Source organism: Phoenix dactylifera, chromosome 10 (genome assembly GCF_009389715.1).
Source record: "Phoenix dactylifera cultivar Barhee BC4 chromosome 10, palm_55x_up_171113_PBpolish2nd_filt_p, whole genome shotgun sequence".
Classification (NCBI taxonomy): domain Eukaryota; kingdom Viridiplantae; phylum Streptophyta; class Magnoliopsida; order Arecales; family Arecaceae; genus Phoenix; species Phoenix dactylifera.
The window spans coordinates 7,356,399-7,500,577 of record NC_052401.1 but is presented as its reverse complement, the minus strand read 5'-3'; the positions used below and the strand labels follow the sequence as shown (position 1 = coordinate 7,500,577).

Below are 144,179 nucleotides of genomic sequence, written 5' to 3'. Positions count from 1 at the left end.
AAAATATTCTTTTCTTTGCTCTCTCCACATATCTGCCCCCTCTGACTTAAGCATCGGAGGGCCGGCGCCGGAAAGCCCGGCCACCGGCTCTTTTTTGCAGGACAGGACGCACTCTTCTTCGCTCACACCCTCCACGGAGGACGCAGCCGGCCGGCGCACCGCCGTCCGCCCTCCCGGCAGCGGAGCTCCTCCTCTCCTGGTTTCGCGGCGGCCTCCGGGTCCAATTTTCAGCAACAGTTGGCGCTAGAGGAAGGGCCCGAGTTGCTGCCATGAAGCTAAGAAGTAAAGGGGCTTCCAATGCCTCTCGACGTCCTCAACCTAGTCCTGAACGTTCTGTTCGAAACTCGCCGCCTCCGGCCGAGTCAACCCCTCAAGTTCGGACGGAGCAGTTTGATGCCCTGGTGCAACAAGTGCAAGCCTTGGCCACTGCTGTCCTTACAACCCAGGGGCATCCCAACGGCACCGCTTCCTCCGGCTCCAGTTCAACCGGAGCCCCCTACAAGCGGATTTCCTCTTCGAGGTCAGGACTCTCAAGTCCAGGCCTCCCTCTGGAGAGAGCACCCAGTCAGAGGCCACGGAGGCTGGCCACAACCTTCAGAAGCTGAGTTGGTTTCGGGGCAACCTGCACCCGAACGAACCGCTGCAACGATCCTCCAGAATGACGAACTCGACAAGAAGGTCGAGAAGTTGGAGCGCCAAATCCAGGCACTCCACGGAAGAAAATCAGGGCGTGATGGCGACTTCGAGTTCACTACGAAGTCGCCCTTCTCTCCGGAGATTGAAGATGAGCCGGTTCCACTACGGTTCAAGATGCCCCAGGTGGAGCCTTACAACGGCAAGGCTGATCCCCTTGACCACCTGGAAAGTTACCGGGTCTTAATGGCCCTACAAGGAGCCTCGGAGGCCATGATGTGCAAGGCTTTTCCAGTAACACTCTGAGGACCAGCCCGGCTTTGGTTTACCGGGCTAAAGCCGAGTACTGTCTCCTCTTTTAAGCAGCTCGGCAGACAATTTGCCGGCAATTTCGCCGCCAGCCAGCCCCAGCGGCGGACATCTGACTCCCTCCTTGATATCAAACAAAAGGAGGGAGAATCCTTCAAGGAGTACTTGGACCGGTTTACCGCCGCAACATGGGAGGTCCGGAAGCTTGACCAGTCGATCGCCATGTCGGCGCTAAAGACTGGAGCCCGGTCCTACAGGTTCCTCTTCTCGTACGCCAAGGCTGAGGAAGCCGTGGCTGTTAGGCGGGACGGGACCGAGCAGAACCCCAAGAAGAGACGCCGCGAGGAGCGCGGCTAGCCCAGAAGCCCATCTCCGCGGCGAGCCAAGAATCCGCCCCGCCCGAAAAGTCCACCCCGGTTGAGGGGACCGCCACAGCAGAGGTCACCACTCCGCCCGAGGTTCCCACTGCGGGCCCGTGCACCCGAGGGGAGGTATGAAAATTACACTCCCCTCAATACCCCTCGGGCTGAGATCCTCATGGAGATTGAGAGTCGGGATTGCATCCGGCTCCCACCTCCGAAACAAGACACCAGAATCCGGCGTGATCCCCGGAAGTATTGCCGTTTCCACCGGGATCACGGCCATGATACTGAGGATTATTATCAGCTCCGAAACGAGATCGAAGCACTCATCCGCCGAGGGGTGCTCGATCGGTTCGTACAAGGCCGGCGTGAAGAGAAGAAGCCAGCCGAAGGAGTCGCACAGCCTGAAGGTTCAAATGCCAACAGGCCCATCGCCGGCATCATCAACACCATCCGAGGCGGGGCCTCGGCTGGAGAAGCTTCAGGGGAAGAATCCTCCTCGAAGCGCCTGCGCGCCTCTGAAGCCATCTCCTTTTCAAGTGATGACCTAGAGGGAGTCGAAACTCCCCATGATGATGCCGTGGTCATCTCCATGGTCATAAATAAATTTGATGTAAAACGCATCTTGGTTGATAATGGAAGCTCGACGAATGTCTTGTATTTTGGTGCCTACTGTAAAATGGGGATGACAAAAGAGCAGCTGCGGAGGATGAATGCTCCTTTAGTCGGATTCACTGGGGATTCAGTCCCAATGGAGGGCGAGATCGACCTTCTGGTCACAGCCGGGCTCGCCCCCTGTGAAAGTACCGTGGGGATGAGCTTCCTCGTGATACGCCTGCCCTCAGTCTACAATGCCATCCTCGGAAGGCTGGGTCTCAACGCCCTCCGAGCAGTGGTCTCGACCCGCCACCTGCTCATGCGATTCCCCACCAGCCAGGGAGTCGGTGAAGTTCGAGGGGACCAAATGGTGGCAAGGCGATGCTACCTAGCGACCCACGAGGCAAAACGACCAGTCAAGGTGCCCGTCCCAGCATCCGACCAGCCCTCAACTAAGGCTATGGAGGCACGGGCCGACCCTCAAAAAGAGCGAGTAGAGCCTGGTGAGTTACTAATCCAAGTTCCTGTACGTGAGAACTTTCCCGAGCTAACCGTGCAGATCGGCTCTGGCCTCAACGAGCGTGAGAGGGGTCGCCTCGTCGACTTCTTACGAGACAACATGGACGTCTTCGCATGGTCGCCTGCAGACATGCCGGGGATAGATCCGGAGATCGTGGTCCACCGGCTCTAAGTAAAGCCAACCTGCAAGCCCGTGCGACAAAAGAAGCGAGGCGCCGCCCCTGAACGGCAGCGAGCAGCAGCCGAGGAGGTCGGCAAGCTCCTTGAAGCTGGCTTCATCCGGGAGATATCCTACCCGGAGTGGCTCGCCATGTGGTCCTCGTCAAGAAAGCCAGCGGAAAGTGGCGTATGTGCGTGGACTACACCGACCTGAATAAAGCCTGCCCAAAGGACAGCTTCCCACTCCCTAGCATCGACCAGCTCGTGGACTCTACCTCGGGTCATGAGCTGCTGGCATTCATGGACGCCTTTTCCGGATACAACCAGATCCGCATGGCGCCAGAAGATGAGGAAAAGACAGCCTTCATCACCGACGGGGGAACCTACTGCTACAAAGTGATGCCATTCGGCTTAAAAAATGCCGGGGCAACTTATCAAAGGCTGGTCAGCCGGATCTTTAAAGACCAGATAGGCCGAAATATGGAGGTCTATGTAGATGACATGCTGGTGAAAAGCAAGATGGTGCAAGACCATATAGCCGACCTCAATGAAGCATTCTCCACACTCCGAAAGTACCAGATGAAGCTCAATCCAGCCAAATGTGCATTCGGAGTCACCTCCGGCAAATTCCTCGGCTTGATCATTATGCAACGGGGAATCGAGGCCAATCCTGAGAAGATCCAAGCCCTCCAGGAGATGACGCCTCCCGGGACGGTCAAGGAGGTACAACGGCTAACAGGCCGAGTTGCAGCTCTTAGGAGATTCATCTCCCGCTCGGCCGAGCGCTGCCTTCCATTCTTTGCAGCCCTCAAGAAGCCGAAGAACTTTTTATGGTCGGATGAGTGCCAGTAATCTTTTGAAAAGCTCAAGCATCTCCTGGCTTCCCCTCCCCTGCTCACAAAGCCTCAACAGGGTGAGCTCCTCTACTTATATCTAGCTGTTTCCCCTGTGGCAATAAGCTCGGTCCTGGTCCGAGAGGAGGGCAAACTCCAAAAGCCAGTATATTACACCAGCCGGGTCTTGAGGGACGCTGAGACCCGATACTCCAAGCTGGAGAAGACTGTCTATGCTCTGGTCATCTCGGCTCGGAGGCTCCGACCCTACTTCCAAGCTCATACAGTGGCTGTGCTGATCGACCAGCCTGTCAAGCAGATCCTGCAGAGATCAGACCGTGCAGGTCGGATCACTAAATGGGCTATCGAGCTCGGAGAATTCGACCTCGAGTACCGACCCAGACCGGTGATCAAAGCACAAGCGCTCGCAGACTTTATAGTCGAGTGCACCATACTGGATGAGGTCGAGCCCGAGCCACCAACGGAGCAGACCCCGAGTTTGACATGGACTCTGCATGTCGATGGCTCTTCAAACTCGGGGGGTAGCGGAGCGGGACTTATCCTCACCAGCCCGGAGGGGGTGGTCGCCGAGCAAGCTTTGCGCCTCGAGTTTCCTGATTCCAATAACATGACGGAGTACGAAGCGCTTGTCGCCGGGCTCAAGCTAGCCAAAGAGCTAGGAGTGAAGGACTTAAAGGCCTTCAGTGATTCTCAGCTCGTCGTCAATCAAATCATGGGCGACTTCGAAGCTAGAGATCCGACCATGCAAAAGTATCTTCAGAAGGTACGGGATCTCATCGCGACCTTGGAATCTTTTCACATTCAACATGTTGCCAGGTCGGAGAATCTTAGGGCCGACCAGCTGTCAAAACTGGCATCCTCCCGTATGAGCGAGCTTCCCAAGGAGGCAGCACTGGAGTATCTCCAAAAGTCCAGTATAGACGAGCCCGAGCAGACCCTCTGCACTGAGTTCGAGCCAAGCTGGATGGATGAACTCACTAGCTATCTACAAGGCGAAATCCTCCCTACTGACGAACGAGAGGCTCGCCGAATAAAGCGCTCCGCCACCCGGTACATACTGCATGAGGGAAAGCTTTATCGGAAATCTTTCACATCTCCCCTCCTCAGATGCCTTCGCCCAACGGAGGCTGATTACGCCATGCGCGAAGTCCATGAAGGAATTTGTGGAAATCATCTGGGAGGACGAGCATTGGCCCATAAAATTCTACGCCAAGGATACTATTGGCCGACACTCCAGAAGGATGCTGTGGACTTCGTCCAAAGATGTGACCGGTGCCAGAAGAACGCCAATATTCAACGCCGGCCCTCGGCTCCCTTAACCTCGATCAGCTCCCCTTGGCCTTTTGCCCAGTGGGGAATTGACATCCTAGGGCCATTTCCGCTGGCCACCGGGCAAAGGAAGTTCCTGGTCGTTTCCATCGACTATTTCACAAAATGGGTGGAAGCTGAGCCCCTTGCCCAGATCACCGAGCAGAAGATGCGGGATTTTGTCTGGAAGTCCATCATCTGCAGATTCGGGCTCCCCCGCATCCTTATCTCTGATAACGGTCGCCAGTTTGACAACATTCACTTCAGAGAATTCTGCTCCGAGCTTGGCATTGACCACCGCTTCACCTCGGTCGCGCACCCTCAGACGAATGGAGAAACCGAGGTAACAAACCATACTATTTTGCAGGGTCTCAAAGCCAGGCTCGACAAATCCAAAGGACAGTGGGTCGAAGACCTATACAATGTCCTGTGGGCTTACCGGACCACGTTCCGTGTCCCCACCGGCGAGACTCCCTTCAACCTAACATATGGAACGGAGGTTGTCATCTCACTGGAGATTGGGCTTCCTTCTCCAAGAGTCGAGCATCATGATGCCAGCTCCAACTCTTCGCAACTCAGAAGCAACCTTGACCTAATTGAGGAAACAAGGGAGGCCGCCCGAGTTCGTATGGCGAGGTACCAGCAAAAGACAGCTCAGTACTACAACGCCAGGGTCAAAGTCAAATCTTTTAGACCAGAGGACCTTGTCCTCAGAAGAGCTGAAGCCTCCCGACCAACTGAGCAAGGGAATCTGGCCCCGAATTGGGAAGGACCTTACCGAGTCACGCGCATCCGCCGACCCGAAACTTATAAACTAGAGTCTCTAGACGGGACTCCCATTCCACGAAGCTGGAGCTCTGAAAATCTCCGCGTGTACCACCAGTAGAACCCCAAGGGGTCCCCCATTATTCAACTATGAATTTCATTTTATGGATTTCATTTTATGATGGCCTGTGTACTTATTTCAAGCTCACCAATTTTTCTAATTATCCCATGGTGCCAGGTTTATTTCTCCTCCCCTGACCGCGGTTGGGATGCCCCGATGTTTCGGGATGATGGAGTACCTACGTGGACTCTCTGAAGATGCTCGTGAGTTCGTGATGCGCTCTCCATCAACCAACGAGCTCGGCTTGTTCTCCATCGGCCAACGAGCTCGGCTCGTTCTCCTACCCTGACCACGGTCAGGATGCCCCGAGACGTCGGGATGCTCCGATAAGTCGGGAGGACTCGAGACGTCGAGGTGCGGTCTTGATTGACCAGACGAGCTCGGCTCGTTCTCCATCGACTTCCATCGACGAGCTCGGCTCGTTCTCCATCGGCCAACGAGCTCGGCTCGTTCTCCTACCCTGACCACGGTCAGGATGCCCCGAGACGTCGAGATGCCCCGATAAGTCGGGAAGACTCGAGATGTCGAGGTGCGGTCTTGATTGACCAGACGAGCTCGGCTCGTTCTCCATCGACCTCCACCGACGAGCTCGGCTCGTTCTCCATCGGCCAACGAGCTCGGCTCGTTCTCCTATCCTGACCACGGTCAGGATGCCCCGAGACGTCGGGATGCCCCGATAAGTCGGAAAGACTCGAGACGTCGAGGTGCGGTCTTGATTGACCAGACGAGCTCGGCTCGTTCTCCATCGACTTCCACCGACGAGCTCGGCTCGTTCTCCATCGGCCAACGAGCTCGGCTCGTTCTCCTACCCTGACCACGGTCAGGATGCCCCGAGACGTCGGGATGCCCCGATAAGTCGGGAAGACTCGAGACGTCGAGGTGCGGTCATGATTGACCAGACGAGCTCGGCTCGTTCTCCATCAACTTCCACCGACGAGCTCGACTCGTTCTCTATCGGCCAACGAGCTCGGCTCGTTCTCCTACCCTGACCACGGTCAGGATGCCCCGAGACGTCGGGATGCCCCGATAAGTCGGGAAGACTCGAGACGTCGAGGTGCGGTCTTGATTGACCAGACGAGCTCGGCTCGTTCTCCATCGACTTCCACCGACGAGCTCAGCTCGTTCTCCATCGGCCAACGAGCTCGGCTCGTTCTCCTACCCTGACCACGGTCAGGATGCCCCGAGACGTCGGGATGCCCCGATAAGTCGGGAACACTCGAGACGTCGAGGTGCGGTCTTGATTGACCAGACGAGCTCGGCTCGTTCTCCATCGACTTCCACCGACGAGCTCGGCTCGTTCTCCATCGTTGGATTTCTCTGCCGACGTCCTCAAAGAACGGACCCCGAGCAGAGCATCTTCAGTCGCCTCGGCGAACAAACAACCGCGGTACCAGGTACCCATTTATTTAATGTTTTTACATTATCTTACCTATTCTTGGATTTCTCTGCCGACGTCCTCAAAGAACGGACCCCGAGCAGAGCGTCTTCAGTCGCCTCGGCGAAAAAACAACCACGGTACCAGGTACCCATTTATTTAATATTTTTACATTATCTTACCTATTCTTGGATTTCTCTGCCGACGTCCTCAAAGAACGGACCCCGAGCAGAGCGTCTTCAGTCGCCTCGGCGAAAAAACAACCGCGGTACCAGGTACCCATTTATTTAATATTTTTACATTATCTTACCTATTCTTGGATTTCTCTGCCGACGTCCTCAAAGAACGGACCCCGAGCAGAGCGTCTTCAGTCGCCTCGGCGAAAAAACAACCGCAGTACCAGGTACCCATTTATTTAATATTTTTACATTATCTTACCTATTCTTGGATTTCTCTGCCGACGTCCTCAAAGAACGGACCCCAAGCAGAGCGTCTTCAGTCGCCTCGGCGAAAAAACAACCGCGGTACCAGGTACCCATTTATTTAATATTTTTACATTATCTTACCTATTCTTGGATTTCTCTGCCGACGTCCTCAAAGAACGGACCCCGAGCAGAGCGTCTTCAGTCGCCTCGGCAAAAAAATAACCGCAGTACCAGGTACCCATTTATTTAATGTTTTTATATTATCTTACCTATTCTTGGATTTCTCTGCCGACGTCCTCAAAGAACGGACCCCGAGCAGAGTGTCTTCAGTCGCCTCGGCGAAAAAACAACCGCGGTACCAGGTACCCATTTATTTAATGTTTTTACATTATCTTACCTATTCTTAGATTTCTCTCTCGACGTCCTCAAAGAGTGGACCCCGAGCAGAGCGTCTTCAGTCGCTTCGGCGTGAAAATGCTCACGGTACCAGCAAGCTTAGTTTATACTAAGTCCGGTGAATCCCCGTCACGAGCTGACGAGCATTCAACCTATTCGTTGGAAAAGAATCCGGTCCGCCCCGGTAACTCGAGGCTCGGACCCAAAGTTCACTAACTTTACTGAAAAGTTAGTCCTAATAACCGCCCTAGGGCTCGGTCGTATTCTGGACCAGGCTCGGAAAGACTCCTCGAGCCCAAATCCCTTTAGGCATAAGCATTACTGTACCACTGGCCGAAGGACCGAGCAATGGAGCTCGGCGAGCCGAACCTAAATCTGAACCCTGTGGCGGACGAAGTTGAGGCCATAGAGCCCATATCCTTGGAACCTAAAATGGATCCGAGCAGAGAAACTTCAGTCTACAACAGACGAGTTTCCAAAAACATATATTCATTTCAAAAGAAGGCCCGTAGGCCAAGTACAAAGATTCGGGCTCGGCCCTTACAAATGTGGGGACCATCCCGACTTAACAAAAAACAACAAAAATTACACTTTAAGACTCGAGTTCGACTACTTCGGCTCCAGCGGTGTCGGGAGCGGCTGGCTCAGCAGTCGGAACCTCTTCAATGGCCTCGGCGGCAGCAGGAGCAGCCTCGGGGGCGACCTCGGCGACTTCAAGGATGGCTTCGGCCGCCTCGGCCAGACCTCCCTGGTCGGCCTCCGGGGTGTCCGCCCCCGCCTCCGGCCTTTCAACCCCTGCTCCTGGTTGAAGCAGGTGTTGGGGTATGTGGAGACCATTGGTGATGAAGAAAATTGAAGGAGAATCAATTCTGCATAATTCTGTCTGGCGGACTGTCGGAGTCGACTCGAGCTACAGTCGAGTCGACTCGGAAACAGTCGAGTCGACTCGGGAACAGTCGAGTCGACCCGGGAGGAGAAAGGCCAGAAGACCGAGAAAACCATGTTTCTGTCTCGACTGTCAGAGTCGACTCGAGATACAGTCGAGTCGACTCGAAGCATCGTCGAGTCGACTCGAGCTACAGTCGAGTCGACTCTAGATCGTGCCAGTTTTGTCTAGACGTGCCAGAGTCGACTCGAACCACAGCCGAGTCGACTCGGGCTCGCGAAAAATCGTACGGACGATTTTCTTTTGGTGTTTTTGGTGGCGTTTGGACGGCTATGATCATCTGAAGGTCTTGAGACTATATATAGGACTCATGAGAGCCCTAGGAGGTGAGATATTCAAGGATATTTTTGAGAGAGACTCTTATTTTGTGCGGCTAGGGTTCTAGAGAAGAAGAGGATTGGGATCCTATTTCTTGTGCAAGGGGAATTCTGTGTGAATCTCTTGTAGAGCGATCGCGTGTGATCGTTCGGGTGTGTGCTATCTCTGTAATCTGTTCATCCTAATTGAGATTTGGAGCGGTGGAGGACGTAGGCTACTTGTAGCCGAACCTCGTTACATCTTTGTGTTTGCTTTGCTATTTTCTTCCTATTTCTTCTTCCTTTGGTTTGATAATCCGCTGCGGTGCTCAAGTGTTTTACCCTATTGATACCACGGGATAATCTTTTGCCCTTCGTAGCGGAAGCGAAGCGGTGATCCTTGAGTCCGGTGTCGAGGGAGTGAGAGAGTGCTCATCCGTTTGCTTCTCTCTTTGCTTGTCCGACGTTGGTGGTTGTACCGGTGTGAGTGGGTTCCGGTGCGGGTCGCTGCCAACAGCAGGTTCACGTCAAAATCCGGGAGGAGTCGCCGCAGTTGGTTGCGGAAGTCCCGGAAGCCCTGAATCAGCCCGTTCATGCCCTCCTCTGCTAGGAGGTCGTGAAACTCCTCCGACTCCCGGAAGAGCGTCACGGCGTTCTGAGCTTGCTCCCGAGCCTCGAGCTCCCGAGCCTCATGATATGCGGCCTTCCGCTCGAGGGTTCTTATTTTCCGCTTGAGGGTTCTTATTTTCCGCTCGAGCTCTAAGTGTCGGAGGCGGGCATTTCCCACCTCCTGCTCGCGGGAGGCCAGCGCCAGCTCGGCCTCGGCCAGACGAGCCTCTGCGGCGCGCACTTCAGACCTTGTCAGTGTATGCGCGCCCTTCTCCTCATCGAGCTCGGCGGTCAGAGCTCGGATTTCTTCCTCAGCTGCTCCCACTTTTGTTTGGAGCACCTAACGCTCGGCCTCGGAGGCTTGGCACCTCGCCTCGGCCTGTGCATAAGCTGGGATCGTCAGGCAGAGGACAGTTCCAGGGACACCACAACAAAATGGAGTTGCTGAAAGGATGAACAGAACAATTAATGAGCGTGCCAGGAGTATGAGGATACATGCTGGATTGCCACAACAGTTTTGGGCAGAAGCAGTTAACACTGCTGCCTACTTGATCAACAGAGGGCCATCAAAGAAACTTGAATTTGGAATTCCTGAGGAAGCATGGACAGCGAAGAAGATTGATTTGGCGCACTTACGAGTATTCGGTTGTACCAGTTATGTCCATGTTGATTCCAATCAAAGAAGCAAATTAGACGCCAAATCAAAGAAGTGCATTTTCGTTGGATACGGAGGTCAACAGTTTGGGTATCGTTTTTGGGATCCCGAACACAGGAAGATCATTCGTAGTAATGATGTGGTATTTAATGAGAAAATGCAGCAGAGCACTGAATCAGAAACAAAACCTGTTGAGCCGTGTTTTGTGGATCCTGAAGAGGAGTCTACAAATTCTGGTCAGAAGACTCAGTCAGAGCAAGAACCTGAAGTATTGGCACCCTCTCCACAACTAAGAAGGTCCACTCGTAGTACTCATGGGAAGCCTCCTCAAAGGTATGATGGGACTCTTAGTTATTTGCTGCTCACAGATAATGGCGAACCTGAATGCTTCACGGAGGCATTGGAGGTTGATACCAGGAAGGAGTGGGAGTTGGCCATGGATGATGAGATGGAGTCATTGGAGCAGAATCAAACGTGGAATTTGGTGGATCTGCCCAAGGGGAAGAAAGCACTGTCAAACAAATGGGTTTACAGGCTGAAGGAAGAGCAGAATGGGAAGAAACGGTACAAGGCCAGGCTGGTTGTAAAAGGATTTCAGCAGAGAGCAGGTATCGACTTCACGGAGATCTTTTCTCCTGTAGTCAAGATGAGTTCTATTCGGGCGGTGCTGAGCATGGTGGCAGTAGAGAATCTTCACTTAGAGCAGCTTGATGTGAAGACAGCTTTTCTTCACGGAGATCTCGATGAGGAGATATATATGCAGTAGCTGGAGGGATACATTGCAGCTGGCACGGGTGACTTGGTTTGCAAATTGAAGAAAAGCCTCTATGGTTTGAAACAGGCGCCCAGGCAATAGTATCTCAAGTTCGATAGTTACATGCTTGAGATAGGATACAGGAGATGTCAGGAGGATCACTGTTGCTACTTCCGGGACTTCGGTACATCTTATATTATCTTGCTATTATATGTTGATGACATGTTAGTTGCAGGAGCTAGCATGCATGAGATTGCAAAATTGAAACTGAAGCTGTCAAGAAAATTTGCAATGAAGGATCTAGGAGCAGCGAAACAGATCCTTGGGATGCGGATCAGCAGAGATAGGTCTAAACATATCCTTAGACTATCTCAGGCGGAGTACATCAGCCGAGTACTCAAGAGATTCTGCATGGAGGGTGCCAAACCTGTTGGCACACCACTAGGTGCCCACTTAAAGCTTTCAAAAGGACAAAGTCCGAAGACGCGGTTGGAGGAGCTCAATATGTCAAAAATCCCGTATGCATCGGCGGTGGGGAGCTTGATGTACGCTATGGTCTGTACGAGACCTGACATTGCTCAAGCAGTGGGAGTTGTGAGTCGTTTTATGAGCTGCCCAGGCTTGGAGCATTGGCGTGCGGTCAAATGGATACTGAGGTATCTGAGAGGCACGGAGCACATATCAATGTGCTATGGAGGTTCTGAGATCCGGTTACAGGGCTTTGTGGACTCAGACATGGCAGGGGACTTGGACGGCAGGAGGAGCACGACAGGGTACTTGTTCACCCTGGGCAGTGGAGCCGTCAGTTGGATTTTCAGGTTGCAACCAGTTGTTGCATTGTCGACTACGGAGGCGGAGTATGTGGCAGCCACAGAGGCGTGCAAGGAACTAATATGGCTTCAGGGCTTGATGAAGGAGCTTGGGAAGGAGCAGAAGGATTGCATGTTATATTCAGATAGTCAAAGTGCAATTCATCTGGCAAAGAATTCAGCTTTCCATTCAAGGACGAAGCATATTGACATACGGTACCACTTTGTGAGGTCATTGCTCGAGCAGGGACTCGTTAAGTTGGAGAAGATTCATACAAGTCAGAATCCTGCAGATATGTTGACAAAGGTCGTCACGGTGGAGAAGCTGAGGAGTTGTTCAGCTTCTGCTGGTCTTCATGCTTGAAGACGTTGAGGAGGCATCGTACCTATCTTACTAGGATGATTCAGTTTCAGTGGGAGCACAGAGGAGAGCCAAGTAACAAGAGGATATACCCAAGGTCTCCAAGTGGGAGATTGTTGGGGTATGTGGAGACCATTGGTGATGAAGAGAATTGAAGGAGAATCAATTCTGCATAATTCTGTCTGGCGGACTGTCGGAGTCGACTCGAGCTACAGTCGAGTCGACTCGGGAACAGTCGAGTCGACCCGGGAGGAGAAAGGCCAGAAGACCGAGAAAACCATGTTTCTGTCTCGACTGTCAGAGTCGACTCGAGATACAGTCGAGTCGACTCGAAGCATTGTCGAGTCGACTCGAGCTACAGTCGAGTCGACTCTAGATCGTGCCAGTTTTGTCCAGACGTGCCAGAGTCGACTCGAACCACAGCCGAGTCGACTCGGGCTCGCGAAAAATCGTACGGACGATTTTCTTTTGGTGTTTTTGGTGGCGTTTCGACGGCTATGATCATCTGAAGGTCTTGAGACTATATATAGGACTCATGAGAGCCCTAGGAGGTGAGATATTCAAGGATATTTTTGAGAGAGACTCTTGTTTTGTGCGGCTAGGGTTCTAGAGAAGAAGAGGATTGGGATCCTACTTTTTGTGCAAGGGGAATTCTGTGTGAATCTCTTGTAGAGCGATCGCGTGTGATCGTTCGGGTGTGTGCTATCTCTGTAATCTGTTCATCCTAATTGAGATTTGGAGCGGTGGAGGACGTAGGCTACTTGTAGCCGAACCTCGTTACATCTTTGTGTTTGCTTTGCTATTTTCTTCCTATTTCTTCTTCCTTTGGTTTGATAATCCGCGGCGGTGCTCAAGTGTTTTACCCTATTGATACCACGGGGTAATCTTTTGCCCTTCGTAGCGGAAGCGAAGCGGTGATCCTTGAGTCCGGTGTCGAGGGAGCGAGAGAGTGCTTATCCGTTTGCTTCTCTCTTTGCTTGTCCGACGTTGGTGGTTGTACCGGTGTGAGTGGGTTCCGGTGCGGGTCGCTGCCAACAGCAGGTTCACGTCAAAATCCGGGAGGAGTCGCCGCAGTTGGTTGCGGAAGTCCCGGAAGCCCTGAATCAGCCCGTTCACGCCCTCCTCTGCTAGGAGGTCGTGAAACTCCTCCGACTCCCGGAAGAGCGTCACGGCGTTCTGAGCTTGCTCCCGAGCCTCGAGCTCCCGAGCCTCATAATATGCGGCCTTCCGCTCGAGGGTTCTTATTTCCCGCTCGAGCTCTAAGTGTCGGAGGCGGGCATTTCCCACCTCCTGCTCGCGGGAGGCCAGCGCCAGCTCGGCCTCGGCCAGACGAGCCTCTGCGGCGCGCACTTCAGACCTTGTCAGTGTATGCGCGCCCTTCTCCTCATCGAGCTCGGCGGTCAGAGCTCGAATTTCTTCCTCAGCTGCTCCCACTTTTGTTTGGAGCACCTGACGCTCGGCCTCGGAGGCCTGGCACCTCGCCTCGGCCTCCTCATATCCACGCTGATACCTCCGGGCCCGCTCCCGATAGTCCTGGACGACGTGCATCAGCGTTTCTGTCTCATGCAAGTACTATAAAAGAGACGTAAAAAAAACATTAGGCGCTACGAGTAAAAATTTTCACAAATTACACGGACGAAAAAATTAACTTACCCGGATGGCATTGCAGCGGGTAGCGTCCATGAAAGCATTATAGCTCATGGACCGAATCCTGGCCTGGTCGGCCGGGAGCAGCGCGACCCGAAATATTTCGCGCGCCACTCGAGGGTTGTCGAGGGCTGAATCGCCCTCGTATACCGACCAGACGGGTGCAAGGGGCACCCGCTCCCCCGAGCCTAATGGGCCTGGAAGGTTAGCACCGGTTGGCCTGGATGGAGCCGACCCCGAGGCCCCTTGACTGCTCCCCGGCTCGGAGCTAGAAGGCTGGGGTCGGACAAGCGGCTGATCTGACTGCCGCATCGCTGAAGCGGGGCGCGCAAGCGCGAGACCCGCAGGACTCCTCCCCTGGTCGGCAACTGAAGCATCCTGCCGACCAGGGACTTGTGCCAAGGGCACCGGGCATGGGAGCACCACCGAAGCTCCCCGGGAGCCCGTGCCCCTGGAATTTGCGCCCTCACTCCGACCAGCCTCGGAGTGCGCGGGGCGAGAAGGGCCCGCCTCAGCCACTGCTGTCGCCAGGGCCGCCGAGGTCGCCGAGACCTTTGCCTTTTTCCTCGGCTCGGTGGGCTCGCCCGAGAGCTCGGCCGCCCTCTTCTGGAAGCAGGCGTAGAGGACCTCACTCTTAGTCACCATCTTTGCGATATCTGCAAAGGCAAGCAGGATTAGAACATTAGAACAGTAATAAAACGAAAAAGATACTGTTACTATCCTTACTGTGGGGACGCGCCGAGCTCAGGCCCACGTTCACCAGAGCGTCCTCACTTATGAGGCCGTTCAGTAAAATGCCGTCCCCGAGGCTGCGGATGGTGTCGACGATCCCCTGCTCGCGTGGAGAAAGCTGGGGGGGCTTATTGATAGACCTGAGCTGGGCCGGTCTCCACCTAGGGTCGTACCCCCATGACCGTTCGGAACCTAGGAAGAAGAATTTCTTCTTCCAGTCATGAATAGACGAAGGGGCACCATGAAAAAGTGGCCTACCCGCCCGAAGGACAATATAGAGCCACTCTCCGTCTCCCGGATTCGACTTTAAAATAAAAAGCCGCCGGAAAACGTTGACAGAGGTCGGAAACCGATAACTGTCCTCCAGGCGTTCGGAGCAAGTTGTGCCGGAACCAGTTGGTATACCGTCAACAACTCATTCACGAAGCCGTGAAGAGGAAATCGTAGGCCAGCCCAGAGTGATTCTAGATACACTCCGATCCGGCCTACCGGAGGATCGGTTACCCGATCCCCCCGCCTGGCGGGCTCCAAACGGAACCCGTGAAGAGGGAAAAACCACTCTTCGGTCATTTCGACCTCCAGGACGCTCATGGTGGACTCGACTTCGCTTGGGATAGAACCCATTGGAAGAAAAAGGAAGATTAGGAAGAAAAAGGGAGACCTGAGAGAGACGCCGGAGAAAAAAGAACTTCGGACTGTAAAAAGCTGGAAGAAGAAGGCAATAAGAAGAGGACGGAAGGCCAGGGGAGAGTTTATATAGACCTCCCCAACGGCCCGGATCAGCGAGAAAAACGCTGCATCCCGTTTGGATTACGACACGCGTCGGCCCGAAAGACAGAGCGCCGCATTTAACTCAGGTTGACGCTTCGGACACCGAAGCGCCCCATCGGATCGTGCGGCCCCATCATGAGCCCACGACGCGAGGACGCTTCGGAGAAAGCATCCCAATAATGAGATATTTCGAAAAGGAGGAGACGCCGCCTATTAAAGGCACCTCAAAGCGCCCGATAATTTAAAATGCGCAATAAATTAAAATTTTCGGAATCCGAAATGACCCAACTAAAGCTACTTCCCGCGCTCAAGCTGGAAGCCAGCTGGAACTCGGAAGTCGGGGGGTAGTGTTGGGGGAAAAACCCAAGTCATACCGCCACGGAGGCGCTCGGCCAAAGAGCAACGACCAGAAAGGCGCTCGGCGAAAGAGCGCCGACCAGGGTGGCGCTCGATTAGAGAGCGCCGACCAGAGGGAAATACCGGCAAGTAGAGGCGCTCGACCAAAGGGCGCCGAACAGAAGGGTGCTCAGCTAAGAGAGCGCCGATCAGAAGAGGCCCAACCAAAGCGCCAAGTAGAGGCGCTCGGTTAGAAGGTGCTCGCCCAAAGGGCGCCGACCAAAAGTACTAGAAGCAACCCCGCCACAGGGCGCCCCGCTGGGCGACCAGCTCGGCTCGGCAAGGATGCCGAGCCGATGCCCTCACCAAATACTCGATCTCCGCCTAATCTTTTAAAGATCTGACGGCTATATACACGACTCCACTACAACTTGCCACCTGCCGCCATCTCGGAGCCGTCAAGGCACAAGATCTCCGCAGGTATTTTGGCACGACCTATCATTAATGCACGAGACCCACTCAAGTCTCCGGAGCACTCAGTCATTTAATGAACACGGCCCAAGACGATCTCCGGATCGCTGAACCATCAAAGCATATGGCTCTCCCTGACCGCCGGTTCACTCGGTAATAAATGCACTTACCGTCTATGAACCCCAGGCCCACTATGGCCGACGGTTCAACCACTCCAACGGGTCTGGTCACCCACGACAACTCCCTGACTCCGGCCTGATTCGGCCTTATTGTCCACTACGCCATTAATGGGCCAAATCGTACCCAATTATCACAAAAGAAGACAAATTCCCCTGTCACCTCCCAGGTAACATAATACCCTTCTATAAAAGGGAACCTGGGAGGAAAGAGGAAGGGGACCGGAAGAAAAAAGAAGAAAACAGCACAGACACAATTGAACAAAATATTCTTTTCTTTGCTCTCTCCACATATCTGCCCCCTCTGACTTAAGCATCGGAGGGCCGGCGCCGGAAAGCCCGGCCACCGGCTCTTTTTTGCAGGACAGGACGCACTCTTCTTCGCTCACCCCCTCCACGGAGGACGCAGCCGGCCGGCGCACCGCCGTCCGCCCTCCCGGCAGCGGAGCTCCTCCTCTCCTGGTTTCGCGGCGGCCCCCGGGTCCAATTTCCAGCAACAGTTATGTTTCTCTTAGATGCTCTCCCGGAATCAGGGAAATATGCTTGTTTTCACAGCACTTTCATTGACATAATTAGAATACTGATTTAAACTCTTAAGTCAAAATATGGTGCAATATTTTTCTCAGAGAGATGAATGGTAACTTGCAGATGCCCACTAAATCTAGCAGCCTGGTAAAATTGCCCGAGATCAACAAGGAGTTACATTTCCCTCCTACTTCATTTCTCTTTATTAGCTGAAGTTGAAGCAGAAGTGATTTTTTTTCATTACTTGACATATTTGTATTAAATTTTTTGATGCAACTAATATCGTGCACGTGCGATGCACATGCCCAACCAATGGAAGAGATCGAGATTTTGAAATCATGGTGTACTGGCAGTATCTTCATCTCAGGCTTTTTTTCCTACCTCAATCATATGAGGTAGTAATAATATATATTTATGTTGAGAATGTACAAGAGATTACAAATAGGATGATAAGAAAGAAAAAACAAATGATCCCTAGTACCAATCTTAAATTTATGCTATTCAAAATTTAAAATTCAGAATTCAGAATTTCTCAAATCATGGATCCTTGATACGTGGTTTAAAATGAGACTAAAATGAAGATACAACTAATATAGTGAAAGCTGAATCTTATTAGAATAAGTATAGAAAGAAATGAATGATTAATAAATCAATTTTTAATGAAGAATAAGGAGAGATAAGTGGTAGAGCAGCTTTCAAGAGGTTGGGGTTGGCCAGTGAGACATGCAATGGAGATAGAATAGACCTCCCTTTGAAGCTCTACTTTTCATCCTGAACTTGAATGAATCGTGTGCTCTATATTGGGATGTCGATTTGTAAAGAAGATTTAATTCCCCTTTTCTCTAAAACAAAGAAAAGTCTAAAAGATGGGTTAAATATTATAGTTGGGCTGGGTAAGGATTAGCTATCAATTTTCCTGATTAAAAAAAATTATTTCAGGTTTTTTTTTGGAAACAAAGAATATTTTATGAAGAACGGTATTTAAAATAGGAGTGGAAAATATTGGCAAAATTAAGATACTTTTATATTAGGGTTAGGATATCATGCAAAATTTTACATTAAGAAACAAAGATATCAAACCAAAATTGTATGGGCTTAGACTATGGGATCTAATTCATGTTCGATCCGTTTACATTTTGACCTTCAAATCCAAACTCATTTTCAGTTCCTATCTTATATTTTTCGAGAGAACAGTTTGTTTAAAAATCAAATGAATTAAATCATTAAAATTTGATTTAGATAGTACAACCTTTGACGAGGGATAGGAGTTCGATCCCAAAAAGCTTTGGTCCTTACTCTTAACTCCACGTTTCACGAACAGTGCTTGATATGCTCGGAGCCTAGACTGCAATCTAAGCGGATGTGAGGTAGATCTAAAATGCTCTATGGATGACTATGATAGATATTCCTTCAAGGTATTAGATTTTTTTTAATACCCATGAATATATTTACTTTCGATTGGTTAAACAAATCTGATTTTAAAGAAAAAGATTGAAGTTTTAGGCCAAACATGTAGGTTTTGATGTAGACCGAAGAAACAGAGGATTTTTGGGTTTTTTTTTTAATACAACGGTAACTCACACCATACACAGCATGAGTATATCTATAAAAGTTGGAGATGACGCATGCGCGAGGAAGGAAGCAGACTCATGATTCTTTCAGCAAAACTCTCTTGAGTGGTGCAGAGTAAAGGAGGATTTCTTGGTCCTTCAACAGTTGGTTTAACGTTCAAACTAAGACAGTAGTGTTTAAATTTCCATGTTGAGTGCTCCCATCATTGAATTCAAGTGGAATCAATGACCAACTCCTGGATATTCGACCGTTGCCGACCAAGAAGTGGGCCCTTGTCCCTTAATATTCGCCCACTCCAACCCACACGCTAACCTTGTGGACTTCTCTTTTCCTTATTTTCCTTTTGGGTCAGCTGTTCCACACAAACAAATATACTTGGTAGATGGATATCCGTTTCTTGGAAAGTATTAGCAACTTATGAAGGGAATCAACAAGAGAATATAGCAAGTTGGACTTCAACTACAAGAAACTATTCTCCATGCACTACTTTATACCCATCCCACCCTATGCACACCTGGCTCAAGCTTCTCCACTGGCCTAAACCACGCCTAATGAAACTTGGACAGATTAAAACAAGAATCAATATCTTTCAAAATCGAACCTGTCCTAGATTAAGGAGGCAGATGTTAATACTATCCGAATCACGGTCCGGCGGTTGGCTGATGAGTTAAAGAGGCACCGACCGAGATGGACCTAATCCTCACCAATTATGAGTCCTATCCACACAAAAGTGGATACAATGCATTGTATTTTCCTAGTTTTTGTCGCTCCTTATCCTGAAAAATACTACTTCGTAAGGGGTCCACCTTACAGAGAAGCTCCATAGGATTCTCTGCAGTGCAGTGTTATGCAGCACTTATGAGCCATTATCAGGAGATGGAAAGCCATCAAATAAGATGCACTGTGTATAATAATACATAAAGTCATCTTGTTTGATGGATGCCCATCTTCTTATGGTGGTCATCGGTAGACCTATGCTCGACTTGCAAATTAAAATATTTTTTTGCTCAATAGCTTTTTTATTAAATAACATCTATGGGAGTGGCTCATGGATCGATTTTTTATTATATATATATATATATATAATATTTTATAGAAAAGTTAGAGGGTCCACCGTAGCCCATCATTGGAACAAATGGCAGAAAAAGCTCTTCGTAGTTGACGTATGGCATCATAAAAGATTAGTGCGCTCCACATAATTGGCGCAAACTTTTTTTTTATTTTTTTGGTACATCGGCTGTTCACACTAATCTCATATAGGCACAACCAGCTGAGGTGCAAACTTCTTGAACGCCCTTTCCCTAAGTCGGCAAGATTCGAGTTTTATCCGGCATCGGACCGTGTGCTCTGTGGACCATGCAGCGCATGCTATACACGTGTGAGACCACACGAGAGTACGTATCCAGTCTCCCATCCTTTGGTGCAGCCACAGGCTGCCAGGAGGCAACTAGGGCACTGAAAGGTTGTGCTTGGTGTGACGAAGAATATATACACGAGGGGAAGGTGATGTAGTTCACATGGCAGCACTTGGGGAAGATGACAAGTCTGAGGATAAGGAGGTAAAAGTTGGATATACTCGGCATCTTATAAACACTAAAGGGAGAAAAAAAAAAGAAGAAAGAAATTTGATTGAGGAGACGTGGATCTCCACCAATGGAAGCTTGGAGAGATAGCCATGGAGATCCTCCACGTAGTTTAAGGGAGATAATTTTGAGGATTTAGCCACGACAACGGGATGAATATCTCTCTCTATCTTTTAAGCAATAAAGGTAGGAAAAATGGTTTAGGATTCTCTATGGTGTGCGTTTTATACTACAGAGTGTTGTATAGCATTGGATAGCCACTATCGAAAGTTAGATGGCACATAAGACTATTTTGTTTGATTATCGTTCATCTTTTCTACATAAGTTGAGGGAGATAATTTTGAGCATTTAGCCAAAGCAAGAGGGATGCATGTCTCTCTCTATCTTTGAGCAATAAAGGTGGGAAAGATGGTTCACGATTCTCTGTGGTGCGCGATTTATATTACAGAGTGTTGTGCAGCATCAGATAGCTACTATCAGAAGTTGGACAATACACATAAGACTATTTTGTTTGATTACTGTTCAGCTTCTGATGATGGCTATTGCATGTTGTACAATATTCTGCAGTGTATATTGACGATTCATGCTTGAGAAAGATTGGCTTGAAAGTGCCACCATAGGAAAGAGAAGGAAGACAAGCGAGAGGAGGGCTTAATTATTCCTTAAGGAGGCTTGGAATATTATTTTAGGAGAGAGCATCAAATGGACATGTATGGATTCAATCAAATGGACCATGTGATTGTAATGATCCGCAAAAGTCGGTCGACACGTTATGATTTCATGTAAGACCTCAATTGGTGCATCTAAAAGTCTTATTCTTTAGAGATGTGCCAAAGGATCAATTCTTGAACAGCCAATATCCTTCGGCCACATTTCATCCATTGCTTCTTCTAAATTACTGGCTGACAATTACAAATTGGAGAAGCAATGTATGAATGCCAAATAGTTGCTAGAAAATTGATTTGCAAACCTTCGTTAGACTGCCATTTTATCAGAAGTCATCAAGCCTTGACATAAAACTTCATGTTTGTACACGCAACCGTATCTATTACATATACCCATGTATGACTCCCAAACTAAAAGTCAATTGGTCATAGAGATTAGCCCTAAAGATAAAACGATAGTAATGTTGATCAAGTTTTTTGAATTAATTCATTATAATCAGTACTTCCCAGGTACAATAACATAACCATCCAATCTTTTGTCAATTACATGAATTCTCATTTGCCAAGTATTTATATTTAAAATCATCCCTGATATTATTTAATAGAAAATATCTTAAGATACATATGTATCAAATATAATATTTTATGATCAATATTTACTTGTTATCTTTTTCATCTAGGTATAAGAAAAACTAGAGATGATATTTTTGTTTTTCTATGAAAAATTGATGTTTTTTTTTGACAACATTATCTATGTGAGGATCAAATAGTTCTCAATTTGATTGTGCCTCTCAAGGAATCCAATGGATGTAGTATGGATGATTGTGAGGGGGAATCGTGGGAACACAGTTGCCATGGGAACCGGTGGGCCAGGGAGCAGCCTTTAACCCATAAAACAAGTGGTTGTCACCTTTCCCAATAACACCCATTTGTATTTTCCAAATTTATTCACTTGTATCTCTAAAAGATTCCTAGCTCTATTTTTCTCAACTTTACTTTCTTGTCGCCATATGCTTAAATTCAATTCAGTCTATAGATTGTTTCTCTTTGCCTTAAGAGAATATGTGATGATCAGGATCCTCTGCGGTGCATAGTTTGCATCAGAATGCTATGCAGCGCTTATTAATCGTTATCAGATAATGGTAATGGATGCCTATAAAAATTTTGTTTTATAATTATCTATTTTTCGATGATGATTATTAAATATTATGCATAAATCTGTAATATAAACCATACACTGCAAAAAATTTGTGCTTGTAAGATATTTCTTCTCCATCCCAACTTTGGGTCTCACTGTTTTAATTTTTTCCGACGTTATCCCCAGTGTAGATGCAAGCATAAGATTTCCACTTGTTTACGGCTATAATTTTTATTTAGATTTAAAAATAACAACAAATAGATAACCATACTCGTAACCGAATCTATTTAAAATTTTATTACTTAAATCCGTTCTAAATTTGGTTAAAAAATTTGCCTAAAAAATTTAAACCTATTTTATTAACCTGACTTATTAGTCTTTAGATAGGTCGGATTATTCGAATCAGGTCGAATATTCGGTCTGTAATTATAAAAAAAATAAAAAATAATATCAAGTAAAAATAAATAAAAATAATTGGACAAACAATTTAAATATAAATAAATTTTATAATTATTAATAAAAAAATTAGATTTTTTAAAAATTTGAGGCCCAAGTTTCTTTACAATATATATATATATATATATATATATTCTTCTTCACCGTAACATACGTTGTAACGTTTTATTTATTTATTTATTTATTTATTTATTTTTAACACCGTTGCGTGCGGTCTTTTTCTTCCTCCCGGAATCCCTCTGCGATAAATAAAGGGTAGGGGGTGCCAAGAAGAGGCTTGAAGTCGCCTCTAGAGCAAGTCCTCCTCCCTCCTCTTGCTTTGAGCTTCGAGCTTCTCCTCTCTCTCTCTCTCTCTCTCTCTTCTCGAACCCTTTTACCATTAGCTTTCTACCGACTAAAGCGAAGCGAGCTGAACCTAGAAGAAGAAGAAGAAGAAGAAGCTAAGCCACAGCATGGTGGGCACCTCCTCCTCCTCATCCTCATCGTGTGCGTCTCTTGGTTCTCTCGACGACGTCTCCGTCAAGCCCGCCGCCGGCGGAGGCACCATCAAGTTCCTTTGCAGCTACGGCGGCAAGATCCTCCCCCGTTACCCTGACGGCAAGCTCCGTTACGTCGGCGGCCACACCCGCGTCCTCGCCGTCGACCGCTCCCTCCCCTTCTCCGGTCCGTCCCCCCTCTCCTGCTTCGTTCTCTTACTCAAGATTGAATCTTTCGATTTCTTTTATTTGTTGATCGATGATTTGGAGCATAAAAACTGGAAAGATTGAATCTTTTTATTCAAAAAATAGCAATTTTCAATTGATTTCGTCGATCCGCCTTCAAAATCGAAACTTTCGATTTCCTTTAGACGATTTGAAGCGTAAAAAGTAGGAAAAGATTGGATTTTTGCCATGTGATTAAAGAAAAGCGAAGCAAGAAAAGGGGAAATTGCTCTGCTGTTGGCTTGTCTGTAACCACGGGTCTGGGTTTTGCTTCTGTGGAACAGAGCTCCAGGGCAAGCTGGGGGAGATGTGCGGGTGGGGAGCGGTGAATCTGAGGTGCCAGCTGCCGACGGAGGACCTCGACGCCCTGGTCTCCGTGACCTCCGACGAGGACCTCGCCAACCTCATCGAGGAGTACGACCTCGCCAGCCGCGACCGCCTGCTTCCCTTAAAGATCCGAGCTTTCCTCTTTCCTCCTCCGACCAAGACTCCCTCCCCTCCGTCCACTCCGCCCATGAGGAAATCCTCCGCCGCCGCCCGGCCGCCGCTCCCGGCCGACCGCTGCCTCCTCCACCAGATCTCCGCGCCCTCCAGGCTCTCCAGCCGCCCGCCCCCCGCCGCCGCGGCCGGCAATCCCCGCTTCCGTCACCACCACCACCACCACCACCACCATCAGGGGAACCCGAGGCCGCACCGGTTCCTCGTTCACCACGGGAACTACTGGCAATAATTACCCCACCGTCTCCGGTCTCGAACAGGAAACATCAAATTGAACAAATAGATGGAGACGAGGCCGAGGAGGTAAAAGAAAACATCCAAAGAACGGAGGACTCGAACTAAATATTTTTGGTCTTTGAAAGCAGGGGAATGTAAGAATAAAAGAACAAACCAAAAAAAAAGAAAAAAACTAAATACGTATTTATTTCACTCTTCTTCTCCTTTGTGGTGTTTTGTGTTTTGCCGTGTTCTTCCCCTCCGTTTGTTCGTTTTGCTGGGCCTGTGTGTTCCGTTAGGGTTCCGTCCTCTTCATCACCACCGTTATTTCATCCGATCCATCTCATCCGTCCGTTTTTTTATTTGTTTTTATTTTTATTTTTTAATTTAACGTTTTCTCGTTAGTACCGTTTTATAATCGGATATTCTGTTTTTTTTAGCATATTCTGTTTGTTAGACACTGATTCCTTTTCTTTTCGTCTATTCGCAGGTTAAATTAATGGCGCTGGGAACATTCTGGGGAACGTATTAATGAGCGACCAAGCTTGCTTAGCTGTGGAGTATAAATAAATGCAGGATTAAAATTTTGCCATACATATTCCTAAAGAATATTTTTTTTATTCATTGAATTATTTTTTCAAGACAATTTTTGTTTTTTAAAATTTTTTCTTGATATTGCCCACTTGGATCATCTTGTTGTACATGGACAATTGATCAAAGAGAAAAGCTAAAAAAAAAAAATTTGATATTCGCAATATCAAATTTTAAATTTCTTTTATTTTAACTAAGAATTATATATATTTTTAAATAAAGAGATAAATGATTCATTCAATTTTAGTATGAATACTTGGTATTTATTTATAGATTTATTTTTATTCTTATAAATCTTCTGGTCGAGTAGGATAGCAATGCATAACTATTTAATTTGTCTAACTTATTTCAGTTATTTTTAATAATATAATAAAATTTGAAATTAAAATTTTAATTTATTTAAGATTATTGATAGAGTTTTGTTACTTATGTATCGGACCTATCTAATTGCCGGCCCTAATTTTAATTTTTTTATTTTAACTAAGAATTATATATAAATATATATATATATTTATAAAAAAATAAAGAGATAAAAGGGTGAACGGATGACTTATTCAATTCTAATATATAGATTTATTTTTATTTTTGTAAATTTCAAATATATTTAATAAAATAATTAGATTTGAAAATAATTTTTTAATTTATTTAATAAATAGATTAATTTCAGATTGATAGAGCTTTGCATCGGATTGCCGCCCCTAATTTCTGGACCTATGGAGGGGGTTGAGGTGGGTCGAAGTGATGGCGATGGGAGCCTCGGCGGGGGCTCACGTCGCAATCCCGGCGAGCGGGTCGGAGACGAGAACTGGATTCCGCCTGTCTTTGAAGCCATTTGTGCCTTAAAAAAGATTGGCTGCCGTGTGGACCTCGTTGGCTTTGTAGATTGGGCTTGGTTGGCTCCAACGACAAATTCCTTTGTGTGGTTCCCGTTTAGGCTGACCCATTTGGGTTGGAAGATGATGAAACGACTAGTAAAATATCCAATGATGTGATGGAGATATTAAAAAAAAAAATAGAGATGTCATCAAAAGAAAAGATTACAAGTGAAGAGCCCTTCCGGCATGGAAAGGTTGTGATACAAAATCACTTGGAAGGTATCCTGTGGATAAGAGAAGAAGAGCTGTCTAAAGCACTCCAAGATTTTTTAATTTTATTGGATGTATTTTTACTCGAATTGTATGAATCATCAGCGCAAAAAAAAAAAAAGATTGTGAAAAAAGAAATCTTAGTCTTATGGAGTAGGAAAGAAAATTTTGCCATATAAAGATGTAAAAGAAAAAAAAAAAAGGATGATAAGAGAAAAAACAAGCAGTTTTAATCATATTAGTAAATAAGAATAATAGAGATGTCCCAGGAGCAATTCAAAGTACAAATATTGGCAAATGAGAAAATTATAAAAGAATATTAGATATTGGATGATGATCAGAAACAAAATTTTATTATCCTAATCAATAAAAAGTTAGATATTTTGTGAAAAGATTTCGAGCAATTTTTTTTTTTGCAAATCAGAAAACTGTAAATAGTTATTAGATGTTACATACTATATCATATAAAAATATAATATAATATAATATAATATGTTATTATGATATAATACATCATAATTATATTATTATTATATTATTATATGGTTAGGGTATTTTAGGAATAAAATTATAATATTATTTTTTTGGTGATGGGAAAATGACTTATCCACCTTCTAAGTGGGTAAGACTTTCATCCCATCATGAGAACATGAGCGAGTTGGTCCATAAGAAAGTTGACCAACTTTTTTATAATATTTACCCATCAAAGAACAGGGCCTAAATATTGGCTTATTATACCAAATGCAATGGTCCAAATAAATGAACAGATAATTCATTGATTGCTGCTTTGGAACCAACAATACCTCCTCTCGCAATATCATCTTCTTTTAAATTAAGCACGATCCACCTAGGGTTGCCATATCCTGCACGGGACCATCGCATCTAACTCTTGCTGCTTGGCATTCTCCACTATCGGATTTTCTCAAGGTCAGCTTCGATGAATCTGTTCATCCCAATTACGTAGGAACGGCATTCATCATCCATAATCTCCAAGATAATATTTTTATGCTGAAGCAATTTCTATTTGCACCACTTATTGTGCCATCCGACGAGCATACTACTGAGGATAGCAATGCCTCCTCTTAGTTGCTTCCTTGACGATCACATAATCACTCTAACCATTCTCTTTTCTGCCATGAACACAAATATGAAGAACTAAGCCGGATTTAATACTAAATTAATTAGCAACCTCATCTCGACGAGGCAGAGGGGGTTATGTCAAAAAAATGAGAGGCAGAGAAGGAGCGAGATCAAAGTTGTGGGTGCAACTCAGATTTGGTTCTCTTTTTGCCAAATAAAAAAAAGGTATAGAGTTACATTCCCAATCTTCTAAGCATGCATTTTAACTCTCTATGGTTCTTCCTTCTTATGCTCTCACTAACACATTTGGAGATAAACATTCATCCGAGTATGAGCCTAACTATCCATTTCTGGGATCAATTTGAATGTTTTAAAACATATGATCTTAAAATCTCCTTCAATAATCAAAGGTAGAGAAGTATGACAAAACCAACACCTCACCATCACCATCATGATGTTGACCCAATGAATTGATTTTGATGAGTACAAAACATTTATGTATGATACTGATGATTTTGTAGAATAGTCAATTTATTTTATAGGGAGCCCAATAAGTTTGAAAGGTTAGAAAAGCATGAAGAAGCCAAGAAAAATAAATCTCAAAGTTGGAGAAGTATTTGAAATGTTTCAGAAGCTTTTGTAGTAGAGAAGTCGACCTCAAAAAGTCATAGATCAAAAATATAAGACAACCATTTTTAGACATCTCAAGAGCCAACTCTAAGGCCCTAGGATCTCAGAAGCCCACCCCAAAATTTCAAGAGCCCACCTAGGACTTCAGGAGCCGATGATAGCTTTAACGACTAGTTTTTCTGCAAGCAGAGGACATTCAAAACAACTTCCAATGGATAGTTTTTCCTCTCCAATGGCTATTAACGAGGTAAAAGATAATGGATTAAGGAGATTGAGTAGATGAGGTAAAGAAAAAGAAATATAAGTGAACACCACTTCTTAAGCTTCAACTTGAGGATCAATCTGAGAAGTGAACACTTAAAGCCTCCTCCCACTTCAAAGTGAGCTTCTAAACATCCAACAAGAGAGAGCTTTAATTGCCAATTATTGAGTTCCATCACAAGATCAAGAGCAAGCAAGAAAGTGAAGGCATTCTCTTAAGCTTAAAAGCAAATTCACTGGTAGCCAATTCCTGCCAATATCCATGCCAGGAAATTAAGAACATAAATCCAGTAGCCCAAACAAGATGTCCAAATAAGAATATCCACACCCATACTGATAAACTATTCATACAAAAGGGTTATATCCATTGAGTTGTTGTGAAGAATTTAACCGGAACGAGCTGAATTTTACTCACCAAGATCCCAACTTTCGAAGTAATCAGACTTGAGCTTCAACGACATCAATCTAACCTTTGTAAAGGTTATTGTATATGTATTTTTCTATCCTTGTTTAGTACATGAGATTATAGAATCTTATGTGGGATTTTTTGTGTAGCTAACACCGTGAAAATCAACTGACTTGTAAAGTTTGGTTATACCTGGGTTAGATTGCGATCGATTGCCTTGAAAAAATTAACTAGATTGATTGTGAGCCTAGGTAAAACAATCGGTGTAAGTTTTGGTTAATTTTTTTGAGAAAATCAACTGGGTTGATTACGATCCCATGCAAAATAATCAGACTGTAATCCAAAAAAAATTATAGTAAAATTCTCAAGAAGAAAATCTTAGAAAGTGGACGTAGATGCAGAGTTAGCACCGAACTACCATAAATCTTATGTATTTGTATTGCTTGTGTTGCTTGCATATCTACTTATTACTCTCTTGCTGAAATTAATATTCATCTATTAAGCTTTTTATTCTGCTGCATTTAGTTAAAGTTTTCAAAAAATCCAATTCACCACTTCTTTTCGAGCTGCACGCTTATTTCTGTTTGAACTCTGAACTCAATGCAATAAATTCAACACAATCTTCCCCTTATGCCAAAGGCATCATGAAGAGTATACAGCAACACAAATTTGTTGGACAGAAATGAGAAAGCTTTCAACAGATAACACGGGATAGTTTTAAACAGATCATGTAGCAAAGTTAAATGCATAAAACTTACAGAAACTGGAGAGAGAAAGAGAACGCTTAATTACAAACCTTACATAAAAGATTAATCTCAAAGCAAATCCACAATGCTTGGAACGTAATTGGGGTTTGTCAACCATAAATTTGGGGCCTTCAACCTACCATTACATTATAGAAGATACAACAATGGAGAAATAAGTTGTACAGCGGAATTATCTTTTTCTTTGTGAAAGTATGTCATTTACAGGCGCAATTTTGTGCAATTTTTTTCCTGCAAGAAATAATTAATTCTACTTCCATGGGCTGTTGGGCCATTTCATTAATACTATGGAAGTCACCAACTTCCATACTAGGCCCTGTTTGGGGGAGCTTTTGGAGGGCCAGAAAGCACTTTCTGGCCCTCCAAAAGTACTTTTAGATGAAAAACTGTGTTTGGTAAATTTTTCGAAAAGCTGTTTCAACTTTTGCGGAAAGCTGAAAACAGCTTTTGGGAGGAAGCTCCAATTTGGAGCTTTTGGGAGGAAGCTGTTTCAGCTTTTTCGGAAAGCTGTATTTTTGACAAAAATGCCCATACTAAAATAACATAATTACATAGTTTGTCCCTTTATAAACCTAAAAATCTGCTGGAGCCAAGAACCCTAGCCGTCAGACTCCCTTCCGTAAGAAAAGGTATTTTTCTTTTCAATTTTTGGATGCATATCTTGAACCACATTTTAGAAGAAAAAAAATTTTCATACCTTCCAAAATCAATCTATTGTTTTTTTTTTTTATCATCAACCTTGCGGCCGACGCTGAGGTCCTCCTCGAGCGTGGACCACAAAGAAGAGCCCTTGGACCGCGGAAAATTATTTTATGGGAAATTATGAAAATTATTATGGGAAATTATTTTATACTAATAATTTTAATATTTTATACCTTTATTTTTGTATTATACTATAAATATAATATCATATTATATTATATCATAATACATTAATATGTTATGTTAAATAATTTAATATTATGTTATATTATGAAAAATTAATTTATACTAATAATTATAATATTTTACACCTTTATTTTTGTATTATACTATAAATATAATATCATATTATATTATATCATAATACATTAATATGTTATGTTAAATAATTTAATATTATGTTATATTATGAAAAATTAATTTATACTAATAATTATAATATTTTTTATACCTTTATTATTGTATTATACTATAAATATTGTATTATATTACATTACATTATAATAGATTAATATGTTATTTTAAATAATTTAATATTATGTTATATTATGAGAAATTAATTTATACTAATAATTATAATATTTTATACTTTTATTATTTTATTATACTATAAATATAATATATATTACATTATATCATAATACATTAATATGTTATGTTAAATAATTTAATATTATGTTATATTACCAAATATTAATTTACTTTAATAATTATATTACTATTATGCCATATTAACATAATATTATTTTATATTACAATAATATTATACTATATCGTATATTTATGTATTAATTTATGTTATATTTTATTATGTTCTGTTGTATAATACTATGCAATGTCCTTTATGGTAATTTTGTCATACAAAAGTACTTTCTCAGTTTGTTTACCAAACACAAAATAAAGTACCACAGCACTTTACGAATGTAGTTACCAAACAGCAAACAGCTTTTTATAACAGCTCTACTTCAGACAGCTCTACTTCCAACAGCTCTACTGCCAACAGCTCCCCCAAACAGGGCCTAAGGCTGCATACCCCATTTTCTGTCCATAAGAGTTGATTTCTTTCAGCATTTTCAACTCTTGATGCCCTACAATATTCTGAATTCAATGGAGGTAGAATCGCTTTCTGGTATGGGACATTTAGGGGAGCAAGAGGGTGGTTCTTTGGGTTCGGAGAATGACTACAACCTTGGAGAGGCTCAATTGATTAGAAAAGAAAGAGAAGCTCTGATCATTTTGACCATCCATACGTTGCATGGTTAAGAAGCTTAAGTGGACTCCAATTAGGTAAATAACATGATGATTCATCTCATGTTCTCACATATGCAAGACTCAATAAGTTATTGCCATGCATCCAAGCTTAATTGCATGGTTCCACCTTGACTATATTCAATTACCTTCCATCTTTTCTAATCAAAGGCTCAACAACTATTGCCAACCACCCCTGTCATCTAAACTGCTCATCACTGTAACACTGATTGTAATGATCAACAAGTATAACAAATCAGCACAAACCACAATGGATGACCTACACTGGCTACCAGACATCAAATTGATACCTAGTTGTGGCCAATCATTTGGCTTCAAATTTCCAAATAAATATTACTGGTCATTTATTTCAAACACAGTGGAGGCTAATTTCATGTTTACACCCTTAGTTGACTGGGTATTTCCCACCTTATATCCAAGTTGGATAGACATGATAGCCGTATGGCAATCAAGAACTGCCTACTTTTGTTTCTCCTCTGTCCACATGTGGGGATGAATCTACGTATAAAAAATATTTCATAATCTAAGATTCCATCAGCTCCTAACCATGAATAGGACTGATAAGAGTAATAATGGCTGATAAATATATAAGCATTAAGTGAATTCAATAAATCATTCCACTTCATTGTTGTTTAGCACAGGGCATGAGATCTCATTCTCCTTCTATGACAGGTCTGACTCTGTCAATTCCATATTAGCAGACTGGGGGCTTTCCACTAAGACAGAGAGTTATTAGACCTGAATATTCATCCCACATTCAGAATGCTAAAAAATCTATAAACAAAAAAACTATAAGCATACAGCAAACATTAGCTTGCTTTGATGGAATTCAGGATTCTTTTTTCCTTTTCTGCTCATGCTCCTTTGGGAAGTAAGAAATGAATCTCACAGTATTGTGAGATCACTTTATGTTTTTGCTCAATCAAGCATGAATTATCTACATTTCTATTCCTTGGTCATGTGGCATCATTGTGCTGTATAGGTATTTTCACAGTGGAGAAGCATATGCTGGGAGGTCGTGGGAATTCAATGAATTCATGATCAACGGCAACAGCATAATACATACGATTGCAATAGGCCATAGCCTTAACATACAACAATGATATATAAAGTATCTGAATTAAAATGATAACCATTCACAATCCTCATAAAATAGCTGAAACATGCCTCATGTGGTGAATCATAGATTCAGAGATTGGAGTACTAAGAATGCAGTGATGCAGGTTATGCGAACAACTTTAGAAGATTTATTATAGGAAATGGAGCACATGGATAGAAGTGGCAAACATAATGACAATTACAATGTGCATTGTCTGTTTGTTAAAAGCTAGATCATTTACAATGTCCACAGCTTTTAGGTCATTAAGTTAGAGCGAAATGAAAATTTTAACGCCAAAGCCTAAGTCTACCATAAAGCATCAACGTCCAAAAAATATGGCATGAGTTTGAGAATTGGCTAACACTCAAGCCTCGACATTGGAGCAAGAGACAATTTTTAATATATAATACTAAATTAACAAGATGTCAACCAGTATAAGGACAGAGGTTCAATTATTTCTAGAAGAGAAAGGAGCATATAATGGCCTGCCGAAGGCACTAAGAACATGCAAGAAAACCACAATCAATTAAAAGCACAGAAAAGAATAAGCAATTTCCACCCAACAGTCCAAGCAGACAAGGCCTCTCAGTAGCTAACAGCATCAGCCGTATGTGGTGCTTGCTCAGTTCAATGCAAGTAGACAAAGATAGAGGAGTTCTTTGCAAGAAATACATCCAAAGAGAAAATAAACTCCTGACCTAAAATAGCAACTGGCCAAAGTACTTTGCTTAGATTCACCTTAAAGATATTTTTGTGGGCAAAAATGGAAACTTCATTACCAAAGACAACCACAGCATTAATACATAACAAGCTATAGCAATGCTGAATGAAAAGCAATGCATGAGGAGAGTATAATCACGATAAATCTCATTGAATATGACATCAAGGACAAAATGACAGATAAACTCATAACCAGCACAAACGGCAAGTTTGAGCTCATGGCTAGGAATAGGATGCAAATGCCCATGCAGGGGGAAAGGACAACACAAAACACGTGGAGGTAAAAGAGTATCAAACAAGGAGTCTAGTCCTGAATAGCAGCAATTGTGATTGCTACCTGATCAGTGTTTGTCATTGTCAAAGAGTGAAAGCCTAACTGTACTTGAGCATAACTAACCCGGAACAACAGTGAATTTCCAGAGAGGATACCACAGGCTCAACTTGTTGGTAACCCTTTTCTGTGTGAAGCCACAATCAACTGGATAACCTCTACGGCACTCCATCAAGTTACAGGATGCCTGATTAAATGGACTTACCTACCATGGAATTTCATTGTGGAAGGGAACGAGGATTCTGACTATGGTTAATTTGTGCAATAGATGGGAAGAACATTTGGAAGGAGGATAGGAGACATGAAGGAATCAACCACTAGAAATTCATGGTGATCAGCTGCAATGCACAGTGGATTATAAAGAGTAACATGTAGCTTAAGTTATAACTGCATTGAGATAACAAGATCATCGCTTAGATGCAACAAGACTAGCCTGTTAAATTTGATGAGTTAAGTGCACAGAAACACAAAAAACAAAAGACCTGAAGGATTGTTTAGATCAACAAAAGTACTCAAATAACAGGATGTTCATAAAAAGGCGAAGATGTGGATGAGGTTATAAATTTTTTAAAGAAGATGAAGTTATATATTACCAAAGAAGGATTGCCCAAAATCTGGATGGACAAAGAGGGCAAAAAGAGAATGAACAGAAAATCAAAAAAGAATCAATTGACTTGGAGTGAAAGGATTCAGGGATGCAAAAGAATGAAGCTAAGAACCTTTGTAGAAGAATAGCATTAAAATACATATTGGTAACATGCAGAGAGAGATATGAAGGCATGTAGCAAAGGAATCATAAAGGTAATCTTATTTATGTTCAAAGTCATATACCAAGAGTATATAATTTGTAGATCAAGGTGAAACTCTAGATGTTCAGTAAGAGTTAGAATAATATGACATGAATCACAATTAAAACTTTTCTGGCAGTGCCGGCCCGAGCGTTAGGCGACCGAGGCGGTCGCCTAAGGCCTCAGGCCAATGGAGGGCCTCCGGGAGGCATGACCAAAAGGAAGCAAAGGCCCCATGTGAAAACAGGAACAGGAGCTTCCCCCTTGATGGAAGGCTACGAGTCTTCCCCCTTGACGGAAGGGAGGTGGAGAGTTTCCTGGCCTGCAGAGAGGCAATTTGGGAAGTTGGGGACAGTAGTTTTGTTTTGGGTGGAGAGAGAGAGAGGAGGAGGAGGGATTTGGTTGGCTTGATACACGCCTGAAGCCACTCTTATCTTTCATCCCTTCTCTTTTTTGGTTTTAGTCTTGGTTTTCCTTCCCTCACATTACTCCTGATCCAGCTGGGCCATCGGGAAGAAAGATAGAGGGATTGGAGATGGACTTCTTGAGTTCTTGGAGGGTGGAGATTCTTTTAATTTTCTCCTCTGGGTTTCTTCTCCCCTCTTGGGTGGTAGAGAGAGAAAAGGAGGGAGGGGGTTGAATGGCTGTTGTGCTGTGATGTTGCAGTTGCTGCTTGGGTACTCACTTGAAGGGGAGATGGTGGGACGGGACTTTTATTAATTAGATGGAGTGAATTTCCCATAATGCCCCTACTTTCTCTTATAGAGAGGCTTCTTTCTGGACAAATTCTTTTTTTTACCTTGACCATGAAGTGCCACGGGATGACCTTTTCTTATCCTGCTCTTGCTTGACATGGTAAACAGTATTGCCCAGCATTATCTCAATTATTTAATCAGTTTTATGGCCCGGCAATTACATTTCTGTGTTTCCATTCAAAAATTATATTAAACTGAAAAAACTTTTTGTCTACTTTTGTTAGATTCATGTATCTTTGTTGAAATAGTGTCCTTGATAGCTATCTATTTTCATATTATTTTTTAAATATTTTATATTTATTAAAAAAATTTATTATTAAAAAAAAAAAGGCCTCATTCATTGGATTCGCCTTAGGCCCCCAAATGTATCGGGCCGCCCCTGTTTTCTGGATGTCTCACTCTGGACAAAGTGATTTAATTTCTGATAAAGCAATGATCAGAGATACTATGTCAAAGAAAGTTTTAACCAAGGATTAAAGTGTCGGCCATGCCGTTGGCACAGACCAACATGTTCTGTGCGGGATCGCGACCGGTATGTGGTACCATTCTGTGCCAACGCATGCATGCCGATAAATGCTAATGTGTGCCACTGCATCCCAAGCATTGCACAGCAAATCATATTCTGTAGCAATGCCAAGAAGGCATGTCACCTGCATGCAGCACTTAAAACTTGGTTATGCCTTTCTCCAGAGAATAAGAATCATCTGAAAAACAATCATGGCTCTCACAAAATTACATAAATGAACTCATTGACAAAAAATGGATCTGGTTTTTCTTTTTAGTTTTGTTGTTTGTCTAGGAAATTTTGGAAGGAATGGAGAAAGAATATGTACAAACATAGTTCTAAGAGGGCTGGAGCTTATACATTCTGATTTAAAGTGAACCAAAAAACAAGACCACTCTCATCCCCATTGTGGGTCATTTTATGAATCCTTTCCCCTAACGTAAGTAATGTAGCCAACCGATATTGCTGGCCTTGATTGAAGGCAATCATCATATATAACTATTTATGGGTTTATTTATATAAAAAAATTGCAGAGTATTATATACCCAGCTATAAAGAATTTACATTCAAACTTTGTTTTCATGTGCTGGGCCATATATCCTTTGATTAGGATTACTCTGTCCATCTATGCATCCTAATTTTGGAGGAGAACAGAAGCAGTTCACAGAGTCCCATATAACCATCCCTCCATGTGCAAACATAAAGATAGCATTGATGACAAACATAAACACCAACAATTACCTGGTGATATGCATAAGCTGTAAAACTCTTCTCCCATTTTCAATGTCATGCCTCAGGATCGAATACACAGATAAACCTTCAATCCCTTTAAGGCTCATTGCCAAAATAAATATATCAGGATTTAGGTATCAATTCTACACAGTTCATTTGAATTTAAATAAATCAGCCAAGCAGAGAATTCACGTACGAAAACACGATGGATCCTTAATCAGTATTCTTCCTACATCTGTCTGTGGCATGAAAAAGGTCTTTTCTAGGGCCCAATAATTTCTTATTATGGTCGTGCCTCTGGTTCTTTTAAATGTTATAAATGGGTTGCTAATGAAGTTGGATATAATTGGTAGAGGCAGATGGTTCGATCTCAAAGGCATCGACACAGAATAATTGGTATAAAGAAAAGGTTCTTCAAGGATCAAGGTACAAAATGTTGCCAGTGACAAGGATGTTGACGAAATAAAATTAAATTTGCTTCAGGCGTTGGACAGAGTTAGTTCTATGATAAATTGGTTGCGAGAACATTTTTAAGTTTGACTTAGTGTTCTCTCCAAGCCAAGATACAAATCTCTCTTATATGGTAGGCTAACATGAGATCTATTGGGAGCTCTCACCAGAACATGAGACCTTAATATATTTTTCAGGTCATCTTAAGGTTAGTACCAAATTCTTCTTGCACTTAAAAGATCTTTGGGAGGCAAACATCATTGAAGCAAAGGGGCAGGGAACAAATAGATTGGTGCTTACTACTGAGAAGCAATCATCTTGAAGACTTGATCTCACATTTAGGCTTGCTCTCACAATGGTTTTCGGTTTGTGTAAAGGAGCTGTCACAATGATGAACATTATTAAATAATGAAATTTGTGCGTTTTTTTGAACAAAGAGGATTGAAACAACTTTATCGAGGAATGTCCTTTAGGATTATCCAGTGAGTATCAATAGTATTCTTGTACCATGATTTTACATAAAAAAACCAACCATGCTGGTTCATGAGGCATAAATAGCACCAATTGTTCATGGCTAGAATACAAAAAAAAAAAAGTCAATAATCACAAAAAAAAAGATAGCAAAGGTCATGTATTTCACCATGTTTTCAAGGACTGCTGAAATCAAAGAGCAAGACCAGCACAATAATGCAAATAACAAAACAAATAAACCCAGGGGAAAGAATCATGCATCATTAACTTAAATATTCTTATTTTGGGAAGTTTCTGACATTTTGTTTATTAGCCAGCTATCGTTGGTTCCTTAGTTGTCTGCGTAGAAGCTGTAAAAAATTAGGGTATGTTCAAAAAATTCATACTTTCTTTCCAAGCCATCCCAAATTTCCTATTTAGTGGCATCCATTATAATATGATCAGGCCGTCTTAGGCTAGGCTATTTTGCAGTGCTTATCAAAATCATAATAGAATATCTCAGATTAATAAATGGTGCCGATAATACAAGGTTCTGAGGCAACTGTGTGGCATTTTAAAATTATATACACCTCCAACAGCATATTTTATAATAAACATTAAGCTTCAATGTTTGAACATGTGATAGATAGCATCTTGCATTATTAAAAATATTCATGTACTTCGCTTCAAAGTCAAGACTTGCCAATCCAGAGAGGTGTATAACTACCGATACTGACTACGCAACTATGAACATGAGAGGTGGTTTATAGTCACATCATAGTAAGTCATAGCAATTTAATTTGCTCGCAATCATACCATGCAGCTTATGAGTGACATAAAACATCAACTGCCTAAAATGCATCAAATAATGCTCAAACAAGAAGAATGAAACCAGAAAATTACAAAAATTCCAGAAGTCAGCCACAAGATAAACCAACAGGAAATAAGATGTTTGCCTACTAACAACACTTTTAATAAGATCGAAGGTTGTACAAACAGCAGAAGCTCATATAATTATTCATTATTATTTTTAGCAAGAGAAGACATTTTACAAGAATGTGAGACGACTAGATAAAATGAAAGATCAACCACATTCATCTAGACTCATGAAAGATAACAAGCCAAAGCAAATTAACCCCCGAAAAAAAAGATGGACAAAAGAGAGCAATCATCACCACAGGTTAGCTACAACCCAGTAGCCCTCATGAGCTTCCCCTCCGAATCAAAAGGGATCAAGAGGGTACCTCCGTAGCCCGAAACATTTCATTCAGTCGTACTTCTCCCGCCAGGAGTAGACGAGGAAGAGGACCCAGGAGAGGCTGAGCACGATATCACCCACAAGCTGGCGAGGCCAGTCGCGGGCGAGGTCATCGACGCGGCGCTCAAAGTAGACGCGCCAGAGGGCCATGGAAGCATGGAGGAGGACGCAGCCTTTCGCGAAGAAGGCCTGGAAGTCCCGATCCTCCACGAAGGCTACCATGAAGAGGAGGAACCCGATCGCCATGAGGAGAAGCCCGGCGAAGGAGTCCGATGTCTGGATCAGGAGCTGATCATGGGGGGTCGATCCCTGGAGCTTTTGCGCCGTCTCGCTCCCGTGCCCGAAGACCGCGATCTCGTTCAGGTAGAACATCATCAGCGCGCCGCAGGTCACCGCCACCGCGGAATGGAGGAGGCAGATCGCAGAAAACCCGGACGAAGACGGCGAACTCGATGGCGACGCCATCACTCGTAGAGCTTCTCGGATCGGCGCGGTTAAATCCTAAACCCCCGGTTTCCTTCGAGAGACGATCAAGCCCTAAGGCTTTTCTACACAGGGGGGGCTGGAATTGGATTTGGGGGACGCATTGGATTGGGAGAAGAGGAGTGTTCGCGGCGTCATATTCTAATTATTCCTCTGGGAATTATATTTATTCCATCCAAGCTTTGGTTTGGAATTGCGGACAGAGAGGGAGATGGAGACGATGATGATGATAGGAATCCGCCATCGGGGAGAGGAGAAGGCTTATAGAAGTACGGAAGTGACGCCCTTTTCGCCTATATAGCTTTCTTGTTTCCTTTGGATAAGCTCGCTTGGATAAGTAGGGAAAGGAGAATATAAAGGGGCGAGGAGGAGAAGACGCCGATTTGGGTCCCACCTCGCTGCAAGTGGGGAAATAATTTTAAATTATTTATTAAATAAATTAAAATTTTAGATTTAAATTGATTATTTTATTAATAGATAATTTATTTCAATTTACGATCGAACGAACATGGTTAAATCAGACAAAGCATTGCCACCTCTAAATTCATACATAATGAGTTATATAAGAGGGTTAAATTTTTTTTTATGGAGATGCAATTTTGTAATTGGCTACTCCGTAGATTTATGTGAACGACCAAGTTGGAAGTTTAATATATACTTTAACTCTTAGCATAAATAACAAAAGAATAATGAGAAAAAATGGAATCCAAATTTTAAATAACAAAGGAAAGAAACTTATTAATATACCAAAACCATAACAAGGGTAAACACCTGATTCATCATCATGCCATGAGATTCTTCTTGAAACATGCATGGCTATGGTTGAGAGATTACATGGATTTAGGTTATTCAATGGTACCAAAAAAAAATATATGGGCATGCATTTCAATACAATTAATCCACCTGTGCAAAAGCAATTTATTACTTGATTAGTTGCAGAAAGTAATGACAAGTATCAAATAGAAGGTTAGAGGTGGGCATTGGGCCGGGTCGCCCATTGCCCGGCACAGCTCGGCACAAAGCGGGCCCGCTTGCTACAGTAACAGGTCGTGCTAGGCATAGCTCATAAAAGGGAGCCGGACTGGATTAAGGATTTCTGGTCCGCGGACCGAGCCCGACACGGCCCATAAAGGCCTGGGCTGGTACGATTCATGGGCCAAGCACGGCACGACCCGCGGGCCAGCTCGGAACGGCCCATAAGGGCCTGAACCGGGCCTGGCACGGCCCACAAGGGCCTGGGCCGGGCTAGGCACGGCTCGTGCCCCTTAAAATAAATGGGAATAAAATTTTTTCTCCCAAAATACTCCTCAAATTAGCCGTTTTATGACTGTTGGGAGGGGCAAAATGGGTAAAAAGCCACAAATAGCCATTATGGGCCAAAAAAATAGCCGTTATGGGCCACCCATAACGGCTTTTTTTTTGGGACAGACGGGTCGTGCTAGGCACGGCCCGCCACCCCACGGGCCTAGGGTCGTGTCGGGCTTAGCCTTTAGGTTAAGCAGGCCGGGTTAGGCACGATCCGTTTGGTCTGTGGCCCGATGGGCCTGGGCCTGGCCGGGCCCGGCACGGCCCGATGCCCATCTCTACAGAAGGTCATGGATGATAATTATTGCTGGAGTCTATAGATTAATCCTTTTTGGTGTACATGTGTTTGATGCAATTGATGCATCATTAGATTGTATCATTATCAATATTTTGAATAACTACAAATAACATGAAAGATAAATATTAAGAATGATGAGTAAATTTATATATATTTGCATAAGAGCTTCACTCATATTTTCTTCCTTGGAATCTGTGATGACCATGCTCTTGTTCCTTTATTTTGAAGCCAATTGGTTTTTCATTTATTACCATCTCAATTGGACTTTTAGGTCAATTATGTGACTTCCAGAGTAATATCATATGCTTCCTAATACTTCAAACCTTGCCCATAAATGTGTCTTAAGTATTTAGCTTCTTATAAGAATGTAGAGTAATGCTCGTAAGTTCCCATACGATTCTCTTACAGTGTGACGAAAAGGAATCAATATAGTATTAGCAATATATTATCTAAATAAACAAACAAATCTAAAAATTACAATTAATAAAAAATCTTAAAGGAAATAATATATGTATATATTATTTGGCATCAAAATAATTCTATTTTAACACAAAAGAAATATATTCTAGCACAAAATAAACCTATTTATTTAATATATTTAAATCATAAAATTGCAAATACTACAGATCTACTAATATTAAATTTAAAATAAAAGTTAAAGGAAATAGCCAGATTGAAGGCAGATCGAAGCGCGTAGACACTATCCTAAAGAAGTATTTGGGTCTTCCAGCAATCCTCCTTAGAAATACGACGACCCTAAACTTCTTCTTCGGTACGTCTTAGAAGAAGTCAAATCGAATCCGATCGAATTTGCAGATCTAGCGAAGAATAAAATAAAAAAATAAAATAAAATATAAAAAAGCAAACATAAAAACCAAAAGTGGCCAAACGGAGGAAGAACTTTTCTTCAAAATTTTTTAATATTTTTTCTTTTTTTCGTGTCCCAAAAAGATGAAAAATGAGGTATTTATAGAGTTTTAGTGTAGGGGTATATAGGTAATTTTAACAAGCGCGTCCACGCCTTTCGCATAGGCTGATGGATCAGGATTTCAAAATCATGAATTTAGTCATTCATAGGCTTTGAGTCCACCATCCTAAAGTTATTGAAGTCGGAGGCCTTGAACCTCTTCACCCCAACATCATCAAGACCATATTTGCTTTCTAGATTATCCCACAGTTCTTTGGCACTCTTGGTTGTGTAATAAATGTCATACAGCCTCTCAGAAAGGGCATCTAGAATTCTATGGATGCAATGATAGTCTATTTCATTAGGTGTCCTAGAGGGTGTACTGGTGGAGGCAGAAGGTTCAATGTGGGAGGAGGATGAATTCCGGTTTGAGTTTTGGTGAGTAGCATATCGTGAAGTAGTTGGGTTGGACCCGTTATCAACTTCAGTGGTGCTCTCACCTATAGCTGAGATCAACCATAATGTGGTGAGCCATAACCGTATTTGGTTCTGCCACCTTTTAAAGTTATAGCTATCAAATTTTTCAAATTTGGTACTAAGGTGGTCATTAGTGTTTGAGGCCATAGGTAAAGGGTTATAGAGAAGGAACAGAAACTTGAACGAAGACAAAAAGTCTATGTCAAAAGATTACACTAAAATTTGTATTGAATTTTGAATGTCTGGTTGATATATCCAAAAAATAATAACCAGATCAACTCCAGATCGGTGGTGGAGCACTAGGCTCACTTAAGTACCAGCCTTTCTTAGGCACGTATGCCTTTTTGACAAGCTTTTCTTTGACACTATTAGTTAGTTGATATAATCACTAGAAATCACACAAATTCAATTTTTACAAAAGCCTAAGTGCAAACTTAAATTTGTTATTATGGATTAATCAATTTCCGAATTTTCTGAATTAGTAATAATTAATTATTAATTTAGTACTAGCTAGACAATTATTGTAATTGAAATCTAATATGTCAATTCAATAAATTATATATTAGAATTGATTTATTGTCTTATTAAAATAATTGATTACTAAATTTGTGCCAGAAAATCAATTATTGTAATTGAGATCTAAAATGTCAATTTCATGAATTATAAGATTTATTATCTTATTAGAATAATTGATTACTAATTTTGTGGTAGCAAATCAATTATTGTAATTGAGATCTAAAATGTCAATTCAATAAATTATAAGATTTATTACCTTATTAGAATAATTGATTACTAATTTTGTACTAATAAATCAATTATTGTAATTGAGATCTAATTTGTCAATTCAATGAATCATATATTAGAATGATTTATTACCTTATTAGAATAATTGATTGAGATCTAATAAGTCAATTCAATGAATTAATTATTATGTATTAACCAATTTTTGAATTTTCTGTTTGAATGGGATCTGAAAATTACTCCTTGAAGAGTCCAAATGGAGGTATGATAAACCTCTTGGAGGTTAAACAAATTATTACTATTTTAGAATGATTTATTGAATTATATATTACTAACAAAAGAAATAAACAAACACTTCTTTGGATTGTTAGCAATATATTATATAAATAAATAAATAAATTTAAAAATTACAATTAATGAAAAATCTTAAAGGGAATAATATATAAATATAATATTCGACATCGAAATAATTCTATTTTAACACAAAAGAAATTTATTCCAACACAAAATAAACTTGTTTATTTAATATATTTAAATCATAAAATTGCAAATACTACAGATTTACTAATATTAAATTTAAAATAAAAGTTAAAGGAAATAGCCTGATTGAAAGCAGGTTGAAGTGCGTAGACGCTATCCCAAAGAAGTGTTTGCCCCATGTACGGATTTCCCAACAATCATTCTCAAAGATACGACGATCCTAAACTTTTTCTTCGGTACGTCTCGGAAGAAGCCAAATCGAACTCGATTGGACTTGCAGATCTAGCGAAGAACAAAATAAAAAAAAATAAAATAAAATATAAAAGAGCAAAAATAAAAATCAGAAGTGGCTAAAAAGAGAAAGAACTTTTCTTCAGAATTTTTCTAATATTTTTCTCTATTTTTTTCGTGTCCCGAAAGGATGAAAAATGAGGTATTTATAGGGGTTTTAGTGCAGGGGTATATAGGTAATTTTGACGGTCTCTTCATGTAGATACTGGCAGCCTTGGCGTCCGCTGGCGCGCGCCCATTTATTCCCAAAGTGAACGTCCCAGTGGACGTTTCGCGATTGGCCCACGTCATTCCCAGCAAAATGCCCAACGGGCGTTTCTAATTTCAAACACGCAAGCGGCCAAGTCTCAGGCCACGTGTGCAATTCCAAAGATTTTCTTATTTTGTATGAAATTAGTTGAATTCTAAACTTTTATGCACGTGAGGGTCCATACGGGTGTATGTTTAGTCTCATATCAATTATTTATTGGGTAGATTTTAGGTACTCATGCGGGATCAAGAAACTAAATAATACCTTCTAGGTAGTTTTTTGGGTGAAGTCTTGGGTTGTGATAAATAGTATCAGAGTGGATCCAACCCAAATTTATGTAGAGTAGGAGACACTGCAGCACAGATTCATTGAAACTGATCATGGGCCGATCATGGTGTTTGTGATTAAATTTGAATTCTTAGTCTGACAAGGACGTAAGGACTTAAACGAAAGAGTATGTGAGGATCCGTGCAGATATGTGTTTAGTTCCAAATCAGTTATTCGCTGGATAGATTTTAGATTCTTATACCAAATCAAGAAACCTAAATAATATTTTTTTTTTTTTTTTTTTTTGAGATGGGGTGGTATGATAATGTATCTACACAAATCTTGAAGTATTTATTACACGATCCAATAGCAGTGGATACGTACCATGTGATGGTAGGAGATTGGTGCGGAACATATGATTAGATTTTTTGGTAAAGAGAACACAGGGTTATAAAATTGTTAAATCAGTAGCCACGAGGCTGATGAAATTTTCGTATGCACGTTATTCGGACACTCATGGGTATTTCCGCTGCTCGTTTTTGAGATCGCCCCCTCTCTCTCTTTTTAGCCGCGCCACAAGGCCCACAACCAAACCGGCCCTCCAGTTCCCATATTTCTTCGTGCACGTACGTATCCATCTACCCTTCTCGCTTTTTGGCCGATTCCGTCACCTGCGTCTTCTTCGTCTCCGTCCGCGTCTCCTCCCGAGATGGATCCAAGCCCTAAATCCTTTCCCATCCTCTCCTACGTCATGTCCCGCCTCCCCTCCATCGTCGGCCGGCGCTCCGAAACACCCGTCGAGCGCGACATCGAGCAGCCCCCCGTCGACGACTCCCACCGCCGCCCTCTTGAGGCGGTGGAGCTGGTGGAGCGGATGCCCCGCCTTAACAACCCCGAGCTCCTCGCCGCCATGGTCGCCTCCGTCTCCGACGTCGCCCAGACACGCTCCGTCCTCCAGACCCTCGGCGAGCGCCCCGACCACGAGGCCGTCGACGACGCACGCGCCCGGATCGCCGAGATCGATGCCGCCCTCGCGCGGGACCTCGAGGAGATCGTCCGCGCACCGCGCCCCGAGGAGGCGGACCGGCTCCAGTGGCGGGCGGAGCGGGAGAAGGAGTGCCGGGCCCGGGCGGAAAGGGAGCGGCGTGCGTACAAGGCCGTGATCCAGCTCGACGAGATGCACGAGGCCTACGATAATTTGCTTAAGGATGCCGAGGAGCGGCTGGTCAAGATTTACCGATCGGCCGAGGCCGCCGGTGGTGGTGCCGATGGCAGCAGGGCTCCCGCCGCCCGGGGGGAAGACGAGCCGGTGAACGAGGAGGTGATCAGGATCTTGCAAGAAGCGTCGGGAAAGTGCCCGGAGAGGGTGGACCTGTCGGACCGCCGGATGAGGTACCTTCCAGAGGACTTCGGGAAGCTCCATGGAATGGTCTCTCTTAACCTCTCCAACAACCAGTTAGAGGTCTGTAGTGATCTTCCCACTATCTGGTATCTTAATTTCTGGAGGATTCTTGATCCATGGTTTATTTTAGTGCTGCATTTATTGAATCATTAATTTCTTTCTATGAAAGATTATTTTCAAAAATTCGAATTGGGTAGAGTAGCATTTTAATGGGGGGTAAAAGATTGGTATGTCCCGGTTATGATCCTTTTGTTTCAAGTGTTCATGATTTTTAACTATTATTTCTAGCTGCAAGCTCTTAGCAGCACGTGTTTGTTATTCAACAACTAAAATTCCATACTTGATATCAGATATTCTTTTACTCAACAGTTCGTGATCGATATAATGTTATATTGAGCCTCTGTTTGGTATCCACAAGAGGGATGTCTTTGGAAAGTTTGCATTTGCTGTCATAGCACCTCGCAAGCATAAAAGTGTTGGTGTCCTTTGGTTACGATCCCTCTTGGTTTCGTGAATTGATGATTGTATCATTTTGTTGTGTGAACTCTCATTTGTCAAGAACAATAAACCCGCTTGCTCAAAGTAAATTACAAATTCTTCAATGTTCAGATTGATGCTGTATTATCTCGCCCCTTGTTGTGTCTCCTCGTCTTTGCGTGCTTTATTCATATTGACCATGCATTTTTGTGTTTAATTTTATAATCTCTACATAGCGTTTAACTGTTTTTTCTATATGTGGGAAATGTGATACAAGAGTAATGTTATGCGGTCTTGGTGTTTAATCATTTTGGAATTGGATGTTGCCAGTTATAGAGACTGTGAAGGTGAAAAACAAAAACTTTACCGGGTCACTTAGAGTCAGATTTAATTCTTTTCCCTCATAGTCTGATGGTATTTCTTCACTACTGTCATGCTTTTATATTTGCTTGGTTTTCTAAAAGATGGAGGAAATGGTTGATACTTTATAGAATATAGGGATCTATACAACCTCACATTGATGAAACCTGTGCCTTTTCTCTTTGCACTGAAAATTGTGTGCATATTTCATCTAAGATTGATCACATATGTGTTGAATCTATGAATCCATTTCTTTTACTTAATGATTTAAAATATATTTACTAGGCAACTTAGGCTTCTGCTTACAATTTAAACACACGCCAGTCCTCTTTTCTTCTATATCTTTGAGGAGCACAACTTTGCTAGCACTTCTCTTGATTCTTGTGTACACTCGTGTTGTCGGCTAGTGCCGTTCAAATTAACACCTAGACATATATAATCCAACTCTTAGTAATTATATCTTGGGAACTGTTGAGCCTGAACAATGTTTAGAATCTGAAGTTTCACTAAGTGTTCTTTTTCTTTTCTTTTTTTTTGTGGCCACTGATTTGTTCTTAACAGAAGCCTTATTGACCTATTATTCCCTAATAATAATATGGGGGTTATAATGGACGCATTCATTATGTTGAGTTTAATTCTATTTACATGGCATTATTTCGAAAGGAACACTAAATTAGTTAAGAGAAAATAATGGGTAAGTATTGAAAAATTAATAGAATTAGGAGTTCAATGTACAAATAACTTTTAACATTAACATGTTTGGTAATGGAATCTGTTAGGTACTTGAATTTGTTGTCTGTTATTATTTGACAAGGCGATCAATTGGCTATATACTATTCATGCTATGGTTACTATATGGATTTAAAATAGAAATGAGAATATGAGTTGTACATGATATTTCCTATAATATGGGTGCCTAAGGAACCAAAAATTAAATTTTCATTTAATAAAAATGAAGCCAACGGTCCAAAAGTGGAACCATATTTATCTGTAATTGAATGTATCCAATATGATATGGGCAGCCAAGGGACCTAAAAATATGTTTTTCATATAAAAAAAAATGCGGTCCATGTTCACAAACTAGATCACCATTGACCTTGTAAATGCCTCAAAAATGGGGATCTTTCTTCCTTTCTTTTTTCTTAATTAGCAGTTCTAGGATCTTTTTTTATCAGCATTTAGAATAATGTTCTCTAAAAATTAAGATTCTTCTTTAACAAATCAACATTTTTTATCAAAGCCAATCATTATATGAATATGTAAGAGGCATTTACACTAGAAGTGCATCTCTATGCTGCAAAATTAGAAAGGTGGCCACATAACAAGCATATGCACACATTTGTCCTTAAAATGCTTTTCACCTTCTCTCTCTTCATCAGTATTTTTCAATTTCTTTAGTCATCTTACTTGACATGTTCCTTTTTCCCATGTAACTCTACTTTGTTTCCTTTTGTTATTTTAGGTCTCGTATGGTTCGTGGGAAGAGAAGGGGGAAAAGTATGGTCAATGAAAAAAATGAAAAAATGCCTCATATTTAGTTGGAGTTTTTAAAGAAGAGATATGAAAAAGTAGCTTTCCCATTGAAATTAGTTTTTCACAATTCGTTGGAAAGAAAAACTCATATAGGACATGAGAAAGTTATTTTCCCACAGGCTAAGAATTGTCATAATTTTTTTTACCACAAATGCCCTTAAACCATTACGATTTTCTTAATAGCTATTTTTAATAGTTAATCTTAAACTGCTAAAAATGTACTATTAAAAATTACCATAATATAAAGAAGTTGTGATAATTTTAATGTAAAAATACATTAATAACTATTAAAAATTACCATAATATAAAAAAATTGTCTAACTATTCAAAATTGTTAGAACTCTAAAAACTCAACCCAATAAATATTTTTAATACCTATTTTTAGATATTTAAAATTATTTTTAAATATTTTTAGATTTAAAAATATTGAAAAATAGCTATTAAAAATTATGCATGTGATTTTGCACAACTTTATTAAGGGCATAACAAATATTCTATCCAACTTTTTTAAAAAAGTAGATTCTCAACCAAACATAAGCATTCTGAAAAATATGTTTTTTATGTCACTTTTCCATGGTCAACTAACATGCAAAAACTAATTTTTCAGGTTCATATACCTAAGCATCAGCTTTTCAGAAAAAACGTTCCAGTGAGGTAAAATTCTTCTCGTGAGCCAAACGAGTCCTCAATGCATTTTCTGGACTTATTCATGAGAATTTTTTTCCCTCACCGATGCATTACATGCTGTGCATAAAGCTATAAATTGGGGAGTCTCTCTCTCTCTCTCTTTGTTGCTTTTAATAATTAATAAAAACCATGCTTAACTATCTGTCTCAGTTTAAAGTTCCTAACACAGACAGTATGTATTTTGTATTTCTTGTCAATGGCACCTCATTTTCAAATTATTCTTATTTAATCTACATTACAATTCTCAAGAAATACAGAGACATTATATTAACCTTGAAGATCTTTAAATTGCAAACTGTGATCAAAGTAAATCATGGTTAGGAATGTCATTACTCTTCCTTTTGGAAATAAACAGATTTTTTTGGTTCTTCTTAAATTTTCTTCACTATCTCCGCTTCTACTATAGTCATAACTATGTCTTAGAAGCTAGAATCTTCCACTTACGGTGGCGTATCCGCATTGGAATCTCCTTGGAAAATCGTTGCTGCACCTACTTTCTAAGCATTTCTTATGAATCTATACTGGCCTTTAAACCATTGTTACCATGCTCACCAACTTAAATTGCTATTGGACCTTTATCATCTCCCATGTTGTAGTCCTTCATCCATCTTCTATTGCCTCCTTTGTGCACTTATGAGCCTAAGAAATCACCACCTAGTCTCTAATTTCATTTGCTTTGCTCATCGTCACTACCAGCTCGTGTGCCACCATCCTTCATTAAGACCTCGTTGAACCTTTTGCCACTACTTGTACACTCCATTACCACTTTGTTCACTCTTATCTGCTTCTACACAACCATCTAGCCTTTTCCCAACTATTTTGGTTCAGCTTAACTGTTTACATTAATATTGCAAGAAACGACAATATGCTTGTTAATTGAAACAAAAATCATCATGTTTTCCTTTTTCCTAAAAGATGTTCTATGTCCTAGGGTGCACATTCTAAATATTACACAAATTGCATGTGCTAAATATTAATTTAAATAATAATAATAATATAATATTACGAGATACCTTGCATTCACATTGCTAGATATTTGTCTGGTGTAACCATGGGATTCTGGTAGAGTTGGTCAAAATCATAACAAGATCCATGAAAAAGGTCTATCATACTAACCGTGCAACCAACCGATACAGTTCAAAAAAAAAAGAATTTTGTTTAGAATCATAATCTATGGGTGTATCACAGACTTCCCAGCCACCTTGCATTTATTATTATTATTATTTTGATAATGGGGAGGCAGACCTTAGTATACTAATTTCAAATAAAAGAACAATCAAAGCTATTAATATTTACAAGTGAGAAAATGAGAAAGGTAGCTGGTTTTAAGGTAGCTTATTGGAACTAGCAACTCCCTGTCCAACTAGCCAATATATAGGTTGATTCCCCTCTCTAAAAATTGTATAAACCAATCCATAGGTTGATTTCCCTCTCTAAATATGTGTATAGCTTGAAATTACAAGAGGGCATCCCTAATTTTTCAAACATCATGAAGTAAAGGAGATGCCTCATCAGTAGTGAAAGGGGAATCTATAGCCCATATGATGACTTTAGTGAAGCTTTCTTCAAGAATAATATTTATGAGATGCAAAAGTCGCATTTCAGTGGTTAGTTCCTTTCCATTTAGGAGTTGAATCGGTCCCTACTAATCTGAACAGATCAAAACCACCCTATACCGCACGAAACTGGGATGTGTATCGTACTGACCAATATCAAAGGAATTAGCTGGCCATTTAAAGCCAGTGGATTCTATGCCTTGTACAGCTTTGACAGCTATCTTCTATGTTTGTAAATTTTTTGTTCTTTTTTAATTAGGATATACTAGCTGTAGGCTATCTTTAGACAGATCTGTATACCGTAGTTTAGCTGTTTTAAGGGCTGAAGATCAGCTTGCATTCTTTCCATATCAACTTGTATTCTTTCTATATAATGAAAATTCTCCACCGAGGGAAAAGATACTTTTGCTCAAAACTCTCTAAGCTTATCATGGTATCAGAGCCACAATTCTGAATTCTCATGTGCCCTTTGTCCTCTTGTCCAACTCAGCCCTAGTTGTCTCTGTTCTTCTCACGTGTCTCTTGTTCTCAAGTCCAACTCAGCCCTAGTTCAATCTCTTGTTCTCAGTTATTCTTGATCAAGTTCTATCGGCCTTATGTCTTCAGACAAGTCTGATGCCTTCTTGATTCATTTCAATGGAAAAAACTACTCAGCCTAGGCGTTCCACTTCAAGAGTTTTGTTAAAGGCAAGGATCTATGGGGTCATGTTGATGGCAGCAACCCTACTCCTGACAAAAACAAAGATAAGGATCGGCACGCCAAGTGGGAGGTCAAGGATGCTCAAGTCATGGCATGGATTCTAGGATCTGTCGAATCCAACATCATCTTGAACCTTCGACCCTTCAAGACTGCAGCTGAGATGTGGACTTACCTGAAGAAGCTCTACAGTCAGCACAACACTGCTCGTCGGTTCCAGCTTGAACATGAATTGGCCACTCTCCAACAGGACAGTCTCTCTATCTTTGATTTGTTACTCTAGCTTCATGAATCTTTGGGCTGAATATACGACATAGTCTATGCTATCTTACCTCTCGAAGGTCTTAGTTCTGTTCAATCTGTCCATGAAACTACTAATAGGGATTAATTTTTTATGAAACTAAGATCTGAATTTGAAGGCACTCGATCCAATCTTATGAACCGAGAACCTGTCCCCTCCTTGGATGCATGCCTCAATGATCTGTTTCGTGAGGAGCAGCGCCTTCTCACTTAATCCACCATGGAACAACGTAGATTCACCTCTTTTCCCATGGCTTATGCAGCACAAGGCAAGCCAAGAGGCAGGGACATGAAGATTGTTCAGTATTTTTGTTGCAAAGGATTTGGCCATTATGCTTCAAACTGTCCCAAAAAATTATGCAAGTACTGCAAAAAGGATGGCCATATCATCAAGGAATGTCCTACTCGACCCCCTAAGAGATCTGAAACAGCATATACTGCCTCAATTGGCTCTTCTAGTACTGGTAGTTCTGTGGATACAGCACCTCTGACACAAAGTGCTCCTGCTCATGTTCAACTTGTGACCCCTGAAATGATTCAACAAATGATCATTTCTGCATTCTCCGCTTTAGGACTCTCAGGTAAACCTTTCTCTACATCACCTCCTTGATACTTTGATTCTGGGGCTTCCCATTCATTTGACAAACAATGCTAATTCCCTTACCAATATAAACAAATATTCTGGAAATCTCAACATTTATACTGCTGATGGAAACCATTTACCTATCACGGCCACTGGTGATGTTTCTCCTTCTCTAACCGATGTCTTTGTCTCTCCTGGCCTTACCACTAATCTTGCTTCTGTCAGTCAGTTAATTGACAATGATTGTAAAGTGGAATTCTCTAAATCTGGTTGTATTGTGCAGGATCAACAATCAGGAAAGATGATCGCGAGGAGGCCTAAAGTAGGACGTCTTTTCCCTCTCCAATTTTCCTTGTCTCCATGTTTCTCTTTACCCTTTGTCACTTGTAATTCTGCTCATGTTGATTATCGAGCATGGCATAAACGTCTTGGACATCCAAAATCTAATGTACTTCATGACTTGCTGAATTCTGGTTTACTTGGGAATAAAGAATCACCATCTCTCAGTGTTGTTCAATTTGATTGCAATTCTTGTAGGTTTGGCAAAAGTAAATTTCTGCCATTTCCTACTCACACACCACATGTAGTCCAGCCTTTTGATATGATACATAGTGATGTGTAGGGTATGGCACCGGTTACTTCTCATGCTAATTACAAGTACTTCGACACTTTTATAGACGACTATCGTCGTTTCACGTGGATTTATTTTCTGCATTCAAAAGACGAAGTATTTTCTGTTTTTTAATTTTTTCATGCACATATTCAGACCCAATTTTCTGCCAATATCAAAATCCTTCGCTCTAACAATGGGGGTGAGTACATGTCTCATTTGTTTCAGAAATTTCTGCAAACTAATGGCATAATCTCTCAAAGGTCTTGTCCTTCAACCCCTCAACAAAATGGGGTGGCTGAAAGAAAGAACCGTCACCTTCTCGATGTTGTCTGCACCCTCTTGTTAGAGTCATCTGTGCCCTCTTGGTTCTGGTGTGAAGCTCTCTCCACTGCTGTCCACCTCATCAACAGATTGACTTCTCCCTCATTGAACCACGTCTCTTCTTTCACTCGGTTATTTGGTCACACTCCAAATTATTCTATCCTTCGTACCTTTGGTTGTGTGTGCTATGTTCATCTTCCTGCACACGAACGCACAAAACTCACGGCTTAGTCAATCCAATGTGCTTTTTTAGGATATTCTGTACACCAGAAAAGTTTTCTTTGCTATGATCCAAATCTGCATCGTATTTGGATTTCTAGAAATGTGATCTTTCTAGAAAATCAGTATTTTTTTCCACTCACCACGATCCCATTTCTCCTTCATTTTCTTTTCTGCCTATGTTGACTAACTCTTCTGCAGCTTCCGTCCCTTCTAAGCCTCTCCTTGTGTATCAGAGACACTTCACCGCCACATCAAATCAGACTTCAGCACCTCCCGAGCCCCCTCAAGCTTATTCTCTGACTGCTGATCCTGTTCTAGCAACTGCACCTGCTTCTCTCAGACACAATACTCGGGTTAGTAGACTCCCAGATAGGTTTGGTTTCACCCCTCTTTTATCCTTGACAACCACCTTGTCTTCTATTCCTATTTCGTTGTCTTATAAACAGGCAAGGGAGCATGAGTGTTGGCGGAAAGCTATTGAAACAGAACTTCTCACACTTGAAGAAAACCAGACCTGGGATGTTGTTCCATGTCCTCCATCCATGAAACCCCTTGGCAGTAAGTTGGTGTTAGCAAGAGTATGACCTAGACTACGATGAGACCTTCGCACCGGTAGCCAAGATGACCACCGTGCGAACCATGCTCGCCCTTGCTGCATCTCAATCATGGCCTTTACATCAAATGGATGTAAAGAACGCATTCTTACACAGTGATCTCAAGGAGGAAGTTTACATAAAACTTTTCTATGGTATGCCTACTTCCTCACCTAATGATGTTTGCAAACTAAAACGCTCTTTGTATGGTTTGAAGCAGGCACCGAGAGTATGGTTTGAAAAGTTTCGATCCACTCTCCTTAGCTTTTCTTTTACTCAGAGTCAGTATGACTCCTCCCTTTTTCTACAGAGGACATCCAAGGGCATAGTTGTCCTCCTTGTTTATGTGGACGACATCGTTGTCACTGGTTCTGATATGGAGGCCATCTCCGAGATTCAGAAATTGTTGCATTCTACTTTCCATATGAAAGACCTTGGCCAGCTCACCTACTTCTTGGGGTTAGAGGTGCATCATTGGCCTCAAGGTATCTTCTTGAATCAGCACAAGTATATTCAAGATTTGGTTCAGTTAGCTGGACTCACAGACACTACTTCCGTTGACACCCCCATGGAAATTAATGTGAAATATCGACATGACGAAGGGGAGCTTCTTGGGGATCCTACTTTCTATCGGAAGCTGGTTGGTAGTCTTATCTATCTAACCATTACCCGATCGAACATCTCTTATGTTGTCCACACCGTCAGCAAGTTCATGCAAGCCCCTCAGCATCTCCACCTATACGCAGTCCGACGCCTCATTCGATACATCCTTGGCACACCTAGTCGTGGCTTATTCTTCCTTCTTGGTTCTTCACTCCAGCTACAAGCCTACCGTGATGCTGATTGGGCCGGCTACCTGGACACCAGGAAATCTACTACCGGATGGTGTATATTTCTTGGTGATGCTCATATCTCTTGAAAATGTAAGAAGCAGGACCATGTCTCCAAGTCATCCACTGAGGCAGAGTACCGCGCCATATCTGCTGCATGCTCCGAGATCATTTGGCTGCGTGGTCTCCTCACAGAGCTTGGTTTCTCCCAAGTTCAACCTACTCCACTACATGCTGACAACACTAGTGCAATCCAAATTGCTGCCAACCCTGTCTACCACAAACGCATGAAGCACATAGAGGTTGACTGCCACTCCATCCAAGAGGCCTATGACCACCAGGTTATCACCCTCCCACATATCTCCACTACTCTATAGATCGCAGATATCTTCACTAAATCCATGACACATCAGCGCCATAATTTTGTTGTTAGCAAATTGATGCTTGTAAATTTACCAACATCAATTTGAAGGGGGATGTCAAAGGAATTAGCTGGCCATTTAAAGCCAGCAGAATTTATGCCTTGTATAGCTTTGACAGCTATCTTCTATGTTTGTAAATCTTTTATTCTTTCCTCAGTTAGGATATACTAGCTGTAGACTATCTTTAGACAGATCTATATATGGTAGTTTAGCTGTTTTAAGGGCTGAAGATCAGCTTGTATTCTTTCCATATCAGGTTGTATTCTTTCTATATAATGGAAATTCTCCACCAAGGGAAAAGCTACTTTTGCTCAAAGCTCTCTAAGTTTATCAACCAACCAGTACCATCCGATTTCAGTCGGCATCGTGATAAAAAATTAGGAAAAAAGGGATCGGAAGCTTGATATAGAGAGCGTATTGTACCGAATTATAACCTATCGATACTTGGTACTGAGATTGCGACCTTGCTACCTATTGCTGCCAAAGCTCATTATGTAGCTTAAATTATATTTTCTTCATTTGTATAACATTGTCAACCAATGACGATTTCTAATCAACAATAGTAATCATTAAGGTTGATAAAAGATAGAAAAGTTAGAGTTTGTGAGAAATTTGCTTAGCCCTCTAAACCAAGATTATAAAATCGATTTTGGTGTTTCCTAGACCATATGAGTTCCATTTTTAGCAATTTTGATGGTTTTGCTTTAGTATTGATAGTTTTGAGCGAAAATCATAAAATTTCCACTAACTATTGACTAAAATTAGTAAAAATGTCAAAAACAAAGATAAAAATAAGTCAAAATAAAATGAAAATAATTTTTAACATGCTATTTTTTGGAACTTCATGATGTATCATTTTGGTGAGTTCTTGCTGAAATGGTCAAAATTTCTGTCTTAAAATTAAATATTTAAACAATCATGCTTAGAAGATAGCTGATCATATTACTGTTTGATGGCAATTAATCTTACAGCAACCCTAAATGCTTATGACATGAGTTATAGCATAGCCATAAAAAACTTAAAAACCAAAAGGTTACTTTTCTTGATCTTCCTGAAACCAAACTTTGCAATGATTCCGAATTTTCTTAAAGCTTGTAAAATTTGCATTTAGCTTTTTAGAATTTCAAGGAATAAATATACAAAACTAACATATATAACTAAATGAACACTTCAAAGTTCAAACCCTGATCCTAGTGTTGGGACCAAATTGCGAAAAACATTGGTCAATATGGAAGGTAGGGATCACCTTCGACATTGTTGATTATAACAATTTTCAAGATTCTTCATCAGTAATATGCATTATGGCAATATTCATTGATATTCTTTTCTTACTATTATGGGGGAGATGTGTTTTTACATAGTTGTTTTTTAAAAAAAATTGTAGTATTTCATGTCACTTATCTTATCGACTTTTCAATGTAGTACCTTCTTAATACTTTGCTTCTAGTAGTGGCTTGGAGAAATAGGTTGAATGTAAAAGGGGAGCAAGCTAAAAGCTAAGATCAAGAAATGCAATGCAAGATGTTTGATGTGATTGAGGGGACTTACAAATGCAATTAACAAGACCAAAAGTAGTTATGAAATAAAGGAGATGATAACATTAATAGTTATAGAGAATAAAAGTAAATTAGGATTAAATCTGGTGATGAAAATTTTGATCGGAGTTGAGGTGGCCCGATCTTGCAGCCCTAGAGGCAAGGCAGTGATGGGGAGAGTAATTGAGAGAGAGAAAGGGAAAGGACCAAACTTAGCAACAATGAACTCGAGGATGACAACAAAGTGGACCGGGGCATCGGCATTGATGAGCTTTGTGCACTTGCCGCCTTGTGGAGATGGGCAATCTTGTTGACAGGAATTGAAGCCTTGCCTTGCTGCTCCTAGATGTTTTCTTTGACCTCCAACAAGAATGTCTTCTTTATGCTTGCTATTACTCAAACATGGAAGCCAAAACTCCAAGAGAGAGAGAGAGAGAGGGAGAGAGAGAAGGGAATAGTGGAGGATTTGTGATGTTTGGACTCCGTCTTTATTAAGTATACTGCATTAGTTAAGCACAGAGACCAATCTCACATGAGTATGCGGATCACAACATGGATGCTGGATCTGCATGTAAGTGGAGGATTGGATCATGATTTGGGAGGGGATTATAGTTTTTAGTTTTTATAATAGGTATTCATTTTTATAATTTAATTATTTATTTTACTTAACCAAACTTGTTAGTTTGTTTGGGTGGTTAAGTGGGAACACTTAAAATCCATGTTCATGGGTTTGAATCTTGTATCCAGCATAAAACGTTTTGCTCAAAAATATATTTTATACATTCTAAAAATATATTATATATTTATTTTATATTTTTGTGCAAAAAATAACATATGTTCTGTAAATCCTAAAAAATATTATATATATATATATATATTATATATATAATGATTGCTCCCTAGGCACTTCCATCTTCTAACTTGTTTAACGTTGGCACTTCCACGTACCTGCACCCGTAACCACACTCACTTCAGGTTGCTAAGCAACAGCCATTCGCTCACATGACTTTTGTAGTGGCAAGATCCTATGAAGAGATTGGATTGCACTTCCCAGATTAGACCTTGAACTGGAGAGGATCTATTCCCTTTTAAATGTGCATTTTCTCATCCAAACTTCCTAATTAGCTTAAGGATTTTAAAAGAATGACATTTTGTAGAGTTATTTTTAATATCTAGATTCTTGACTATTCTCTAGAAAGAATAAAAACTCAGTTTTAACATTATACTGAGTTGAATCTGTTGTTGAAATAGTCCAACTCTCCAATTTTTAATAACTTCAACTAAAAAAATTGTGTCAAAGTGTTTGATGCGTAATTGATTCGGAAACATATCTGATGTAGATTATAGGAGCTGGACACGAGTTTGCATGTAACATAGGATAAGGCTTTTTTCATCTTCATAATTATGTTTACTTAAAAGCTGTGATTTCTTTATGACTGTCATTGCTGCAGTGCACTAGTTATTAGTTTGAAATTCACTTTGACTTGCTTTTGTTGTAGTAAGTGGCATAAAGATGAATATTATCAACTTCTACTCCAGAAGCTTAAGTTAAGGCCTTCATTTTATATAATTCTTCGAGGATTAGTTCCTTATTATCAGGCTTATCGGAGTTTTTTCATATAGGACCAGCTTGGATGCCCAGAGTTCCTATCTGTGAAATAGGACCTAAAAGGCAGGAGTTTGTATAAAATCTTGTTGGAAGGGTGGAGTTGAGAAAGGGGTCAGGATGGCCTGTTGATATCAAATCCCTAAATCACCTTAAGAATGGAATGTATCATTGCTGAAAAATTGGAATGGACGAGAATAATCCAACTACTTGATTATCTCCAACTTCTTGCCATGGATCTTTGTGTTGGATCTCTTCATTTTGAGCCTTACAACCTGGATAGTAGCTTCGATGGTTTGTGGTTTTGCTAGTATTATGATATTCTTCATTAAATTATAACCAAAATGCTCCATCGGTTTTAGCATTGTATGTTCTTCTTCATCATTCCTACCAAGAGGCTTTCCAAAAGCCATACAATTTTTTTATATGTTACCATTGGTCTTCCCTTACTCCTTTTCCATATTCCTTTCACACAAGCATGAGTAGTATCTCTTTACCAGGACCTCTTGCTTACATTAAATACAACCATCGGTATTATTGTCTCTATGGTACACTATATCGTACCAAACCGGGCGATACAAGGCCTATTGTACAGCACCAGTTCGGTACCGGCACATGGTATGGAAGGCATACCAATACTCGGTACGCCGAACCAACCCCATACTGTCATACCAACACAGTGGTAGTGGCACCGGTATGGTGTCTGGTACCGAGATGGCGTATCTTGATTTCCTCCACTAAATAATGCTCAAGTGGTGCTTCTAAGCTCTCTACTGTTCTTACGGCCCTTTTGTTGTTATTCAGACTTCAACCTTGATATTCTATATGATGCATACCTTAGTGGTGTACACTTTTTAGATTGTCTGGCAATCTAGCCTTGACAACACCAAATTTATTTTCTCTTATAAACTTAGGTGTGAAAGGCAAGTAAGATTACATGATAGCATGACACTCTAGGATGACCTGTTACACATCACTGAACCCACTTTAGGTCCACTAGTCTTTCCTCATCTTCTCTGTTCATATCTATAAAGGATCCAAGACCATGAAAGTGATAATGTTGTAGTACTTCTTAGTCATAACCATCATTTCTAATCTTATTGAAACTGCAGTTTTTGCTCTCTGGCATATTTCTTACATTTGAACTCTGAACCTTCACAGCTTCAAATTTCCAATTTTCTATTAAGTCTCATTATCTTCTCATTAGTAAACTTTGTTAACATATAATATACTTCCTGATTATAAATGTTCGATCTATGTAACAGCTGACCCTTGGTTTAGGACCATCACATTTGGATACTGGTTTTCTCTTAAACCAAGGATTTAAGGGATGCAGCTTGGGGCATGCTGGCCAGCGGCCAGCACATCAGTATGGCAAGTGCTGTGTCATACCTTGCCAAAATAAAAATATCATAAAAGGCTTAAAAACTTTTAAAAATCCTTTTTGTTAAAAGTGAAAAAAAATTATTTAATATGTATCATGCTGACCTAGTGTTGGTGCTAGCATGGCAGGTTACTTTCGGCCAGCACATACTGGCATGTACTGGGACTTGAAACCTTGCTTTTAACAACATTTTATGGTTTTATCTGAGTTTTGTTGGTGAATTGATATAAAGACTTAAGTTGTTCAACTTTTGTGAGAATTGTTTCTGCAATATTGCAAGGCCAGATGCATCAATATACAGTATGTGGGATTTAAATGTTTATTTTCACTAGGATATAATTAAGCCTTGTTATTAATTGAATTTTCCTTTTAATGCATTTTTTTATCCAAGACATATAAACTTATTGCTATATATGATGAATCTCAAAGGTTTTTTTACTGTCACAGTGGCTATTGGAATAGTTATTGAGATTCCATTATCTTTTACTTGTAAGGATTACTATATATACATTATGACCGTAAAAAGAGCTGTCATATCAAGGTCATAGAGGTCATCTTGGAATACAATGCATTTCTGGACTTGCAATATTTTCTTGACTATACCATCATCTTTGTTGCTGTAATAACCAATTTTAAGTGTCAAATACTTTTCAGTATAATATTATTACCATAAGGATTTATATATGCTTCTAATGCAGCAGTTCAACTGGTAAAATTTAACTCAAAAATTCTTTTAAAATTTAACTGAAAATGACTGTTGTCACCAGTTTGATGGTACATGGAAGTTTCCTGCAGCATGGTTTGCACATAGTGAAGTTACAGAATCCTTTATATGTGATAATGTTTAATTATCGGAACCTCCAATTTTAAACCCATCAGTGGCAAGTCAGAATATACATCGTATGGCAAATTTACTAGGAGCTTAAGAATTGATCTAGGTGGCTTCATCTCCTCGTGTATTTAAAACTACACGCCATGTAAATCTTTTTTGGTTGAACCACAGGTCATTCCAGATGCCATCGCAGGGCTCAAATGTCTGGAGGAATTTCGTCTTTCTTCCAACTTTCTGGTTTCATTGCCTGATTCCATTGGACTGCTGTCTAATCTTAAGATTCTAGATGTATCAGGTAACAAGCTCAAGGCACTTCCAGATAGCATTTCAAAGTGCAGGTACTGCCACCTCTAAACTCTCTTCCAGGTATGCTTTCTGGCAATATTTTTTTGGCAGACATCTGACCTTAAATATATTACCCAGCTCCCTGGTCGAGCTGGACGCAAGCTATAATGAACTCACATATCTGCCAACTAACATTGGTTATGAGCTGGTGAATCTGGAAAAGCTTTGGATCTACCTCAATAAGATTCGCTCTCTTCCTACATCTGTTTGTGAGATGAGATCATTGCGCCTTCTGGATGCTCACTTTAATGAACTTCGGGGACTGCCTTACGCTGTAGGGAAATTGACAAATCTTGAAACTCTAAATCTGGGCAGCAACTTTAGTGATCTGCAAGAGCTTCCTCCGACATTTGGTGATCTGATCAACCTCAGGGAACTTGATCTCAGCAACAATCAGATACATGCCCTGCCTGATACATTTGGTCGCCTAGATAAACTGATTACGCTTAATTTGGACCAGAACCCAATGGTTATTCCTCCGGTGGATATTGTCCACAAAGGGGTGGAAGCAGTCAAGGAATACATGGCGAAAAGATGGATCGACATTTTATTAGAGGAAGAGAGGAAGAGCATGTCTCAAGAAAACACACCTCGAGCTGGTTGGCTAACACACAGCACTTCATGGTTGAATAATATGATTTCTGGAGTTTCTGGAAGCATTTCAGAATATATGGGTACTGGAGCGAAAAACAGAGATCCGCTTCTTGATCAGCAGCTGTGATTTCATCCTCACGCCTTTTGGTATGGTTAGTTTCATCAGCATGTACTGTTTTTCGAGCATTCTAACATACTGGGAATTAGTTGTCCATTATTGTGGCAGCCTGCTTTTAGCTTGAGTGTCTCTATTTGTTCTTTCAAGATAAGTGCACTAAATAAACTGCATGGAATCCATGAACTGCTACCGATTTGTTCCCCATTGGGACAGGATCATTGCTGTTTTTCTTTTTCCTTTGAGCAATCTCCGAAATTCGGATTTCATTAGATATGTTGTGATTAGAGTTGGTTTCTCAAGTCAGCTTTCACCTTGTGTTACCGTAAAGGTTCAATCAACACTCCTTTGAAAGATAAGTGAAGTGAACAAAGGCGGCAAGAATGTGATTGAACCCATCTTATGTAAGGTTGGTTGTAATGAATTAGTTATATAACCAATAAGACCATGTTTGTATACTTGAATCTTTCACAATGTCATTTAAATCAGCACGCAAATTGGGTTCCCACACCAGACTGGTTGGTTTCAGTTGCTGTCAAAACTAAATTCTTCTAGTGTCATCTGGTGCTGTCTACTGTATCAAACATCCACTGAAATTTCAAATGCACTTCAATTAATTGATCCAATTCACGCCCACAACTTGGACAAGCCTTCTTTGTGCGGTCATGAACAAGATTGTAGCACATGGTTCTTCAAGATTTGTGTTCACAATTCTTAATGCATGAGTCATGGGTTCTTAAATTCTGGTGGCATGCCACTGAAGAGCCTGTCCCCCACGCGGCAGTCTGTGGTGGTCCTGCCAATGGATGCCACAAGGCAGGCTTTTTTCTGGAGTGAAGGACTTGCCAGGCCAAACATGACAGAAATTGACACCTAGAAGGTCAGTTGGCTCCTGCAGGCTACATTATTATTCTTAGTCCCCACAAAAACTCTCCCACTCTCTCCTAAATCCTCAAATCCTAATATTTTATGATGCATCATGTGCTTCATCAATGATCCATCCCCAAACATGCAACCAGGTGCTAGGTATTTTAAATTTCAAAATCATGATATAGTTCATTTTCTTGATTTAAAAATTTTTGATCTTAAAGATTGATATGTTTTAATTTCAATTGTTAGGAAGAGCAATTTCAGAAAATAAAAAAAAAATTGATAAATTGATAGAGAAGAAAAGTCATGAATTAAAATTCTATACGAAGTAAAAAAAAAAAATCTAATTCTATTGATAATTTTTAGCTCTTGGCACCTCTAGAAAGATTCAAGAAATTTGCAAAATTATATTGTAAAAGTAAACACCAAGTTATCTGAAATTATGCATTAGAATATGATAAAATAAGAGTTAAATAAAAATGTACATCAAATGTAAAATTACAATCCTAATGTGATTATCAAAAACAAATTCTTTTGCGAGGTTCTCAGGAAAGAGTTCAGAAGTCTAAAGGTAAAAAAAGAGTTCTGAAGTGCCTCGATCGTCGCAATGTAATTGTTGCCTTAATTCACAATCATCATCATGAATTCCTCTCTTTTCCAAAAGCCTGCAGCTTTTTTCAAGAATCAAATAGATGATTGTGATTTAAAGCAGACCAGCATCATGATAGTCAAAATTCCTCCATGGCATCTCTTGGGGAAAATATAAACGACTGGAAAATGTTCAAGAATTTGCACCATTGTAAAATAGAGCTCAAAAATAAAAAAAAAACATCTAGAGAGAGAGAGAGAGAGTTCAAAAAAAATGGATAAATACTATATAACTTAGCTTGCAAGAAGCTTACCCATGGAAGGAGCATCTCATGATTTTCTTATATGCAATTACTTTTTCCTTTTCTCCCAAGAGTTTTCATGTTCGTCACATATGCCAACTATTTGTTTTCTAAAATGGGTCTCTATAGATCCATTTTTCTATTCTGTCGTAGTTGGGGCAATAATTTCAGAGGCCTTATAAGTAATATACGCAATAACAAGCAATAGAACTTATTAAAGTATATTTTTATCATTGTAACTATTTTTTTAAACATAGTTGTTATTAATGTGATCATTCACTTGAATAAGATAATATTTTCGAGCTTTTGAATCCTAGCTAAAAATAACTTTTATAACATGAATAATAGTCAATTTATAAAAAAATTTATTAAATTTACACCAACCATCATGAACAATCACAAAACTTCATAACATCTCATACATTGCCTTTTTGGTGGGGGAGCCTTTTTGCAACTCGTTCAAGATATTAAGCCTAATTCTTCAAGATTGTATACTAAAATTAGTGTTAGTTTAGCACTTCTTTAAGAAAGGGAGTATTTACTCTTTTATGCTTTTGCAACGATGTTGTGATTGGTTTGCACAACAAGATCCATACGCTCATGCCACATTGATATTAAATAATTATCATGCGACCACAAAAAGGATACAAGGAATGGTGTAAAATAAATCATAATTTTTTATCGTCATTCATTGTTATCCAATAAATCATCTAATTACTAGGATGATATTAATTTTGTTCCAGGAGAATATAATACACAATAAGAGTTAAAATTCTCCATATATAATAGTAGAATCAATTTTGTATAATGTGAATGCACGAACGCTGCAATGTATAAGAGAGAGCGTTTTTAAGAAATATAGAGTCCACAAAATTATAATTGCTGCAAATTACATGTATAGTCAGAAGAGTGAACTTCTCCCCTTCGACCTGAATCGGAAACAATCAGAACTAATAGAAGAATACCGATGGCTATTCTTCTCGAACTCTTAATTTTACATTTTTAGCATCACTTCACCATTGAAGGCAGGCGGACCTTGGTGCAATAGTAAGATTGCTCCATTACTATTCGAGTGTCATAATTCAAAAAATAGAAACAATCTTTTCTCATGTGGGACCAAAATTAGGTTCCTCCAACCTTGCATGCTCTAAGATGCCTTTTTTTTTTTTCTTTTTGTTCGTCGTCGCATAACCATTAGCTTTCATTTCTTCCATTGGACAAAATGAAGCCTTCTCATAGTCATAATCCTGCTCCTCCACACAGAGAGAGAGAGAGAGAGAGGACTAGTCACACCACAGACTGCAAGTTCAGCATACTCATAGAAATTCCTATGCGCCCTATTCAGAGCAGAGGCAGAGCTGCAGGAATTTCTTTCTTTCCCCAAATCCAAAGAGAGCAGAGAAAACAACAGTAAAGTGCGTGCTTCCCTTCCTACTTAACCTTCTCTCCTTGGCTTCCCTTCTTCTCGTGGCTTCCTTGAAAGCAACAGCGAAAAAAAAAAAAAAACAAGAAGCTCGATAAAGAAGGAAATCGATGGCAGATCTGGAGCGCTCTCCGTCGTCGCGATGGGGGGAGTCGCTGCTGATGCGGGCGTTGAGCAAGCGGCGGACGTGGGTCTTCCTCTTCCTCGTCGTCTACTCCCTCCTCCTCTCCTCCTCCTGGAACCTCCTCCTCTCCATCCGCTCCTGGTACAACTCGGCGGCCGCCTCCGCCTCCTCCCGCGCCGCCGCCGGCTGGAAGGCCCTCTACGCCTCCGTGCTCTACGGAGGGGTCTTCGGCCTGCTCTCCATGGGGGCGGCGCTGGCCGTGGCGGTGCCGGCCACGTTGGTCACCTGGATCACGATCCTCGTGCTGCTCGCCTTCGCCGGGAAGCCCCGACGGGCGCTCGTCGCCGACGGCCGTCGGATCACCGCCGACATCGCCGGTTTCGCGCTCAAGATACTCCTCCGAGAGGGAAACCTCGTCGCCGTTGTCGGCGCCGTCCTTAGCTTCCTTGCGCTCCTCCTCCGACGGCGACGAGGCGTAGGTGAGGACCAAGATTTGTAGTCCTTCTGTCGCCCTTTTTTTTAGGGGTTTGTATTTGGATGGTTTTGGTGTAATTTTGGAAGGAGGATTTTTTCCCCCTTTTCTTGTTTAATAGCATCTATATCACGGAGGCCAAACAAATTAGTAGAAATTTTTGCCCTGGAAATTTTAGGATCTAAATGAATCAACGAATTATCTGATTTTTTTTCAAAAAAAAAGAAGAAAAATTCTTCATCACGCAGTAAAGTTCGGAGGACTCTGAAAACTACATATTTGTGTCTAGGAATTGAAACTATTCCCTTTTAGATCGTTTATTTGTTTCATGGATAGTTCGCAATCTAAATTAGATCTCACGCGAACGCAAAAAGAAAAAGTTTGTTCTCCTCTGAAGCATACATGGGGGTAGGACCGAAAAAGTTGATGCAAATGCGAGCTCTCAAATCGCTAGGTCTCGTTTGGTTCCCGAAAAGAGGGGCGGGATCAACGGAAAAGTGAAAAAAAGTTGTGTGTTTGATGGAAGTTTTTAAAGGAAAGAAATAAAAAAATAATATTTTTAAGGGAATAATATTTTCATATTTGATGAGAAAAATATATAGAATATGAAAAAAATAATTTTAATTTTTTTAAAAAATATTTTTTAAAAAATTTTAGATAAAATAATGTAAGGTATTTATTAAGAATATTATATATATATTTTTCAGAATGCTTAATCAAATCCAGTCATTTTGGAATAATTTTGAATATATATGCCAAAAATTAATTTTTTTAGTATTGTATACTAGTTGTCAGAAAAAATATTACAGTAAAAAAAAATTACGGACAAATGAGTCATTAGAAACTTATTTGGTCGTTAGGATTATTGAATAATATCTTTAAATTTACTTAGATGCGGTAAATTATGTTGCTCGCATATAAACGAGGAAAAATAAGATTGCTTGCTTATAGATGGTATCTCAAGTTACTTGAGGCGGTTTAAACAAGGTCACCCTCAAGTTAATTTAGATGAAGAAATGATGGTTCATAAAAGCTCCATCCAAGGTCACTCTCATCTACCTTGGGCAAAAGGCTTGATCCAAATATACAAAGAGCCTCCAACTTGGACGCAACTTTGGATTCTAAAATTTAATAAACTTGGAGGAGCTTTTGTAACACCTCAATAAATTCAAACCATAAACTTCTCTATTTTGGAAACCCTCACCAGGTAAGATGGCCTTTTGATTGCTTACGATCCAAGCAATGCCTTTTTATTTGTTTATTTATTTATTTTTTCCTTACTGCAGGCCACACCCACTTTTATCGTGGAAGAAGTACGACCGGAAGCGCGCATACACATATCAGCACCTCAAGGGACCGCCAATATCTCCCTCTAAAACCCCTATGCGAGCTCTTCTTTTTTTTTTCTTTTCTTTTCTTTTCTTTTCTTTTCTTTGAGCTAAAGCAAATATATCATACAATACGAATATAAATACATCTAACAAAATCAAAAAATAACATATCACAGAGTGCCTAAAACAACTCCTCCTCAACCTACAGAATGATCCAAAAATAGCTGGCTACGTAAGCAGACATTCAGTCCGCGGCCCCATTAACCTTTCTACATACATGCTTGGCCTAGAAGGCCACTCCATCCCTCACCATCATCCAAATGTCTCTTCCTTTCTTACTTGGACTAAATTATCCAAGCCAGGCTTAAGCAACGCTTAGCCTACTTGAGCTCGGATCTTTTACACTCCTTCAGTTGCTTAGAAATATCTGTATTTAGGATTCATGCTGTGTTTAATATAGCCTGAAATTTGAAAGAGAATCTGTGGATGATCACCTCTGCAGATTGGTAGATACAACCTTACTGATGATGTTTAAATGCTGCCAGAGTAACAGCAGCTGCTAATATAAATTCAAAATAGTTACCACAAAAGACAGGTGCATAATGTAACAACGCATGGCTAGGGCAAAACCAACCTAAGAAATGTGATGGAGTTCATCATAGACATGTTCTTTACTCGATCTTTGAACTGAAGGACTATGCAAGAACCAAACCAAAGCTACAACCTTGTGAAGATGATACAAATGTACATGCATCTCCGCACCGCAATGCGCAGCATGAACCACAGCTTACACCCCAAAGGAGGGGAAAATATCATGGCATGATAAACCTATCAGGAAAATTAAGTGGCTCTACCATCCTCATAGCCCGACATAATTTAGACCTCCATCACCATATCAACCTCACCGGACAATTACATGATCAGATCATGCATTTGTCATAAAAATGTGGCAAAGATCAGGGAAGTTGATGATCAGCACATAGAATAATGAGCTGATGACATTTTAGATAGTAGATATTAATTCCCACACATCAGGTCTCCAATTCAGTAGCCCATGTAAGACGACAGTAGATAACATAACCATGTCCCTCATTCCGGTATATGCCTAAATATATACAAATTTTTTATCCATGCATGCTACTCACCCTTCTCTCCAGCAATGAGATCTAACACAACTCGCTTGATGCTTCCACCATTTTTTACCAGCAGCTTCTTGTTCCTCTCTTTGTCGGTAAAACCCTGCAACAGCATCAACCCATCAGCTTCCCTAAACAAAACAGAAACCTACCGCACATTATGACACAAAACAACAGATACAATAGCCATGTCTCACCATTTCCTGCAGCTCAGAAAGAAGAGGATCCCATTCAGCAAAGCCACAGAGATCATCAACAGATTGCTCCAAGTCGTATTCATTCAGCCTTAGAACCTCTTTGTTCAAGTCAATCTGCTCAAAGCCCATCTCTTCCAGCTCCTTCAGTAGGGTCTGCTCTATCGGGTTGTCATCACAGACCGTTTCAGAAGGTGGCAGCACAGCAACAGGAGATGCATGAGAGGAAGATGCTGGAAAATCAATTATAGGATATGAAACTGAGGAACCAACATCGGGCACAGGCTGTGCAATCCCATCAGTCGGAGCAGGCTCTACACTGTTACTTGGTACTTCAGTAACCAATGGTTTAACCAGCTCGCTCATAGTGGTGGGCAGATTGGGTTCAGAACAAACAGCATCCAAGGGCATGGCATTCACATCTATGATTCCAAACTCATTCCGGATGGTACTTTCTGGAGGCAGGTTCAAGTTGAGATCAGTGGGGAAGTTGTTACTACAGGAATTAGGTCGAGAGGTAACCACCTGTACAACAAGGGGCAATTTGATGACAATTAATTATATATCCATAATCAATAATTTTAAGTTACAAAGAAATACTATGTAGTATAATAAATACCTGGATTAGAACCCAAACTCTTTGCCCAAACTTCTGTCCGGAAGGTGATGCCAATCTCCAATATGAAACATACCGACCAGGCCTTGATGGTGCTGTGAAATCAACTGCAACGTCAATCTCTGTGTCCACAGGGAAGCCATTCGTTGGAATCTGCACAAAGATGATGATTTAATTTCAGGTCCAGTTAACTAGCAGTAAGTTCATCTGAAGACCAACTGCCTGGAGGTTTTAGGTTTTAAACAACTCCACTAGCAAATAATAAAAACTAAATGGAAGCATAAAAGCAACTTTATTAAATAACCTCCAATGGAACTGAGCGACGATTTGCAAATGGATCTCCACCAACCCACACAATTTGCGTACCATAGGGCCATCGGGTGTTACCATTATTACGCATCCGCCAAATCTTGGTAAAGGGTGTAGAAGAAGTCATCAGAGTCCCATCCAGGACGGTTACATCTTGAATAAAGCGACTTTCCAGTTTTGTCCTTGATGGCCTCATCCCACAACCATGAACAGCACGTGATATAGGAAATCGATATCTAGAATGCTGGAATTATTGAGAAAGACAGTTAGGATCTTTTAAATGCAGAGAATCTAATAAGCTACACAGGAGGTTAGCACCATACAGTATTGTAGAGGTCCTTGTACAGTCTGTGGGAGGAAGAAGCTCTGTCTATTCTGGTATAGTCAGCTTCATTACCCATCTCTGAGAAACAAATACCGCATAAATCATAGTCCACTTTCCTGTGTTGTCAAAGAAACATGTTAAAACAAGTCATGCATAGCAAGACTGAGAAGCACAATTCTTATCACAAACAATTGATAATGCGGAGCATCTTACACATTGGATTTGAACCGTGGGCCCATGATGGGATGCATTCCACAGCCATCGCATCGGACACCCCTGTGGAAAGTTCGAAGCATGCTCTCATGGTTTCCATCGCCTCTCCTGTATGGATGGCCAATAGGGAAGAACCCACTTGGCAGGGGAACATCAGGTATAGGTACACCAATATGCTTGTTGATAGGAACATCAATTGGAGAACTGATTTCATGATTTGATGCTGAAGGGCCTCGGCCAATAGGGAACTGTTTATTGTTATCACCATACGTGATGTCTGTAATCCAAGAAGTTGGTGCAAGAAATGGATCCAGCATCTTGTAACTCTGTGAACTCTGATCTCCAGTGGGTTCAAAAGGAGGCAGAGAGGAAGGGGCTGAAGATATGACAGATTTTCCTTTGTGATGAGCATCACTAGTTTCTTTCTCATGCATATTATTGTCAGTTACCCAGATGGGGGCCTGAGTCCTAGTCCAGACAGGGGTCAGCAAATCATCAATTGAGGGATAACCTGATGCGTGTGCCGTTTTGGGAATATCCATATTGAGATCAACAGGAACTTTGACCATTCCACCAGAGTTATCACTTTCACAATGCTTTTGCATGACTTCTGAAACTGGATTAGCAGTATCAGTACTTGGTATTGCAGTCAATGCTGAAGCAGAATCATTTGTAACTTTTGGCCCATCACTAATATTAACATCCATTTTTTGAGCTGATGCACCATTTGAGGTGCCTGACGACTCACCAATAGGACTGCTAGAAGGCTGATTAGCAATGGACAATCCCAATTTGGAGAAATGGTCCATGAACACAGCAAATGCTGGTGCAGATGTCATAGTTTTTAAGAAGATATCCTGAGAGAGTTTTGAAAGTGCACTGCAAAATGGCTCAGGTAGAGATTTCAATGCTTCATCAACAGCAAAACTAATCTGGGGTGGCTGATTTTTGATTTCTGGTGATGTTTTGGGAGTATGGTTTTCTGTGTGAAATTCTGAATCAGAATGTCTACCAGTACTAGACTTCAACTGAACATTGATCCTGAGAGGGTTCAAACGCTGACCAACAGCAGCATCATGCAAGTCGTCATCATCACCCAATGTTATGATGTCACCATCTTCATCAGTGTAGGTAAGTATTAGTTCAGCATCTGGACTGAGATTGAAAGAACTAATAATCTTTCTTCTGAGTTTGCTCATGTCATAATCCATGCTACGCCCTTGGACACAAGCACCAAATCGCTTAAGAGCATCACCATATTTTACCTGGAAAGCAGAAAAACAAATAATTTAATAAAAATCAAAATAGTGGATCTTAGGACAAAGAATGGCAGAGAAACAACTAGATTGAGAAAGGCTTAAGGAAATAAATGCCCAAATATGCAATGACAGAAAACCTAGAGGTTTATCAACTAGATTAATTAAATGGATATAACATATGATACTTCCATAACAGAATATCCAGAAAAGCATTATCACACAACTGTTGATGTCTTATGTTCCAAATCCACAACCTTGAACTCCAAGGACCCACACATGAATTTATGCAATACTAGTTGCAACATAAGCTTCAGGGTTGGCTAGCTACAGGCATACTCAATACTTACCAAATTAACAAACTATTGAGGGAAAGGAATCAAATGAGAGGCAAAAAGTGAAAATGCACAAATCAAGGGGCAAACGTCAACAGACTTTCCAAAACATGCAGATTTGGAAAGTTGTGGTAGCTGATTCATATGCTTCATCAGCTGATTCTCCAATTTCTGCAGATTTGATTTGAATTAGCTGATGTGCTACCATTAAACTGATGTCATCCTTGGACATTTTAAAAGAACTGTAGAATGAGCTGTTGTAGAATAGACGATGGACAACACTATGACTGCATGAAAAGCATCAGAACTGAATAGGGGTCCAAAATAAGGAACAGCAATTGGAAGAGTCACTGCCATGAAAATCCACAATATTGCAGGAATATCATGAAATCAAAATAAGGATTCTTAGGATAAGACACTATATTGAATCTCCCTACAACATGTCTTCTATGAGACAAAGGTGTTTCGCTAGATTGTTGCATCAGATTCTTATGGTGATACCATCTTTTGCATTTTTTAAAAAAAGAAGAAGAGATTCTTTAACGAAGAATATTTCCATGTAAACAGTAAAGAAGAAGCTCGATGAAATTTTTTGCACTCTTGTTTTAAATTAAATCCCAACCATGTCTATAAGGTGTACAATTTACTTGCCTATCAAATAATCTAGACCATAGACTCAAATATAACATCAACATCCTAACAATCTAACCAAACAAAATAACAAACCATCAAAAGTTAATATGTTCTAATGCCATTATAACATTCAGTCTCGCCAACTTGGTCAAAACAGATTATTTTTTGTTTTGTTTAGCACCTCAAATGGTCTGGTCCCCTCAAACTATTAAAAGACTAACACAATAAGAGCTCCAGAGATAAAAACTGCAGACAACAAAAGATAGGTTGTACTCAAATTTCAGTTATAAATTGTAACTGGAAAACTTAAATGTAATCCAGTTAATACAACTAAAAATCCTGTACCTTAAAACAGGCAAAACATTCAACTCTTTGGAAGAAAAGAACTCCTGCATAATTTGCTTCTGTTATGTCGAAACTCATCATTAATTTAGTTGATGCAGACCCAAGTCCACTTCGTTGTCAACTTATGAAGCTAATGGCACTGAATGATAAAAATACAACATTTGATTCATTGACCACTTCATATGTTTCACAATTTCATACAATTTGTTATACGTTTAGTCACAATTCGACAAATAAATGTTTTCTTTATGGTATCGGCAATTGATGACTTCAATTTTGTGGTTCAAACTGCTTCTAAAACTGTGCCCAGAGATTTAACATCAACAGACTAATCATCTGCCAAAGACAATATACAGTTATCTGAATATAGGTTACCTTTTTTTTCGCACGGGGGAAGGGAGTGTTGGAGGTAGTAAGATAGGCTAACTTCCCTAGTCCCCCTTCCTACTTAAGAGTTAAACATTGTGCCAGGGAGGTAGTAATATAGGTTAACTTCCCTAGTCCCCCTTCCTACTTAAGAGTTAAACATTGTGCCAGGTTTTTCAATGCTGTCTGCTAACAGGGTAAGACCACAAGATGAAATAAGAAGAGGAAAGGCAGTTAACTTGAGATCCTCTTACAGAGAACACTTCTACTTTACCAAGTAAAACAATACCTACATGACTTTCTTCAAACCCCTTTCACCACACCAGAAGTAGTCCTAGATAAAATATATTTGATCATAAAGTAGAATTAACATGACCTTGCTCGTAAAAAGTTTACAGAGGTAGCTCACAGATTAAGATAGAACCATTCTGACCTTCAAAATTAAATTAGAAAAAAAGAAGATAAGACTATGATCGCCAAATCCTAAAATTTAGATATAAGCATATAAGAGGAGGTTATCAAGTCAAGCTTACACTAAACAAAGAAATTGTGGCAATCAGATGGTAATGTGCACATGCAAAGGACTTGAAAAGGAATTCCCCCAAATAAATAAGAAAGTTTGAATTGTTTTCATAGAACGTAAAGAAAAAAGAAATTTACATAACTAAACGGATAGTTTGCAAAAGAAAGAGAAAAAAGGGAAAACATGTAAAAACTGATGCAAAATGGCAAAAGAAATCAAATAATAAAACACATTCATATGTAGATTAGATAAAATTTATCCCTCACAATCATGAATCCAATTAGAGCTACAAATTCCAACTATGCAACTCTCCAACATGTCACTAAAAGATATGCAAATAAGTTCGTAACACCGCCTTTAATGCTTCCCTTCAAACCATATATGCAGGTAGTTCTTATGTGAATGAGAACATTGAAACTTTGTGGTTTATTAACATATATCAATCATGCAACCATTTCATAGGTGACATAGTGTAAGGGAGAGGGGCACAAGAGGTCATCAACTCAAAGAACTAACTTGAAAGTTCAGCTGCCTTAATTAGGCATCAAACAGGGGGATGAAAAGGAAGAAGCAACAAACCTAAGCAGCTTCAACTAGAATGAATCATATAGACTTGGTGAACATAAGAAGAGAACATATGATTTTTAGCTTGTGTCATCTTTAGGATCAACCTACCCTCATCTGGTAAAATGAGAGGAAGCAGGTGCACATCTCATTACTGGTACTACAATTGATGATAGAAGAGCTTTCAGAATTGGTGTTAATAAAACCTAAAGAGCCAAGCTACAATTTTTTCCAATTCATCCGATATGGTTGTCTCTGATTTCTAGACAAGATCAATGATGACAATAAAAAATTACCAGAGCAACAAACTCCCTCTAGAACTATCACAAGCTTGTTTGATGTGGTATTTTCCTTGCATTCCAAGTGCAACCAGCAGGTTGTATAACATAAAAGTGGAATTAAACACAAAGAAGTACAAGTGAGCATCAATCCAGTCCTTAAATTTGCATCTCCCATCAACCACACCAAAAAATATATTTGCCAATGATAACCAGAAAATTAAACAAATTAGCAGCATATAATCACAAGATCAACTTATGTTCCACCAAAACATTTGCAAAACAAATTGTTGTTGTCGCCCATTTCATTTGATATTCTAGCAATATATTTATCAAAAGTGGGAAGCTTAATCAGAAATAGAATATTTAAGCATTTTCACAGAACATACAAGACCATTATACTTTTCTCAGATCATAGAGGAAAGAGAACATAAAGCATCAGGGACCTCATTAGTTTCATCCATGCAACTACTAGAAACTAAGATAACTGAGGCCACTTTTATATCTTATTTTTATACCTCATTAGTTTATGCATGCTATTAAACTAGAAATTTGCATCTCCCATCAACCAAACCAAAAATATATTAGACAATGATTCCGGGAAAATACACAAATTATCAATGTATAATCACAAGATCAACATATTTCCACCAAAACATTTGCAAAACAAGTGGTTGTCTTCACCTACTTCATTTGATATTCTACCAATATATTTATCAAAGGCGGCAAACTTAACCAGAAATAGAGTATTTAAGCATTTGCATGGAACATACAAAAACATTATACTTTTCTCAGATTATAGAGGAAAGAGTACATAAAGAATCAGGGATCTCATTAGTTTCATCGATGCAATTAAACTAGAAATTCAGATAACCACTTTTATATCTTAGATTTCGTGTATACGAATAAAGAACTTACTGATTCCAAGAATATAGTTAAGTGCTCGTCAAGTTTAATCAAATCTGAGGGAGCGAGGAACTAACACATGGATGCATTATTGTCCATTATCATAGGGGACATGAGCAACAGCATCTGATAGAAGGAAAAAGTGGTGCTAAAGGTACAAGTGCATGTAGGCCAAAACCATCTGGGTAGAGTTTGAGTCAAACAAAAATGGCCTCGAAATGCCAGCTTTCCCTGTATTTAATATGGGGCCCATTTCAAGAGAGAGGTTTTATCATCCAACCGATGCATAGGCAGCTTTGACTATGGATGAGCATTCCACACCTCTAAAACTAGTAGTATGCGACTGACCTCGCTATGATTAGCTAAAGTTATCTCTAGGAGGCCAGGGAAGCTTATATAGCAGCTCCATTAGCCAGCATGTTCTACAGTAGTGACAAAGAAACACTTAAAGGTAGTACCTAAACACCATAAGAAGTCATGGGAACTGAAACATGAACATTGAGGGACCAAAACAGCTCACAGGGTCAGATTTCTGTACTAGCTCATGAAGATGCATCCACTCTATAATTAAGATGCACAAACTTTACAATAGACAATAGCAAGATAACCATCACTGGACAAATAAAATCAAACATAAATGGTTTTCAAGACAATAGATGGTATTTTCACACTGAAAGAATCAAAGACCATGGCCTTCCCACACAAACAAGCATCCATGCTTCAATAAACAATTAAACACGGATAGGGGATAGTTAATAGCCAATCTCAAAATGAACAAAATACAAGGCTAAATGGTAAAAGGACCCAGTTACTTATAATCAGCTAAAAATAAAGCTCGTATCAAGAACAACTTTTCCCTTAGACTTTTTCTCTTCCGAAAAATAACATATCAACAACAACCAATAAAATAGAAAGTTAAATTACAGCACCAGCGCCAACAGTTCAATCTAATAAAATAGAAAGTCCAAGACCACAGAAAGTTAAAAAAGATATAAAAATTAAAACTTGATCATCGAAGCTATCTCATTTCTAAGATTTCAGTGCAATTTTCCGCGAATTATTCATCAAAATGAACTACAAATCATATTTATAATAAAATAAGAGATCGTATCAGAAGAACAGAGACCCCAAAATCAACCAACTAAAATAACAACACAGGATCTGCAAATTCACGAAAATAAAAATCAAAACCAGTCTCATCAATCAGTGAAACAAGAAACAGAAATAGAAAACGAATAACAAAAAGATATCAGACCTTGATCACCAAATCCCACTCGTTCAGAGGACGCTCCATCGGTGGCGAATCAAGGAGAGAAAACGGAAGGATCGAGTGAGCCAGCGTATCCGTAAGCCGCGGGATCGGACCGCGATGAAGGAGCTCTAACCCTAACCCTAGAGCCTACAAGGAGGAGGCGGAGGAGGAGGAGGAGGAGGAGGAGAGAGAGGGGCGAAGCATACGGAGAGATCGAGGAGGAGGAATCTAAACAGGGTGAAGTGCGTGTCCGTGAGCCGCTGCAACGTAAGGCGACCGAGTTTTTAGTCCCCGTAGGCCCCCCCGGCGTTCCCTCTCGCCTTTATGGAGGATTTCCTTCGTCGCCAAGAAAACAAGACAACGCCCGTTTGATGACTTGTTGAATGGGAAGCCCCATGCAGTCCCAACCTAATAAATACACGTAGCTTTTTTTTTTTATTAATCAATATAAAATTTATTAATCTCTCACATTCAAATTTATATAGCTCAGGTTGTACTCGATCCTATTAGATCATCCTCTAATGACAAGCCTATATAACTGCTAAAATTTATGACACAATAAACTTAGCTCTTGTTACGAAAAGGACCGACTTAAACTAATAAACTCTGTGTAGCATTTTGTTTATTAACCAATATGAGACAATGACTATGAGCTCTAAATAATCATTAGAACACCATAGTTTCTGTTTGATAATTATAGGGTTTTGATATGATGGAATTTCTATTTATATTTTCAGATTATTTTATATATGAAAAAATCTGTTCTGGTGGGATAAGCGAATGATAAGGTTCTGTTTGGCTGCTTTTTATCTACCGATCAAGTAACGGTTAGCCATTTAACCAGCTAAACAAGAGCCCTTAAATATGAATGACTTTACTTAATGATGTGAACATGCTTTAAATAAGTTTGACAAACCATGTTATTGCAGTGATTGTTGTCTTGGTGAGCAGTTCTCACCCAAGTAAAAGGTCATGGATTCGATTCTAGATCTATTCGGACGTATTCAATCCGGATCTGTTCGACGAAATTTATAATATGCATCCAAATTTGATTAGATATGAAAATTTCGATCTGAATCCAATCTGAATTGGATACCATCCGAACCTACGAATCTTAATCAAGGCACCATTCGAGAAATAATGAAAAGAATTTAGCTTTCCCCTCTTCGCAATCTCCTTTTTTTTTCTTCTCACAAATCATCATCCCCCTTTGTTCAATCTTGCTAGCGACCCCATCCCCTCCCCTCTACTCCTCTTTGTTGCCTCTGGCCAACCCTCTTCATTTGCATGGAGATCTTATAAGTTGTGTCTGTCGAGGTATCAAACAACGCCATCACGGCTGCTTGGGTCTAAAGCAGTAGCCATGATAGCTATTGGTCTTAATTCATATATTCGGTCCGGCTTTCCTTCATGCCATTCTGCAGTCACTTCGGCTATGGCTTGTCCACAAATTTCCTTCAGGTCTGGCATCTCTCTATTTTTTTTTATGATACATTGTGATAATTTACTTGAAATCTAGTCTAAATTCTTTCACACTTTCCTTGATTTCCTATAAGTTATTTTGTTATTCAAATTTGGTTATGCACTGGTCTGATCATGACACACTCCTTTCTTTCTAGCATCCAACCCAATTATGTTCATTCAACTTTTCACAATTGAGATATTACAAAGATCAATTGCTTGGCCTTTCACTTCAGGCCAACCAAACACTAGAAATAACAAGTGCCGAACCAAATCATTTCCTGCTGCCGATTTATGGGCAACCATGCAGGCCCTTTGTAGAAATCGAAAAGGGCATCCAGAGCTAGAGCACATGAACCCTACTATTCGATCAGATCATGGAAAAAAAATGCCATGACTCTTGAGAAAATTGAAAATACTAATGCATTATGCAGCGACAATCAATACACTTCCTCGTCCTCCTCACATTGCAGAGGATGCAGATGCAGAACAAATGATGGTTTTGATGGGAGAAGAACAAAGGACATGAACCAGTACAGGAGAATGACAAAGCTGATGAGCATCTGATGATTCAAAGATTTGCCTATGGTGTACAAAGAATGGCTTGCATTCAGTTATAATGTTCAGTTAGCTGATGAGCATCTGATGATTCAGCCAGAAGAACCATCCAGTAGTGATTCGAAGAGGATAAAGCAAGTAAAACATGGGGTAAAACATTTTCAAATGGATTGCCGATTCGCTAGAGTTTCCGGTTGTTGCATCAAACCAATTCTATCATTTGAAACAGTAAATTTTCAAGGCATTGCATTAATCTGTTCTGCTATGACTGATCCTTGGAAATGGTTCACAATTTGGTCACAATCTCCTGAGTCCGACTAGATTAAGCTACAAAGAAGAAAAAAGAGCATGCATACATCCTCCGTTGGCCCAAGCATGTCCCGATAATCTAAACTTGGTTCCAAAGATACATCTTATAGCAAGGGTATTATCTTAGATGGATTCTTGGTCTTACAGAGAATAAGATAAGTGTAGTAGCCAAAATTAGGAGTGTTTCTTATCTAATTACCTGAAAAATGAGTTTTGCATAGCACAGCCATCCATAAATCTTCTCACATGCATTACATGAGCACAACCATGCCGTCCATCTCTGTATAGCTACAATGAAAATAAAGAGTTGAGTGCACCACCCAAATTTCAGTTTTTTTATCAAAAGATGAATAACAAAAAATTCTTTAATCAAATCAATGTTACCTCTTGGATGCTTAACACCTGCCAGACCTGTTTTATGTGAGTACAATGCAGGAATTTTGGAAATCAGACTTTCCAATATGATTGTCCTACTTGAATGAAAGAAATCAATGACATAAGCGAGAGATTCCCTTTTGCCAGGAAACTTCAAATGTCAATAGGCTCGAGGCTATAACGTAGTTCTGTCTCATACAAATACTTGCTTCCAACTTTTAGATGAGAAGCAGCTTAGGAATATATTAGCTAAGCACTCGCTTAATTTCTTCCCTTGTTCCACCGCTACTTTCATATAAAAGCCTTTTCTGGCCCATCCGATGTACATTTTTTCGTTCTCTCAATGAAATGGTTGACAGGTTCTCCATCTTTTACACACACACACACACACACACACACAGAGAGAGAGAGAGAGAGGGAATCATTTTATGGAGGATTCAATGTCTGGTATGCATGGTTGGAAGTCCTCAAGATCTATGCTTTGGCTAATTATATAGCTATGAGTAAATAAATGGATCCTATCTGTTTAACAATGTCGTCCAGAGAGAATCAACCAAGAATACTCCAGCGAACTTAGCAAAGACAAGGGGCAAGTAAAATGCAGACATCCCCAGAATGCCAGCCAGCAAAATGGACAAGAGTTCAGTAAGCCCGAACAACCTGAAATGGAATCATATCAATAAAGACAGCCTGCACAAATATTGGCAAGAGTTTTGGGAGAGTTTTTGTTATACATATTTCATAGCTTGCTTAAGAAGGAAGCAACCTTAAGATTGAGATAGTTGATAGAAAGAATTGCAGCATTCTATAAGAGAACATTGCAGTGAATCCTGAAATGGCACAACATATAAGCAGCAAAAGAAAAGGACCCCTCATGTCTCTTATGTTAATTATTCCTGCACCCAAAATTAAGAAGATTATACAAGTAAAAAAGTTGATCTAAATTTGAAGTTGGACAAGATAACAAGTGATACCTCCAAGCTTGTTTGAGAGGAGAAGCAAGAGTGCCAAGACAGATAAAGCAGAAACACATGATGTTGAAAGTGCCTTAACCATGCAACAAAGGATTGTCAGATAATCTAAATCCTAATGTAGAATCCAATTTGGATGCCACATAATAATTGAGTACATACCAGTCCTTGAGCTCCAAGACCAAAAACAGAAAGAGAAAGCCAATCGAGGATGCCATTCATAAATATAGCAATCAGATTAATGAGCAATGGGCAGTTACCATCCCCAAGCGAGTAGAATACTACAGCGCACAATTCTCGAACGATCCATAAGGGTGAACCAATTGAATCTGTTGATAACACCATAAAAATAGATGATGATTATAAGATTAGTTAAAGAAGAATACCACAACTATCTGTCTAAATGTAACTCCAGAATTTTTTTAAGTAACTTAACCATAACTGGATTGACAAAAAGGTTAGCTTAGAACAATTAAACTAAATTTTTGGCAAGATCTCCATGTTCTTTGTTGCTGCTGTTGTTGTTGTGTGGATATATGTGGATAGGAATGCTCAGCTAATGCCCAATAATGTAACCAAAGAAAAAGATGATTACAAAGAGCCCAAAAAGTCACATGTCTACAATCATCTAGATGAGTATTTAGAGGCAGAGGGTATTAGATACATCTCAGAAAAGGAAAATAGAATTTTGGCTGCATGGGGCCTACAAATGAAACAACATGAAAGCCCATGCTTGCATAAAATAGTTATAACATCATTTCAGATTAAAAGCTGATTAGGCTCACAAATCCTGAAATAATGCAAGTTTGCTAGGTAGCTGGACTTGCAAGAATCATGCTGGTTTACTGAATATATAAATTTAGAAGAAATGCTCTTTCGATTGGTATCTGGATCTGCGGTCAAATACGATGATTGTGTCAATGACTCCAGCAGCCCCTACTCTGAAAACATAGTCACAGAGGAGAGGACGTTATCTTTTTAAATAATACAAGACCATCCTTTCCTGGTCACCATATAAGATGCTCAATAATATCTGGACGTAGAAATGTCTCCACTTCCCACAGTGAAATATAGGTATCCACACGTCAGCCTGTATCTTTATTCTGTCCTGTTCGATGTGATAAGCTAACCACCCTCCAGTCTTTCTCAAAATCTTAAGGATACCATAATAAACATGCCTAATAATTAGCAACGTTCCTTCAACCAAGCTTATATGGCTCAGTGTTAATGTCATGATCAAGATTAGCATTAAGAGATAATGTAGGAAGAAAGAATATGTTGGACTCAAAGATGTACAAGATGAGAAGACATGGTTCAACTTTTTCTTTGAATTTTGGTATAAATTTTAATGATCTGTTGAGTGGTTTCTTTGGAGACCGCTATAGTACTTTTACCAGGCTCCTGAACCGCGTAAAGTTTCAAAACTCAGATTTTCTTATTCAATCATAACCTTATGTATTAGTTCTCTGCAACCTACTTGGTGTTGTGTGGGCTACAGTCTAAGAGTACACATACAAGTAAATGCCTACCCATCAGCCTGGGTAGGCCATGAGCCAAGCTGCTGCAGGTAAGGTCTGGATACAGGTTGAGCTGGCTACCATTGTTCAATTCATTCATTCTTTTTGATTAAACTTGAACTCCCTCTTACCTCGTGTCCTATAGGAGAAATGATCTCTCTTGTATGGATCTCTCATATATGGTTTTTCTTATTTGTTGGGAGTGGGCTTCTGCCTCCCATCCCTTTGACTCTATGTGAAACAGATTTCCCTGTCACTTACTCTGAGACCCCAGAAACCCACAAGATAAAGAGAAACTAGAAATTACAACAAAGACTCCCAAATGATGAGAGAAGTGAGTATTTATGAGTGAAGTGAGTGTATTTTAATTCCTTTTTCAACATTTTAGTCCTTGTGCAACAAAATGAACAGAATTTTGATGGAACAGCTTTGTTATTTATAATGTTGTTTTATTAGTGGGTATGTGCGTCTGTGTAGTGTAAGCATGTCAAAGCAATATACTGAACCTCAAATTGACGATTCTCAGAAATCAAAGCAGCAACCAGATCCAAACATAGACATTCTGAGAAACAAATTGACTAACTAAAATGAATTGAAGTCCAGCAATCAACCTAAACTCTTACTCTTGTAGAATGATGTGCCAAATTAATAAGCTGGTGGCATGCCAGATTCCTACATATACAAAGAGGAAAGTAATGCTGTACCACTAATACTTTATACAAAGAGGAAATCTCTCTACCATATCTTACTACAGTAGGAATATCTAGAGATGAGGATGCTGAAATGTATGTGAGATGGCACCAATATGATTTAAATTAGAAGACATAAACTTAAGAAGCTGAATAGCAACAGTAAGACAATAAAGATTTAGATAATCAACTGACATATCTTAGCTTGAATTTGGGTCAAAGAATTTTAGAGAACAATGGCGGCTTAAAGAAGTATCTAATTTACGAGGTAAAATGATTTAAATAAGACTACATGGTTATGATTATGAGGTATAGCCATAACCATATAGTTGCCGAATGAGGATCCATAAAGCCAACCCCAAATAGTTGGAAAAAGGATAGATCAAGGTTCAATGAACCGGTACCAGCTAGCAACTGGTTTAGTACAATAGGGGTCTATACCATGTTGTTCTGGGGCGTACCAATTAGGGACAGCCAAAGAGGGAGGAGGGAGAGGAAGAGAGAGAGAGTCAAAGAGGGAGGGAGAGGGAGCGGAAGGGAGAGAGCGAGAGGGAGTGGAAGGGAGAGAGCAAGAGACGAGAGAGGGGGCTTGAAAGCCCTCATCATCATCATCAGGGGGACGGAACCCTAGGCAATAGGGTTAGGGCCAAGAGAGAGATGGAGTGAGGACGATGCTTGCCGATGATGTTGGGGGAGAGGACGAGCTCCGAAGGGTTACAGTTGCCCGAGGGGGGGAGCTCGAAACATCGCGAGCCGAAGGGAGTGGGGGAGGCTTTTTAATGAGCTAGGGGAGTGGTCAAATCGAATTGAGCCAGGCAAGAGGAGTGGAACCGAGCCGACAGGGCGAACCATTCCGGTTTCCTGTTAGTACAATTTAGTACGCCCCGAATCAGGTGGTTCGGGGAGAGGGGGGGGTATGGCAAACCTTGGATAGATGGTGATGGTCATGGAAAGATTAAAATAAGACTCTATACAGTGAAGGTTGACCATATATAAAATCCAAGGAGAGAACAATAATATGAAGCCACTTTGTAAGAATACTTATTAGATATGCTATGGTTCAAGATATAAAGTCTTAGTACCAGTACCCTTCTGGTATGGTACGGACAGGTGCAATATCATTAATATGACATGATGCCTTTTGGTTATGCCACAATAAAAGTTAGATATAACACCAGAGGGTGTAAGGACTGGTGCAGCATGGTTAAGACACCAGGCCTATTAGTTCTTCGCAATGAAAGTTAGATATAACACCAGGGGTTGTACTAGTACCAGTAAATAAACATACAGTCTAAAATGGCTGGTATCGATCAGTAAAGTACTTCAATGGATGTATGGCTGGTTGAAAGCAATAGGAGTGAATTCGTGGATCATGTTATTACATATTATGAGCAAACCGTGGAAAAGAATGAGATCTTGGTCTGTTAGTAACTAAATGAAAAGGAACAATATAACTAGCCACTAGCTAAAAGTTTCTACTAGATCGCAAGGATAAAAGAACTCAAATAAAAACATCTGCAGAAAAAACATGAAATTCAGATGAAAAAATTATTGCTAGAAAGTAGATACTGCTTAGTGCACTAATTCAGGTGGTACATACAGCACAACAGTAAGGATGAAACAAAAGAACTAGCAGAGGAGTCGAACTTGAATCTCTGAAATAACAAACTTATAACCGGCCCTGCCAGCACACAACTTGTGCATGTGATTGGCAAAATGATCACCTGTCATGAAAAGCCCAAATTATACAATAATCATTATTTGTGGCTTTCTCTTTATAAAATAAATTCAATTACTAACAAGTAGCAGACTAGAAGGGCTTACAAATCAAGAAAAAATGCAGGAAAGAAAGCATTAGCTCAGAAGCAATGCATGGACTAATAACATTCAGATCATACACTGTATGTGATTTATAATAAAATAAAATTATGAAATGTGGATATTCTTTGATAACACAGATCTTCCTGGCCAACAATTACCTCTCTAGGTTTCACGACACCTCAGCACTTGCCTGCTTGGCCTTGGCCAGACGTTTGCCATCCATTTTCGAAAGTTGACATCAAGTTGACAAGCAGTCACAGGGCTTTCTCGATCCTTCCCTTTTTGATGGGGAAAAAGATTTGGTGATGATCATATTGATGATGTTATTGTTTTGTAATACTCAAAAAAGATTAATTCTTTCACTTATAGGCTTATAGCCTTGCTAGTTGCAACATTGACAACTTTACAGGACCAGGATGATTACATTAGGCAACATAATTTTGACCCCAATTAATAAACTTGATGCCGACAACTTGTCCATGAAAAGGCATGGAAATGGAAGAATTATAGATTTCAAAGACAGATAAACAGATCACCTTATGAAAGATCTATCCCCAATGTTTATTGAATTATGATTTAAGTTGAACACAAATTCCAGATTTTGATTTAAAAAAAAGGTTCTTTGTGGCTATCTGAAACTTTTATGAGAGAAATACTAAAATATAGTTTGCTTCTAAAATACAATATTCACTTCACACCAATCTCATTTTGTTAGAGCTAGTGCTGTACTTTGAATTGCACAATTTGCATAAAGCATAGATTAAGCTGATAATAAACTGCAACGGAAATTATACTGCATAGAAATTAAATCAGAATGGAATGGAGCCTTCTGACAGTCCTCCATCCAAACAATTATGCTTTAATCAATTTGAAGGGATTAATTACTGCACCTTGGGGAAAATGAATGGATCCATCTTTGACATCCACAATAACGAGCATAATAAATCTTTTTAAACTTGCCATATCTTGTTTGCATGAAGTGCAGGGAAGTGTTTAGAATTACATTTTAAGTAATACAAGCTTGGTCACTATTAGCTGTATGATTAGATACAGATTACTCCATTCTTATCTCATGTAGCCTTGGCAATTACAATCTGCCACATTGTCCATACAATTCCCAAGGTAAATCATGAAATAATAATGATTTCGTTAGATAGCTAAGATTAAAAAAATGGAGATGAAATATGACACTATGGCATTTATTGGTTGGTTAAAAATATGGTGATGAAATATGATGCTATGGCATTAATAGCTGGTCACTATCTAAATTTGACTTTAAGGCAGGAACAGAAATTTGCACATGCCATATGTACAGCTTTCTCCAAATAAGAAAATTATATGTAGAGGAACACTAATGTTAAAAGTGCTACCACATGGATAACCAGTTCTATTATTACTTTACATGGAAGAACTCTGAAACTAGTAGTAGCTTTAAATCACAGCAAATTTACCATGCAAGGGAAGGCTACTAACTCACCATGCAAAGTACAATTGCTTTTTGCAGATTCTCCTTTAGACTTGCCAACGAGGAAGGCTGCACCGATTTTTTGTTTAATAAAAAAAGAACAGAATGCTACATATAGAATTTCAATATATCCATGGAGAAGGCCTTTGATTTTCTTCACCTTTGTATGCCTTGAAAAAGTAGGCAGAAGAGGTAAAATTAGTGTACTAGAAAATATGCCTAGTGGAGCCATTGTCAGCAGATGTGCATCTAGCAATAAAACAAGATCAAATATGATTTGAGTTAAAACAAAATATTGCAACTTACCTTATATTAATAAAAACAGAGAATATCATGCATTAAGTAAACAACAAGATAAGTCAACAAGTGCATCAAATCTGTGAAGTTAATGCAGAAGGAAACTACTTCATAATTGTTTTAGAGATTTTGCTCAAAAAGAGAATTTATGTATATCCACCATTTGCATAATGTGTTGCTGTGTGTGTTATATAGGAGTGGCTACAATATCTCAGGCTGCTATCCCTGTTTACGTTATTCCAATACTTTTCTGTTGAATTGTTAATATGTATTACAATCAAGATTGGCATCGCAACACCTTAGCAACAAGATTTCATAAATCTACTTTTGCTATGCCCATCCACAAAGTTAAGCAATCAGCGCCCAGATCAAGGATTTAAAATAACAACAGGACTTGAGCATCTTCTACATTTGGGGTCTCAAGGCTGATGTTTCATGTGGGAACATCTTCCACCAACAAAATAAAGTTCAATCCAAACATCTCACCTGCTTGATCAATGACTGGACAAATGAAACTTCCAGAAGAGCATTGAAGAGTTTATAAATCATATATATAGAAATTAAAAATCAATTTTCATGTAGGAAAATTGATTGAAGAACAGAATTGTTTCTATTTTGAATTTTCAAATAATGCTCTGGATACTACGGAAGACAACAAAAGTAACTTACAGGAAAGACCTGCAGCAGCACCAGGGATAAATGATGAAAAATAAAGATCTGTAAGAGATGTTATCTGGACCAATCCTGAACTAAGTGTTGCAGGAAGCATTAAGGCGAATAACTGTGTAAAGAAAAAGGAGAAACAGTGATAGAAATGATTCACATATAATACCTTCCTAACAAGGCTTTACTTGGGTGATTAGGTTAGATACCTTATGAACATCCTTGTCATTGAAAAAGTCCATCCAAGAAATAAATTTAGTTTCACGTTCTGAATTTTTATGGATCATGACCTAAGAATGCCAGAACACAACAGAGAATTGTGGTTAGCACCACCCTTGATTGCAAGGCTTCTGTACATACAGAAATTCATGTGGCAAAATACAACAGTTCCAAACCTGGATAATCCACTGCATAAGGGATCCTACTGAAGCTCCAGAAGATATAAACACTCCTGAATAAACATTCATCATTCATACAGATAACCAGACTACTGCTACGCTACAAAGAGAAACTTCATAATCAGGCAATGATCATGAAGGGAAGAGTAAAGAATTCAAAAAGAGGTCCTATAGAGATGATAAAGCAGGAACAGGGTGGATTTAATATATACCTAATAATGGAGAATTTAGACTTGAAGAACTCGATCCCTTCATTAAGATATATACAGCACACTGGAGTGGTAAAGAAAGAGCAAAATCAGATGTTATACTTGCACAAAAATGGTGAATGGCTTATTATGCTGACTTACTGATGCAATTACAGCAATGCTTGTTATAGAAGGGCTCAATGCAAGATAAGTATTTTCTCCTTCTGAACTGTAGGCAATACTTGCGTTGGTTAGAGAAGTCCACAAATGCAGGATGTCAGAATGCTGACAAACACAAAGAACTTTACCATACTCACGTTAGACAACCAAAGCCAACTGCCATCGAACCAGAAACAAGAATGCAAGGAGTCATCAGCTTCAGCTGAGAGACCAGTTATGTTAGCATCTCCAACAACGTAATATTAAGTACTAACACAACAAGCAATCCTAAGGTACCTTTGCTAGTACTCAGTGAGTGAAGGCAGAAGAATGAGCACAAAAGTTTGGAAAAGAAGGTTCATAGTTCTTAGAGAAGTCAATGATATCAGAAGTTTGGTGTTAGGAGGCTCATACATATTAAAAGCATACACAGTAACAGAACAATGCCAACATGATTGCATGTCATCATTAACATATTATTTACTTCTTATTTTAGTAAGAAATCAGATAATATCTCGGCATACTGTCGTATCAAAGTAATTCCATTGGTTATCAAACCCATTTCACCATGAAAGGTGTAACATTACTGGAAACTGCGAGAGGAATAAAATGATTAGAGCCAATTATATTCTTTTTAGCATAAAGGTTAAAACTTAAAATCTCAATAAAAAGAAATCTCCCAAGTACTACAAGAATAAAATGTCAAAGGCTCAACATGTTTGACGTGAAGTTCCTATCCTTGAGTCCCTCTTCTATAAGTGAAGCCTAATCTAATCAGTTGAGTTTCCCAATCCACACCAACAACTGATATATAAGTAGAAGATATGCGTGACATCATCATATTCACATTTGATAGGATGGCAACCAAAGACAATTCAATTAAAACTAGAAAAGTTTCGGCTGAGAAAGAAGGCATATCATTGTCGAAAGATGAATTGCGAAAGAGCAAAGCTTTTCCTTCACATAATGACAAGGGAATGCTAACAAAAAAGACAGATAAAAAGATAAAATGCACATTCTACTAACGAAGAAACTAGAAAGGGTCATATTTTACACAAAAGTCAAATGATGTGAGAAATAGACACAAAAAAGCTAATAAATATCAGAACTTAGAAACCCCAGAAAAGTATGCTGACATGCTTCAATGATTACCAATCTCATAGTAAAGCTCTAAAGCCTCTTAATTATTCAATATAACAGATTACTTAACATGCTTTGAGACCAACAACTCTACCACACTTCCAACCCAAGTAACTGACCATGAGAGTGTCAGATTATTTGGACAACTATGACAAGAATAATATGACGAAATCTATTTCAGTTTTCTATTAGCACAAATTTTGAAGCATAGTCTAAAACCTACTTTACAGTATAAAATTGATAAAGTCCAAGAGTTATAGACTTTAGTGCAATGTTCTTAACCTCAGGTTCCTCTTACACACTAATGGAGAAACAGTTCACATCAATCAAGAATTTCAACTCCCATCAACATCTACTAAATCAAAGAGAAAATCTTCCATTGAGAACACTTGGAAAAGCAAAAGTTGCATCAAGGAAGAGCTCTTAGCAAGGAGGGCCAGATGCAAAACATGCAAAAGAAAAACACACTCAAAACCCGAAAGGGTAACTGCTAAGGAGACAAGGTTTAATGGAAGAATAAACCTTTAGTGAATGATGCATCGCACTAACACATTAGAAACAGAAAGTAAAAGAAGTCGCTTTCACTTGGTTGGGTCATGTAGGTGTCAGAAAATTGATGTCTGAAGACAACACAACATGGCATGCAACTGCCATTCTTTTCTGCTTGTCTTCGGAATAAATTGTATACACTTGTCTTTTTAGATTTAGTTATTCAAGTTTCATTAGGAGATCATTATGTACTTGTATATATTCAGACTTAGTTAATGCTTTATTTGCTAACTTACCAGTAGCTGATGCTGTGCGAATTTATACAATTGGTAAACTATGACAACCAACAAAATTTTGCTAGCAAAATAACCTTCTTGAACTATCCTTGTGCAGACTACATGAAGTTTATGAATTGGTCACTTGGACTCTCACATTCATCTTTTTTTTGATAGGAACTCTCACATTCATCTTGAAAGTCTGTGTTGCATATGTTGCCATAAGTCAAATGTACATCAGAATCTAAAGTACTAATCAAATTTTTCAGTTGTAAATTTTAGTGACATTGATGCAGAAGTAGGCTTTTAATGTTTCTAGAGCTTGATTAAGGATGTAAATACTAAAATATTTGTGCAAAATGTCATGTTTCTTGAATCCTTGAGTTAATTATGGAGTGCAGATGAAGAACGTATACACTGAAACATCTTAGCAAATAGTGTCTTTAATATTTTATACTTAAAATATTTAAAATAATCGAGTACATATTATCTTTTTTTTTTCCTCTGCGTCCCCATAACTCCTATTATTTTTTCCTTTTGTTTAGTTAGAACAATGCAATAATGGTTTTGAACAGGCTAGAATAACTAGGGCAGCCTGGGCACAGGTGGTGGCAGAGGCTAGAGAAAGGTATGTTTTTGAATAAAAGGTAGCAAGACATTATTATTTGTGCAAGACTTGGTCTCAAGACTCTCAATTCCTTACTAATAGTGGGTGCTGAGATTTTGCTAATGGGCAGTTGAAACTTAAGTTCTTGAGTGCACAGCCAATGACAGTGATTAGTAGACTTATTTTCTGCAAAGAGGCCACAGCAAACTAGTTTGATTCCTGAGGAGATTGTTGAGAACAAATATCTGAGGTCATATTGAGCAAGATGTTAGTTGTGTTGAGGCAAACTTCATTGAAGTGTTAGTCGATCATTAAGGCAAAAGAATTGACTGCATATACTTTTCAGCATTAACTATGCCCAGGTATAAAGTGATTCATTTGTGTTAAGATTATTGGGTATCTTGCCATTGAACTGGCAGCAGGTAAGATTTTGCATCAAGCGTGTGAATATACTTCGAAATTTATGTCTAAAATGTGTCAATAAATTTCAATTCTGTTGTATCTGAATATTCTGTATGGGTTGAGACTTTTCGAGCCATGTTTCCTAGTTGTCCTAGTCGTATGATTGTTTGTTTGCATGAACTGTGATGAACATAGCTTTACTTAATTAAACCAATATTTAAATTTGATATTCATGGCTTATTTATGTAATCTTTGCTATAAGTTTCTGCCCCCCCACCCCAACCCAAGGAAAGAAAAAAGATTATTTTATTTCACCTCTGAATTTACATCCAAACGGTGTGTATGTTATTCTTTTAGTTTACAATATCCTATCCTTCAATCGACCAAATAAAAAATAAAAAATTCATTTGTATGATACCATATTTTCTTGACACCTTATCCATTCTGAATACCTAATTAGAATTACCTATTCAACATGTCTAATAGGAAGATTTAAACAGCCCCAAAAGAAGGATGGCAGAAGAATAATAGGCTGGGCAGCCTGCTAGGAAATTGGGATTGTGTTGGACGGGTTGGCTAGAAATTGGATTGGATAATAATTGTATATTATGAATATTATATATAATTTATTATATAATATATATTGTTCGAGCTAGATCATGATCGGGTTATATTGACCTGATCTGAACCTGACACAGTTTTTACATCAGGTAATCAGGTTGAGTAACTGTTGGATATTTGGATCAAAAAACAGAGAAAACTTTCCCTAATCAGGTTGCGTTCATGTCGAAACCTAACCTATTGACATGCCTAGAATGAGGGAATCTCCTAAATTATATAATTATGCAATTTTTTCTGTAGATAGACAAATCAAACTTCATGGAATTAAAATCTATATAAGCATTAAAGTAGATAGAATTAAGAAGAGCACAACGAGGAGGCAAAATAAAATTGTTGGGTCAAATTAACACAAATCCAAGGAAATAAAGGGTATTGGAAGACATTTTATGTGACAATGAAAATATTTCTCAAACTAAACATGCGAGCCCTATGTGAATGTGGCATGGGATATAGTTCCAATGGAAATTTAAGTGTGTATACTTTTAAAGATTTGGTACAAACCATATATTTCCATGTTTCAGATGGTCCACATGACAATTTTTGAGAGTTAAAGTTGAAGTACAACAATTCAAAAGCTTAGGGAGCTTACCTGATTCATGGCCATTTCTCTAATGAGATTACCCTGTGCCAATACCTGTAAACTGGATGTTGTATAATTAGCATTAAAATATCATATGCTAGTTATGCCGGTTTTGAATTTATAGTGATCCAAAGATGTACAACAAAAGATACAACAAAGTCATCAAATTCAAAAGCAAAACAACAAGAGTGTCCTAATAATATAGCGAAAGATTTCAGGGGGGAGAAAAGAAAACTCAGGAAAAGACATCTCAGCCATAATCTTAATTGATAACCAAATTAATGCCATGTCTTGCAAACACAAAAAGAGTTGATCCTATTCATATGACATCAAGTTTCAGTAACATAAGATGTGCACAGTTTTTGATAAGCAAGTTCAAACAGAATAAATTATTAATTATGATTGTGTATGTTGTTCCTTCCTTATTTTACAGAACAAGTAAGCTAGTCGAGGTCATCAGTAATTTTCATAAACCAAGATACCCCAAAATATATTACCGGTGACCAGCTTTTGGAAGCACCTTCATGGATAACCATTTTTCTTCCAGGTGGGAAGTTCAGTCCTTCGATTCTGATTCCATCCTTGAAAATAAAAACTAGGCAACATAACTAATATTATTACAAATAATGGCCATTAAGATCCTAAGATATTATGTACCAAGGTGGAATTATGTAAATAATTTCAAGCACCTACTCATAGGATAGTATGTCCGATCATGTCTCAATCCTAATAGCCAATTCATGCACGGGTTCTTTCTTGGAGGAGGTAGTTTAGTAATTCCATTGTCATCATAATAATGGCCATTAGTACCACAAATTACTTACACACTACTGGATGAAATGCTTAATCAGGAAAAAAAACAATTGTCTCAATATAGTGGAGGCTTATTCATATATTAATGAAATAAGGAGATCATTTCAAGCACCTATTTTATCCTAATATGAGTAAACCACAAAGATGGGCAAGCTGTTGAACATCCTACTTCCTCTGAAAGTCTTAGCTCTGCAGTATACTCTTATCATTTGTACTATGGTCAGTATTAGCATTGGCACTAAGCAGCTAGAACCAAAGAATAGTGATCTTGTCTGACAACATGTTCAATTAAGGAGCTTTATAGTATTTTTCATATGGAATGAATTACTAGCATGTAGCAATGCAGAGCCTTTTCGAAGGTTTAGAGTAATAAGAATTCATATACATATTGTTTATTATGACATCCATCCAAATTCAAACTCTCCATGACCATGATTGCTAATAAACTTTCAGGTGTATTCATTCAGAAAAGCATAACATGTGAACTTCTTCCCAGATTAAGAATCAAAATTCAAGACATTCCTAAGAACTTAAGGAATTAATACCAATCCAAAACAATAATGGCAGTTTCAAAGTTCTTTTTTTGAGAATTAATACCTTTAATAGCATGCATGCCCCCGGAGTCCCTGTAAGATAGTCAAACGTCTTTCTTCAATTTGGACAATTAACACCTTTAATGGCATACATTGCCATAGAGCCCGTGTAAGATAACTAAACAGCATTCTCTGACTTGGAGAAACAGTGGAGCATTATCATGATCTCCAGCAACATATTTAGAATAAGATATTACAAAGTACCAAGATTCACCGTCTCGGTATCGGACCCCGTACCAGTGCCACACTAGCATAATATTGGTAAGATATGGTACAGAATTTTTTTGGGCGTACTAAGCGTTGGTACGCCACCAGTACCAGGTACCGGTACCGAACCAATATGGTACAATACACCCTGCACCACCCAGTTCGGGCCAGTACGGCGTACATTGCAAAGTATTATACATCACGTGGTTAGTGCACAAAGTCCCACTAGGGCTCAGCACATGAAAGTCCTCCACTCTCTCTCTCTCTCTCCTCTCCAATAGGGCTAAGGTTATGTGACCACCAACAACAACAATAATGGACCGGTCCATGTCCCTTTCTCTCAATGTCTCTCTCTTTTGCCTCTTCATCCTCTCTCTCTCCCCCTCACCTCCCTCTCCTCTCTCTCTATCGCCCTATCCGTTTAAGGAAGCCCTCTGCTCTCGCTCGCCCCTCCCCCTCCCTCTCCTTCTCCCTCTTCCTTCCCTGGTTCTAGTACAACTCGAGTCAGTGTGGTACATAGAAGTACCATACCTAACCAATCGTCGGCCGGTACGATGTTCGGTACTGGTTTGGTGAACTTCATCATAAGAGATGTAGACCAACCTTTAAAAAGTGATATATAATAATTTTAAGATCTAAAAGCTGGATTTCTAACCATGACTCTATTGCAAAAACTGAAATTGTAGGACAGTTATAGAAAATTTCATCGAACAAGAACAAAAATGTTCTAGAAGAGAATATCTAAACCGAAGATTCATAGTCTCGATACCAAATTGCATATCAGTAGGAAACCAATATGATATGGTACCAGTACCTTACCAAACCATATTGTTACACTAAAAAATATTTTTTTTTTACTTTTTCAAGGCTTTAAGCGTTCGTTATTTAGTTTTGACTAAAAATAGGGTTTGGGGAGTTCGTTTTTATGTTTAAACATAATATACTTTAATTTTTATGTTACATGCCTAAAGAATGATGTGGTTATATTAAAACAAGAGGCAGCCATGCACAGGGCCCCCACCATTGCAGGGTCTAGAGAGGGTTAGATGTACATAGCCTTACCCTCGTGTGCGGAGAGGTTGTCCCATAACCTCCAAGTCACAATAAAGCAACCATACTATTGCATCAAGGCTCAAACCCTACATGTCAATACAATACATGCTCAACTAACTATTTATAATATTGAAAATGTAAAAAGCTTATATTAGAAAATTGGAAATATACATTCATATGTTCAATTTTAAATTGAGTGTCAATGCCCCTTATACACGTTTGGGTCATGTTCATAATCAGGCCTTGAGACATGGCTCGGTCTTGGTATTGTGCACACCTAGGATCCTGGTAACTTGTTTGTACCAAATGGCCATATTGATACCGCTACTCTAAAAAATCTAAAAAAGGACTAAGTACGGTCTGAGCCAAGGTCCGCAATCTCAGTGCCGAGTACCGTATCGGAATCTTATTGGTTTGGTACGATACACTCTTGTACCGAAATAACTTTCTAACCATTTGTTTTAATTTTTATCTCGGTATGCCTCAATATAGGTTGGTACGCCTCGGTATACCTTGGTATGCTTCGGTATAGGTCGATACGCCTCGGTACGAGACAGTATGGGGCTTGTACCGACTTGAAATTAAGTTTCGTACCTATTTCCTCCCAGTACGGCATGATAACGCCCCATACCGGGCGGTACAGGATGGTATGACAGACCATGGTCTGATCCATAGTCTGGCTAAGGATAGAAGGATGATACCCACTTGAACACAAAAACACAAAGGACACATCCATATGAGTCATAACCCAACTCTAGAGAATAAGATATCGCACTCGATGCACCACCAAATTAGCTAGATCGGTACCGTGTCCACACCTTTGGGGACATTTCATGCAACTCGTAACATTGAGATACCCAGTAGCTAGGTGTTACTTCGATATGGTGACTCCACCCTCCACTTGGAGCAACACAACTTGCACCTCCAATGATGATGACCACTTACTATCTCGCCATGTTGCTGCCCATATCCTATTCCTCACTCTTCATGCTTTTCGGCTTCATTGTTGATCGCTTAATCTGGAAATTTCTAAACCCACTCACCCCCCCAAAAAAAGGTTGCATCAAGGACAGTGGAACCGGTATCAGGCACCGTACCGCTTGCCCGGCGAGACAAGTCGGTACAGGCCCGCATCATGCCGGGCCGGGCCCGTACCGACACATCTTCTACGGCGGGGGAGAGGGAGAATGAAAGAGGAAAAGAGAGCGGAAGAGGGAGGGAGAGGGAGGGAGAGGGAGGAAGAGGGAAGAGAGAGGCTGACTGGCGGAAGCCGGAGAGCCTCCGCACGAAGGCGGAGGCCGGAGAGATGCAGAGGCGGGGGCCAAAGGGGGGCCTTTTTTATTTTTGGAGTTTTTAAGTTGAAGTCAGTAACCCATTGCCGACTTCATTTAATTTTTAAACATTCAAAACAGGAGCCCGGAGGCGGAGCCCCGCCTCCACGTCTCCCCGGCCTCCGCCTCCACACGGAAGCTCCCTGCCTCCGCCAAAAGGCCCCGACTGGCCTCTCTTCCTTCCTCTCCCTCCCTTCCCCGCTCTCTCGCTTTTCCTCTTCTACTTACCCTTCGGCGAGGCAAAATGGCAAAACCGTCCAGGTCCGCCGCCAGTGCGGCCCAGGACGCCCCCAACCGGACGGTTCCGGACAGTTCTGTAGGCCTTGGGTTGCATCAATTATCACTATGCATCTACAAATAATCCATGATTTTCCTGGGTTAAGCTTTTATTTTAGAATTACTCAAAAAGTTTAAAAAAAATTTCAACATTCCTAAAAAAATGCTAGGTACCTCAAAAATTGCTTTTGAACTATATTATATAATTCTAGATTTTTATATTGCATTATTTTTAATACTAAATTTACAAAAGAATATGCATAAATTGCATAACAATCAGAAAAATATGATACATGCTCCAAAAGACATGTATAAAATTTCTTGACATTCTAATGAAATTTTATGAATTTTTGAACTAATAACATTTTTGTATTAATTTATTATTAAAAATAATATTTAATTTAAATAAAATCTCAAAAGCAAATTTAAATTATGGCTAATGTAGCCTCTAATACGAGGTATCATATATATTTTTCAGCCCATATTAACCACTAACAGCCTAATTAATCTAGAAATTATTTTAGAGTTGGGTTTTTATTCAAGACTCAATTAATATGCCAAAATTAATTAAATTGTTGTAAAAAAAGATGGCATAAGGTATGCTAGCTACCATGCATGATACTAACTTTTTGAATCCAACATCGCCTTTATTTTTTCCCATTAATTTTATCCAAAAATATATTTTTAATAAAAATAGATATCAAAAAATTATACCATTGCATAGATCTGACTAAGATCTACGTCATATTATGAAACCAAAATGCAAAATCTTGGCATGATTTTTCCATAGTTTTTCAATTTCTGCCCATTTATGGAATGTAACAAAAAGAAAAGGAGAAAGGAAGAGGGAAGTACCTTGCTTGGACCTCGTGCTCGGCTATTCACTTTCACTTTCTATCTCTTTATCCTTTTCTTCTCCTTTCTTTCTACTTTTTTACCTTGAAACAGAGTGACAATCGTGTTGGGGCCTTTCTCCCCCAATTATTAAGGCCCGAACTCAAGGTATGTTGAACCAGTACCGGCAAGCGTACCGGTCGCCTACCGGACCGGTTCAGACTAGGGGTGGCAAAATATGACCCGACCTGCCAACCCGACCCGCGTTCGACCCACCATAAACAGGTTCGGATTTGGCCTAAACAGGTTCGGGTTGTAAACAGGTTGACCCGTTTAACCTGTTTATTAATTGGGTCGGATACGGATTTTAAATATCTTGACCCGTTTAACCCGTTTAGATTGTAATTAAGCTGCTGCCGTTCATCTAAGATCAGGTGGTTTATAATCACTAGGAGTTCTCCAAACCCTAGCCCCCTAACCCTTTTCTATTCCCCGTGCGCTGTGCAGCCTTGCGGCCGTGTCGTGCGAGGGCTTGGAGTTGGAAGCACCGAGCACGCGAGTCCGAGAGGAGGGGAAGATCGCCGCGGTTAGGAGGAGGGGAAGAAGATCTCTCCGAGTCTGAGAGGAGGGGAAGACGAAGATCACCGCGGTTAGGAGGGGAAGATCGCCGTGGTTAGTATTTTAATGTTCTCATAATTTCGCTACTGCCCCAATTTTTTATTTTCCTTTTCTTTTGTTTTTGGTTTCAATCGATCTAGGTTAAGCAAGTTTTGCAAGGATTTCTCACTTGATTTAGATTTTTATTCACAAGGTTCTGAAGATTTTCTTTTGGATCAGCAGTTCTTCCGATGAAGTGAGAGCTTCGTTACTTTTTTTTCTTCTTTGTGAAGTTGTTGCTCTTCTGGTCCTCGGTGTTCTCCGATTCCGGCTTCTTTCTTCGGTGGAGTGAGAGCTTGGAACCCTAGGATCGTCAGATCGGACGGCGGATCGGCCCAGAAAATAGAGGTGAGAACCGTTTCTTGGATAGGAGAGGTGATTTCATCCATCCATTTTCCGGAGTTAAATCTTCGATTTTCTTTCTCTCTTTTTATATGCAATATTGCAATGTTACTTATTTTCTTACCCGGGTTTCAAATCCATACATTTGATTTCAACCTCCAACGTAGTAGCATTCAGGAAGGATTTAAGAAGATCGACTATTTGCTTTTTTTTTTGACAACTTGATAAAATGACCAAGATACTGTTTTTTTTTAAAAAAATGCTGATCCTATTCATCGACTTCTTTTTATTAAATTAATAAATATATTTGCTGGCTTTCAGGTGGAAGCTCCTGGAATTAGCTGGATCTCTCTCATTGCCGAAAGCAATTCCATTTACTTGGATCTTAAATAAGATTATCATCTACCTCATGTTTGTGAATGTCTGCACTGTAATACTAATTTGGTAAAAGGTGTGCTTTTTGGCTGGCGCTGTTTGGAATTTTCTGAGATTTGGTAGCATGAGCACAAGACGGGGTTTTAATTTCCATTTGATATTATTTAAGTGTCATACGGTATTTTCTTGAGCATACTGCTACCCCAAGGACAGCACTAAATCCTTTAGCTGACCTATCAACTATGTGAGAACATTATCTGTTGTTTGATTTGAAGTACTGGTTTGTTTATTCCTTGAGAGCAGAGATCAATGAAATTCCATACCGCCTTGTGGTTGCTGGTCGATTTTTCTTCAACATGCGTGGTCTTTGAAACTTGTATTTGTGGAGGTTGGTTTTGTTGGTTGTTGTTAAATTTGGCTCCTTTTTCCCCTGAGAAAGTTCTTAAGTTTGGCCTCTGGTTTATTCTTTGTGTCTTGCAGATAATATTATAGTAGTAATTCCCTCTGTGAAATCTTTCCTTTTTCTCTGTCTTTTGGACCTCTTCCATGCATAGATGTTGTTGAAGGATTGCTCCTTATTGCATTAACAGAGACCATCTCAATTTTATGGATAAGTGTCGCCTTAGTTATTGTTCAGATGTGATATACTTTGCTAAAGGAAACAGATTAAATCCTAAAGGAAACAAAAATTAAAGCCTAAAGGAAACAAAAAGGTGCAAGCAATCTTTTTTTCAACTAATTTTCTTAATTACTGCAAACAGGTTAAACAGGTCGGGTCGGGTTAGGCAAACAGGTTAAACAGGTCGGGTTAGGATGGGTTGGGCTAAACAGGTTAAACAGGTCGGGTTGGGTTGGGCAAACAGGTTACCTGTTTATTAAACAGGTTAAACGGGTCGGGTCGGATTACCTGTTTAATAAACAGGTCAGGTTCAGGTTGTAATTTCTGACCTGTTTAATAAACAGGTCAGGTTCAGGTTTATGATTTTCTGACCCGATCTGTATCTGACCCGACCTGTTTATGTCTGACCCGACCCGATTGCCACCCCTAGTTCAGACCGGTGCCAAACCGATCTGCATAACATAGCCCGCGCATGCTGCCCGCAGCGCGCGCGGCACGCTGCGGCGAACTGTTCCTAGGCATACCAAACAGAACCGTCCATCCGGTACGCATCTAGTACCGGCTGGTTTTGGCCGGTTTAGGCTGGTTTCGGCCCGGTACCGCTTGGTTTCAGCCCCATGGGGCCAGAACCGCTTTTTAAGGTTGAATCGAACCGGTCAAAGACCGGACTGATTCGGTACGGTCGGAACCAGCCGATACAGGTCGGTTTAGCACACCTTGCTCAAACTAGTATGGGGCCCTTACTAGGCTGAACCACTCGAAACCAACCAATTCTAGGAGGTTTAGCCCAGTAAGGACCGCCTAACACTAGTGTGGGCCAAATGTCGTAATGAGACCACAAATATCCCCAGTACAGTTGGTACAATACAATACCACCCAAACTGCGCACATCGGTACAATATTATGTATCATGTTTAAACCTCAGACTAAAACTAAAGCTTTTGAAAGAGATGATAGAAAAATGAGAAAGATTGAGCAAATGCAATTCATTAAATAAAGACCGGTCAGGAACCCCTAATACTCCTTTTAATCTGAATGAAGATCCAAATCCAATCTATCAGCAACAAGACTCTTCCATTAACTAAAGGCTTCAATTAAAAGAGAAGATGGACCAATAGAACAAGAGCATAGACAAATGAGAGGCTGAAAAGCTAGGTTTTCATAACTTCAATTTCTTTCACTAATGGTACTCCATCAAATAGTTATTCTTTAATATAACCTTTAACATTTGTTAAGGTTAACCCAAGGTCGGCGGAGCCGTCCCAAATCAGACGGTTCCTATTGTTCTGAGCCATACCAGTGGCTCACCAGGACGGTTCCGGCAACGAAAACAAGATCCGTTGCTGGAGCCTGCGAAGAAGAAAAAAGAGCGAGCGGGGAAGGGAGGGAGAGGTCAGGAGGCTAGCCGAGTCCGCAGGAAGCGAGGCCACGACCGCTTCTCTTATTTCAAACGAAACAGGAGTCCGGCCGCGGCCTTACAAAATTTTAGATTTTTAACTAAAGTCGGCATTCGGATTTTTTCAAGCGATTTGCCGACTTTACTTAAAAATTTAAAATTTTTTAAGGCCATGGTCGGACCACTGTTTCGTTCGAAACATGAGAAGCGGCCGCGGCCTCGCTTCCTGCGAACTCGGCCGGACTTTGTCGGCCCTCCTCCGGCCTCCCTCCCTCTCTCTCTCTCTCTCTTTCTCTCTCTCTCTCTCATAGTATCGTGCCCTTTGTCGGTACAAGCCTGGCAGACTGGCACGACCCGTACAATTTGTGCCGCCGGAGAACCGGTGCAGTGCCCGATATCGGTCCCTTTGACCTTGGGTTAACCTAACATAAATGGCATAAATGTAATGAAAAGTGTTGAATGATATGTTTGCCCACCTTTCGTATTTACATGTCTAAACCAATTTCGTAACAAAATGTAATGAATATATGCAGTTATTTCTTGTAATACTGAGAGTAGACTATAAAAGCAATTAGATAAAAGAATAACTCTTTTTAAGATTCTAATTCTCGCCAATAAAACTTAACAAAAACCTGAAAAAATTGGGTTTTTCTTCATTATAGTTATAAATAATATTGAAACAATCTAGGATCTCACCCAAAAAAGCTAGTCAAAGGGTATTATTTGGGTTTCTTGGCCTTGTATAACTATCCAAGATTTTTTTAGTGCAAAACCAATGTAGGACACCCTACATCTAATCAAAAGGCTAGTAACATGATCACCTTGTTTAAGTTCAAGTGTCCGTTAGGCTAAGGGTCTAAATCTAATCAATCCAATCACAAACACTATGAACTACCCGTAATCAACCCCATAAAAAGCCCATGCTACAGTCTCCCATGTCCACATAGGCCACAGATCGGGTCTACTTCAATACCATTGGTAACAATCCAGGATGACACTCAAAAAGGTGAGACAGAAGGTATTATTTAGGTTCCTTGGCACAAACATAGGGTAAAGTACTCTAGTCTCTATCTAATATTTTAAGGAAAGGAAATATCACACCAAGGTTATGAGTTTACCGAAGTTATTATTCAAGTTTTGATAAGAAAAATTAAAGTGGGAGTGAATACTTGAGTCATAAAGAAAAACTTTAGATACTGAAATCCAACTAGAAATTTCCAAAATTATAGGTAATCTTTATTTTTGGGCATGATTGTCAAATATTTAAAGAAATCGACTAAGAATAAACCAAGCACATGCACAAATAGTGTTCTTACCCCGGTGCAGTAAGAGAAATGATTTCATCTGCATAAATGTATGTCAAAGCAGAAAAGGCACCTCCAATCTGCTTGCAAGCATCGCCAAATAGTTTAGACCTAAATACGGCAATGCAAGATAAAGTAATGAAGTGAATAGAAAAGGTGAAAAACTGTTAATAAAGATGTGACAATCATACCAGAAACATTATGTTAAGCATCTTTCTAGTCAGTTGCCTCCTACTTTCCTTCGAAAGCTTACTGTGAAGGAAAAATTTACTCATAAAATGGAGAAATTGGGAATCAATCATAATCAAGTTAACCATCAATCAAGTTCAATCATAGAAGTTTAATTAAAACAAAACATACAATTAATCCTACAACCTAATCAACAAGATTGAGCATGATTTCATCCATGTGCTGATCAAGCAATATAATAGATAAGGTATTTTTACATAATCCCACATATTCCAATTTTCTCTTCAAGATGCCCTGTTGGATGGAATAATTTCATAGGTATGCAAGTGATACCTATATAAATTTACTTCAATGTGCAAATAATGTGCATAATAATGTAAATAGAGATACTTGTGTAAAATAAAGAGTATTGATTGGCATGGTCTATATAGCATGGTAAAATGTTAGTGTCTTACTAGCAAATGAGACTAGCACTAAAACCAAATGCTAGTGACCGACACTACAGGTGCCAAGCAATACGAGTTAAGCACATAATGGTACATACCAGTATACCATAATGCCTGGCTGTTGTAGGGTTATAGCACTAGCATGCGATAACTCAAGCATCAATGAAGCATGCTAGAGCATCAAAGTTATTTCACCATTCATAACTTATCATCATCAAGTCTGTTTGTCTAATCTTTATTAAAGTCCTAGCCATTAAGTTATTTAGCTCAAGTAACTTAAGCTTAAGTTACTTGGCCATCAAGTTGCTTGACCTACAAGTTCCTAAGTTGTTTATTTCAAAGAAAGTATTTGTTAACTAGTCCTTAAGTTAGGGTACGCTATATGTTATAGGAATGTTAAAAGACAAACCTTAATCATGTATGACGCAAGTTTATTGTTAAGAAAGAAATTGCTTTCCTCTTATCCCTCTCTCCTCCCTTTCCCTATCCTCCTAGGTTCGCCAAACCAGTACCAGAGGTCATACTAGCCAACAACCAGTTCAGCACGGTATGGGTCCATACCTTACTGTTCTAGGGTGTACCAAAGTAGGGAGAGGGAAAGGGAGCAGGGAAGAGGGAGAAGGAGAGAGAAGGGGATATGGAGAGGGGGAGAGGGAGAAGGAGAGGGAGGGAGGAAGCGAGGAATGGGTAGGAGAGAGAGGGAGGGATGCCAGAGAGGGGGGTGAGGGAGCACCTCCACCTAGAGCCCTTCGAGGCTTCAACCACCCATCCAAACATGGTTGTGAGAGAGAGAGGGGGGATGCTAGAGAGGAGGGAGAGTGAGTACCTCCACCTGGAGCCCTTCAAGGCTTTGACCACTCACTCTGACATAGGAGAGAGAGGGGGGACCTACCTTTTCGACAATGGCCAGCATCAAAAGAGAGCGGTGAAGCTAGGGTTCCATCTTCAAGATAGTTCAAGAGAGGCATCAAGAGGAGGGGTGAAGGGGGTGAGCAGAAGGTTATACAGGCCAAACCAATCCGACCTGCTGAATCACTCTGGGTCGGCATCGGTTCAGTTCGGTATGGGCCGAACTACTCGGTTCGAGTCGATTCGACGAACTGTGCTTCTTTGTCTCTAGTTTCTTCTTCTCCACTCCCTCTGCTCACTCTATTCTCTGATTTCCGTATTTTCCTCTCACATTAGGCCCATCAGTGTAGAAGCAGGCCATTCCCTCAGTGGTCCTTCATCAATTTGGTATCAAAGCTTAAAGACCCTACCTTTTTCTTCCTTTCTTTTCATTGATTTTCTTCTATTCTCTCCTTGTTTCCTTTTTCCTTCCATTATGTTATCAAATGAGAAGTTACCAATATTCATCATCAACATGTTAAGTATGAGGAAAAAGTTTACGAGCATATACATGATGATTTGGCATCTATCTACATTGATCTGGCATCAATAAGCACTATTTTGCAAGCAAATGCAATAGCTCTAGGCATTAGGCCATTTAGCAATGCATGCTCATCATCTTTAACCACAATCATCATGAAGTTCCAAAGATAATTCTTTTTTTTTTCTGCAAGCCTTCATCGAGCAATAAGAAGAGCCTGCAGTTGAAACAGCCTCTTTGCATAATACAATGGTAGGGTTTGCAATCTCGGTACCGGATACCATATCGATACCTTACCGATTCAGTATGGTACGGTATGTATCTTGTACCGAAACAACCCTCTAACTATTTTTCTCACTTTTTATCTCAGTTCGCCTCAGTATGGATTGGTACACACCTTGGTACGGCATAAAACATCTCGGTATGGTGTGGTACATATTAATATGGGGCGGTGCAGGTAGGAGGAAAACATATACTGACCTGAACTTGAGTTTCGTACCGGTTCCTTTCCAATACAATATCATACAACCCATACCCAGCAGTATGACACGGTGCGACAGACCATGGGGGTAAGGCTGCATGCATCTGACCCACCCTCCTTAGACCCAGCAATGGTGGGAGACTCATGCACTGGGCCGCCTTTTTTCTTAGCAATGTACACGATCAATCAAATGATTAAAAGCATCATGGTTGCCAATCTAAGGGAACCTAAACAACCAATTGACGGAACTATCGTAGGAAAATTCTATATTGGTCCCCATCATCAAGTTTTGGAGATTTAAAGGTGGATCAAGTCTCAAAGCAATATTGAAATCTCAAGCACGAGGATCAATGTCACAGAAGCATATGATGAAGTCAAGGGTTTGGATCACAAGATAAATTTTCTATTGTGATGATTCAAGCTCTCATCCAACTACTAGGAGCATCAATGAAGCGTACTGAAGCATAAAAGTTATTTGATGGCTCATAATCAATCATGTATGAAATCTATATTTGTTTAATATTTTTATTAGAGTCCTAACCATTAAGTTACTCGGCCCTTTAGTAACTTGAGCTTTAAATTACTTGGCAATCAGGTTGATTTACTTACAAGTTACTTAGGTCCCAAATTACTTTTCTTTCTTTTTAAATCGAAATGTTAGAGGATACGCTTGACTAATGTATTGTACACTAGTTATTGAGAAAAGTTGTTCCTTTTCTTATCCCTCTCTCTCTTTCTTGCTCCATCTCCTCCCTTTCTAGCTTATTCTTCTCTACTTTCTCGACTCTATTATCTTGATTTCCCTCCTTAGTACGCCTATCCATGTGTAAGCAGCCATCCTCTCAATGGTCTTGCATAGGGGTGCAAATGAGTCGAGCCGCTCGCGAGCTCGACTCGGGTCCAAGTTTGGCTCGACTTGACTATTACCAGGCTCGAGTCTAGCTCGACTAGCTCGAACAGTTTTTCGACTCGAGCTCGAATAGCAAAATACTCGGCTCAAAGGCTCGTGAGCTTAGTCTAGTATACATATTTTTAATAATATTATATTTTATTTATAATATATATTATTAATTTAATATTTTAAAATATAATATTATGTTATATTCGATTTTAATCATATTTTTTTTAATTATGACCAAGGCTTGAATTCAAACTCGAACTCGAGCTCGAGTATGGCTCAGTTAATATTCGAGTTGAGTCGAGTCGATCTCGAGTATTGCCTTTTTTTATCAAGTGGAGTTCCAATTTAGATATTAAGGCTCGATCAATCTCGAGTCAAGTTCCGAGCCCATATATTTTGAATCGAGTCGAACTCGAGCCTCTAGCTAGTCGACTTGGCTCAACTCGATTGCACCCTAGTCCTGCATCAATCGTCCCAACACAAGCTTTCTTAGTCTTTTCAAGTTATGTAAACTTATCCATTGGTAAATTTCGAAAAGGGGTCTGCTGGTATTTCATTGATGATAACTTTTGGAGTACAACAATTACTATAATGGCTCCATAATTTATCCACAACGCCCTTTGATAATTTATTGTTGTTGCTTTAGGCTGTGGAGGACATGCTGCCACTGGTTAATGGCTGGACTGATTCTGGATGTCATACAGTCAGGTTTTGCTAAAGCAAATCACAGGAGAGAGAAACACGGCAGGGATGAAAGCACAGAAGAAAAATGATAAGAAAGAATTGAGGTATTGATGGTGTGGAAGAATCACACCCCCCAAGGCCTCATACACAAGGAAAAAGAGAGCTCTCATTACATAAAGCACTGTCATAACCTGTGGGAGACGATCCAAGCACATACAGAGCCAACCACTTGCTCTTTTCAAGAACTATCTTCTTATAAACAAAAGTAAGTAGAACATGCCGATACTCGTATATACATCCAAAAAGGTTCAAAATAAATTCTTAGAAAAAGAAAGAATGACAAATAAGGTGCTAATGAGCCAAAGAAAGTCCCAGACTCCACTAAACTAAATATTGAAAACTCCAAAGCCATCAACTAAAAAGTTGCAGTTGCAGTGCTCCAGGTGCACCGTCAAATTTGGATGCCTCTTTAGTGGCCACAAGTGGACTTCAGATCCTGTTGATCCCCATCACCATAAATAACAAATATAAGAAGAATAGGGCATCAAAAGATGTCAGATCGAACATCCTCCATAAAAATAGAAAATGAAGAATACACTGTAATACTCTGATGGCATGATATATATGACATGACTGGGAAAAAAGATCAATTGAAAAATAATAGTGCCTCATTGAATCAGGGAAAGAAATATAAAGAAAAGGACATTCTGAATTTTTTTTAGATTTTATCTTATAGCCCCATTTTCTCTTCATTTTCCTCCGAGGTTTGTTGTCATATGTTTTGAATGGCTATGCAGAACTAACACTGTGGTGTATTTTTACACCAATAGAAACTGAGAAATTGGATGCACAGCAGTATACAAACCATACCAAACTGCTATATCTAGGTTTTAATAATATCTGGACAAAGAAAAGATAATAGACACAGGAGGACAATTTCTGCAAGGGCATCTCATCTATTTTTGCTTTGCAATTGCTTTTCATGACATTTAGCTTTCTAATCATATAATAGTCCTCATTTTTCTTCATATACCGGTCTCACTTTTATTGTTTATCGCTAGTCCAAAGATCAAGAATAACATGCATACATTTCTGCACTTCTTATTAACATCGAATAGTTTGTGATGATATCACGAACAGAAGCCACAAGAACATGATGCAAACAAAAGAAAAAATGCAAGGTTTCATAATATAAAAGATATAATCATGTTAAACAGTAAACTGTCAAACCTCAATGTAGTGGCAACTGTGATATGAATGGGACCATTTACACCTGCACATTTTTCTACTGATTCAATAATCAAAAGAAAGCAATAGAATGCTCAAGCCTCAAGGTCTTGTGCATGGAGAAAAAACTTTAAGTAAATTACTAGAAATTTTACAAATAACCATTTTCAGTTAATTAAAATATTCAGGCTATTTACACTATGTTTGAGAATCATGGTACCCAATACTTCTGCAACTCAACTCAGTCATGTTGGATTCCACTCCTCATGGAAATTTATCAGACATGTCCTTCTTATCACTATTTTTTTCAAACAAAAAAAAAAGAATAAGAAAGTTGATGTGCCCAACTAGCTGGAAGCTTGAGGCTAGCTAAACCCTAGATTGTCATTTTGGGCTGGGCAGCCTACAGATGCCTGCCCAACCAAAGAAAAACACTAGAGCAGGCCTGCCCATTTCAAACTGGGTGGGAAGATTGAATTTACGACAGGTAGAGCACCCACTAAAGCTGTACCCAACCTTTTTAAACTTTAATTACTCTTTCTACCAACCTCTCCTTCTCCAAGTTGTGTGCGCTAGGTTTGTCCAAGAGGAGAGGAAGGACAGGATTTCTTTGGCAGATGAGGGCAGGACCCAATGGCTGCCAGGGAGGTGGTGGTTGTTGTGGCCAATGGCTAGAACCTGTGGTATGACCAGCCAACGGCGGCAGTCTGAAGCTGCCATCCAGTACCCTGGATGGCCATCTCCTACAGTCTTTTAAAACCTTGCTTCTTATCTTTCCAATGTCCTTTAACAGCAACAAAAAATGTCTGATCTTCTATGCGAGGTTGTACATATTTCTTCTATCTAAAGCAATTTGGTCTAAGCATATGTACTAGTGCATAAATATTTTTAGCATGTGATACCTATATCAGTATGCATGTCCCAGATATTGTAAAACATCAAAACAAAACCTTGAATATTTTTTATTTGCCTCCATAAGCAGCATATGGTAGTACTCCAAACATAGATTATTGGTCAAATCTATACATCTTGAAGGACTAAAATCATTTGCATAAGCAAATAGACCATATCTACACTAAGCAGCTTAATAATTAGTGACTGAATTTTCGATTCTTTTTCTGGGATAATGCAAAAACACATTAAATTTGACATAGCAAATGCACGTTCCATTAAGAAGTGTTTAAGTTGCTTTGAAGTTTCAGAATGCACCTCCCAAAAAGGATGAAGAAAACCTGGGAAGCACTGCAGCATGGCTGAAAAACACAGTATGAAACATGTCACTTTGAAGTCAGGTAGCAAGCCAGAATCTTAACAAAAATTGATAAAAAATGCATTGGGATTGTTGAAGTCTTTTTTATACCCCAAATCCACATGGCACTATCTATCTGATTCAGTAATACATGATGACAAATCTAACATCCCTCCCCCAATCCCCCCCCCCCCAACTCCCAAAAAAAGCACCACAGAAACTGTTGATATTTGGGAAGAGAAAGGTGCAAGGAAGTGTATAATCAAAATGAATTAGGAAAGACAAATGAGTAGCAATAATCTTAGATTAGACCTTATTGATGAAACCATCTCTTACTATTCATGAAGCAAACTCTAAGTGGACTTTCGACCAACCATGACTGTGTGAGTGTCAACTGTCCCCACCTTTCTGAGGGAAGTTTTGTAAATTTTTATATTTCTTTGCTGAATTCACGCACCTTAGTTAAATTCTATCTTTTCTATTTGTTTAAGAGAGAAACATGAGTGGTGTATGAACCACGTGGCAGTGCATTTACCAAGTTATATGAGTAATAGAAAAACTCATTAAACAAAAAGGGTTTCAGAAGGAACCATGCTTCATCTCATCACACATGCCAAGTTTAAGTAGAATACATAGCTAAATCAAGACACACAGAACCCTTCTTTTTTATATTTTCTCTCGTAATAACTGGTCATTACAAATATTATGCATAAATGAAATGCTTAGACCCTATCCAGATATTCATATGATCCACTAACTTAAGTCTGAAGTCAATCAAGCTGAATATTTGCTTTGGAATGGAGCCATTTTCCGGGCATAAATTTTAATGAGTCAGTAATCGACCCAGCCCTCATGGCACCCATCATTGGAGCTTTTGGTAACCTTGGCCTTGGGCATGAAACATCCCTCCTGGTTTTACTTAAGCAAATGTTTTCTATATTACCTAAGTATGTACTTTACATTCTATTCCAACTGAAAGACCAGATTTCCTTAAACTAACAAATACATCAAAATTCTGTTGCATTTAAAGCTGTACCCAGGAATATATGAGATAAAGCTTATCTAGCCAGACCTGAACTAGTGGCAGCTCATCCAATCTAGTTTGACATGTATCATACTATGCTGAAAGTTATTTAGCTTAATGAATGAAATTTTAGATTTGGATTAGATTTTAGTTGTATTACTTTAGGCTTTCTTTTCAATTAATTTATTGTTTCACCGAGTCTTAGGAGTTCTTTTAAAAATTTTGGATAAGGTTAGTTATTTTTGACTTTCTTTTTGTGATCTTTGTACTTAGCCTTCAGGTTTTCTGATGAGCTTTTGAGTTTTATTTAAGTAAGATAATTGTCTATAAGTCCTATTTTAGCTCTTGTTGCATCAGGAAGAGCTCTAGGCAATCAGGATTATTTTTTGATTTGGATTTCATGTCCTTTTTAGGTTTGGTTTCATAAAGATAAGAATGTTTCATTTTTGGACAATGTCAAAGCATCTTATTCGCTTCATTTTCTTACCAGCTCATGCTAGGTCTTATTTTTTGCGGAGACAGCTGTCAACTACATGGTTGCTCAAGATTTTGCGAAAGAAAAGTTTTACGATCAAAGGTATCACAAGGCATAAATGGGAACTGCAAGCCATCTTCTTTATGATTTTATTGGTAAGTTATTATGTTATGATGAAGGAAGAACCAACATAGGAATAGGCTTCTTGTCATGCCTGTGATTGGCCGGGAATCATCTTTTGCCATAAGCAGGAACCTTAGCTTGATGAAGGAGTTGAAGCTAGACATTTGGAAGCATGTGATAGAGAAACAATAAAGATTACTCCATCCTATTTTAGCATCGAAGCAATATAATATCATAAGGATCCAAACATTTACGAGTGATCAAAGAAAGGGCAGGGCAATCTGACATGAGGTCCATTTGTTTGTGAAAAAGGAGAGGAACTAGTGAAAACAAAGCACATTCTTGCTAAAATATGCTTCATTTGGAAATGATTCTTGCATCTCCTAGAACAAATTTCAAACTCTTCCACAAGTTCTAGGATTCTGCTTTGCTTCCTTAATCTCGCGTTAAAATTTAGATGTTGTTTTGCATCACTTCCATTTTTTTTTTTTGTTTTCATAAATAAGAACATAGAAATTTTGCTTCTATTTTTTACTAAATTTTAGAAACATAAATACGTCTGGCATAGTCCATGTTTTTCAAAAAATGTAAACATGATGGTGACAATGGTAAGGGTGGAGGCAGTGGAGGCGGCAGAGGCAATAGTGTTGGTGGCGGGCAAGAGGGGCAGTGGTGGTGATGTTGGAGGCGGTGGTGGCGGAGGAGATGGTGGTGGCAAAGGGGATGGAGGTGGTGGCAAAGGCAGCAAGAAAAGTGACGGCAGTGTAGCGAATGCCATGGCAGTAATGGTAGCCAAGGCAGTAGTGGCAATATAGTGAAGGCGATGAAGTGGTGGAGGCAGCAGGCGAAGGCAATGACAATTGTGGCAGCGGCAGGCCAAGGCGATGACAATGGTGGCAGCGGCAGGCCAAGGCGATGACAATGGTGGCAGCAGGCCAAGGCGATGACAATGGTGGCAGTGGCGGCGGCAAGCGAAGGCGACAATGGTGGCAGTGGCGGCGGCAAGCGAAGGCGACACTGGTGGCAGTGGCGGCGGCAAGCGAAGGCGACAATGGTGGCAGTGGCGGCGGCAAGCGAAGGCGACACTGGTGGCAGTGGCGAAAGCAATTGTAGTGGTAGTAATAGCAATGTCAACGATGATAGTAATAACATGAGTTTCTTATTTTTGAAAATATTGAAAGCAAAAAAAATTTATTTCCATTTTTCTAGAAATAATGAAAATAACTTTAAAAAATAAAAAATAGAAATAATAGCACCAAACATATTATTAGTCTCCATTTTCATTTTTTTATTTTAAAAGTAGAGAAAAAGAAATAAAACAATGCCGAACAAGCCCTTAGCTTCTTATTTTTTATTCCAGATGAGTCTCTCTACTGCACTCTTTTCTATCCCTTAGATGAGTTGATGAGTGCTAATGATGAGAAGGCAAAGCTACTTTGCTTTAGTTTGTGCATGACCAATTTATCTACTTGGAATAGTTTACATTCTAGACGGCATGTTAGCGAAGTTGGGATTCATTTAAATCCTGAGACTAATGATACCTTTGGAGGTATGATGGTACAGGACTTAGTTTTTTTAATTCATTGAAGATAAATATTTTTAGATTAAAAAGTCTCCATTGGGCTATTCTTTGGTGGATTATTAAAATTTTCAAATTGATATAAGATGATATTTGCAACCATGACTCAATGTATACTCTCTTTTACTCCATATATGCAATGAAGGGTGTTGTCTTGACCTCATTTATTCATTAGAAGTCTAGAACCTTTTCACAAGATATAATCTTTGATTGATTATATCGAACGAGGGTGAACTTTGGCGCAATGGTAAGGTTGCCCCATTATGACCTGGAGGTCACGAGTTTGAACATGGAAACAGCTTCTCCTCATACGAGGGTAAGAATACATATGTCTAACCCTCCCCGGACCCTGTAATGGTAGGAGTCTCGGGCCCTAGGTAACCCTTTTTTATCAATTATTTCAGGCATAAAATTTACTAGACAAGTTTAACCTAACCTCATTTGTTAATTCGGCATTTTCTATGGGATATGATCACCATAAATTACTCTTTTCAATGAAAATAACATGAGCTCATGTCATTCAATGTTATATATTATATTATTCTAATTATATTACATATTACAAAATATATTTCGTGTAGAATTTATTGGATGGGTTTTAAATTAACCTCATCTATTAATTTTAGTATTTTTTGTCGGATTTGATTATCATAAATTGGTGTTTTTCAATGACAATGTCTGTGCTAGTACCATGCATATAAATTGCTTTTCTTTATGGGAATACTTCATTCTTAGTATGTGTCTTTGCATTGCAAGGTCTTAAAATTGACGTGGCGACATTTTCCTTGATTATGTATATATTTATCATTCACATAATGTTGACTTGATAAAGGACAAACTACTTGAAAAACAAACTTCTGCAAATTTCTTGAACATAAATTAGCATGTTTCTTCAATTCAAGCTCCATCACAAGTCTCAACTGAGAAAGATTAGATATCCAAGTACTGCCAAATGGCCACCCAACACAAGATCAAAGTTTTGGACAGAAATAAACAGCTGTAATTTTTCGATCCATTTTATCACAATTTCAAAGTTTCAGCAATCAACATTCTACAACAGACGATAAGTTACATCCAGAGCAATGAACAAAATGCCATAGTGTACCAATTCAATGGTGCGATAGCTTGAAGACTTCATGCTGGTATCTAACATCAACTTTTGAAGACTCAAAAGACAAAGTGAAGAACATGACATCATTAAAGAGACATCAGGAATGAGTAGCATAATCATTTTATATTTTTGTTTTTCTTTATTATGTTGATTTTTTGTTGAATCTTATAAGTTTCTCTATTTAAATATTTAGGGAAAAAGGTATTTTCCATTTTCTTGTGATTATTTGTAGTCAATTTTGCATTTATCTATGTTTTCAGTTTTTGAGAGCTTGCCTGTACCATCTAGCTAAGCCATAAAAAAACAATGGAATAGATATAAATATGAAGGTCTCATCGAGGGGGGTCATGGAAAGAACATGTTCCAAATCATGATCATTCCTCTTTCAAACCCACTTATTTTGAGTAGGATTATTACCTACAAGCCTACTTTTGGCCTAGGTTCCTCTTGGAAGGTATTCAAACCATCATGGTTCTATTCTGAATTGATTTTGACGGCTTCCTATGTTAGGATTGTAAAGGCATATATTTTCAGAAACTTGTAGAATTTTTTTTTCTTTTTATCTTGTTTCTTTCTGAGGAGAAAGTTCAAAGGCCTTGTACTTAAGGGAGGAGTGTTATTTAACATATTTTATAAGGAGGAGGAGGAGAGGGTCCAATCAGTGTTTCTTATTATAAATAAATATTTTTGCTATGTCTCTCATCATACTGATCTATATCCTTTCTATTTAATTCTTCTAATCTCTATATGTGGACCAAGGCATCGCCACAAATCATCAAAAGGATCATCTTCGGGAGCATAGATTTGGTACCCATGCAGAAATCAATCTTTGCTGCCAGATTTTCTGTAGATGATAGAGTCAAATTACAAAGTAAATTACTTTATATATATATATAAAGTAAATTAGCATGAATTTTAGTATTGCAGGAAAACATGGCATAACTTTCAAGGACCATAACAAAAAAAATGTGTTGGAAAATCCTAATCCTACTGAATATGTTGTTTGTCATGTCATCCACTATTCCTATTCTTAGAATCACAATTAATGAAGCATTTCCCATTTCAAAGTCTTGTTTTCCCACCTCAGTTACCATTAACTTATATATTCGAGGGCAACAGAATCTCTTATATGTGAGCACATACAAGCATCAAGCTACTCCAACACCCAGAAACAGAAGGGAAGAAAATACTGTACTTAAATGCAGTCGCTACAGGACCCACTCCAATAACAGCAGCCAAGACAATCTCTCTTAGTAACCCCTGTGCCTCACACATATACAGAAACAGAAAAAACGGAATTAAAAATCAAGTAATCAGTGTAAAATATCAAAGAAGCCTCTATTGTTCGAGAAATTTACCAGAATCTTGCTTGCCACTGTTGCGGTGCCGACCAGCGTTGCACGCCGAAGCAATCCATCTGCAGAATTGGTTACAGAGGAACATCAGAAGGCAGACAATGAGAAGCAAGAAAAGATGGTCCAAAGGAAATGTACGCAACACTCGCTGGTGGCATCTTTCTGTGGGCTCTCTTCCAAGGGAGATGGGTCGGAGGAAGCCCGAGGAGGAGCTCGGAAACCGCGCCGGGGCCGGAGATGGAGCACTGGAGCCGAAGAGGAGACGAGGGAGAGGCCGGGCGTGGCGTCGAAGGGTTTTAGCGAGGGGTTCGGGGAGGGATGAAGCTTCGGCTGGAGGAGGGAGGGGAAGCTCCGGGTCTTCGCCTGCGGGAGAGAGCGGGTGCAGGGGTAAAGCCCAGAGGGTTTAGCGAGCGCCATGGCCTTGAGCAGCGTCTCATTGGAAGGGTTTATAGGGTTTAAGACCTCTTGGGGCCAAGCGCAAGCCAGCAAGATATAGGAGTGGAAAAGAGAGCTCGGCTCGTCTTCTGATGAAAGCCAGCCTCAAGCTACGCAAGAAATTTGGTATGAGTTTAAGATCAGACTTTATGTTAAAAAATTTTGATTATATTTTAATCATATTTGCTGGAACACAGGATATTCTACCTAATCTATATTAAATTATAATAAATAATTGTATATAATTACTGTATATAATAATAATTAAAATAATTTATAATGTGTTGTGAACAGCTACCTAATTTGCGAGCCCTAGCTACAATTATCACTAAGGACTAATCATCTATTCTCTTTTAGAAAATGTTCACATCATTAGCTAAAACGATTTTCTTCATTTATCATTGATGATGTTCTGAATCTTTGTTAATCCATTGTCTTTCTAAATTTGATTTCGATAATTTCCTAAAATCTCTCCATCTCGACCACCAATTTAACCATATATTACACTCATTTGCTTATTATCACTATTTAGTGGTTAAGATTTGATTTAACAAAGTAAAATGGTAGATTTAAAGTTGTTATTATCGGGAAATAAAGATGTGTTGTGGGAAACTTAAATCGTTCGATCGTTTTATAACTAATCAGATATTGGCACGTCATTTGATATATATAATGGCGGCACTATTAACAAATGTCTTATGAGAATTCGTCTACACTATCCTTCTCCTTTACAATTGGGACTTGAAAGGAGAATAATCAATCTATTTATCTAAATTCTTAAATATAGCATTTTAACCATAAGTTTTTTTTTTCTAAAGAGTTTAATTACAAAAGATTGGCCCCTTAAGAAGTTATTCCTCCAAAAGTATCTCCCATTCAACTTACTATTAAATTTGACACCTTGGAGGGCACCACTAAGAGGATGCAAAAAAGCTTGCACATAAGCTTTTCTTCTTTTTTTTGATGGTCGTTTAGACTCTTCATTTGAAATGCAGAACATGTATGCATTTGGGATTTGTATTTATTAACCATATACAACAATTATGAAGGGCTGCATGATTCATTAGATTCATACAAGGTTATTCTAGCTGAGTCATGTATGGTGGAATCCCCTTAGTTGGGTTTCTCCCCCTCACCAACTCCTTAAATATATCATGAACTCCTTCCATGTAAACTCATCCCCTTGGTTGGGTTTCATAGCTAATGGTCATATGTCACAGATTGGAACTCTTTCTCCATTGCAATATTTTATGAAGACTATTTCCTCCTTCAATTCTTAAAAGGCTTCACTCTTTGTATTTTCTCCTGTAACCCAAGGAGCCATAGAAATAAAGAGCACTAGTTATGTTGATTATTAGATATGATCATCTATTACCTTACTTTTTATATATCAAACCTTCCATCTATATGTGTTAGGTTGTGTGGCAATATATCTTTCAGGTATTGTGAAAAGGCAGTTTTATTATCTTTTAGGGCAGGTTATACGTGTCAAATAATCACATCTCAAACATCAAATGATGTGGCTTTAAATTATGAGCTCAACTTGAGAAATGATTTATAACTGATAAAAGTTTTAGATTTAGATGTCAAAGTTTTAGGAATTGAGTTTTAAACTTTAAGGTTTGAACAACCAAGTTTCAGGTTTCACATCTTGAAAAGAGCAGCTTTAGATTAAAATTTTAAGATACGAGAATCCAGATCATATACCTCCAGTTCAACCGATCATTTTAATAACCTAATTTCAGATTTGAGACACAAAGTTTAAATATCATTGTTTGAATTTGAAAATCATCAAGTTCCAACCAACAAAGTATCAAGTTTTGGATGCTGAACAACACGAAATTTACGTTTCAGGTGTCGAACAATGAATCTGTGTCAAACATTTGGTTCTAGGTTTAAGCTCCAAATTTGAAACCATGATAGTTCAAAAGTTAGTGAGATCTAATGTAACAGGGCTTCAAGTTGCAAGTCTTGGATTTCAAACTCTTTAAGAATTTAATTCTCAGAATTTCAGAACAATGAAATTTAGATTTTTCACAAACTTCATTTTCCACAAAATAAAATTTAGATTTCAGGTTTCAAACAGTAACACTTGAAAGTTCCATACTTGAAATGTTATGATCTTATATGATAAACAATGAAGTTCAATTTCAAACAAAAGATTCTTCAGCTTTCAAACAGGACAATTTCAGCAGTCACATCTTATCATCATGGTATAAATGGAGAGTATGCGAAGAGATTGCTCTTGGAAATGGGATGAGAGAATGCTATGCCACCACCCAAAAACTTCCATATATGGGAACATACCAATGGTAAAAGAAGATCTATTATCAAAAGCCAACATTGATTTTGTTTCCTCTTCTCACCAAAGTAGCTTTTTCTATGAATACAGGCTGTTGAGTAGTTGAGTCATTCAAGTTTTCAGATCGAAATTATTAAAATAACAAAAAGAGACTACCTTAGCTTAGAGGCCTCTTGCTCTTTATCATAATATACGTTACGCAGGCACATTCTCTTGATTACCATATAAATATAAGTTCATCAGAAGCATCCATCATAGTTGTTTAAAAAAGTTTCCTGTCGGTCCTCGACATTATTTTAAACCTGCCATGATCCTTCTGATGGTATACCAAAAGTGATTTACTGTACCTCTATTTTTCACAATTGCCCTTTCTGTGTTCACTCTTGGGTGACCAAATTACAATTCAGTTTCACAGACTTGTCAATGGCAATGGCATTGGATGAGATACTATGCTCAATATATAGACTTCTGGTTTTGTCTTCAACAATGAAGCTGCTTTCAAAGTTTTAGAATGTTTCATCAGATTAAAATAATGAGAGGAACAAGTGAAATTTGATATAAGTGTTGCTACTGAATCCTAAACCGAGGTTGGAGCGCGGCTTGGCTAATCTTAGGGTCAGTAGGAACCGAGCCGGACGAAGTGGCCGAGGTGTGTTGGAGCTGGTTCCCTCTAGATTGGCATGTAAGAAGTCTGCTTGTCGAAGAGTTTCCGGTAGAAAACCCCCTGATGCCTAAGTTAGAATAGAGAGGCAATAGTATACAATGAAGTGTTGTAAAATTATAGATGGAGAGAAGGAAGAACTTATCAGTTGAGGCGTGATTTCACTGTCCTTAAGAATAGATCGCGCCCCTCGGAGAATGGATCTCGGTGTAGCAGGTAATGGCGGCCTATCCTCCAGGATACAAAATAGAGAGAGAGGAAGATAAGATTTTCACACCCGCGGGGGGGGGGTCCCCCCTGCGCGTGATAATCGCAACGCGCCCGGTTAAAGGTTTCCGGATCGGATTCGCCAATTTTGGCTTGGACCTCCATTGGGCTCATGCACGCGTGGGCTACTTTCTTTCTTTGCTTCACCAAGTTAAAAGGTTGAATACTATATAAAGATCTTTTGAATTTTGTTCCTTTCCAATGTGGGACTAAAGAAAGTACACTAGACAAAAAGACAAAAGACAAAGAAGGGCAGACTCGGAATTTTGAAATATTCCAACATGAAGAAAGTTTAGCAGAGTAGTGTTCTGTATGAGCAATATTGCGTTACGTCTTTCTTGTATGTCCTACCTAAGGTCCCACAGACTGTCCCTTTATATAGGGGAGTCGATTTTGTTGTTACTTGGATCGGCGTGCACCAGTGGTCAGGTAGCGGCTGGTAGTACAGCCTCAGCATGGACAGCATATGATACTAACCACGCGTCGAATGCAGAATTGTTGCAACAGTCAGTCGCTGTCACGATAACTGGTTGCCATGACTGTCAGTCCCTATCGACATGTGTCGATTGGTTCCTCGATCGGAAGCGAAATTGTTCACCTTAGCCGGCTGGCTCCTCGGTCGAAGGCAAAGTTTCACCTTAGTTGGCTGGCTCCACGGTTAGGGCTGAAGTTGCCTACCTTGATCTATACCGAGGTTGTCGAGATCGGTCTGGTCCGAGATTGAGGTATCTAATATTTTTTTCATCAATAAGTACTAGAAGCAAAATTAATATGACAATTTTAGATTATATCTAAGTGTGTTGGTAAGGGTAAAAACAATGTGGTATAGAAGGAAATTGAGATCACTGCATAACACAAACACAAGATACGCATGGTTATCCAATATAATGACAACTAAATAATGCAAAAAAGGGTTATCCTTCCCAGAAAGTAGCACTTTCGTGTGGAACTTTAACAGATGAGGTAGAGGAAATGACACAATGGGGCAAAGAACTTATAGTTATTTCATATCTACCAACCAAGGCTCTTGCAATTCCACTAACACTAGATATTTGATGAGCCATTATAGTGTCATTTATTATATGCCATGGACTTGACACATCTTTTTCATAGCACTTGTTGATTCTTATTTAAACTTTTGTATTTACATAACTTGTAGATGTCCTAATCAATTAGTCAATGTTCATCGTTTAATTATGTAATCCTCAACGGTCCATCTTTTGTACCGTGGAGGGCGGTGTAGGCTTGGATAGCTGCCATATGGCCCATCTTGAAAACAAAGGGCCCTCGCAAAATCTCTCAATCTCGCATATTTGGCAACTACCTCATGCATTTGGCATCCCAATACAATACTCTACATTTTCGAGATGAGCAAGAGCTCTCCATTTTCAAGATGTGCCATATGGCAATGATCCGAGCATGCACGGCTTTCTACAGTGCAAAAGATGCATGGTATGAGACCAGTCTGAAAGTTGGGAGTCCATAAGGACTTATGATACTTTATGCGCTCCAAAATCGTTGAAAACTGTAATTAAGATATTATAAAACGACATCCAGTCTTCTGAAATCTTCTTAGTTCCTTCTATTTAATATATAAAAAACATGGGGAACTAATGGTCTGCATTTGTTTTCCAAGGGGTTTGATGGATGTTTCCATTGGTAGTGTAGGTATTGTGGAAATATCATTATAGTGCAGATAGTACAAATTGTGGATCTTGAAATTGGAACTTGTGGATCAATAGCTAATATTTTTTGCAACTAACATAGTTTATAAAGTACTATTTATTGGACTCATCTAGATAAACATATGCATCATACATATACAGGCAAACAAGCATATGCATCATGCATATCGCAACTTGTCATGCCTCTCTCAAGAGTGAGGATAGGTCGAGTCAGGTTAGATACAGGCTGGGCTACTAGTCGAGCTAGATACCTATCAACCCAATTCGAACTTGTATATTAAACGAGTTAAAAATCCAAAATCGAAACCAGTCTCTTCATTAAATAGCTAACTTGAATTGACCCTCATAGCCCTCAAATAAATAGGTTGAATCAAATTAAATCTAAACGGATTAAATGGGTCATAAACATGTTAAATTGATTAAACATGTCTTGAATAGGTTAGGCCATAACTGTATTGATCCAGCCCAATTATTAAATGGCTTGAAATGGTTTAGATAAGCTGGCGCTCTAAACTTGAACTTGGCACATCTAATAAATAGGTTAAATCTGAACTCGTTCATCTCGAGTCGATTCGAGTCAGGAGACATGCTAATTTGCATCCTCAATTTTCTTGCATGCACTAAGCCTAAACAAATCACAATGGCACATCAACTGCATCTTCACACTACACAAACCAAATGCCTCACAAGTGGCATGCCCAAATCTTTCCATACATAAATAAAATTCAAACAAACAACCATTCCCAAGATTGGATATTGATAAAAAAAAGAAACAAAAAATTCTGAGTCTCGTTAACGGTCAAATTTGTCCGTTGGTGACAGAAATCTTCCAGAGTGATCTAGAATGCAATTGCCACGTATGACTCCCATCCGAGACTTAGCGTGCTCCTCCGGAAACCAGAAGGATGCTTCTTCTAGAACCGGTGACCAAACCTCGCCGCCAATCCATCAAAGAAGTCGTCAAACTTTTACCGACAAAAAATAAGTCTTCAAACATTTTTATTCGGCCGTCCACGGCCAGATATGCAACAATGAAAGCCAAGTCAAAAGATAACACGCCATTATTTTTATTCTTTTCTTTTGTGGCACGCATTTTTTTTTTTAATTTTAAGCACAATCTAAAAAACAAATTATTATCTATACTGCATACACCCAGCCAGTTTACTGAGATGCTTGCTAGAAATATTATTAATTATATGCACAACCACATGATGCATGTAGTATAAGAATCCGTGCAGATATGTGTTTAAAATTATCGCTGGATGGATTTTGAGTATTTATACAGAATTAAAAAATTTAAATAATACATTTCAGCTAGCTATTTTGAATAAGATCCTATGCTGTTATAAATAGTATCAAAGTAGGTTCGACCCATAATCTATATGGATTATAAGACATTGCAATACGAATTCATCAGAGCTGACCATGAGTCGATTATAGTACTTATGATTAGACTTATATAAATTTAAATTTTTAGCCAAACTAGCTTGTTAAAGCTCAAACGGAGAGCCTATGCAAGGATCTGTGATTGGTGGAACAGGGTGAAACACGGTGACGCGGGTGCATATAATTTCTCCGACTGACGTTAGGAAGCATCAAAGCAAGCTCCTAAATTTTTTCTAGAAAACGTGTCCGGTCGGTGATTCGTTATAAAAATCTACGGCCAGATTCACGTGCCAATGCTCTGCCTGCGGCCTTTATATTTTGACCTCTCCCCTTCCAAACGATCCCGACAACCAACCCCTCTCTCCATCCAACGCCTCCTCTCGGTTCTGGTTTCTTAGATATCAATCTCTCCCAGCCAATCTCTGCATCGATCTGCTCAATATATCTTCATGGAGCGAAGCAGTTCGTTCGGGACGTCATGGGCGGACCAGTGGGATTACGGTGATTCCGAGCCGGCGCAGGAGAAGAAGAAGAGCGGCGGCGTGAAGAGCGGGGTCGAGAAGACGAAAGCCGTGGCTTCTACAGGTCTCAAGAAGGTGAAAGAGGGCACCACTTCTGGGTTCCAATGGATCAAAGACAAGTACCAGAAGAGGACACAAAAGCACTGAAGCGTATATAGATTTCTTTTGCAGCCTGTATTCGTTTGCTTTTGAGTCGAATGGCCTTCCTCTGTTTCCCCTGCTGCTCTGTTGTATACCTTAGAAAGTATTTCGTTTTAGAGGTGCTGATTGGATTTGTTGTATATTGATACTTATTGTCACTTTCTTTGTTGTTTGAAAAAGATTAATGATCAGTAGGAGAATATATGTATTTTTATTTTTTATTTTGCGTGTTCTTTTCTAGTTTTTTTTTTCTTGGTTGGACTATTGGTTGTTGGTTTATGATAATCCACTGGTTATTCTAGAATTCGAATTTTAAGCACCATCTTTGCTGAAACTTCGTGATATGTTATACTCTTTTTAGGAAAAAATGATAAGGAAACTTATTGAGCAGGTAGTACTTTTTTTTCCTTCAAAGAAAATGAGACTAGTGATTTTTAATATATGTATCCAATAAACAACAATCCCATAGAAAAGCAATAGGAATTTCTACAGCTGGGGTTGTTAAAATTCATCCCCCATCCTTCTTTCTTCTTCTGGGGTAGGTCCGTCCTCAAGATACAACAATCCGACTCTCTTATAGGCCTTTATTGTGAGATCTGTTGAGGGCTTTATGGGCGTATCATATTTGAAGATATTTTTATCTACTTTTTCCTATATTTTATCCTTGATTGTCTTGAAGACATATCAAACTGATCTTTCTCATCAAGTTTGTAATCAATCAATTTTAGCAAACAATTTTTCTTCACATAGAAGAGAGTGTAGTGTATTAGTTTTTCGTGTGGTGTTGCTTGATCTTGGATTTGGAAGGATGGAACATTGACTCTACTATGATTTTAAGATTCTGAAATATTTAATTTCTGAGAATTTATGTAAATTTGATCAATTAGTATTTGCATTATTTGGCTCCTTCATATAAATACAAGGGCAACTACGACATAGGTGAATGAGTCTTTTATGTTCTTTTCATATATAAGTTTCTTTATGGTTAGATATAGAAGAGATGTTGGTACGTCTAATATGGGATCTAAACTTCTTAAAAATAAACAAATATCTTCTTATGTCACCTTAGCAGCATTGAGAGGAGGTGCCTTGCCAACTTCAATGTTGTTAAAGGGAACTGCTCTAGATTAGTTGCTGATGACTTTATTGCTAGATTGGTATAGTTCTACATTGTTGCATGGCACTTTTAGGTGCCTTCTTCCTTAGTTTTTATTGTTTCTTTATTTTTGTATATATGAATCTTCTTCTCCTTCTTCTTCTATGCACTTGATTTCATTTCGGAGGCTTCACCTCAAAAGAGTAGAAGTGGGGTTAAGTTGAGAGAAAAGTGGTGAAAAAGACTATATGAAAGATGTAACCTGCTGACTTCAATCATACTAGCTAGAAATTATTATTTATGCTCCTTCGTTTTGTATAAATATCCAAAATCTACTTAGTGCATAATTGATGAAGGGCTAGATACGCATCCATGTAGATCCTCACAGACTTTCCCATTTAATCAAGCTTAGCATCCTTGCCAAGAATGGATCCAATCAACAAAAAAAAATCACTATACTTAGCCCCAAAAGATCTGTATTATAGTGTCCTCTAGTCATAGATAGGCCATAGATAAAGTTTGCTTTAGTACCATTCAAAAGAAAAGTATTCAAAGCTACTAAGTCCTCAATTCAAATGTGAGATCAGCATTTTGATATATGTAGAAAATACACCCAAAAAAAGATAACCATCCTAAACGAATAGGTATTTTCTTTGATTTCTCTATTATGATCAATCTTGGAGTCATTATTTTTCTTTTAGTGGGTGATTAGGTAAAGTCATGTCGTTGCTACTATCCAGAAGAAAGACATGAAGCTAGAGGAGTAAAGAGATTAGAGAGGCATGGGAAAAGGGCAACAGAGTGGAAGGAAGTATTAAGAGATGAAGGTTTAGGACTTGTTAGCATGCTAACATGATGAGTTAGGGTTTTTAAATGAGCAAGTCATTTTTATGAGCACCTTGTTTTCAGCTCCATTGGACGAAAGATAAGCTTACTCGCTCAAGCTTGATATTGTTTATCTTAAAATATAAACTAATATATACTTAATATATTATATATTTTTAATTATTATTTAGAAAATATTTTTTAGTTTTATTTTCTGAAGCCTAACATAATCTATAATTAATCAATTATAAGATTGAGATATGACCATCAAAATTAACTTGAAGCATGTATGCGTAAGCTTCGAAAGACCTTGGCTTTCATTAACAATCTTAAACAATTTGGTTTTGGGCAACTCAGATTTGACTCAAAATTAAATGAACATATTTGGGTTTCATCAACTCAATTACAAAAGGGACAGGCTAGACATAGGTCCGACTTGCTTGAGCTTGGCTTGTTTGCAGCTCTAACCGGAACCGTGGCATAAAGGGATGGGGAAGATGAAGGAACAAGGAATTAAAGCCAAAAAAGTAGAGAGATGAGGGAAGTCGAGTTGTGTGCCATCGCTGGAAGAAATTATATCCTGCACCATGTGGCCATGCATCATGCCAATCATCTCGACTTATTTATATGAGCTCTATTTATTATATGTTTGTTTTGGTGATTGGCCCATAGGAACAATCACATTCCCAATCCAAAATTGCAAGCCAGAGGGTCGTGGCAACCGCCACATATTTATACGAAACTCTCCCAACAAATGGGCGAGGCATCTCATCCGATGTCAATAAGCAAGCAACAGAATTAAATAAATCTAAATTTTAAATAACTAAAATTTAAACTTAATGTGTCACAAAATTTCAAGCAATAGTCTTACATCAAATTTAATTAAGAACCTAATCTAATTAAGTGACCAAAATTCTACTTCGAATCACTCCCCTATAAGATATCCTCATGTCATTTTAGTTCTCGGATCTATAAAAATAGTAAAATATAGCATAATAAGCTCGATAGCCCAGTAGATAATAAACACTTTAACTAGATAAAATAAGCAATAAAATAAATAATAACAATATACTGAAAATAAGCATGTAGAAGTGCTTCAGTTCAAAAATTAAATCCAGATATGCAATAATATAAAAGCATCATACATGTGAATCAAATCTTATCATAAATCCAATCTTTTTCAAAACTTCAAGTTTATCTCGTCAGCCATGAACTATGACCACGCTTATCCTCTAAAACTGAGTCAAAAAATGAGCTTAGTAATAATCAAAGTGCTAACATATAATCTTCACCAGCAAAGTATCAATATACTAACATATAATCCTCACCAGCATGGTGCCAATATATAACCCCCATCAGCATAGTGCCAATATATAACCCCCACTAGCAGAAGTTCTGATGATCTCAAGCTACAGTGGTTGCAAGTGGCATTCGGGCGAAGACAAAGGAAGACACTGGTCAATCTTCAACATATTGGTGCACGTGATGCAAGACATAATTTCTCGGCTAATGGAGGAGGGATTAGAGCCAACAATGGCATCCGAAATGGATGCAGCATAAGGAAAAGACAACTCTCATTATCCACATAATTGGAAGGGACATTTATGATGACGTGGACAAACAGTAAGTTGTGGCAAGACAACAAGGCTAAAAACCAACGAGCACATCTAGAATTCCATCTCTCTCTCTCCCACACCATCACCTGCTCCATTAGCATTTCACATGCGTCTCATTACTTCATGACAAGAAAAAGTAGAACAAGATCCAAGAGGAGATGATCTTCATAAAACAAAATCATGGTCCCCATGGGGTGGCCTCACCACCGTCCCACCAAAACCCATCTAAGAAATATTCCCCCCAAAAGAAAGAAAGACACCACGTTGCCCACCCGTGAGGTTCTCAGACCACTGATAACAATGAAAAAAAAAAAAACAACAACAACAACAAAAGAAAACACAAGTGGGTTAATAATAAAAGACTTCTTCTTCTAGCCTCATGTTTATTGATGTGATCCAAGCATGTCCCGCTGCCATTCGATCAGGCTGTCGGCTGCCAGATTCATGAACCTTTTTTTATCTTCTCCCTCTCCCCACCCCTCACCATTTCCTCCCCCCCCCCCCCCCCCCATCGTAGGAGAATGCATGGGGATAGATGTTAAATATGTATATATATGGCAATTGGCAGGTACGAATATATCCAAAAAAGCCAAAAGATAATAAATTCTGTAGCACACCAGATAATTATATGCTTTACCTAAAAGGCCATCCTCCAACTCACCATCGCCCGAATATCTCTGAGCAGTGGATGGCTATCACACACCCCACCCACACTCTGCTGGATTCAGCCAATAACTGTCGCCGAGTCACCCTACAACACTATAGTATATGCTCATAATAAGCGTCGGGCATAACTCAAGCCGAACCAAACTGCTTTCAACTCCGCCCCGGAATCGAGATGTCAAAAATCTGGAATCCACCAGCTGCAATCACCTTGGAATCTGGACCTCTGATGATGAAGCCCGCCCCTTCCCTACTCTCACCATTCAGTACACAACCGTTAAAATTTACTTTGAGGAAACTCGAAGATGGGGACTCCTAGGTGAAAAACATTGTGCGAAATGCTCCATGAGCAAGAGAAAAGCCCTAGGTATCCGAAGCTATGAAGGATCCATCCGACAAATGTGACTGGATAACCTCAGCTGCCTGGCTTCGAACCTGCTCAATCACGAACCGTGGAGGGAGACAACTCTCACCAAACATCCAGACATTCCTGGATAGCCAAATCTGATATGCCGTATAGGTCAACTCTAGCCGCCTGCCTGGAGCATGGTAAAATTCAAATAATATCTTATAGCTAGTTTTTTTGAGTAAAATTTTAAATTATTATAAATAATATTAGAGCAAATAGAAAATACTGTAGTATGGATCCATTTGGATCGACCAATGTACTGAGCGTGATACTTATAACTGAATTTGAAACCTTAGCTTAGTGAGAACATTAGGATGTAAATGGAGCTTAAACAAGGACCATGTGGATGTATAGAAAGAAACCCAAGTAACATCTTTCCATTAGTGAGATTCTGAATTGCTATACGTGTATAAATATATAATAGTGATTAAAAAAAATGAACTGGCTATCAGACACACGAGCAGTCCCACTACCTAATCAAACTGAGAATCAGTAAAATATTGAACGTAAGGAGAGCCATGCCGATATTCTTTCAATTTTTTTGTGTGGAGTGGGGCGTGTCCCTCTGCACGAAGGGTCGGAGTGTCCCTTCGCCCCTTGATTAGTTTTCTTAGGGGACAACTCCTTCAAGTATTTTATGCCAACATAATGCACACAAATTGTCTTCCACCGTATCATACGGATCCAGATATTATATGGTTTGTTAATCCAGACTCCTTATGCCCATCTACTCCAGAATTCCTCTACAAGTAGCCCATCCAACTCAGTGGCCCACAGCCCAAATACTACAATTTTGTTTCTTGCGGCATTTTCTCCGTCTATTGCCCATTACACACGACTAGACTAAATAGAAAAAAGTTCAGGAGGAATTATATCCTACCTGGGGTGGACACATCACCTATTCACCGAAAAAATTTTAAGTACTAAAGAATTAAAGAGCTCATGAGCGGCCCAATACATTTAGGAGCCTAAGACGAACTCAAAGACCCTAACATAAATGCATTTCGGGCCTCAATATATAAATAAAAAAAGAGATAATAATTTTTTTTAGGTAAAAGATATGTCGCAACATAAATGCATTCGAAGGCTTTAATGCAATTATAGCTATAAAGATACGTAGTATTTGATGCCCCCAAATGCATTGAGGGTCTCAGTGCATTTGGATGCTCGTCTTGGAACTCACTATAATAAATATATTTGGAGGTCGGAGCATTAATCGACCGCCTCAGTCGTCTAAAGATTGAGCTGGCCCTGAAAGAACTCAAAAAATACTTTCGGACTGGTCATTTTAGGTGAGGAACCTTTCTGACTAGTCATTTTAGGCGAGGTTCCTCATAGAAAATTATTTACTTTGAAGATATGGTAATACGAAGAAGACAAAATTGTTTGAAGCACTTATAGAACCGAAAGTGCCTCTTGTTTCAAAGAGAAGAGAACAGGTTATTCACATTTAATTTGATGGTCGGAGACGAATTGAAATATAAGCAGTGGTAATTAAGACCCTCAAGATTTTGGATTATTACAAATAATATCAAAATCTAAAAATTACTTCCCAACTATTCTTTTTGGATAAGATCTTGAATTATTATAGTATATCACATAACTATATATACCATTAATCATATACATTCATTTTTATAGCTTCATTCATTAAGCACGCATCTCGATGCATTACTGTAGAATACGGCGGCTGTGATCAGTGCACCGAGATGACTATTTTATAAATAAGTTTTACGGGATATAATTTCTGAATTACTTGAGTTGGACTTTTTATTTTATTGGATTTTTTAATTAATTCTCTCTTGGCGGAGGGAAGGAAGGAAAAAAATATTAACAGCAGGGCATGGCGGTGGGGAAGTAATTTCTCGAGCAGCTGCATCTCAGTCCGAGCTCCTCCATCAAGGAAGTGGGAAGTCAATCCTTTGGAAATCTGCCCTTCTTCCCCCAGCCCATGGCCATGTCGTCCTGCTCCCGCTAGGAAGAAGGGTGGGATTGGTGCTGCCGGGAGCACTTGGCCTTGTCGCAGGTTCTGGGCATGGGGCGCGATAAAATTATAGGAAGCCCGTGATTTCTTGAGAGACGGGCTTTGGGAAAGTAGCCATCGGAGGTTCAGGGCATGTCTTGGGTTCTTGCATCCGCCCTTCCTAGAAAACCAGAATTGGAAGCAAGTGGAAGCCCTGCCCTACCTATCTATCTTCTGTTTTGTATCGTATCTGCTGCTACTAGTCCATGTCCTTGTGCTGGTGTTTCTGTTGCTGCCGCGATTTACTGGAGAGATAGATAGATAGATGTTAGATCCTGTTCGGTTCTCTAGAGATGGAATCAGGGAATGGGTTCGTCTCCGTCGACGGGCACCGCATCGATCCCAAGTGGCTCATCGATCCCAAGCAGCTCTTCGTTGGCCCCCGGATCGGGGAGGGCGCTCATGCCAAGGTCTACGAGGGGAAGTAGGTCTCTCTTCCCTTGTTTCAATCCCGGTTTCGCGATCCAATGGCATAATTCAGTTGCTTCGTACTTCGGCTTTCTTGTTTTTTTTTGTTTTCTGGTACTTGGATTTCTTTTTTTCCCTCTTTTTGGGCATCTGGAGTAGGTATAAGAATCAGAATGTTGCTATCAAGATTGTGCATAGAGGTGACACCCCTGAGGAGAAGGCGAAGAGAGAGGCAAGGTTTATGAGGGAGGTGGCCATGCTCTCGCGAGTCCAACACAAGAACCTTGTCAAGGTCGTATTTGCTATCTGGAATTCGCTTCTGCAACTTATTTGATGTTTAATGGTACAAATTGGTGATTTCTGCTTGCATTTTGTGTCCTGGTATGTGCAGTTCATTGGGGCATGTAAGGAGCCTGTGATGGTGGTGGTCACTGAGCTTCTGCTGGGGGGTTCGCTGCGCAAATTCTTGCTGAACATGAGGCCACGGAGCTTAGAGCCTTGTGCTGCGGTTGGGTTTGCGCTGGACATCGCTCGGGCTATGGAATGCTTACATTCACATGGGATCATTCATCGTGATCTGAAGCCAGGTAATATATTCTTTGCATTTGAGCTGAAGCTATTGTTATCAATGCTCTGCATTGGAAGCCATCTGCTCTTTTTTTTTTTGTTTAAATGTTTCAGGTCTAAATAAATTCAGTTCTTGTAGTTTGTGTTCCTTTTAAATGCTGTAGTTGTTTCAGATCTTATGTATATATTTAATGTGAAATATGAGCAAGATTTTTTTTTTAAAAAGAAGCAAAATTATACTTACACTGCATAGTCAACCTCTAATGTTGGCTGATGCTTTGCTGGAGAAAATAGTTCTCTTAAGCTCAAATTATATTCTATAAAATGCTCAAACAGGTGCTCTGACATTTATGCTGGATGCTATCTAATGGAATTTGGGTTTTGCATCTTGAGTTTTTAATTTGTGGATGATAAAAAATACACACTTCAAGGTAATCTTAACATGAAATAATTTGAAGACAAACATTAGATTCCGGCATCTAAGATTGTCACCTAAAAGCAGTTTAACTATAGCAGAGAGATTCCAACATTCTTTTACATGTGGGACTATCATTTGTTCCCTACTATCGATTATGGTATGTCCCTCGATGGTATTGGTTTGTCTTGTATACAAGCCCTTATGAGTTGTGTCAGTCTAGATGGAGTATTCATTTACATCACTTTCATAAATTACTGAAATTAACTACCTTTGGAAGTTCGTACTTATAGTTGCATTCCCGGATCACAGTAAAGTCCTAAACTACGATTTTTTGCTTGTTATAAATGTGTACCTTTTGTAATTACTGAAATGCAAGTATCATGATAAGATATCAACTTCCAGTGATAGGCTAAATTAGAAAACAATTAATATGCCATCAAACTTTGACAAAACTTATCAAAGAACGAGGAGAAAGAATTTATAAGAATAAAAACCTTGTAGGTTCAATCTTCCATAAAACATTAGCTCTATTGATCATAGTGACGGAGAATAAAACTAAAGTTTATTTCCATGGATGTACCATTATTTTGCTTGGTGATGCTTCAATTGCAAAAATGCTCATATAACAGAAAGAAAGTTGGAGTTTAATTCTCTTTAGCTGTTTCTAATCTCATGTTTCAAATGGCAGAATTTAATGTTTGTCATCACATTCAAAGTGAGCTTTATGTTGAGCTAGCATGTATATGTAGAAGTTTCCCTACTCTCTCTCAAACTTAAGGTGGAATACATGTTACTATAACAATATCCAGGGAAAAAATAGTGGACTAAACTTCATTTTGTTTCTCTGTAATCCATTGGCAGGGGAAGCCCATAGCGCATTGCTAGTGGCCTAGGGTTTGTGTGATTTGCCATATTTTGACTTTGTAAAGTTCAAGAAGGACCTGGTCGGTTAGAGCTGCATGTGAGTGATGGTAGTCCTTGTGGAGGAGAAACCTAGAGTTCAACTTAATGTGTAAGCTAGGTGTCCAGATTCTGTGAACAAGACAGAAGTGATGATTTTGAAGGTTCGATAAAAAAAGTGTTCTAAACCTGCTCACAAGATTAGAGTGTAGTGAATTTCTTATAAAAGGGTAGGGTTAAAGGAGTGTAGGGAAGGGTTCTAAGAAAGAGATTCTGAAGGTTTTAGAGATAAAGGAATGGTTTCAATGTATATCTGTAGTGGATTTTCAGATAACAGCGGCAGTTATCTCCATATCTTAGGTGAAATACGTAGATTAAACATATGAGAATTTGCTGGTTATTAGCTTTTGGTCTTGAGTGATTAAGATAGTGTGAAATAGGGCTGAGTACTAGTACAAATAGAATAAGGCCGAAGGTCATTTATGAGCGGCTGAGAAGAAAGCATTGCATAAGGAAAATAGAACCTTTTCTTTACTTCCTTTTGTTGGTCATCGAATTGTAGTGATATAATAACCCTCTTGATTCTATGAGGATTTCGATCATTGTCATGTAAACATTCATTGCAAAATATATATCAAATTGCATAAAAAATGACCTGTTTAAAGAATGGATTATATAGGATTAGATTTTATGATAAATCATCTTTTCTTTTGCCAAGTCCGTTGTAGCAGTCATAGAACGATCATGTTAGTAACATCTATTATAACGACCTAAGACCTTCCCCAAAAAGGCTAGCAAGAAAGTATTATTCTGTTTTTTCAGAAACAACGAGAATATGATGGCAGTTATTAATCAAATCATGTTGCATTCATAATGCTAGGTGACTCTTGTAAACTAAATGAATAATCCATTGTTTTCCTCGATCAGATGAAGCTACTTTTTCTTTATTCTTTATTTTTAAATCATAATTGCTTCCACAAGTTAATGGTCTGCGTTCACTGTCTGATCTAGACTCAAGTTCTCATGCAACTTCTTCCCTTGCTGGTTGGCTAGAAGCTACTAGTTGACCATGTGTGCAAACAGAAATAAGATCTCATTTGCTTCATTTTTAATATTCTTCAGATAATGCTTTCTGGGGTCTCCATGCCTTCTGAAGCATATTCACCTAATTTTTCAGTCTTCATGAGTCTGCCATTCTGAAATGTTTCAATCCATATAATTACAAATGGGGAGATTCATTAGTTAAAAAATTTTGTAAATTGGAATTAGATGTGAGAAGGAAGATTAGGTGTCTGGCAAAGGAATTATTCCACAAGTTGCTTGGAGGTGAAAAAAATAATGAAGGCTAAAGCCTGAGTAGTTTGAGCGGGATCAATAACCAGAGTAAGAAGAGGAGACGGAATTTGATGAATAGAAATGCAAGATGCAACTCCATCATGGGCAAGTGCTTGGGGCTAGATGACTTCCCTGTTTTATGTTTTTTACATGGCATATTGGCAATTAATAATCATGGGCATCTTTGAGGATAACTAAGAATGCTTGAAACCTTATATTGTACTGGCATTTTTTCCCCATAACGAAAAGAATGTGCATGTGATAGAAAAAAATAGTTTGTTAATTTTCTGTAGAGTTTAGAAAATGAAACTGGGAGTCTTGATGTGGCGTTCATTAGTTCTTTTGTTTTGACGAGCATGTTATTGAATTCCATAGCAATTTTTTTTTATTTTTAACTTCACTTGTAGAATAGTGTAAAGAAATATTCTTGAGTTTGTCTTTAATGTTGACCTAGACTTTCTTTTTGGCAGTATTTGATCTTTAGCATATGTGAAAAAACATACAACAATGACAAGGTCAACATAATCTCAGAAATGGATCCTAATTTTGTTCCTATAAAGTAGGCTCAAGGTAATTATATTCTTTATGGATCAGGAACGAAGGAAATGCTACAATAGCCAATTTGATGTCTGTGAAGTTTTAGATTTTATTACTTTCTTATATGATGTTCAAAATCCTGCTAAGGATAGTGGCAAGCTTTATTAGCTTTGCTTTGAATGCACATGCACTAGGCTAATTATGAAATTAGTTATTTGATCAGGGAGGATAGATGTTCATTGGCGCAGTGTTATGTAGGCCAAAGAAGCTATCCTGAGGGAAATAAAATAGGATTTGCCACTTTGTCTATGAGTGACAAAAGATTAGATTAGATCCAGCTCTGGGTGTTTCTATTGATGCCTTGCAGAAAGCTATCTCACAGCTGTATTACCCTTGACTCTGCTGTCATCACTCACCAGTCACCCCAATTCAATTGTCTGTCTAAAGGGCTTGATTCCTTGTTCTTTTCTGGATCATGGCCTGGAACTCTTCTAAATGGATCAAGGACTAGAATCGTAGTAGATTTCTCAGTCTTCCAGTTGGTATGGTGGAAAAAATAAAAAGGGAAGGGATCTTAATTGGATGATAACTTGACTAGTTATTTAAATGGTAAAGTGAACCCTTTTGGAAATTCTTTTTTTTTATATTGTTTTTGATTGGGCTTATGTGTTGCAATCCTTCTAGACTGTTTAAGGAGTTGGGTGATGTATTTTTTTTCCCATAGCAGTGTGTGTCATTTGCTTTTCCTTAATGTTCTAATTTTGTGTCCATGTTTCTATCATATGAATCTTCTCTTTTTTATTATCATTTCTTGGCTAGCCAATTTCTTGTAACTGAGGTATACAATTTCTGGCGATATGTCTCTTATTATTGCCTTTTTGCTTGATTTCCATCCGGCCATTTCGTTAGGATTATATTCTTGCAAGCTTTGATTGACCAGAGCTGAAATTTCGTATCATGAGATATTCTCATTATGTAAATTCTGTTTATATATATATATATATATATATATATATATATATATATATATATATATATATATATATATATATATATATATATATATATATATATATATATGGTTTTTGATTCTTGTTTTATAATCAAGAAGACTGCATGTTGGGACATTGAGAACAAGAAAAGTTGATTGGGAAGGATAGAAGTATCAAACTCAAATGTAAGTTTAAGAATGTAAAAGATATGCATCACGTTTGGTGTACATAATTCTCAAAAATGAAAGTAATTAAAGTTCAACTTAATAAAATATCACCACTCTGTGCAATGCACACATCTGGCATGTGAGGCTAGTAAAACAGTCCTGAAGCATAAATTTAATAAAGCCACTAGGACTTTTAACAAGTCAACAACTAGAAGGTTTAGAATTTGTACGTAGCAGACCACTATAAATTAGTTTTTTCTGTAACTTTTGTTATTGTGGAATTTACTTAGAAATATCGATAGATGTATAAGACCATGGATGTTAAAAGCCTGTTGGGCTTTTGTGACTTCTAGTATTAAAGACTTTAGGTTTGAATTTCTTGGTATTTAGATTAATTCTTAGATTTCCTTGAAAGATCTCTAGGCTTGCAGAAATAGTATGAAAGCGAGTTGGTCTTCCTTGAGAGAATAACAAGAAAGAAGCAAAAGATATAGTTATGGAAGCGCCAAATTGAAAGGGAGAAGAGAGGGAGGAGATATAGAAAATAAGAAAAGAATAGGCCAACATACCAGGCCAACACATAACTTTCTTTCTTATTGCATTAGGTTATCACAAGTTTATCTTGTTAGTCATGACCAACCGCAAGGATGTTCTCATATGAATATACTGGTTTTCACGACTTAATCCAGGCCTGCTAGTTTATGCTCCTCTGCATATCAGCCCGCTAAAAATCCAGAACAGATATGTATTGGCCTCCAAGCTTGACAAATTGCAGAGATTGACAACTTTCTTCCTCAAGTTACCGAATAGATATGTTAGCCTCCAATCTTGGCGAAACAATTAGCTAGTCATTTCATTCTTCGAGGCTTTGTGAACAATAACTCTGTAGGTTAATCTTGGATCTGACAAAAGGTGTATCACCTCTTTACTTTTGATCGTTTCTCAAAGTGAATGCTAACTTCACTATGTTTTGTCTTTTCATAGAAGTTGGATTTCTACTCTGCCACCTCTTTTCTATTGATCCTTTCTCGAATGATGGGAAAATCAACTTCCATGTACTTGTCTTTCAATGGAAGATTTAGTTACTAGCATTATTTATTGCTAACTTGTTATTGCTTAAACATATTATGGATCCTTTCGCTAGAATTATTCTCTCTGGTTACACAGTTATGATAATACCAGTGCTGCATGGACATGGATGCAAGAATTGGACCGATGCTTATCCAAGCATCTGACTTGGCAAGAGAAAAAAAAAAGGAGAAAAAAAAAGGAGATACGGGGATACATAGGACAAAATATAATGTTAAATTATATGTTTAAACCTTTAACATTATTTGCATAACATTTAGAAGAAACATTAAAGATTGCTAAGTTCTTCTGATATGCATGTTTATTATCCAAACTTTCCAATTAACCCAAAATATAAGAAACATAATATTTTGCAAAGTTATTTCAGTACCTACATCCTTCACCAATTTTCAGAAAAGAACAAACACTCTCTTACAATGTCAAGTTGGAGGGTCTTACTTCTTGTTGGATTCACCAATCTTTAAAAATTGTAGCAAGAGAACATTATACGAGTCTAAGTGTCTAGTATGTATCTGATTTAGATGCATATCGTAAACAAATTTTTAAAGTTGAATGTGAATGTCCAAGTAATATAGGGTAATTCATAGCAAGGTCTGCCGTACCATCCCGTACCATACAGTATGGGGTATACCATACCGTATTAGAAGAAAATCAGTACGAAACACATATTCAAGTCGGTATAAGCTCCGTACCGTCCGTACCGAGGCATACCAAGGTGTGTGCCAATCTGTATCGAGATGAAAATTGAGAAAATGGACAAGAAAGCTATTTCGGCACAGAGGTGTACCGTACGTACCATACCATACTATACCGATACGGTGTCTGGTATCGAGATTGCGGACTTTGATTTATAGAATGTGTCAGTCACATGCTACTTCAGCGGATGTTCTTTGATGCGGCCATGTCACCATAGTATTCAGATGGTCAAGGCCTTATGTTGCTAAAGGAAAGCACGCAAAAAAATTAATTTGACTAGTGAGTGGAAAAAACTAACACACCTAAGATGTGATCTTGGGGAATGGTGTCTAAGCTATGCCAAGCCTAGCTTCCACTAAGAAAATCCTAAATCAATTGACTTCCAATTCCAATTGGATGCTTGTGTGCTGGGGGGGGCTAGAAGAAGGTAAAGGAGATGAAGGTGGCTGGGCCATACCGATGTTATATGAGAGCTACTAGGCCAGTCATTCCTTATTATTCGGTACTTGAAAATGAGCTGGATGTGGAGATTGGGGGGCGGGGGTTATGTGCTTTTGATTGGAGGAAGAAAGTGAAATTATATTATCAGCTGCTACATGCAATAGTTTTGTCATCTATATTTTGTTAAAATAACCATGCTGCTCACCAATTTAGATCCCCTAGCATGTTGTCCACCTCTCCTCCCTGTTTCTTTCTCTAATTTCCTTGTCTAATCCACTTCACCACTTATTACCACTTATTTCCTATTTAACTCATCCCTCCCAGCTAACAAAAGATTTGTATGGTATGAACCATCAGAGCTTGCATGTTGAGAGTTGGTTCTATTAAAAATATAGAGCTTCAGGTTAGTTGCATTGGTATCGTGACCCATACCAGTTGACTACGAGTTCGGTATGGTGCCGTTCGGTACCGTACCGACACATGGTAGGGTGTGGCTTGCCGGTTCCGAACCGGCATACTTTTATTTATTTATTTTATTTTTTAATTATTTAAGATTTATTAAAATGTAATCATTTTTTTTGTCATTTGAATGATTGTAAGTTTAATTTGATGTTTCTTGATGTCCTTTGATGTGTATCATTCGGTATACCTTAAATGATGCTTTTTAACATTTTGAGAGTGATTTTTCTGCATTACCATACGATGTTTTAAAATAATGCTATTTTGAGAGAACCACTAGCTGGGTGCTGCTTTAACCTGATTATTCCTCATTTCTTAAATTCTATATTGCACTGGTTGCACCTTCAATAGTGACGATCTGAGAGCATTTACTCATGATCTTAACCAATGTCACACTCTGAATCTTTTTTGCTTGATGGGTCCATTCATGTAGATTTATCAATCACGATAGTTTATTAATTATTTAAATTTTTTTTTGTTATGATGAAAAATATATTTTCTACTTCAAAAAATATTTCTAAACTATCTAATATGTAGTGCCAATTTTTCATATTTTTATGTTATTCTATTTTTAATAATATATAAATTTAAAAATAATTTTAAATATCAGAAATTCAGAAAATATGTTTTCTACTTCAGAAAATACTTCTGAATTATCTAATATGTAGTATTAATTTTTATTTTTTATTGATTATATATTTTTAATAATTTTAAATTAAAAATAATTTTTAAATATAAAAATTTTAAAAAAATAATTTGAGCTCAGATCTATGTATAACCCTACCATAGATGCTACATATATTTTTTTAGCCTATGGGCATGCATGAAAGGCTGCTTATTTCTCAATTTTATTCAAGTTTGGGTCAGGCCATTTTTTGTATGATGACATCCAAACTTGAATAAATGGATACCAAATTTAGATCGAGAGTAGCTTGCATGCTCCTAAACAAACTTCTAATTTTACAATGAGCTTTTGAATTTTATTTTATTTTATTATTTTAAATCCAAAAATATATTTTTAATTTAAAAAATTATAGATTTAATAAAAATTAAAGATTTTAGTCTTATTGTATAGATCATCTACAAATTCACAACATATCATAAAATCATACCAAAATCAAAAATTTTGGCACGACCTTTATTTTTCAATTTTTTCAGCACTTTTCATTGATGAGAAGAACAAAAAAAGAAATGAGGTGGGGGAGAGCCACCTTACCTTGCTTTGGGTTGGATCTTTCTTTAATCATAGAAATCACCTATTTTTTGGTGAAGTGGGAGAGGGTTTCGATAGGAAAATAAGGAGAAGGCTTGAGAAGGCTCAGGAAGCCTTCTCAGGGCTCTCTTTTATTGGAAAAAAGGGGGGGGGTGCGAATTGTTTCACACTAGTGTGAACCGAGCATTTCACACTGGTTTTGCTTTGAAACTGCTCACTTCATAGTGGTTCACGTTATTTACCTAAAAATGGGCCGAACCATGCCGGTTCGGTTCGGTTCGGTGTGGCCGAACTGAGTAGCTCGGCTCGGTTTGGCAGACCATGATAGAGCTTATCTAATGAACATATATGATGGTTAGCAAACATACACATAATGATACCACTTTGTTCATGGATCTTGAGATTCAAAAAAATATTCAAGTATTATAATGGCATATGGGACAAGGGGAAATGGAGATATAGTCACTTCGACAAATATAGGAAGGATGTTACAAGATGGGTAACAATGCACATAAGGTAGCGTAAGTGGGATATAACAGTGGATTGGATGTTTAACAAATATGATTTACACGTTTTTTTTAAAAACTAGAACTAGTATTTGAGAAATTACCGTGATATTGAATTTCAATTACTCTCCTTTTTGGTATTTATTTTTTTCTGGTATATGTGAAAACTATAAAATGTTTATTTCTACATTGTTCAGCAGAAATAATGGCAGAATGGTTATGATGGTTCAGTCATGAGCAACAAAAGCAAGAAAATGGGAGCTCCGATGAGAAGGGTAGCTCATTGGTCAATATGTGTAGAATGTGACTGGGAAAACTTACAATCACCTTGATAGAATTGATGATATGGGATTGAAGAATCTAAAGCAAAAGAGATGGCTGATGGCTGTAGATAAGAATAAAAGGCAGAAACTTATGAAGCTGATGGAAAATACATGGATTAGCTTATGCTTTCATAGATGTTCTGAAATTAGGCATTCAGTCCATAGGATTGGTGAAGTCCTACAAAGCACATCTTTGTAACAGCACAGCTGTCAAGAAATGTTTATGGATTTAACTTAATTCTCAAGTGCATAATCATGAGAAGGATTGAAAATCACTCTATTCAATTCCCAATGACTTAAGTGGTTAGCTTAACTTTCTTGGGCTTCAAATGCTGAGAAGCCAAGAGAGTGAAGGAGAGTAAAAGCAAAATAGAGAATGACTTTTACACCATATTGTAGCAATGACTGTTTCTAAGTTATAGGGCATCATGGATCAAATCTTTTGATGCCCCAAAACATCATTGGAGATAACAAATGAAAGAGATAAAACTCTTCACTCTCTTGATTTTTTAGAACAAAACTGAAACCCTTTCTCCACTGCATAAAATCAATTCATATGTGCTCCGCAGGAGAATCTGAAAAGAATTTTCTCCATGCTCCTGGGTTATACTTAAACTATAAATAATTTAATGAATGTTTACATGGAGATAAATCTGTATGTCATCAGACTTGTTTTTCTTTTCTTCTAAGCATCTAAATATGTGCCATCCTTTTTTCTAAGCAATTGTATCTTCTTATAATAATTTGTGAAGTTGTTTTTGAAGGGACTGGAGATTTGGTCTTTAAAAAGTCTAAAACATTTACAGCAATTACATGCATCCGCTGGATTTGGAGATGGAATATCTACATAGGAGATCCCAACCATCTAACCCTGTCAATTAGAATCAGAAGTATCTATTGGAAACACCTCAACTGAATATCAGATGCAATTAAATTGAAACTTCTACGGATCCTAAACACACACACACACACACACACACAATAACAGAATCATATCATTTTATCTTCATGAAAACCACCATTACAATTCACTTTTTTAGGAAAATACTAATGTTGTTCGAGATCTTGAAATTTGATCTTCTTCTACAGCCTAATGTTGTTTATTGAGGTTTCAAGTATATGCAGTTTCATATCTGTATTACACAGGCATGTTTTATCATGCATTGACCAGCATGTTGTACAGTGTACCACATAGATTCGCTGCATGATTGCCAGGACTCAAGCTAATGTGAACGCTGTTAACCATGTTTCTTTGACTTTATGACACTAAGAAGTTCTTCTTACCAGTAGTGTATTCATGAAAATATTGGTACACATGGTGCATGCAAATCTTCTGGATTAGATGATGATAGAAGTCTAGTGTAGTAAATTAAGATTGCACTGCATACATGTTTAATCTGATATTCAGCACATGAATTTTGTTTACAGAATCCATGTATTCAGGCAACCTTTGTGTGGTTGCATTCTTATTGAGTCTTGTAAATTTATGTTTGATTGATACCTGTAATAAGAAGTGCATTTAGTCCATATTTTGTTCTTCAAGTTTGATGGATGAGAATCAGAATTTGGATAACCAGTAGAAGACAATTATAAATGCTTTATACATTAAAAATAGGTGCTCTAACAACCATTAGGCAAAGCCTATGGTTCGATTAATCACTGCAACACTGCGCTGTCATACTTTTGCCCAAGAAAAGTTAGGGACCTGATGGTAGAATATGGTAACTTGGGCGCTATTAGCATGAAGGTTTTTTGGATTGTATCAAATAAGGGCTTATATGGCTCATTGATGAGAGAGAGAAGCATGATTTAATATCTGTTTGACCAGTGGAACGTGCTTTAAATCTGAGTTGCAGCTGCCAGTGAACAAGCCATGTAAGCAATAAGCAATTTGAGGCTTTCATTCACCAAGGTCATGATCCCTCTAAATTTGAGTCAGCATCAATATCTCTGTTTACCTTTTTCTTTAAATGGTGGAAGATGCTCCGTAGGTAGTGGGCTACACAACAGAGGTTACCCCTCCCATGAATATTCCTAATCCTCCAAATCCTTGTGGTACCAGGATTTGAACTCAGATCTTTGCTGAAGATCTTTACTCACCCTAGTTTTCTGACTGCCTTTTAAGCACTTTGTTACCCTTTGTCCACTAGTAGATTTTTTTGTGGCTTTTTTTGTTTTTTGTTTTTTTTTATGATAGCTAACACATTTTCAACTAATGCGATGCCTATGTTGTCAATGCATGGTTAGACAGCTAGGTTGATGGCAAATGGCTTGGGGGTGACAAATTTAGTCATGGTCAGGTATGAGTTAAATTTTCTAACTTTTACGTTGGGTTGGGTATGGTTCAGAGCTTTGACTCGATGTGCGTCACAAGGGTAGAGTCCTTTATAGGTTGAAACAATTTAAATCGGTTTGAATCATGATCTTGGATAAAAAAATTTTGACCGATTGGTCTTTTCTTTATTCTAGTGTATTTTTAAGAAAATTTTCTCTATACTAGTTGTTTAAATCATTTTGGAAATGAGCAGGTATGAATTGTGAGGACTGGATTTGATATGTTAGTTGGCTCTATTAGAGATGGAGCCTTGCTAAGTAGATTAGGTTAGGGTCAAATAGGTGACCCAACATGACCTGTGGATGGGTATGGGTCACGAGGTCATTTGATGCCTTCAGGAGTCACTAAGAAATCCCATATTTGATCTTCTAGTTTCAATATATGATAAACACTTTTTTTCCTAATAATGATAAATAACTGTAACATATACTACTGCAAATCTTATAAGATAATTTCTCTGATAAGTACGGTACTTGTATTTTCACATATATTTGCGTTGATTTTTAGAGTGTACTTGTCACACCCTAAACCCACCATCTGGGTTGACATGAGACACGGCTGCACATTCCACAGAGTATAGCTCCAAGGAACATGCAAGGCCTCTTATGTTTGCAATAAATCCCATATGCATTATTTATTTTTGAACTTGCTTTCAAGATTAGTTCTCTGAATGTTGTTGCTTTCCCAGAGAACTTGCTCTTGACTGCAGACCAAAGGACAGTGAAACTTGTTGACCTTGGTTTGGCAAGGGAGGAAACATTAACTGAGATGATGACTGCTGAAACAGGAACATACCGTTGGATGGCTCCAGAGGTGCTTTTTTGTGATTTTACATTAAGTTACTAAACATTCTCAATGATCACTTCCTTTGATTATCTAACTTTAAACGAATATGTATAGTTATACAGCACTGTTACACTAAGGCATGGGGAAAAGAAGCATTACAATCACAAAGTGGATGTTTACAGCTTTGCAATAGTATTATGGGAGCTTTTCCAAAATCGACTTCCATTTGAAGGCATGTCTAACCTGCAAGCAGCTTATGCAGCTGCTTTCAAAGTAAAAACTATTTGCTCAAGACTGAAAATTCTGTACCTTATGACATGCACTTCGTTAATCTGATGGAAGCTGGACATTTTCTTTTCTCCAGAACACGAGGCCCAGTGCAGAAAATCTTCCTGAAGAACTGGCTTTGATCTTGACTTCCTGTTGGAAAGAAGATCCAAATTCCCGACCAAACTTTAGCCAAATTGTGCAGATGCTTCTACATTATCTTTCTACTCTTTCGCCACCCAAACCTCTGGTCCCTTCACATGTATTTAGGTCGGAGAATGTAGTTTTACCACCTGAATCTCCTGGGACAAGTTCGTTGATGGCTGTTCGAGATGGCATGGGCGATACCCCAAACTCCGAGATGGAAAATAAATCAAGGGGATTCTTTTTCTGCTTCGACCAGTGCTGCTGATTGCCAATTCAGTAGACCTTTGAAGGGCAACAGTTGCATCCTGCTGTAGGCAAATCCTACATGCTGTAAGTTATGGATGAACGAGAAAAATTTTTCCCTTTCCCATCGCATGAAGTTGTTACTTTTATATTTGAAGGCCAATAACATTACATTTAACACCTAATTTGATAGTTGATTTAAGAAGCTTGCTAAAGTCTGGGGAAAAGGCTGAAATAAGCCTTGTGTTTTTTTTTTTTTGTGATAAAAAAAACCTTATGTTTGAAGTTACCGAGTTTCCAATATGATCTGGGTAAACCAGATAATCTTTTCTGTCAGGTAGAAATGATCAGTGTTTTTTTTCCTGTGGTTTTAGACCCTGGAAGCACTACTAACAGCAATAACTTGTCCAGGGAGCTCATGTTCAGAAAATTCTTTGATGAAGCTTTAATCCATGTCTGAGACCAGCCAAATGGTTGTCGAGCCATTAGGTCATGCCAAGTTTTGCTGCTGATTATGATGCCCATAACCATTTGCACAAAGCAGCAATTTTTATATGGGAGAAAAGTAGAAAATGGTGAAAACTTTTTTGCTGGCAAGAACATCCGTGTGGTATGTGATGTTGGCATGTTGCTGCGGCTATTTGCTATCTCAGAGGGACTGCACCAACGGAAATCTACCAGCATCCTGGACAAAATCTGAATGCTAAACTCTCACAGATTACCAGTCTAATGGTCAAATTTGCTCATAATCAGTCCTGTTTATGGTTTAAATTGATGGATTTACTGTGCTCCATGCCTTATTGGATAGAACATACAGCTACAGGGATGTCTTCAATGGATTCTACCAGTTCTTTGTTTTCAAGATCCAATCCATTCAACTATTATGCCTCTGATAAAGCTCTCAAAAGCAGCAAAAAATCCCTTGGAGTATGTTGCCGAAGCCAATGAGAGAAGAAGATCAAGGCAGTGGAATAAAAGAAAAGCTCTCCAAACGTTTAGTTCTAACATATAATCATTGACCCTTCAGATTTAATCAGCGATACCTGCTAATGTGGAGGAATGGCCCAAGCAAGAGTATTGTAACTTACCCTGACAAACAACTTGTTCTTCTATTGATCTATCAAATATTTTTCTTCCTCCCTCATATTTTTTGTTTTTTTTTCGTTATAGAGATGGATGACATCTAGTAATATGTGGTTATTGTTTTCCTTCTTTTTTGTTATTCCTCTTTATCACCCCTAAAAGATATTGTGAAGAAAGAAAGTAAGATTCGAGATTAGAATTAGAAACAAATATCCACCATTAACTAGAAAAACCCAAATCTTGAAACTATGTTTTCTAGGTAGGTAAGCAGAAAAAGTGAAGGTGATTAGGAAATATTTTGAGCCACCACTCTTAAGAAAGATGGAAAAAGCAGCGAAACAATGATGATAATGATATACCTTTTAACTCAAGTTCAAAAAAAAGAAAGAATAAGCCTCTCAGTTATGGTTGAGGAGGAAAGACCATTACTATACCAAGAGAATGAGGTTATGGTTCTTATGGAATATGGTTAAAACCTTTTCCTATTGCAGGGGAAGGAAAGCCAAATTCGGATCCTTTCGAATTCACCATTATCCAGTTCTCCATTACAGGCTGCTTATGTGTCCTGCTCCGTTTGCAATGGAGTGAGATCATGCGACACAAGAACGGTTTGTGATGGGGAATTAGACCTCTCTAACTCAGCCACAAAACTGAAGGGGACCTAAATTCAAGTAAACCACCCTTAATTAACCTAATGCAACATGACTTTAAAAATAATACAAAAATAATTATAATAGAAAATTATTATTTACATACATGACAGAGGGTCTTCTACCAGATAAAAATGCATGTGATGTTTGCGTATTAAAACTAATCTGTTTCCTTTTTCTTCACTTTATATATGATAAAAAAGAGGGTTTTTTTTTTTGCATAAACATCCTTCTAAATATCGAATTTTGCATGAATACCCTTTCAAAATTGATATTTGCATGTATACCATCTTAAAACACTTGTTTTGCTATTCTACCCTTTTTTTTATTTTTGTTTTTGCATATGTACTCACATTATCTAACATCATTAAAAATTAACAATTTCAAATTAAAATGGCTAAAATATTCTTAATGGGTAGATGTGCAAAAAGAAATATTTATAAGGTGATTGTGATGGAGGACAAAAAAAAATAATTTTAAAAAATAATTTTATTTTTAATTAAATAAATATGGTTTTCTTTAATGGTGTTAGAAGAACCGTTATATTAGAGACAATTATGCAAAAACAGTGTTTTATGAGAGTATAGAAATAAATATACATTTTAAGAAGGTATTGATGCAAATTTAAATTTTTAGAAGGGTATTCATGCAAAAAAAATCCTAAAAAATATTAGATACAAATATAATTGTTAATAAGTTAAATACTTTGATAGATAGTGGGAACTATATCTCTTTATCTATACACATTCTCCATGTTTTGCAGTTACTTCGATAATTTTATAAGTAAAAGCTAATTAATCTAGATGAACGAAAGTTGATTATTGACAAGGCTTCACTTGTATATTAAGAGAAAAGAACTAGGGGGGGGGGGAGCTAAACATAATCTTTTTCTAAGATAATTACTACCATTATGTTAGCTTCCTAAGTCATAAATAATTTACAGTGTTTCATTAATTGAAGGTTGTGAATGATATTATTGTCATTCAATTAATCAATAATCAAAATACATAACAACTTAGATAATAAATTCTACTACCGATACCATATTGAGGATTAACTTTAGAAGTAGTCTAGGACATGATCGGCTATCAACTTGCTGTAGAATATACCCTAGCACTAATGCAACTAGAGCAAGCTGAGTCGCATTAACCATTAAATCTCAATAAGATCAATAAAAATATCAAATTGCAGTCCAATCCAATCTAAAATTTAACCAACCATGCATGCAAACCAATAGCTAACTTGACCGCCATAACTTGCTAATTATAATCTCAAATTGGTAAGACAATACATCAACAATGTCATCATTTGAGGTGCTCCAATAGCTTTCATCTCAATGGTGATAGTATCAGTATCAGTATCACGATTCCATTGACATAATACAAATACATATCTCAACTCCTATTATATTAGTCAAGGTAAATCTATATATTCCAAGATATCAACCCATGGATGTCAACATATCAACAAAACTTTTCTAATCATTATTTTAATATTCTAAAAATACTTCGACTAACTAAAATATTAAAATTAATATTTAAAACTAATACAATATTATTGTAGCATGTCAATTAAAATTTCATTTTTTTCTAGTGCCTCCTTTCGTCTCCAATAAATCCGGACCCTGATTCATCTTTTCATGGGCACCAATCATGATATTTAATATCTCATCTTTTAAAAACCTCCACTGAATCTGGACGATGCATGAGACATGCTGACTGTTTAAAAATCGTCATATACTGTTTGACTGATTACAGAAAAAGATTGCATACAGTAACGATTATAGAAGCAGGCTGACGAGCTTCATGAGCACCATAACTTCATCCCTGGACCCAAGGACGGTGGGAAGCTCGGAACTTAACCTTTCAAGAATAGTAATACAAAGGAGAAAAAAAAATAAGGGGATGGGGAACACGAGCGGACACCAGGGTCAAATCTCAATCTCTGGGATTGGGATGGGAATCCTCATGCCGTACGAGATCTTCCCACACGGATTGGACGTCTTGGCCATGCGTTCTTTCAGATGCATTCCTCCATCTCTCCCAAATGGATCGCACGGAGACGAGTGCAGAGAAAGATAGCGGGAAAGTACGTGATATCTTATTGTGGCAGCAAGAGGATCTCCTCCGGTCGTTGCTAAATCTAAGCGGTCCAAGAACTCGTCTTGGCTTCAGACCAGAACTCTTGCCTGTCTACACCCCGCCGCCAGTTTCTCCTTGCTTTCTTCGGGAAACATCGCCGGCTGTCACGAATGTCCCCCATGGCCTGGAGAAAAATGTCTCAAAGCTTTCTGAGTCAACTTTGCACTGCCCCTGCGCCCTCTCCATGCTGGCCAACAGGAATGGAGTTGCATGATAAGACAAGTTTTTTTTTCTCTGTAGTTCTTTTTGTTGTGTTATGTATCCAAAAAAAATATCAAAGATTATTTGTATTTTATTTATATAATATTTTATTATGCTAATCTGTACATAAATAATATTTTGATTGTTTTATATAACAAAAATTTGGAGAAATTTATTTTTATAAGGAACAAGCCAAGGAGTTAACTTAAGAGATCAAGAATAAGGGGTGCTTCTATGATGAGTAGGAAAACTCTGGAAGTCTTTGCCAAATATGTGAAGGAGCCTTTTATTATGTATTTCTAAATAGCAACAAGACTTATTGTTGTTGGTTTTTTCTATTTGTTTCTTTATAGTTATTTTTTTTCAAGGTTTATTTTGATATATTTTGATTATTGATCAGCCTGTTTTCCTATTTTGAGGTTTGTGGATATTGTTAAACCTCTATTATTCTCTTTTTTTTTTTGTTGCCCTTTTCAATCAATGATTTCGGCTTCAAATGAGAGGCTAATAATTGTAAACAACTAATCAACTTAGGATACTCGGAGTCAGGTTTTCTATGGAGTTTCAAGTACTTGAGGGCTGATCATAATCAGAATAAAGAATTAATTGTCATTTAATTGTCCATATTTAAGGTAACACTACTTGAGCACCTATAGCAAAGAAATAAATGAATCTAATCATTGTAAATCAAAAATTATTGAGGATAAAATCCACTTACATTTTCAGTTGTTAGAATATTCCTTCACTTATACAAAGAGGGATAA

At 39.2% G+C, this 144,179-nt stretch overlaps 7 protein-coding genes and 1 long non-coding RNA gene across 10 annotated transcripts; 5 read left to right on the top strand and 3 right to left on the bottom strand.

The window, feature by feature from the left end:
* Positions 1-22,607: 22,607 nt before the first annotated feature.
* Positions 22,608-25,645, top strand: LOC103711999. Of its 2 annotated transcripts, XR_003386618.2 has the most exons (3): positions 22,610-22,988; positions 23,311-23,827; positions 24,231-25,645. XR_003386618.2 is itself a non-coding variant. In XM_026806555.2 (2 exons), the coding sequence occupies exons 1-2, from the start codon at positions 22,778-22,780 to the stop codon at positions 23,754-23,756; spliced, it is 657 nt and encodes a 218-aa protein (XP_026662356.1). In that variant the 5' UTR covers positions 22,608-22,777; the 3' UTR covers positions 23,757-25,565. The 2 variants fall into 2 exon arrangements, 1 of the variants encoding a protein (XP_026662356.1); XM_026806555.2 differs by having other exon boundaries at positions 22,608-22,988; positions 23,311-25,565.
* Positions 25,646-37,309: 11,664 nt separating this feature from the next.
* On the bottom strand, positions 37,310-38,422 carry LOC103712000. Its single transcript, XM_008798364.3, has one exon. The coding sequence runs from the start codon at positions 38,079-38,081 to the stop codon at positions 37,626-37,628; it is 456 nt and encodes a 151-aa protein (XP_008796586.1). The 5' UTR covers positions 38,082-38,422; the 3' UTR covers positions 37,310-37,625.
* Positions 38,423-43,669: 5,247 nt separating this feature from the next.
* Positions 43,670-60,607, top strand: LOC103712001 (plant intracellular Ras-group-related LRR protein 3-like). The gene is made up of 3 exons (XM_008798365.4): positions 43,670-44,577; positions 59,240-59,406; positions 59,492-60,607. The coding sequence occupies exons 1-3, from the start codon at positions 43,825-43,827 to the stop codon at positions 60,132-60,134; spliced, it is 1,563 nt and encodes a 520-aa protein (XP_008796587.1). The 5' UTR covers positions 43,670-43,824; the 3' UTR covers positions 60,135-60,607.
* Positions 60,608-62,770: 2,163 nt separating this feature from the next.
* On the top strand, positions 62,771-64,058 carry LOC103712014. Its single transcript, XM_039130946.1, has one exon. The coding sequence runs from the start codon at positions 63,416-63,418 to the stop codon at positions 63,926-63,928; it is 513 nt and encodes a 170-aa protein (XP_038986874.1). The 5' UTR covers positions 62,771-63,415; the 3' UTR covers positions 63,929-64,058.
* A 2,130-nt stretch (positions 64,059-66,188) lies between these two features.
* On the bottom strand, positions 66,189-74,849 carry LOC103712004 (protein JOKA2-like). The gene is made up of 7 exons (XM_008798367.4): positions 74,487-74,849; positions 68,026-69,290; positions 67,811-67,928; positions 67,483-67,731; positions 67,182-67,331; positions 66,566-67,087; positions 66,189-66,471 (listed from the first exon to the last, which is right to left on the bottom strand). The coding sequence occupies exons 1-7, from the start codon at positions 74,523-74,525 to the stop codon at positions 66,370-66,372; spliced, it is 2,445 nt and encodes an 814-aa protein (XP_008796589.2). The 5' UTR covers positions 74,526-74,849; the 3' UTR covers positions 66,189-66,369.
* A 1,681-nt stretch (positions 74,850-76,530) lies between these two features.
* LOC103712003 (probable lipid II flippase MurJ) lies at positions 76,531-112,039 on the bottom strand. 2 transcript variants are annotated; one of them, XM_039130944.1, is made up of 22 exons: positions 111,625-112,039; positions 111,485-111,543; positions 111,322-111,386; positions 105,775-105,818; positions 104,569-104,623; positions 99,460-99,520; positions 99,281-99,348; positions 89,478-89,529; positions 85,513-85,577; positions 85,358-85,424; positions 85,220-85,280; positions 85,005-85,060; positions 84,819-84,899; positions 84,616-84,727; positions 83,810-83,898; positions 83,662-83,718; positions 81,964-82,087; positions 78,320-78,486; positions 78,161-78,233; positions 77,953-78,082; positions 77,196-77,846; positions 76,531-77,099 (listed from the first exon to the last, which is right to left on the bottom strand). In XM_039130944.1, exons 1-21 carry the CDS (start codon positions 111,896-111,898, stop codon positions 77,705-77,707), a joined length of 1,902 nt encoding a protein of 633 aa, XP_038986872.1. In that variant the 5' UTR covers positions 111,899-112,039; the 3' UTR covers positions 76,531-77,099; positions 77,196-77,704. The 2 variants fall into 2 exon arrangements, with proteins under 2 accessions (XP_038986872.1, XP_038986873.1); XM_039130945.1 differs by having other exon boundaries at positions 104,569-104,611; positions 111,625-112,038.
* On the top strand, positions 95,209-96,338 carry LOC120112187. The gene is made up of 2 exons (XR_005513697.1): positions 95,209-95,607; positions 95,896-96,338. It is a non-coding gene; the product is annotated as an uncharacterized LOC120112187 (long non-coding RNA).
* A 13,277-nt stretch (positions 112,040-125,316) lies between the features above and the next one.
* LOC103723155 (serine/threonine-protein kinase STY13-like) lies at positions 125,317-139,684 on the top strand. The gene is made up of 6 exons (XM_039130943.1): positions 125,317-125,935; positions 126,079-126,211; positions 126,311-126,506; positions 138,586-138,710; positions 138,798-138,956; positions 139,048-139,684. The coding sequence occupies exons 1-6, from the start codon at positions 125,805-125,807 to the stop codon at positions 139,360-139,362; spliced, it is 1,059 nt and encodes a 352-aa protein (XP_038986871.1). The 5' UTR covers positions 125,317-125,804; the 3' UTR covers positions 139,363-139,684.
* The last annotated feature ends 4,495 nt before the right edge of the window (positions 139,685-144,179 follow it).

Coding starts and splice junctions, on each gene's coding strand:
- LOC103712014 (XM_039130946.1), top strand. CDS start 63,416: ATGGCAGATCTGGAGCGCTCTCCGTCGTCGCGATGGGGGGAGTCGCTG.
- LOC103723155 (XM_039130943.1), top strand. CDS start 125,805: ATGGAATCAGGGAATGGGTTCGTCTCCGTCGACGGGCACCGCATCGAT. Junction 126,212..126,310: donor AACACAAGAACCTTGTCAAG/GTCGTATTTGCT, acceptor TGGTATGTGCAG/TTCATTGGGGCATGTAAGGA. Junction 138,711..138,797: donor ACCGTTGGATGGCTCCAGAG/GTGCTTTTTTGT, acceptor GAATATGTATAG/TTATACAGCACTGTTACACT.
- LOC103712001 (XM_008798365.4), top strand. CDS start 43,825: ATGGATCCAAGCCCTAAATCCTTTCCCATCCTCTCCTACGTCATGTCC. Junction 44,578..59,239: donor TCTCCAACAACCAGTTAGAG/GTCTGTAGTGAT, acceptor GTTGAACCACAG/GTCATTCCAGATGCCATCGC. Junction 59,407..59,491: donor GATAGCATTTCAAAGTGCAG/GTACTGCCACCT, acceptor TATATTACCCAG/CTCCCTGGTCGAGCTGGACG.
- LOC103711999 (XM_026806555.2), top strand. CDS start 22,778: ATGGTGGGCACCTCCTCCTCCTCATCCTCATCGTGTGCGTCTCTTGGT. Junction 22,989..23,310: donor CCGCTCCCTCCCCTTCTCCG/GTCCGTCCCCCC, acceptor TCTGTGGAACAG/AGCTCCAGGGCAAGCTGGGG.
- LOC103712004 (XM_008798367.4), bottom strand. CDS start 74,525: ATGGAGCGTCCTCTGAACGAGTGGGATTTGGTGATCAAG. Junction 69,291..74,486: donor AGTGGGATTTGGTGATCAAG/GTCTGATATCTT, acceptor TCTGCTTTCCAG/GTAAAATATGGTGATGCTCT. Junction 67,929..68,025: donor CCACGGTTCAAATCCAATGT/GTAAGATGCTCC, acceptor TTGACAACACAG/GAAAGTGGACTATGATTTAT.
- LOC103712000 (XM_008798364.3), bottom strand. CDS start 38,081: ATGGCGTCGCCATCGAGTTCGCCGTCTTCGTCCGGGTTTTCTGCGATC.
- LOC103712003 (XM_039130944.1), bottom strand. CDS start 111,898: ATGGCGCTCGCTAAACCCTCTGGGCTTTACCCCTGCACCCGCTCTCTC. Junction 111,387..111,484: donor CAGTGGCAAGCAAGATTCTG/GTAAATTTCTCG, acceptor TGTGAGGCACAG/GGGTTACTAAGAGAGATTGT. Junction 99,349..99,459: donor TGCTTAACATAATGTTTCTG/GTATGATTGTCA, acceptor GCTTGCAAGCAG/ATTGGAGGTGCCTTTTCTGC.